General features: G+C 40.7%; 3 protein-coding genes and 2 long non-coding RNA genes across 8 annotated transcripts; 2 read left to right on the top strand and 3 right to left on the bottom strand.

The window, feature by feature from the left end:
* Positions 1 to 320: 320 nt before the first annotated feature.
* LOC115367490 (DNA-directed RNA polymerase III subunit RPC7-like) lies at positions 321 to 10,000 on the bottom strand. 3 transcript variants are annotated; one of them, XM_030063274.1, is made up of 8 exons: positions 9,550 to 10,000; positions 7,282 to 7,414; positions 6,957 to 7,086; positions 3,419 to 3,487; positions 3,251 to 3,307; positions 2,951 to 3,021; positions 2,742 to 2,864; positions 321 to 1,218 (listed from the first exon to the last, which is right to left on the bottom strand). In XM_030063274.1, exons 2-8 carry the CDS (start codon positions 7,402 to 7,404, stop codon positions 1,132 to 1,134), a joined length of 660 nt encoding a protein of 219 aa, XP_029919134.1. In that variant the 5' UTR covers positions 7,405 to 7,414; positions 9,550 to 10,000; the 3' UTR covers positions 321 to 1,131. The 3 variants fall into 3 exon arrangements, with proteins under 3 accessions (XP_029919134.1, XP_029919136.1, XP_029919135.1); XM_030063276.1 differs by having other exon boundaries at positions 2,951 to 3,018; positions 9,550 to 9,991; XM_030063275.1 differs by lacking the exon at positions 9,550 to 10,000 and adding an exon at positions 9,403 to 9,543.
* A 5,653-nt stretch (positions 10,001 to 15,653) lies between these two features.
* On the bottom strand, positions 15,654 to 83,773 carry gatad2b (GATA zinc finger domain containing 2B). Of its 2 annotated transcripts, XR_003928920.1 has the most exons (12): positions 83,650 to 83,773; positions 42,553 to 42,939; positions 40,498 to 40,627; positions 38,481 to 38,612; positions 36,664 to 36,792; positions 34,194 to 34,364; positions 31,201 to 31,564; positions 29,820 to 30,022; positions 28,991 to 29,101; positions 26,459 to 26,669; positions 16,177 to 22,453; positions 15,654 to 16,096 (listed from the first exon to the last, which is right to left on the bottom strand). XR_003928920.1 is itself a non-coding variant. In XM_030063236.1 (11 exons), exons 2-11 carry the CDS (start codon positions 42,936 to 42,938, stop codon positions 22,317 to 22,319), a joined length of 1,974 nt encoding a protein of 657 aa, XP_029919096.1. In that variant the 5' UTR covers position 42,939; positions 83,650 to 83,773; the 3' UTR covers positions 15,654 to 22,316. The 2 variants fall into 2 exon arrangements, 1 of the variants encoding a protein (XP_029919096.1); XM_030063236.1 differs by having other exon boundaries at positions 15,654 to 22,453.
* Positions 83,774 to 108,977: 25,204 nt separating this feature from the next.
* Positions 108,978 to 109,647, top strand: LOC115367501 (uncharacterized). The gene is made up of 2 exons (XR_003928925.1): positions 108,978 to 109,163; positions 109,533 to 109,647. It is a non-coding gene; the product is annotated as an uncharacterized LOC115367501 (long non-coding RNA).
* A 40-nt stretch (positions 109,648 to 109,687) lies between these two features.
* Positions 109,688 to 117,783, bottom strand: LOC115367500 (uncharacterized). The gene is made up of 3 exons (XR_003928924.1): positions 117,717 to 117,783; positions 116,513 to 116,514; positions 109,688 to 109,698 (listed from the first exon to the last, which is right to left on the bottom strand). It is a non-coding gene; the product is annotated as an uncharacterized LOC115367500 (long non-coding RNA).
* Positions 117,784 to 125,463: 7,680 nt separating this feature from the next.
* gnrhr1 (gonadotropin releasing hormone receptor 1) lies at positions 125,464 to 132,000 on the top strand. Its single transcript, XM_030063256.1, is given in 4 exon segments — positions 125,464 to 126,000; positions 131,042 to 131,243; positions 131,586 to 131,969; positions 131,972 to 132,000. Coding segments are annotated over 4 exon segments (1,152 nt in total).
* The last annotated feature ends 9,258 nt before the right edge of the window (positions 132,001 to 141,258 follow it).

Genomic DNA, 141,258 nt, shown 5'->3' on the forward strand with positions numbered 1-141,258 from the left:
TAAATAATGTGTAGGTATTATGCTTAACATGCAGAATCACTAGTATGACAGTTACAGTGTGTTAAAGAGTGGATGTTTCCTGTGGGACAGCCTAGCTCCAGCAGCAGTGTTGTCATCTGGTAACTGGAGAGCTGGTGGTTTGATTGGCTCTGCCAGGGAGCATGCCACAATGTTGTTCAGATAACTGGCAAGACAGCTAGCTATATGATTTGATGGAGCTTGGTCCCTGACCACAGCTGGAAAGCCTGGGATAATGATGGACTTTATGCTGTTTTAGAGGCTTGACCATCCTGACAGGAATAAAATGCCAAAGGAAACACTAAATGCACAAACTTCTTTGCCATGAAAATGGTCAAACTTAAAGATATTTAACATTTGCACACAATATCAGAATCTGATGACTTCCGTCTAAAAATGATCTGTATCAGGCCTCAACACTCTCCACAAATTAATCTGGGACCTCTGGGTGAGCTCTGTAAAAGGAGGCTGGAGGCAGCTTTTGCTATATCTGACTCCCCCACATACAACATCAAAATTGTATTTGTAATACTTTCCTTAAGAGAGAAGAAAAACAGTCCTAACTGTAACACAAACCTGGTCTGCTCCTTGTGTTTTTAATGTGTCCACATGTGGTGTTTTCTGTCTTTTAAAAGTGTCTTTAAATGTCTTATTTTGCTCGTTCTGTGAAGTGACTGTTCAGTGTGCCTGCCAGGTGCTTGTTTGAGCATCACCATCTGGAGAACGATATCTGTGTATGCCAAGGTGTATGATGGAAATGACAATAAAACTGAACTGAACTGAACTGAACACTCAAAACATGATAAATCAAGTATTAATTAGATAAAATGTGTTGGGTGTTGAAGCAGGATCTTAATACTGCATAGCAGAACAAAGTGATGTAGTTTTCAATTTTTGGCATCTACAGCAAACAATCTTTAATAACCAAAGACTGACAGCCACAGTTGGAACAGTAATTTTCAACATTCACAATCCCAGATCATTAAATAGCAGTCTAAAATGAAATTCCAGAGTCTAGTCTCCCATCAAAACTACACACTGTCTCCAAGGCCGACCATCCTCTTTCCAGATGCATCATGTCCACACAAAGGTCCTGTCCCCATGTCAGGAGTCTCAGTATGTAGCTTCATCCATATTGTCATCACTGTCTACTCCAAAGTCCTCTCCATTGTCAAAGTAAGACATGATATAGTCTGTTTCCTGGAAAATAATTGGAAGCAGAAATAAAACGTTACAAAGTCCCAGCCTTTGCCAACTTTTATAGTGGCGTCAACTGTCAATAACCAAAATATCTGTATCACACTTCATTATTGTTACATTTAATACTGAATAGTTGATATTTTCACTAAATGTGCTCTGCATGCTGAAATTCTACCTCAATGACACCATGATGGAATAGTTAGAAGATGGAATACCTTAAATGTTCTGAGAATTTTGGCCTTTTGATACATGGTGACAAAGTGATACTACATGTTCACTTAAAGATGACTGACAGACAAAGGTAACCTATTTCAGCAAATCACACTGAAAAATCACACCACCACCATTTATTAGAGACAGAAATGCAATTTCTTTGTGTGGAATTAAAAAGTCCATCCTGTCACTGTGCTCTCATGAGGCTGAAACACTTTTGGTTAGCCTGTCTGAGTAGCTGCCCCATTGGATTAATTATTGCTTCATTGCCTTATTTCCTCATCTGTGCTTTGAGTTTTTTGGACTTATTTATGGGTCTCTGTCCTCATTTGTCTGTTGTTGCTGTGATTTAACTTGTCAGCCTGTAAATGAATCAAAGAATTCTGACAATAACCTTGTGACTCTTGATTTCCATTCAAATAAAAAAGGGTGTTGGAGTAGTTGACCCTTATCTGGTGGCGTTGCCATAATATTATTCAATAAGTTCATTAACAACAATGCAACAAGTTAGGATTAGCTGGCTGGAGAGTCTTAAGTCATTTGGCGGGATGATAAAGACAGGGCCTACTAACTTTTTTTCCACACAAGAATATTTCATTTCTCTTTCTTGACAATAGATTAGTAATTGCAAAGCATGATTTTGAAGTGTTATGTGACACCTTGTGTTACCTTAATCTATCACTATTATTGAAATAAAGAGTGGATGGCACTGTAAAAAGACTGGAGCAGAGTGTGACTCCTGACTGCAGCAGTCACAGTCAAACAGCTGAAAAACTGTCACCATGTCTTCTAGCTCACCTCAAGTGCCAAATACACAGATATTTCACTCCCACAGACGCCACACATGGACGCCAGGCCAACAACTAAATACAGTCGTTATTCTGGGACACTGCTTCAAGTTTTTACTTGTCTGCTCTGGTACTGTAGTTGTATCAAACCTCTAAGATAAGATAAGATAAGATAAGATATTCCTTTATTAGTCCCACAGTGGGGGAATTTCCAGCATTACAGTAGCAAAGTGGATAGCAAAATATGAAGCAAATTTACATTATAAACAGATAATAAATAGCAGCAAGCAATATACACTATAAACAAGGAATATAGAAAAATAGAAATATGAACAATTTAAACAGCCGAAAATAACCTAAACGCTTTAGAACCTAAAAGTCAAAACTTAAAGTCAAATCAAGACAACTAGTCTTTCTTAAGAGCCCTGAGCCTGATATTTGTGGAGGTTATGACATGAGATTATGTTGATTATTACGATTTGGCTCTGTTACAATACATACTAACATCCTGGTTCTCCTTACCTCCTCCACCTCCTCTTCATCCAACTCCTCTTCCTGTTCCTGCTCCTCCTCTTCATTTGTTTTCTTTTTCTCCTCATCCTCCTCATCCTCAGAGTTCACTATCTCTTCTTTCTTTTCCAAAAACTGTTGGAGGATTTAAGAACAAAACACAGTCAACAAAATGTGACCACATGACAACTGTGTCAGTTGCTGTGTTAGCATGCACTGACCTCTAGCTTGGACAAGACCTCCTCTTTCCCACTGGTGGTTGTTTTGGTTCCTTTAAGCTGAGGTAAAACTGCTTGGAGAAAATAAGTAAAGGAAATAAAACGTATGTCTTTATTTCATTATCAACATCATCAGACAGAGTCCCAACGTAATACTAGTAATATTTCATAATGTGGCAATTTCCTTACATCTGACACCATAAGACAAGGAGGCCACTGATCACTGGCAACAGTTGCAATGTCACTAAAATGTCACATAGACATTCTAGAGCACCAAGATGATAGCAGAAAGAAATTTCCCACCTTTTTTCTGAGACTTTCTCACTTTGATGCAAAGCTCATTAGGTAACCTGCTCCAGTCTACAAGAGAAAATATATTAAAAGATTACTATCATATAATTATTAGTGAGTCCCAAAATGTTTCAGTCCCTGTGTGGTGTCTCATGCCGGCTCACAGTAAGGCCTCCTCACCTGGCCTCCAGTCCATAATACTGTCTCTGGCCTCATCTCTGTGGTATTTGTCAGAGTAGCGAAGGACATCTGCAAACAACAAAACCACTGCCCTCAGCACGGAACAAGACAACAAAACTGAATTCATCTAAAAAAGAAAAAACCTCCTGCACTATGTGAAACTAAAACTAGTGTGTGCTTCATGGAGACTTTTGTGGGAAAACACCTTCAACAGTTTCCCACTGGGATCTGACATCCCCTGAGCTTGCCTCATTGCCCCTGAACTTCCTGACTGGCTTGTAGAGTCTCTCATGCCCTGTGTGACGGCCAAAGCAGGGCCATCATTTGGAATCCTATGTGGTAAGTGGGACCCTCACAGACCTGGACTATGCTGATGGTGTAGCCTTGCAGGGTTAGCACAGCCTCTCACAGACAAGCTTGACCTCTTTGACATGATCTCCATGAGATGACTCAAGAAACTCCACTGGACCCATCATCATTCAGGCCCGAACCAGAAGGATACCTGCGGCTGTTCTTGCTGGCTGGCCATGTCTGAGTTTACAATCAAAGAAGTAGACAACAGCACCCTCTGGTGGAACAGCTAAGTTACATATTGCACCTTAAAGTCAGCTGTTTTCAAAGTGGGATCCATGGACCCCTACAGGTCCTCAAGGGTCTTCAGCAAAATGACAAATAGCTGCACAGCTGCATAGTTTCAACAGCTGCATTAAGGACCAGAAATTGGAGCCAGGATCACTAATCTGACCTTTAAATATATCATTTTAATCGTTAGAAGTTTCATTGCCATTTGTTCATTTTCTGGTACTTTGATAAAATGACTGAACATCAGATCAGTGATACTGGATTTAAATGACATTTCTTGTGTCTAAATGCTGTGAAAACAATACCTCTTGATATAAGGGTCCCTATATGCAAAATTATTTCAAACTGGGACCTGGGAATTCCTAAAAGTCAACCTGAGGGTCCAGCACATGAAGAAGATGGAGAGCCACTGCTGGACTGATGAAACAGAACAGGTGACAAGCTTAGCACTTTTTAAAATCGATCCAACCAATCAACTCTTTGCTCCAGGTAATAAGATAAAAGTGGTTGAAGCGCAGACTCACACTGTAATATTTCCTCTAATAATTTCTACTTCATATGAATTTTATTTTATTACATGTACAATGCAGTTCAGAAGCCAATCAAACTGAACATAATGTTAGCCCCACTGAATGCGCTGACCAGGTGCTTCATCTTTTTCATCGCCGTCAGCTGCTAGTTTGAGCAGCAAAGCTCAAGATGAACAAAGGTTTTGGCTGCTTGTGGGACACCACATCTATCCCTATCAGAGAGCACTATCAGGGTGCTTTTTCTGTCTACTTATGCAAGCTGGCACTGTCTGCTCCCAAAAGCAGCCACGTGTCCCAATAACTGGCTTTCTCTCCTTTTCTACTGGTGTCAAATCTGATCATTCTGTCATGATTATTCTTTTTGAAAGGCAGAATGAGTAGGATTTTCCTTAAAATGTATAGATTCATACAATAATCCCTCTCCATCATCGCTTATGACCCTGTAAGTGTGTATTGGTGTGTGTACTCGCAGAGACCCTGCTGTGTTCAGGACAAGTCCCAGAGTCCAGACCCACAGTCCAGAGGCTGTGGAGCTCCATGCCAAAAACACTGAGCAGTGCCACATCAACAGCACAACATCCAATAGGAAGCTATGAAAATCACAGACACAGGAAAAAGGAAACCTAGTGATGAGAAACACCAAGAGGACAAAGTTGTTTCCACAACAAGAGTGGCTTTCACCCACTGCTGAGCACTGAGGGAGAGGATGAGGATAAAGAGGTAAGTTTGTTTTCCTGGGATGGTGACAGAATGAATGCAGTCGCCATCGAAGGAAACTAAACTTTTGGCTGCTGTTCAGCTTAGCCAGACAGGAGGGTCCAGCTTTGAATGTTGTGTTTACAAACTGCAGCCGACAAATCCTACTCATTCAGGCTTTATGTTCATGTTCCTTAAAGCTGTCAGCTACCTGCTTCATCCAGATGTCAAATAATAATAACTCAGAATGAGGATTGAAATGAGAATTTCACTTTTACAAAGGTATTATTTTCAGCCAAAACAGAGAGCCTACTTTATTCATCAGTAATTTTCAATGAAATGATGATGCTTTTATAGGCTTATTCTTCTTATTTCAAAGAGTTTGATCAATTGTATAACACTGTTTGTTTAATGGATTTGAACTGATTGAAACTGTTGTAACTCACTTAGCAGTTTTAAATACACATTTCCAAACAAATTGATCGTGTGTTGTTTTTAGTTGAAGCTTTGAGGCATTTTTTTAAACCTCTGAAGAGTTGAGTTCCCTTCGGGGGAGGGAATATTTTTAGGGAAGTCTTGGTTAAAAGTTTGGGTACCACTGCTCTAACCACTGCTCTGTAAACTTGGTCTGTATTTTCTGGGAGGAAAAAAATAAGCCAATTCATAGTCTTTCCAGGCTATGAATCAATAAGATTTCATCAGGTAGGGAAAAAAACATATTGTGTGCTAATCAGTGTACTTACAATAACCTGCCCACTTTGTCACACTGAAGCCTGCTGTATTTTACAGAGCAAGTCCACACTCACTAACATACACTACTCACAAAGAGTTAGGGATATTCAGCTTTCAGGTGAAATTTCAGGATGAACCTAAAATGCATTCTAACCTTTACAGGTGAACTTAATGTGACCTTCTGTAAACTTTTGAATGCACATGTCCAACTGTTCAATGTTTCAGTACTTTTTGCACAAGTTGCTGTTCTCTAACAAGGAGCTTAACGGCAAAATTCACATCAGGTGTTTGATGCTCCAGCTCATCGAGGTCGTATCATTAGGGAACGGCTGCTGGAGACTGGGGTACCTCAGATGGAGTGGCCTGCACTTTCTCCAGACCTGCATCCCATAGAAAACCTATGGGATCAGCTGAGTCGCCGTGTAGAGGCTCGGAGCTCTGTACCCCAGAACCTCAATGTCCTGAGGGCCGCCCTTCAAGAAGAGTGGGATGCCATGCCTCAGCAGACAATAAGTCGACTTGTGAACAGCATGAGACGTTGTGGTCAAGCTGTAATTGATGCTCAAGGGCACATGACAAGTTATTGACACTGACATTTTTTGTTGTGGTATACCCACCACTGTTGTTGGCTTTTGTTTCAAGAAATTGTTTGAGATGAGGAAATCACCAGTGTATGCTTCTACTTAAATGCCCTACTTTCATGATATAATATCACTGTAGCGTGAACTTTTCATATTTTCCATAAATTTCACCCAAAAGCCAAATATCCCTAACTTTTTGTGAGTAGTGTATGTCTGAAAATCTCTGCTGCACTCTTCTCATTTTCATCAGGCATCACTTGCAAAGTAGCTGCTGCGACATTACTGACTAGGTATGGTCAGAGATACAATATGCCTGAAGTGTTCAGTCCCTACAGAATGTGTGTGTGTGTGTGTGAGAGCTGGCCACCACAGAGTCAGAGAGAGTTCACTTTCACCTGCTGTCAGCTGGACACGCACCTCTTCTGGCTGCACTCTGTCTGATGTAGTAGGGCAGGTTTTTGGTGGCGGCTCTCAGCTCCTGTTTCAGAGCCAGCATGTATTCCACCTCCTCTCCAGTCTGCAGGGGCACTGGCTGAAAAGTCATGGGCTGGTGAAGAAGGAAACAATATAGGGGCATCACATAAGAAAAGATATTTATATTCATTTCCAATGAAAGCACAAGTATTGAACTGATACAGTAACTGCTCTGTGGACAACCTTGAAACCTCAGAACATTTCCAAAGGTCTGAACTTGATATCTCTAGCAGCTCATACTATGTGAGAGCCAAATGGGCCTTCCTACTGGGAACAAGGGCGAAGGCTGGAGGCTGCTTGGGGGCAAAGCTTCTCCTCGACCGATCCCCAGATTTTCCAGGCTGAAGGTCATGTTGCTTCTTCCTCGCCCTCTGCCACCTCTGCCTGCCATGATGGACAACCTGGGAACAAAACCAATGCACAGGAATGAAACATACACAGGTACAGAGGCCTTGACTGTTTGTAACGCTGCAGCTCAGACCTGATCCACCTGCCACATCTGGTCCTGTTTAAAGAGCCAAAAGGGGATTTCTCCACAGCCTCCAGCAGCTTCACTGAGGAAACTGCACCACAGAAATAACATGTGAAATCAGGCAGCAGGCTTTTTATAATATGCTCCAATGTCAAGGCAACAACATCCCAATAAGGTTATATTTTACTGTTGTCTTTCTGGAAACAATCTTAACTGCTTACTTTTCCATTTTGGGGATTTTCTTTATATCATCTCGATTCCTCATTTTCTCCACAGACTCTCACTTGTCCAACCAGTGACCTTTCCTCACTGTCCTGACTTGTAATGAAGCAATTATTAGGAAGCCTATGGAAGCTGATATTTTGAGCTCCCTCTGTTGCTCTATTTAAACAACAAATGAAATATCACAGGTTCAAACATCTATTCTTACACTACTCACAAAAAGTTAGGGATATTCGGCTTTCGGGTGAAATTTCAGGATGAACCTAAAATGCATTCTAACCTTTACAGGTGAACTTAATGTGACCTTCTGTAAACTTTTGAATGCACATGTCCAACTGTTCAGTGTTTCAGTACTTTTTGCACAAGTTGCTGTTCTCTAACAAGGAGTTTAACGGCAAAATTCACATCAGGTGTTTGATGCTCCAGCTCATCGAGGTCGTATCATTAGGGAACGGCTGCTGGAGACTGGGGTACCTCAAATGGAGTGGCCTGCACTTTCTCAGACCTGAATCCCATAGAAAACCTATGGGAACAGCTGAGTCGCCGTGTAGAGGCTCGGAGCTCTGTACCCCAGAACCTCAATGTCCTGAGGGCCGCCCTTCAAGAAGAGTGGGATGCCATGCCTCAGCAGACAATAAGTCGACTTGTGAACAGCATGAGACGTCGTTGTCAAGCTGTAATTGATGCTCAAGGGCACATGACAAGTTATTGACACTGACATTTTTTGTTGTGGTATATCCACCACTGTTGTTGGCTTTTGTTTCAAGAAATTGTTTGAGATGAGGAAATCACCAGTGTATGCTTCTACTTAAATGCCCTACTTTCATGATATAATATCACTGTAGCGTGAACTTCTTACATTTTCCATAAATTTCACTCGAAAGCCAAATATCCCTAACTTTTTGTGAGTAGTGTATGTGGTTTGTATGAATTCCAAAACAGCAGACCTTTATCAGAGCAGCCACTTTGTAAATGGAATAGCAGGTAAACACAAATAATGTGAACGGTTCTTGTTGATAAGAGTTCGGCTCCATTTAAGTGGAGGAGAGACCCTCAGTTCCACCTGAATCAACAGATCCTCAATTAATGTCATTATTACTTGTTTACCTGCTACTTGGTGTTGAACTGTCTGTTGTGAAAAAGGTCTATCAGCAAATATCGGGAAAAAGCAACTCAGTGTTAGCATCCAGCAGTTAGAAACATGGGAGCACAATGAAGCAGAAGTTTACATGGAGCAGAAATGAAATCTATACAAAGTACTCAGACCCCCTTCACTTTTTTCACTTTTATGTTCATCCTGATGCTACAATCCTTTGAATTCATTTGTTCTCATTAATCTACACTCAGTACCCAATAATGACAAAGTGAAAATCGAATTTTAGAATTTTTTGTAAATTTATTAACAAGGAAAAACTGAATATCACACAGACATAAGTATTCAGACCCTTTGCAACAACACTTGAAATTTAGCTCAGGTGCCTCCCATTTCTCTTGATCATTGCTGAGATGTTTCTACGCCTCGACTAGAGTCCAACTGTGGTAAATGAAATTGATTTGGATATGATTTGGAAAGGCACACTCCTCTCTATAGAAGGCCTCACAGCTGACGATGCATATCAGAGCACAAACCAAGCCATGAGGTCAGAAGAACTGCCTGCAGAGCTCAGAGACAGGACTGATGCAAGGCAAGCTCACACTGAACAGGTTTGGCACAGCCAGGACTCTTCCAGGAGCTGCTCGCCTCCTGCTCTTCTGCTCCACTGATCAAACTGCCTGCTCGGTGTCCGGTGCGCTCCGGCCTGACCGGGCAGCTGTCAGGGGAACGAAGCGGCACGAGCTTACCACACAGCTTCCTGCCTCCTCTTCCTCTTCGGTGCTCGGCAGGGTAGACGCTCTCGGCGTGTTGCTGCCCCCCTCTGGTCAGTGGTGGAAGGTGCTTAGCCGGCTTCAACGTGCTTAGCTCGCGTACATCCGCGGACACGCTCCCGTGCCGTGGAAACAGCCCACTGCTTCTTCCTCTGTTTGTTGGTGGTGGTTTTGCTTGTGTCCGAGCTCAAGAGGTGGAGCGTTATCTCTCGCAGGATATAATAACACGTTCTCCGGTCCTTCCAGCGCTGCCACAGTCACTCGACACATCTGAGTGCCACCACACACCGGAAAAGCAGGACGGTTGACAGGGGCGACTTCCGTCAACATGTGTGTGAGAAGCTCGCGCTGCGCCGGCCTCTGGCCGCACATGGCTCCGGCGTGGCGCTGGAAGGGTTAGTCTGAGCAACACAGCTGCAGTAATGGCTTTATCTCAGCAGTGTCGCAGACTGCCATTCTGTAGGGGGAAAAAGATTTTAACATTTTTTGGGGCGCAATTTGATGACGTCTTGTTGCTAAAGGATGAATGAACATGGTAGGTTTGGCGCCCCCTGTCGTTACTAATCACAGCCGTGACAAATGTAACACTGATGCCATGTTAAACTTGTTACATAAATGCAGAATTACAGACGTTACCCCCACAGTTTTTGGTATGAATTTAAATAATATATATAGAGACTCAAACTTCTACACACCAAAAAAATAATAAAACTGTAAAGTAACTGTAAAATAACTCAGATCTACCCTAAAGACAGTCTAATTATATGAATCTAACACAAGATTTCCAGCAGATGGGCACTTATGTTCTCTCCTCTTTCTATTTTCATTTTTTTTAAAAATCATTTTAATTTCTTTTTCTTACTGCTATTTTTGTTGTTGCTCTGTTGAGTTTGTTCGTTTTTCCTTTGTCTATTTAGTCATGAAAGAAACAGTTGTCTACAATGATTAACTTTTAATCATTGCAACAAAGCAATAAAAAGTGCTGGATTGTTTGATAAGCATTAGGGGGACACTCTGGGTCCTGTGTGCTCCTGTGTGCTTCAGGGCACAGCTAACAGGGAACAGAAGAGGGCTTTTCAAACTATGGCTCCTGATCCACTTGGTGGGTCCCAGCATGGAGTTGTGGGTCGTGCAGGCTGCAGTGACATGGTACAATAGATAGATAGATATACTTTATTGATCCCAACCAGGGAAATTCTGGAAAGAGTTTGACTGCGATTTTAAAATCTAAACTGCTACACCAAATGAAAATCTGCTCAAAGACCGCAGTGTCTTGAGAAGCTTCATGAATCGGCCCACCATGACGACACACTGAGCCGGCCGCTCAGGGAGCAGTGAACATGTTCAGCTGCCCCTCGGCCAGAGATACAGCGCTCCACGTCGTGACAGGGTCAGCCTGCAGCTCTCTTTCACGTGTCGGTCAGTCCTCAAGTTAAATGAAGAATGCAGTCCCAGATCCAGTGTCCGCTGAAGCACCCTGACATCTGCACAGACCTTTGTCCTCAGCCATTATAAGCTGATGGAAATTGATACATTTTTTTTGTTTCCTGTCCTCATGTCATTGTTATGATGTGCAATATAAATGGAGCTGCTGTTGATGCATGAAAACTTTCAGCCCTGGCTGACAAAGTATTATTTATAAATCAACCAATCAATAATGCTACGTGTCCCAGTGTCTACATGCAGCAGAGGCTGCTGCAGCTCAGCTGAGCATGGCGCCCTGTGAGAGGAATGATGACTTGCAGCCTTAAGCATGTGATTTTATTGCATGTGGAGGAGCAGACATGTAACTGCTGATGTCACCATTTCTCTGTGTAATACTTAGATAAGTGTAGGACTTGACAACGATTCAACAGTACAGTACCCCTGTGTATATATGGTGGCTATAGGTAGACTTTTTTTTTTCTTTTACATGAGCTCAGTGTCCAGGGGTGCCACCAGGGATTTTGGGCCCCATGAAAAGAAATCTTATTGGGCCCTTGTATAGGAGGCCAATAGGCAAACCTTTTTATTTCAGGCCTTTCAAGGGCCCCCTCCCCCATTGTGGCCCTGGGTAATCAGTCCCACTTTTCCCCCCACTATGACGCCCCTGTCAGTGTCTTACTTGTGAATTTATTTTGTAGGATTAATGCACATAGTTAGACATAATGCAGTGCTTTTTATATTTATATTATTTATATTTCTGTATTTCTTATTTCTTTTTCTATTTCTTATAATTTAACTCTTGAGAATTGAGCAACTGCATCTGACCCGATTTTCTCTTGGGGATCAATTAAGTATTTCTGATTCAGGTTTATTTTTGTTTTAAAACTAAATATGATCAATTTGATGCCAGCGCCTTTTAGTTGAACAAATTTAAATGACATGTAATATCATTTAAAATTCCATTCCTGAAGACAAATATGTTGTCTGAAGTTTCATTCTTTCTGAATCAAAATCCGACATTTGCAAAAGCCAGTGTTGCCTACAGAGTGCATCAGCCTCCAGGTGTGAGGTTTTGACTGATATCTGAAAAATAAAAGTTTATAGATGAGTACAACTTGAGATACCTCTTTTTGCAAATTAACTCTTATGATCACTCATAAAGACTTAAGGATCATTAGGATGAACCCTAATGAGGGATATGTGTGCACTGAAAGCTTGACTAGAGTGGAACAGAACGGAGCAGAAAACACATGAGGACATCTTCAGATTTGCAGCAGCTCAGATGACAAAGCAGTTGTAGTGCGCCTCTAGACCAAGAGGCTTAAAAAAAAAGTCACGCTTCCAAGAAAATTGTTTCAACCTTTATTAAACATAGCTTGCAAGAGATAAATATTACAAAGTTATTTCCTCCAAAATTAGCTTATTTTTTCAGTCAATGCATAATTGTTATCAATCAACTGGCAGTATTCAAACAGCATTATTATTTTTCTTTTCCTTTTTCTTTTTTTTTTTTTTTTTTGAAGACAGTTAAATATCAAGGATGTGCAAAAGGTCAGGATTGATGTTCAGAAGTGAAACTAAACCAAAGACTTGGATTATTCTCAGGTCAAATTCAATTTAATCATGTCACTCGTTCCCCTGATGTTCATGTGCGACATCGTCAACATTATGCAAAAACAAAGTATTCTACAGTGAACTTTAAAATTTATAAAATGATTTTGCAATTAAATGTTCCCTGCGTTAGCAACAGCTAATATTATAAGAGAAAGTTCTAGCAGTAGAGGAACATACAGGTTGTATGTTGATTTTACGAGGAAATGTGATCATCGCTCCAGATCAGGATTTTCAGACAGGTGAGGCATTTCTGCACACCTCCACCTTCTGAAAGCTTACCGCTCCCCCCGGCTGCATTTATGACGGCCAGTATTGATACAGATATATTTGGTCTGAAGCTGCTCATACAGACAATTTTCTGTATATTTTCATTTGACCATTTTCAGAAAAAAAAGATCATCAAAATTCCAATGATGCAGTGGTTCTTACAGAGTTTCATTGTTGTCTGGGTGGAAAAGGCATTTCTACCTTCAAGGGACACAAAAACTTTTGCTTTGATTAAAAAAAATCCAATTATTATTCAATTTAATTCATTAATTTAGTTTTTTGTTCAGGTTTTATTCAAATTCATTTTTTATAAAATTGTATTTTTTATTTAAATGTGTATTCTTTTTTTTTTATAAATCAAATTAAATTTTGATTCCAATTTTTATTCAATTAAATTTTTAGATTCCAATTTGTATTTATTTTTATTTCAAAATTTTTGCTCAAATTTTATTCAAGTTCATTTTTATTTTATCTGTTCATGTTCAAATTTTATTCCAAAACGTTATTCAAATTCAATTTTTAGATTCAATTTTTATTTTTATTTCAAATTTTGCTTGTTTTATTCAAATTAATTTTTATTGTATTACTTTGTATTCAAATGTGTTTTTTGAAAAATTCAAATTAAATTTTTGTTCACCAAAAGCATATACCGGTGTAACCGTAGCCATTTCTTCAGGAAGGCTTGCTAAATTGCGGACATGTGATTTGATAAAGGTGATGGAGTCATGTTACGCTCCATCGTCCACAAAGTTCCTCTGTAAGAAAGTGAAACATTACTGACGTTTCAATAGTCACACAGAGAAAAACAGAAATATTGAGAGGTGTAATGTCTGAGGTGTGAAGGGCTGCACAGTCCTGACTGTCAATCCTGTCGGTGAGCACTTTCCTGCAACCTCCGACCAGTTCAGCAACAGAAAGCAAAACTACATCCAGGGAGATTGCTTTGAGAAGAAAAGGGGACAGAGAATCCCGAACATTTTGCACATTTGTTTCACAATAATACACAGTGATCACAAAACGAAATGACAAGCTTCACAATATTCATGGCTTTTTGTTTGCTTTTCTACACAATATACAACCATTTAAATTTCAATTTCTTTTTTCAGTACAAGGGAGGAAAAAAGCGTATGTACAATAAGTCATTATTACTTCAAACCTAGCAAATATCGTGTCATTTTTATTTCATAGTCAATACATTTGTTTGTTTGTGTGTGTGTTTTTTTTTTTTTTAACTGCATTAGAAACAAAACAGAACTTAATTGAGACGTCAGCAAAAGAATGACGTTTGAAAATCCAAAAATTGATACTTGAAAAGAAACTGCAGTTGGAATACAAAGGTGTGTGGATGCATCGCTTTTCAGTCTGCAAAAGAGCAAGAGAGAGACAGGAGCTTTTTTTTTGTTTGTTTGTTTCAAAGTTCAGCTTGGTAGCAAAAGGAAATGAGTGAAACAAAGAGCTCAAATCAAAACATGAGGGGTAGCACAAATTTACCCCCAGTTTAAAAAAAAAAAAAAAATCATGAAAAATATATCTTCATCCAATGTCAACCATTCCACCAAACGGAAACTTGCTTACTGATTTTTTTTTTATATACATACAAAGCCAATGTTCTGTAAACTTCAATTGACATATTGCATGTATTCATCTAGTCCTAGGTAGTATCATCTAGTCTTGCCATTTGCTACTTCAGTGGGATTTGTAATCATCTGATCATTCTGACGCGTTCACTGACAGCTCTTGTGTTTGTCTTCCCGCACATCACAATGTGAAGAAGCCGAGCATGGCTGGAATAAACACCACCACCTACTGGGGACATGCTAAAGACATGGACAGGATGAGTGGACATGTGATCCACACAGATTTAGAGGCTTTCCAGTTGTTTGTCAAGCACGTCTGGCTCCATCATGGATGTCTAATCTGGAATCGTACCCCAAGCAGGCTAGAAACCCAGATTCCTGAAAAAGACTGTTGTCATCTCAGCAGCGTAAGAAGTTCAAGAGAATGGTGTGATGTGGTCGATTTGTTTCCCAATGTATTGATGTTGCATCGTATTCTGGACAGCGAAGCCCGAAATCCCTCACAGTTCCGTGATATTTGGTCTTATTCATTTGATCTGTCGCTGTTTTTATTCAAAGTTGCCATGGTTGTACTGTGCTATCTCTGTGTGGTTTTAAATGTGACCGAGCTGTTACCTCAACCTGCTTTATGCTGCTTTGTCTTGTCCTAATTTATGTTACTGACTCTTCTATGCTATGTTTTCGACTCTTTTATGCTTTTATCTTCTGTAAGGTGACCTTGGGTGACATGAAAGGCGCCTCCAAATAAAATGTATTATTATTATTATTATTTATTCCCAGTCCCCTCAATCTGACGACTGCGCATGTCATTTCCACATCCAAACACTGGATCCAATATGGGACGTTTGATTTGGGTTTGGGTCGTGTTGGCACCAAGACTAACCCTTTCTGGAACTTCACAATGTCAACAAGATGAGGGACAACACAGTCAGCCACCAACAAACTTTTTCTCTGACTGGATTTTTATTTGAGAACATGTTCAACTTCAACCTAGTGCCCTGTAGTCTTCAGCTTAAGACAATATAGATTTATAGCAGTGTATTCTTTTAATGTGGTGGATGGGCCAGGCACTAGCAGTGAAGATGACCATCTGTAGCTAGTCTAGTTAACATTAGCAGCTGATGTTAGTCATCACTGATTATTGTTGGTGATTCATTTGCTGTGGGCGGACAGGTTTTTTTTTTTTTTTTTTTTTTAAATCTTCTTGCAAGTGTCCATGTCGGTTACAATGGAACTCATGATGCATGAAGGTGGGAACATACAACAAAAAATGGACAGCTCCTAAAGGAACAGCCAGTCAGGAAAGAGTGGTTTAGATTTTAATTGATTTTTTAAATTGTCAAATATCACATCACATCACTTGCTTTTAAGCTGGAACACTTGGGCCAAAAAATGACCTTAAGAGAAGGCAAAGTGCATTAAAGACTGGACTTGGCCACCACTTTGTTTTGCTGGCTAAACAGAAACCGGATCAGATTTGCTGGTCACAGTTAATCACCAGTTCCCACACGGAAACAGAAGCAACACAGAAATGAAGACAGCCATGTGATCCAACGCCACGGCTGCTCGAGGGCTGAAGCTGCAGCCCTGCAGAGCGGCTGGCAGCAGGCTGTGGACCACCTGAGAGCCCTGTGGACCACCTGAGAGCCCCGTGGACCACCTGAGAGCCCTGTGGACCACCTGAGAGCCCTGTGGACCACCTGAGAGCCCGGTGGACCACCTGTGTCCACAGAGAGGGGACGCTCCTGGGCTCTGGCTAATCTGCACTGCCACATCAGTCATGCCACGATGGGGATGGACATGTTTGCACAACATAATTATTTATCAGTTTAAATGCAATTTAAAATGTTCTCATTTCATAAAAACAGTTCTTTCAAATTGACGTTTAATTGACTGGATGGCCATCCAATGAGTTGTCCAAAAAATGCTATTTTGATTAGTTCATTTTTTTTTTTTTGAAAACTCGTAGCTATACATCCTAAGCATGACATACAACGTCTTTGCCAACTCAAGAGGCAAGGCATGTGTTTTCAGAGAAATGCTATTGTCATAGAGCAGGCACATATGGTTCCAGAGGTAAAATTTCCACTCATATATGCCAAAGCAAATATCATAATTGGCTATAAAATATTAAGTGATCAAGGTCCACTTACTATCAGCTATGCCGTTGTTATACAATAGAATGTGCTACTCCAAAAGCCATTATTTATTCTCATTTCAACATCATCTTTAAGAGAGCAGCCTTATTCCCAGAGGCAATGCAGAGGTACTACATTACCCATAATTCTTTAAACACTTTACCAATCAAAGAGCTGTTGTCACAGGAACAGCATGTGTGTGTGTCTGACAGTCTACATGGAGAATTTTTTTTTTTTTTGGAGTAGTTCTTTCTGTCTTAAAACATAATATATACAGAGTCTTGCACCTTGCCTGAATAAAATATTTTTTTGTTCAAGTAATGTCATTATTCATGTTGATGGGGACTGGCGCCATTCAAGCCATAAAATTCCTGAAATACTTTTTTTTGACAAGTCTTAGGAGAAATGAATGGGAAATTTACTTCTGGAAGTGCTACGGAAAAAGTGGCCGTTCCCGTTCCATCTGTACTGCAGTGCCACCACACGTCCTCCTGCTCTGCTTTAGCAGGGACTCATGTGTCCTTTAGCCTCTGAGTCAGCATTTAGACCCAAACTTAACCTGTTGTGCTGATGGAGATTCTAGCCAAAGGGTCTAGGTCTTGGATCACATTTTGGTAAAGGATCCCCAATTGAGTTTGCTAAGAATGCACTCGGTCTCATCAAAGAGAAAAATCCACCATCCTGGTGCACAAATTGATTAAAAATGATGGGACAAAGTCTGGCTGTAAAACATCAGGCAAGCAGAGAGTCAAAGTAACTTAACAAAACCTAGCAACGACTAAACACTCTGAATTCCTTAGAGCTGATGAACTCTTGGTTCTCAAATGTCAAACCCGCACTGGGGTTAAAGGTCTCTTTTAGCCAGCTCAAATCCAGATTCACACTGAATCTTCACAAATAATAACAGAGGTAATACTGCACACTGAACACAGCTTCAAATGTCTCACCTACTGCAACCTCAAAGTCTATGAGTCCTGAAATGAATCAAAGTACTGCCTTTACATTAGAACTTGACATTGGAGATGGACTGAATCCATGTCCACACTTAAGCTAGGAAAATCCAAAAATGCCGTTTTGGCCTTCCATCCACACTGCAGTATGCAGCTGCTTTCCAAAAGCCCACTGAAATGATCCAGAACACATTACGTCCACGCGTGTGGGCCCACCCAGCTTCTCCACTACAACACAGAGGCACTCGCTAGATCACATGACAATCTTACTTCATTGTTTTCAGAAAGTTCAGCTTTCCCCGTCCACATGAAAACAGCAGGCCGGCATTCTCACATTTACACACTTTGGAGACCGCTTTGAAAAGAGTCTGTTTTCGTGGGTGGAAAACAGTCTTAGTGCTGATGGAAGGCTGAAACGGAGACAAGAAGATGCATTTTTAAATGTACCCAGCTTAGGCTGGATATGAGTTCTTTTTAGGGCTGATACTTATATTGTCGTATTAAAGTTACTGATACCTGATGTCTTGTGCAAACAGTCAACATCTGAAAATCTGTTGACTTTCAAAACAATTTCATGTCTTCATTTTATTGCAAAGGAGAGAGCCTCTGAAAATAATGATTTTTTAGGGTTAGTTGTTCCTTAAAGGAAAATGGTGGTGTTTTTTTCCTTCCTTTTTTTCTTTTTGTCAGTGCCAAGGGTTTAGGTCTCCCCTTTACTTTCCATTATTCCTGCTGATATTTACATATCAGCACAAGTGGAGATATCAGGGCTGGTTCTTCTCCATTCAGAAGAAGCCCCTTGATGCTATTCATTCATGTAAAGTATGAAAGATAAATTCCAGAGTTAGATAATCCATCACCGTAAACAATAAACCTTCATCTGGTTTGGTCACAATTTGTTTGGTCATTTCTTTTGTGTTTTCGTCTCAGTGCACACATTATGTTGCACTCTGCTTCCTGTCAATCACACTCAAAGGAAGAAACTGCGAGTCAAATTGCAATAATCCCTCAAAAACATGTCGTCTTACAAATTTTACTGTCACATTGTCTTTTTATTTAGCGTGTCTTTATGAGCTGGGACAGCAGTTCATTTTAAGCTGGGTTCGACACTGTAATATTTGCATTCTAAAGCGACGAAAAACGAGCAAATGCTAAAAATGTAATTACATATGGCATGCATTCCAAAATGAATGGGCAAAATGTAAGCTAGTTGTAAACAGTTAAATGGGCTAGAACTCTGAAGGACACTGGTAGTCTCCTTGAAGTCAGCGAGGCATCATCCTACCAATAGGATTGGTAGGAAAACTCTGTGGTACATTAATGCCTTAATCTGAGGATTATCTGAGGATTCATTGACAAAAACATTTTGCAATTAAATTCAATTGAATGAATTAACAAAATGTGCAAAGAAAATCAAATATCATCAGGTTTGCCAAACTGTTTTTACAGTATGTTGCTGTGTTCAGGAGGAACCTAAATCATATCGACCATGACCCACATGCCTGGCCGATATCTCATATTGAATCAAAGCCAATAGGGGCAAACCGATATCGGTCTAAACCTACTTCACATGATGGAAACCAGGACTTTGAAAGTTGACACTCTATTGATACATCCCACATTCACAAAGCTCGACACTGGAAAAGAAAATTAGGATAAAACCATGAAATAGCCATTAAAATACACCTTGACGCAATCTACAATACACACAATGATCTCTCCCCTGACTCTCTGGTAGACCATCAGATAGCATCCAGACCATAGGGATTCTGAATTGTAACATTCTTTTCCTTTTTTTTTTTTTTTAAAAAAAAAAAAAAAATGTTTTTCCAATTGGAAATATGAAAAGTGCTCCTCCAGAGTGAGGCAACTTGTGCGCATTGTTTGCACACAATGATTGATCCATGTCTCTCCCATAAAAGATATAATCCACATCCATTTCTTTTTTCTCTCAAGCTAGGCATCTATACATAATCCATATAGATATTTCAATAGTTTCTGTTTTTAGCTATGTTGATTATTATCGTCTCCGGAAGCTAATACCTCTCAGGTATGCCACCATTCCATTAGGAGACGCCGCAAAAAATGAAAGGGAGAGGGGGGGGAACAACAATCAGAAAACCCTACTACAACAAGAAAAGGAAAAAAAGATTTCTAGGTACAGAGTCTGTGGTTTGGGTGGCACAAAATGTACTCCCAACTTTAGATCTGAGTCCTCTCCATTTTTGCCAAGAACACACGGTGCCACAAAGAACTATTAGGTAAAAAGGGTTTAAGTCTCTGCATACTGGATAAGCGAAGGCATTAAGGGGTAACAAGAGACACTGGGGAGTCAGTGCCAGGTAGCGAGACGGATGAAACCAGGAGGGAAAATCACCTTGCTTATCTCTGAGTGGAGGGCATTGTCTCCCCTGCAAATACTGGATGAGCCGTCTCTGTAGATACCATCCTCCAGTCAGTCAGCACAGTGTTCCATCAAAGTCTGTCTCTTCCCTCCTTATTGGTCTCTCATCGCGCTGGTCCACTGAAGGTACAGTAGGGAATCTCAGTTGCTGGGTCTGTCAATCCTGCTTATTATGTCCCACGTACATCCATCTAGTAGCTGTGTTGAAATTCATCTGTTAGTCTGTAACAGGAGAGGCTGACATCTAAAAATGAGTCAACTAAAATCTGTTGATGGGCCAGCTTATTGAGTGGGAGCAGCAAAAAATGAGTTTTTCTAGGGCCGTGGTCAAATAGGATGCTGTTTTTTTTTGTTGTTGTTTTTTTTAAACATACCTGTGCCTTTTTCTGTTATCTTCAATGCTTTAGTGGCAACAGGCATGCATCTCCTCTTGATTACACACCTACACGCACACACCTTGCCTGTTGGAACAATTTGCTCCATGTGGAACATGTCTCCACTTTAGCTGCATTTCTTTCAGTATGATATATAATAAAGTGGGCTTTATCTCGGTGGAACTCATGATAACACTGTTGGTACTCTGCTCTCCCCAGTGCAGGCTTCTCATCCTCCTCTTTAAGAGTAAGCACATCACTAGCTTTCTCTTTTCTTCGATTATTTCCAACAGTGTTATACCCCTTGTTAGCAATTTTTAGCCAAATAACATAACTAACAAAGAACTGACAGCTTGCACGTTCTGAAACTTTGTATGGCATATCAGGGATGTCCCGAGCTGATATAAAAAAGTGGTCCTGGACTGATCCAGGCATTAAGTGATTGGGATTGGGTACAAAATGTTTGATCAAATTCCAATTGATGTAACTTCCTTCTGCTGCATATTTACAGCACCTGCCATAAAACCGAGCGCAACAAATCATCACACTGGTTTGACCGAGGAGGGGAGCATGCCTTTGAAATGCTGGCTGTGTGGAATTCTGTCACTTTGCAAAGTGAGGCAGCTTGACAGCTATGTGCAATGTTTGCAAGCACTTCTACAGGCAGTTAGGACAGAGCTTCATATAACACAATGGAGGTTCAGATTTTAAATAATGTAATATGTAATATAATAAAATTATATGTTAAATGCTTGTGAAAGGCATCTGATTGCAGTCACAAGAGATCCGACCCTGATACAGATTCACTACTCAGGCATTTCAATATAGAATTTTAATCAGTGTAAATAATAGTTTAATTAGCAAAAAAAGGTTTTTGCTAATTTTCAGGTTTTTTTTGTGAGCTGATGTTCAGGTATATTTTTGGGCTAATTTTTTGGTAATTTTTTTTTGTAGGCCCTAGTTTTTTTTATTTTATTTATTTATTTTTTTCAAATTATCCAATCTTGTTTTTTTTGTTTTTGATTTTGTTTTTTTTTTGCTAATTTGCACATTACCTTTTTCCATGTTTTTGAAAAAAAAAGCTCACGTTTCAAAGGGTTAAATAATGTTTACCTGTTTGTAAACACTGTTTAACCCTTGTGTTTGTAATGTTTGTAATGGTGTTCAGTAAAGACTATTAAATGACAAAGCCATGATTTAAGTCAAAACAACCTATATATATATATATATATATATATACACACACACACACACACACACACACACTTACGTGTACATATGTATGTGTATATCTCTATCGATCAATCGATCGATAGATATACATATATAAAAACAGGTTGTTTTGAAATACTTCCTCTTCAGGACTTGGCATCTGCAGACACTAATTACTGAATGTCTTGGACTGAGGACAAAAAGGTTGATCGGGACATCCCCGTCTCCTAGCATCCACAATGGTATAACACTCACTGCACTGTCTACTAGTGAGCCTCCCAGCTGAGCACTGGATCTGAACAGAAAGGACTCCTATCTGATCACGGCCTAAAACGACCCTGCAATAGTTTGCCCTCCCTCCTCGAAAATAAATATGAGTGAAGGTAGAGAAACAAAAAATGGACACACACACTACTTAAGCATAACAAAAAAGCATAACATGAATAATAGTAACAGAAGCAAAAAAGGTAGTTGTAGTAATAATAATGGCACTACCAACAGCAATAATAATGGGATTTATACTTGTTAAACAATGCTGACAAAGAAGATTTGCTATAGTAAGAAAATTTGAGATGCTCTGACAGTTTACTGTGTTTGTCTGACTCGGGTTTTCATGGGTTGGTTTAAGGTAGGCACACGGACAGGCACTGCATGCGATGGGGGCGGGGGTTGGGGTTGGGGGTCGGGGGGGGGCTGGCTGGCTGAGATTGGAGTGCTTTAGTGAGGGGGCAAGAGGGCAGAAATGAGGTGACTTCTGAGGGGCAATAGGGGCTGGGTGGTGCTCATTTCTGTCCGGTGATGGACTGCGATATGGAGCGAGGAGGGATCATGTCCAAAAGGTACTCTCTCTGCCGGTCTGCTAAGCTGGAGCTCTTATGGGCTCCAACAGCCGCTGGATTCAGATAGGCAATATTTAATCCTGGAAGACAGAGAAAAACAAAGATGTATAAAGATGTTTAAAAACCACTACGCTCCTACATTGTCAACATTTTGCAGCTGTGACACAAATCAACAACGGCTCTTATCAACACCACATGGAAAAGGTATATCATTTTTCTAGCCAATAAAATTTGAATATTTGCACTGCCCGAATAAAAAAAAAAAAAAAAAAAAAATCACCATGTCAAATGTACACACACACACAGCAGAGTAATCTGCCTGCATAAATCCAACATTTTTTAAACCACAGGTTCATCCGCATCCACTCACAAGCAAAGGCCTTGCTGTCTTTTCACAGCAACCTCAGCAATCACAGGTCCGATCTTAGATCACACGACAATTACCTGTGAGGTCTGTGGTCAGACATGACATCAAACTTGTTTTCCCCATACAATGTTTAAAAGAGGAAGGGGAGCACTATTTATATGTCGTGTCAATCTCTCCTCTTGTTCTTGATTTTTCTTGATTGACAGTAGAACTCCTAACAGCTGGCAGTTAAAAGCGCTGCAGCTGCACATGCATTATGCAGACGTCATATTCCTCAGCACTCTTACAGCCCCCAGGAGTGGGAAATTTAATCTGAGAACACAGACAACACTGGTGGGAAATCTTCACCTCTGGCGTCTTCACAAAGTGGCTCAATAACATTTTGTTCTGTTGTTTCCTCTTTCTCCTCTGTTACAACCCATAGTGTTTCCCTTCATTGATCCCTGATTATGGAACGCAGAAGCTTGCAAGAGGTGATGTCAGTTGATGCATGGTAAATAATGATGCTGCTTGTAATGTTCAGATTCTAGACGGATTTATGTCCACACAGAACTGAAATCCCACAGCAGTGTGCCATAAGGCCACTTGAGCATACGGATTTTGTGACTGGATCTCAATGGAGCCAAGATCCAAGCTGAAAGCAAACACAACTGACAGCATGATCAGCTGTGCCATACTGCAGTGAAATGACAGGTGTAACTACGGCCAAAGATACACCCCCAGCTGACCATATGTGGTGACAACCTTCCCTTGAATGCTACGTATAACATCATAGATGCCACTCTCTGGTAAACACAGCACAGGCAAAGAAATGAGCCAGTGTAAAAACACAGTGTTGGCAGGGGATGTGAGCCACAGCAAACTCATTGTGTGCCAAGCTTTGGCAAACATTTAGAAAAGGTGGGTGTCGCTGGTGGTACCCAAGTGGAGTGCTCCTGTGACATTGCTTTGTTCTACTGTACAAATATTTATATTGTAAAAAAAAAATTATACCACTTTTTGCAGTTAAAAACAAAACAGGGTGTATGCATGATGAAATATTGTTTCGAAGCCAGATTTTTGCTTGATGGTGGCACTAGAGGAGGAAAGCTGGCTAACTCAAATGAGCAAGACTCATCCTCTGGGGGCCATGAATGTGCTCACTAAAATTCATGGCATTCCACCTTAAAGATTTTTGAGATATATTGCCTTGCCGTAAGGTGTTGGACAGACGGAGGATGAGATGAAAAACTGAAAAACAAAATCATCTGAGTAGCCAGTAGATCATGTTTCAGAGTAAGTACACTCTCTGAAAGCAATCTCATGCACAATGCTCCAAATCCTCTAGTAAAGCAACATGAGCCATTTTATGCACACGGCTATCAGTGCATTATTGTTGCCTTCAATGACTGCCTACAGTGAATTATAACATCCATCCATATATTTGACATGCCTGTCAATTAGTTATTTTAAATCATAATGCTTAAATGGTAGACAAAGGTGGATTACACATTCTCTATTACTGTCTCTGTTGGTGTTCTTTCCTTTTCAGCCACTTGCTGCTTTGAATTACAGCTAGATGGATAACATCAGGTCTTTGGTTAGAAATGGCTGAATGCATGGTTTATATACACAGCAGTAAATGAGGACCAGGGACTGTGCATCATGGAGCTCCAGTGGAGAATAGCCGTTGGTTAATAATCTCTGAAACATAACAACCAGGGCTCACATTACAGAGGCTTCCTATCATGCAAACCCTAGCTTCACTCTTTGGGAACCACAGTAATTAGGCTTAGGAGCTCATTTAGGAAAACAGCCATTACAAATGAACAGTTCCTAAGGCCTTGTTCCCACCTGCTATTGACATCCATCCTGAGAAATCCGGATACAAGCTGACACCTCCAAGTACAGGTGTTAATTAAACACACACTTTCTAACCCGAGACATGACATTACTATCGGAATAATACAGAAATATATAAATATATAGGTGGCGTTGCATGTTGCAGTTACTACAGGAACACCACAGAAATATTACAGGTTGATTTATCCACCTAAGCTCTCAACCCCCCTGGAATAATGAAATAATGTGAGCCTGAACATGATCAGTTCAAGTCTGTAACAAATAAGACACAGAAATGTGTCTTTAGAGTGCAGAGGAGTGTGCAAGGACGTCTTCTTTTGTTAAATACCTGCTGCCTGTTAAGTAACACTTCAAGATTTCAAGAGGTTTCTTCGTCACATGTATGATGTACATGTACGGGAGCAGTGAAATGGGATTGCAACTACTCCAGCAACTAGTAAAAGAAAAACTAATAAATACACTACTCACAAAAAGTTAGGGATATTGGGCTTTCGGGTGAAATTTCAGGATGAACCTAAAATGCATTCTAACCTTTCCAGGTGAACTTAATGTGACCCTTTGTAAACTTTTGAGTTTGGGAGTTTAACGGCAAAATTCACATCAGGTGTTTGATGCTCCAGCTCATCGAGGTCGTATCATTAGGGAACGGCTGCTGGAGACTGGGGTACCTCAAATGGGGTGGCCTGCACTTTCTCAGACCTGAATCCCATAGAAAACCTATGGGATCAGCTGAGTCGCCGTGTAGAGGCTCGGAGCTCTGTACCCCAGAACCTCAATGTCCTGAGGGCCGCCCTTCAAGAAGAGTGGGATGCCATGCCTCAGCAGACAATAAGTCGACTTGTGAACAGCATGAGACGTCGCTGTCAAGCTGTAATTGATGCTCAAGGGCACATGACAAGTTATTGACACTGACATTTTTCGTTGTGGTATATCCACCACTGTTGTTGGCTTTTGTTTCAAGAAATTGTTTGAGATGAGGAAATCACCAGTGCATGCTTCTACTTAAATGCCCTACTTTCATGATATAATATCACTGTAGCGTGGACTTTTTACATTTTCCATAAATTTCACCTAAAAGCCAAATATCCCTAACTTTTTGTGAGCAGTGTATATACTGGCTGATGGTCATTGTGTTTTGTCTCTTTGTTGAGGGTAGAGGGGAATCCATGTCTCCCCCTACCTTTGGGTATGTACCTTTTTAAATGCTACAACTGAGTAAAGGACAGAGCTCTGCTGCAATTTGGCTGCTGTGTTTCTTCCTGCTGGCTGTAAATCTCAGTAGCTGCTGCCATTCCTGGTTAAGTAAGGATCAGTTTACCATCCAAACCTTACAAGAACCAACAAAATGTCAAAAGGCGGGACCTATTCTTTGAAAGACCAAACCATGTGATGTGGCTGATGTGGTGATGACCAGTGCTCACTGGTAGATAAAGGCTCCCCTGGGCTATGATCCCACAGAGAGCCCAGCGGCTGTGGCCAGCTTTGGACAGGTCAACCAGGCAACATGGGGCACAACTAAACAATGCACTAATGCTGCACCACAAAACTCACCTGAGGAAGCACCAGTAATTAACATGTTTAGCATGACAGCTAAAGTAGGTTGCTAGTTAACAGATAAGTGATGTTGCATTTAGGATTTCTAAACCAGTGATAAGACAGGATAAAGGAAGATGTAGTTAGGATTTGCTTCTGTGATATGAAAGTGGGAGAAATGCTAGCTTACAGTGCTTGTATGTTCAGATGTAGATGGGAAGCTCCTGTAACACAGGCCCTGGCTAAAAGAGGACGGCTAGCTGAACAAGCCTGCTGGGGTGTGGCTGCAGGTTCAGTGACGCTCAGTGACAAGTCATGGACACATGTTGTGTGTTGTAGGTACCGGGAATATTGTAGATCTGGCGACGGCTGTCATGCTGCAGTCTACTGCTGCTACTGCTGCTGCCTCCTCCACCGCTGGCACAGCGCTTGGCACCGCTCATTCCCATCAGGCTGCTGGCCACTGACAGCTGGGAGGCCTGGGCGAAGTTGGACAAGACACCTCGCGCTGAGCTGGACAGACCTCGCTGCAGGGAGGCCTGAGGCTGGGGGGCCTGGGGACACAGCACACACTCCGTCAGCTACACCCTTACTACACACAGCACTCACATGAGCCAGCAGCGGCTAGCTGGTACACACTCAAACTTCCTATCACTCTGTTTTGATTTGAAAACACATTTGACTTCAAAAAGCATTCTCTGTAGTCTTATGATGGTACAGAGTTATAGCAGTGCATTCTTTTCATTTGATGAACACACCTAGTGCTAGCAGTGATGAGCCGCTGTTGCTAGCCTAGCTAATGTTAGCAGCTAATGTCACTGACTCGCTAACACATACATTTTCTACATCCATGTTGTTTGCAATGGAACACATTGAGTCAGAGGCATTTAAAAATGACATTTCTGGCAACTTGATAGGCTAAAGGAGCTCAACAGCCCCCTGGAAGCCTCATAAGTGAAGTGCATCAGAGAATATGCAGCACACAGCCTGCTGCCATGAACATGTCAGCACAGCACAGGCCAGGGCTCGCTGGACGAGCTGCTGTGCCATGAAAAGCTGTGACATATTGGTGAGGTCACTTTGTGTCTGTCTGGTTTGGATGAAAATTACTTTGTGAAAATACTTCTTTATTCTTTATTCTTTATTTATTTTTTTATTTATTTAATCTGTAATCTGTGGATACTGCTGAAAAACTGCGAATTTCCTTCGGGATGAATAAAGTATCTATCTATCTATCTATCTATCTATCTATCTATCTACTGTTTCTCCAGCATGCACTGTATTGCCCCTTTAGAAAAAAAAAAGACAGTTTGGTTCTGAGACTCAGGAGAACAATATGACCCCAAACTGCTTCACCAGGCTCTTTTCATATTGTTACAACTAGAGAATATTTTTCCACATTTTTTCCAACTTTACCCTTTTCAAATAAAAGGTTCTAGTATTAGAGACAAAAGAAAGAGAGAACCATATTAAAAATTCTGTGGTTATTAAATGATTATTTTATACTTTTCCTTCACAAAAAAGTTTAATAAACCACTGAAAATTGCTTAAATACCCCCCTACTTCCTACTCCTCATGAGTATTTGAGAATCTCTGGATATCTCCAAAGTCTGCATAACAGCAGTGTTTTAGAGGCCACTCACACTGGCAAGTTTGATCCGCGCCCAAGCACGATTGCCCTTAAAATCCGGATTCTTTGACCAGTGTGATCGCTCCGTATCGTGCTTGAATACAGTACACTTCCCCCTCTCTGGCACGGTTGGAAGGGGTGTGCTTCTGCACGGTACGGGCGCGTACATGAGCACATGCACGGTCACGCACGCAGTGCGCGGATGTAAATCATGCAACTGTCCTCCTGCCTCTGCAAAACTGTTTAATGTGCACAGCGCGATTACCGGCGAATGGCCGCGTTGCGCAATCAATAATCAACCATGTGGTCTGTGTCATTGTCCGTTGTGCTGCTGCAACCGCGGATAAACAAAAGTCGGTTTATAATGAAAGTACGGCAGTCTGTGTGCGGAGATCCGGCAGACCTGGTGCTGGCCGGCACCGCGTCGGCACCGGCCGGCACTGGCCGCGGCACCGCGCGGTGTGCGGCCACCCGGTCACCCGGTCTGCCGGATCTGACAGGTGCCGCTCCGGCTGTCAGTTGGACCTTTCTGAAGAAGGAGGAAGTTACCTCCGAAACTGTCAAGGTAAATAAACATCCCATGTCTGATTAAAGGGACCAAAAACGTCTTTTAGTTAAAAGGAAGACATGATGTATTTGAACTACATTGATTTATAATGACGTCGGGCCATGCCTGTTGTTGTCGTATTTCAACGTGATGACGTGCACACCGGGGGCAATCGTGCTTGGGCGCGTTTGGGAAAAAGGTAATGTGAGTGCAGGCCAGCCGGGGACTGGGGAGGGGGGGATTTTGGCTTTAGCACGATACGGGCTCAAACTTGCCAATGTGAGTGGGCCCTTAGTGATGGCTGGCCCTCACCAGCTGCCCACAGTGCACAGTGTTTTACACTGCCACAACACTCCACTGCACTCAATGCCAGCTGCTATAGCTTGTACACATTTGTGATGTCAAGTTGTGCAAGTATGTGCACATCAAATGACCAGATTTCAGCCAAGTAAGGAGAAAGCCCTCCCCTTCAGTGGAAGAAACTGATAATGGTGCAGATCTGGCACCAGTAGCAATCTGTACAGTCAAAGTTCTTCCAAGAGTATTCAATTTAAAAGACAATCAGATGGCAGCTGTTGCTAAAACAAGAAGAAAGAGAAATCAGATCAGTGTGATTCCACCAAAAATGAGCGTGCATGCATGTCCCCTTGTCCCCGGCGTGATGCAGACAGGCGTGCTGTGCTCTGTGCTGCAGGTACCTGGCGCAGGGCGTGGTGTCGGATCATGCTGTCAGTCTTGGTGGCGTTGGAGCCGGGAGGAGCCGAGCTGGGGGAGAGGGCTGCCTGCTGCTGCAGCCTCTGCTCAATCTCCTGACATGGACACCCAAACACAGGCAGGGACACACATTTGTGGTCAGTGTTACAGATACTATTGACATCATTTTAAAGGGATAGTTCACCATTTTTAAAATCTGACATTATTTCGCTCCCTCCCCTCCAGCTGTTCTATAGGACAGTAGTGGCTCTATCTTCCTCTCATTGTTACTGAGTGCTGGATACTGGCTGGATGCTCCACATGCTAACTGTTAGCCTCCTTCCCTCACACTAACATTCATACAATAAACAAAGTTTGGATGTTATGATTTATGGCAGAATTTTCCAGCAAAAATGAGATAAAAACAATGTAAAAAACAAACAAACAAAAAAACAATGTAGATCTATTAAAGCTCTCTAGGTACATGAAATGTGTGCACGGAAGAAGCCTGGCACACCATTACTTTCCAGTTATCTTTGAAGAAACATGTGATTTTTGTCCTCCAGCATGCGTGCATGTGTTCAATGAAGAAAACAAACTCAAGCAATCTACGTTCATGTCTGTAGTGGCTTTGCTGAGTGATCAGGACGGACAGAAGATAGCACATGCTGCTGGATGATGAGAACAGGAAAAATACAGCTGGATGCGCATTTTAGTTTTGGAAAGTGACACTTTACATTTTATGTTGAACCTCTGAGTCCCCCCCCCCCTCCTCCAAAGGAATATATAAGCACACTATTTCTGATGCACTAGGGAAACATGAGTCCTGTTCACCTGCTCTTGCTGTAGGGCCTTAACAAAGGCATTCTTCAGCCTATTGGTGTGCTCCGCCTTCAGAGCCTTCTTCTGATTGGAGGTCATGCACTGCTCACACAGGATCCGCCCACTCTTCTCCTGCTTCCAGTGGGGGGTGAAGTCAGTTCTGCACTGGGCACAGAAGAAGGGCTCCATGCGGGACAGCGCCCCTCGGAGTTTACCTGGAGAGAGAGAGAACTCCACTTCAACCAGTGATACTGTTTATACTGCCAATCTGCCTTAAAGTCTGAAGCCTATTCACTTAAAAGCTGTGCAGCGTGTAGAATTTGTAAAATGGAAACAGAACATATTTTTCAGCCACAACAGCTAGCCACCAGTTCACATGTGCAAAGAGGTGAAGAGATCACTGTGTGACGCTGACCCGCTGAGGGCTGCTACCTAAACTTCTTTGAAAATATCAAGTCTCTTGTCACATGTTTTTTCCCTTTAGAAAAAGTGTTTATTATTATTATTATTATTATTACTGCACATGTTTAATGGTTTGGTAAAGGTAAGGTCAAAGGTTTACTCAGTTGAATTAATTAATCTAATTGGGGCATATGGGGCCCAATTAAATTCATTTTATTTTTTTTCCAGACTTTCAACTGTGTGTTTTATTATTTAAGCACATTCTGTCATCAGTGTTTAATTATATGATGGATGAATAAAATTTCAACAATTTAATATTAAAATATTTTTAAAAATTACAAAATTTAATGTATATCAATGATTTTTTAACAACATTAGACTATTTTTCATTTGCTGATGTGATGAGCCTGTGAGTGTGTGTGTGTGTGTGTGAGAAGGCCGGAGCCTCACACTTGGTGAAACACAAAAAGCAGGCAGACGACAGAAGCTGCAGCAGCCTGCACGTAAATGACACTAAAACATGGTACAGACTCTCAGCAAAGTTTTTCACTTTTGTTTCCGTTTGGTTCATTTGGGTTAAGAGCTGTGGAAATCACTTACAATGGCAGGGAAAACCCTGATCTTTAGAAATTGCATCAACTTTTCAGCAAATTCCGTGATATTTGGCATTTTACAGTTGATTCTGTTTTCATTATCAAATTCTCTGTTTTCTGCATCGTGGAAATCATAGGATCCTCGGTACATAAAATTAAACTGTCCCAAAACATACAAACAGTTCTCAAATTAAACCAACCACTAGTGAACTGTGAATCAAATCCATCAGTCAATAAATGTTAAGCCTTCATACCTCTATGGTTACTATATCCAAATGAAAATGAGAAGTTTGATGGGTTCAGACTGTAAGTTAATAAGAAGGTAATTTAGAAGGTTCACTTCATGTGTGTGGACAGTTCATATGTACTTGTGGCCCGTGTGTGTGTCAGCTGCTCACCCTGGCTGTCGATGACGCTCTGCACCACCTCCTCTAAGCCCACCATGTAGATGAACTCGCTGTTTGCAGCCGAGGGCAGGAAGTGGAGGAGTGGAGCAGGAGGTTTGGGAGGAGGGATCTCCAGGAGGGTTTTCTCCAGCTGCTTCCTCAGGGCCAGCTTGGCCGCCGCCTGGCTGCTGGCCTGGTCGGCCATGGAACTCACCCCTCCACTGCCTGTGCTGGACATGGTGGATGGGCTAACCGCTGAGGCTCCGCCCAAGCCGCCTGCCACCCCGCCAGCACCTGCTGCCTGCATGTGGGCGAGGTTCATGTACATGGCGCTGGAGCCCGAGCGCTGGGATGCTGCCACCTGCTGGCTGGTGGCCTGCAGAGAGAACAACATTCATTTTTCAACAGATGTGTCATGGCTAACAGCTATATCACCATAATTCAAACTACACCAATCCATGGCAATATAAAATAATAAGGGATTGCAGAAAATGCAAAAAATATAATTACACTGAAACAGTTTCTCTATGGAATGCTGGCTATTTCAAGTGTCATGCTGCTTGTTTGACTGCCAAGTGTGACAGTGAGGTGCTGTGCACAGTGCTCTGCCACTGCTGCAAGCTACCCCACCTGCCAATCTGATTGGACAAGAGGCATTCCATGAGTGCTGCACAGCACAGTGTTTTACTATTATGTATCACTCCGCTTTACTACTGTTCAGTAATAAGCTTCAACTGCATGAAGTCCTGCATTGTACATTGGTGCAAAGATAGACAGGTCTATAAAAAATAACTATTAGACCACATGTGGAGATGTGAAACGTGAATGTGATCAGAAGACTGTGTGGACAGCGTGGATACCAGCAGATACTATGACAGAAACCTCCAGGCTAGCTTGCCATCCGAAAACTTTATGTTCAAATCAGCTGCTTGATTTCGGATGGAAATACTTGACTGATTAAATAAGTAAATCATCTGTTGTTTCTTATTACCATTTGATGAATGATATATGTGGAACTCAACGTGGTACTGAATATCAGCACAGCTGTGATGATCTGTTACTGAATCACAGCCATGCTGTGATTCAGTATAACAGCACAAGCTTGAGTGTGATATTGCTTAAATATATATAGGAGAAGCTGATGACTACTGAAATTCAGTAGTTGTGAATGCCCTATCACTTACTATTATTTAAGCACTACTTTTAATTGAACTCTGTAAACAGCATTCTCATAAGAACTTGCTTTCAGTGTGACTCCCTGTAGGTTTCAAAAGTAAAAATTTTAGTACACAAATACAACCACCATCAGTCTAAATCACATAGTGGGGCTGCAACAGAGCAGAGTGTACATCCCATAAAAACACTGCACATACACTGACAGAGCCAAACATTCACTTGTGGTGTGAGTTTCACACTGACACTGGGGAGAAATCAGCTCTTTTACTTGTGTTTTACTTGCAGAAATAGAAGCAACACATCGTCAGTCACTTGTCATGTAGCCTGGGCTGCACCAACACCGATTACATTTTGATCATGGCTGACATTAAATTCTATTGCAGCAACCTTTAAAACTGATTTAGAATTAAGATTCAAGCTAAAACTCTCCTTAAATATCAGTGTGGTTTTCACTCTAAGCTTAGATTGAACGTAATAACGCAGCTCCAATTTTGTTTTGATTTTTTTTTTTGGCTTTATTTGACTGTCACAGTAGAGAGACAGGAGAGGCAGGGGAGAGAGGGGATGACATGCAGCAAAGGACCTGAGGTGGGGTTTGAGCCCAGGACACTGCGCTCTGGGCTCTGTGCTCTTGACACATGGTACATGCTCTTATCCAGTGAGCTGCCAGGGCGCCCTGCTGCTGCTCCTCTTTAAACTATGATGTGGGATTAACTTTAAACTTATACTTCAGGAGGTTTCATTTTTAAAATGGCTAATTTTTTTTTTTAATTATACAATTCGTATTCTTATTCTTACTATTACAAATGTTACAAAATTATCAAGTTCCTCAGAGAAAGATACAAATTAAATTTTTTTTTCCTCGCTTTTTTTTTTTTTTTTTTTTTTTTTTAATCCTTCAGTCTGACAGCAGGTGACTTGGAGTTCTTTTAGTCTAAAATATTAACTTGATCACTTGTTTTTAATCATACCATTTTAGTTTAACTCTCATTATTTAATTTAGGCTTAAATCACTGAACTTGAATTACTACACCACCTAAACTGAGCAACAGAGCTCTGTTGAAATTTAAATCTGGATTTACTCATTTTAAACATAGTTTTGCTAAATTCTGATTAGAACTAATCGTAGATTAAATTCATCTTTGTTGGTGCAACCCAGCTGAGTCTTAAAATAACACCATATAAATGTCTGAAGTTCTCCTTCACTGCTGTGATGTAAGACAAAATTGCCCATCATGATATAGATAATTTCATATCATGATAATGATATGTCACGATATAGCATGTGTTCTGTAAAATTGATCTGTGAACTAAACAAATTAAACATGCTTTTATTTGGAAGTGACAATGAATAGAACTGAGGTTCTTTCAACACTTGGCCCACATCTTTTGGATGTTTGTGGTGTTGCAGTCATGAGTGGGACCAGATCTGGGACGTACTTTGCAAAGCACCATTTTCTGGTTGGCGTCTGAATTCTTATATCTAAACCACATCTAAACAACAGAGGTTCAAGTCCCTTGTCCTGTGTCATGTTCTGTACTGGAGTGCTGTGGGGAGTTGCACTGTGTGTCATGCTCCTCCATGTTTGGTTGTTACTGGAGCCCACATACAGTAACGGTGCATTCAAGACAACTAGGAGCTCCAACTCAGTGACGTAAAATACTGCCATGAAATGGCTTTTGCAACAACAGTGATAGAAATGATTGAGAAAAATCTCTATTGATGGGTTTATTTCTCTCATCCCATGATATCTATCATAATACTGCATAGCCCTACTTGCTATGATGCAGAAATTGTCAGAGCTTGCCAGGCTTTCTGGCTGCCATACCTGCTGGTAGCTGACAGCGTTGGCCATGCTGCCGGAGCTCGTACGGGCCATGCCAGGCTTAGAGGAGACCCGCTGTCCCTGCAGCTGGGCAGGATTGGGTGCGATCACCCTTTGGGACATCAACATGGGCGGCAGGTTAGCATTGGCTGCTGACCTGATGACTGTATGACCCTGGAGAGAAACAAAGAGACATAAAAAAACTGTTTAGAATTTCAGCTAGAACAGGAGTGAGGTGCACAGGTGGGATTCATCCACAGAAGTGTTTGGCTCAGCATTTAGACTTCAGCCTTGTGTGCGAGCATATTTGTTTAAAGGTTTATTTTAATGTGCTACTACTGTTACTCATGTTATTTTTAATACAGGTTTTATTTTTTAATCCACAGTGTAAAGAAATGAAAATCTTAAGTATAATCCAGTGTTTTTTTTTGTTGTCTAAAACTATGAGTATGTTTACATGCACACCATATTCCAGTATTATTCGGAATATTCGCAATATTCCGGTTGTGCAAGCGTCATGTAAACACGCACCGAACCCGATTAAGGTCATATTCCGGTTGGAGAGAATTCCGAATAAGACCCCTGGCATATGCCTGTTCCAACCGGAATATTGAGGCATGTAAACACCTTAGTCGGAAAATGCCCTGAACCAGAATATTCAGTCACGACTGCGCATGCTCGACTCACAAGGAATTCTGTGGCGTCTTTGTTGCTATGGTTACTGCAAGTGGGGAAAACGACATGGCGCACACTACAGCATGGCGAAAAGCAGCAAGAGCTAGGAGAAGTGAACTGCTGCCCCCTGTAGGCTGAGTGTCGCATTACGTAAGAGAGTGGAATACGCCGGAACACGGGGGCATGCCAAGTAACATGTAAACGGAATATTCCAGTTGCCACGGCGCAGTTACCTTAACCGGAATATTGACCCGAACAGGAATATGGTGTGCATGTAAACGTAGTCTATGACAAACTATTCAACACTTTTTCCTAGGATGAAAATGAGACAAAAATTATACAAAAATGAGACTTTCCCGACATGAATCACAAAATAAATTTACATTTTCATCATGGACAAACTTTATTTGATCTAAAATCAAAATTGGCTATATTAATTAACACTGGCCAAACTAAACTTTCTGGAATTTGTTACAGCTCCTTTCTCCATTCATGTACATGTAGCTGCCATTCTAGATAAAGGCCATTCATGGGGGTCTGTGCATAGAGATAAAAAGGGTTGTATAACCAGCTTTCATCAACAGGGGGCAGTAGCTACCTGGCTTGATGAGGGAAATGACACCAAAACAGACAGAACAACATGATCCTGGCACACAAAAGATTTCCACATAAAGTCCACATCAACACAGACACACAGGACAAACCATGATTAACACTGAGCAGCTTCTCAAGTGACGCTGTGCTCCAAACGTGGACCGCACGTTAATTCTGTGGGGACCACGGGCATGCGGGTCCACACACACACACACACACACACACACACACACACACATACACACATACACACACACACACACACACACACACACACACACAGCACTTGTTTAATAAACAAAAGTAAATTTGGTAAATCATAAGCTCCAACTGTTTTTTATTGGATTTTACAAGTGATCACTGGGATTCTATAATAGTATACAGTAATTCATTTAGTTTGGGAAGTGGGCAGTGGCAATGGCTGGGGGCTGGAGATGGATGGTAGAAGGTTCTACTGAAATAAAATAGCACTGATCAGCTCATTACAAAAAAAAAAAAAAAAAACAACTTAAGAAACGAACATGAACTAGTTCATTTTTAGGATTGTGAACTTCAACATTCAAAAATGTGATCTATGAACATGAGCTAGTTAATTTTAATATGTGTGAACTAAACTTTTGGGCGGCGGTGGTCAAGCAAGCTATACAGTGAATGAAGTGAGGGAGCGGTGTGTAAGGGCCCAGTGGAGACGAAGCAACTGTGGCTGAGCAGGAAAGACAGCGATGAAGCGAGAAAACACACGTAGGAAAAACAAACACTTTGCAAAGATTCTGAATCACCACGAGCATGGGATTGTTCATCACACACTTGGAGCACAGGCTAATGGACCCAGTAGTTTGTGAGATTGCTGCAGACAGACAGACAGACAGATAGACAGACAGGCAGACACACCCACACACACACACAGACACACACACACGGAGGGCCAAATACATGATGGTCTGGTGCCTGGTGGAGATATAATGACTGTTTTCTTGTGTGGGCTGGGCTCTGTGCTGGCCCTCAGTTATGATGGCTAGCAGGCACTTTAAAGTCACCAAATCTCTGCAGATGTTGGTGACAGGAAAACCAGTTCTGAACAGACAATGGAGCAAAACTATCATCTGCGAGCGCTCTGTGATCGTATGTGCGTATTGGCATGTAGAGGCCAAGATGTCCTCACTGTCGAGGTCTAAAATTCACACGCACACACAATGAGGCAGACCTGTGTGGTGCGGAGGTTCTGGGCCTCCGGGGTGTGCAGGCCAGGCCGGACCGGAAGCTTGCCAAGACCTGGAGAGCTGTGGATGGGAGGGGGCTGCACAGAGGAGGCGGCATTCTGGACGACCGGTACCTGCAAAACAAAAACCAAAAATACAAATAGAAGAAACCAAAACCACCGCTGACCACACGTACACACTGCAATTTGATTTTTTCCAATTCAGTATCCACTCTGTGAATTTTGTTCTGTGTACATCTAACCTGCGTTGTTTTGCTGAATAACAGGTTTCACTGCAGCTTCAACGATGTGCAGAGGCCTCACTACTAGACCAAACTACATTTGGTCAATAATAATATCTAATTGTAAAGGACCATACCAGTGATTTGACAAAACCACTTTGCACATCAGGTGGGGTACATCAGGTGGTAGATAACACGCAAAGACTGGAGGGGAAGGGCTCAAGTCTGACAGTTCTTGAATCCCAGTACCGGGCGTCGGGTTCTGTCACTTGGTCTCATGGTCTCGCACCAACCCTGAACCTCCGTCGGAGCGGGTTGTTCCCCAGGTTTAGGTTATTTCTGCTGTTTAAACTGTTCATATTGCTATTTTTTATATATTCCTCGTTTATAGTGTATATATTGTATATATTGTATATATATATTGCTTGCTGCTATTTATCATCTGTTTATACTGTGAATTTGAACATTGCCCACATCTATGCACATTGTATACATCTATGCACACTGGTTTTATGGTTTTTTTTTATCATCTATTTATCATCTGGGTGCTATTTATTTATCATCTGTTTATACTGTAAATTTGCACATTGCCCTCATCTATGCACATTGTATACATCGATGCACACTGGTTTTATTGGTTTTTTGCACATTGTTTTTTTGCACATTGGGTACTTAGATCTTTAGATCTCGAGGGTCATCTTTTATTCTTTATTTTTGATTTACTTATTCTTTATTTTTGATTTACTTAATCTTGTACTCTGTGGATACTGCTGAAAACTGAATTTCCTTCGGGATGAATAAAGTATCTATCTATCTATCTATCTATCTATCTATCTATCTATCTATCTATCTACTAAAGACTTCACATATAATCAAAATCACATATAGTCAAAATCCCTCCTTTTTAAAATTTTAAAAGTTGCTTAAAACACCCACCTCATAATGTTCTACTTCTGTAGATAACAAAGCTGTGACTATTCATAAACCATGGAACTGATAACTGGCATAAAAATGTAAAGCAAACATTTCCCCAGGGACTACTTTCTCATGGGAAGACCGTTTCATTCCACCCAATTTCAATTCATGAAAGTCATCAAAACATAACAGTGCTGCTGCTTTTAGGAAAACTAATGTGGAGGACTTTCTTACAGTGATGGAATACTGCTGTGAGGAGAGTCTGAAGTCTCTGAAAGTTCATTCTGCACACAGCACAGCAACGAATGGACAGAAATGGCTGGATAAAAGTTGGGAACAATGATATTGGAGTTCTAAAAGCTTTGCACAAATAGTAAGTACATGTATTTTTAGAGTCAAGGCTAAACATGCAAAATCACTGGTATGGTCCTTTCAACCAAGGCAGGACATGAGCCCTAAAGCACACCAAATCTTGAACACCTAAACTAAGTTCACTGAAAAATGCAAGAGAATGTCTTAATGTGGTGACATTCCTTCTAAACTGCGGTGTGTCACAGAGGAACTGGTTACCAGCTTGAACTGGTTATTCTATAAATCATTTCCCTGCTTTTCTATCATGAGGACATTTACTGTGGCTGTGTTGAACGTGGTGTTAGCAGGTCTGACCTTCTGCACCACATTCTCCTTCTGCATCTGGCTCTGCCTCAGCTTTTTCAGCAGCACCAGGCGAGCCTCCTCCAGACGAAGCTCCTCCCTGAGAGCTTTGATCATCTGCTGTCTCTCCTCTCCAGTCTTCCCCTGGTGTACACACACACACACACACACACACACACACACAAAAGACACAATCACAATGACACATGGCCTCAAGATGCTGGATTTCAGTAAAATTATTACACCACATTCAATGAGTAAAACATAGATTGATGATGAAATATCTGTGTATTCTGGATGAAAACTGAAGTGTGAGTTCACATAAAATAAAAGGAGTTCAAGAAGAATTCACAGACTTCTATAAAAACACCAGTTTTGATCAACAAACTACCGTGCAAGAATACTGATGGCATTTTCCCTTCTGTATCCAGTATATATTTCAATGGAAAACAGGGCCTCTTAAATATATTATCAAGGCTGCAACAACTAGTCCATAAAATTGCTAAAAAAAGAAAAAAAAGAAAAAAGAAGTTGTCGTCTGTTTTCATCATTCATTAGTTGTGTCTCTGTATGTGCTGGAGCAGTGAAAATGTGACTCCCCCCCTCTAATACAGCAGACAGCCCTGTGCAGTAGTTGGTTTGCCCTCCGCCATCAACCTCAAGAGCAGAAGACTGATGTTGGTGAATCTGAAAAATGGTGGATTGCATCATAGTTCCTCAAGGCAAGACAGTGCAGATAGCACTGAAGCACTGCACTTTATTTTTACAGGTAATGCAAATGCAACAAAGTCAACGAAAATAGGCAAACAGGGCAAACGTAGCAGAAGAGAAAAAATTTTGTTCTTGGCAAGTTCTAAATCCTAGTTCACACACTCCACAGCACTGTTTTTTTTTGTTTTTTTTTAATGCTACCAGGCAATTAACTGTATTCACCTGCCATGCCAGTCGACAATCGGTCACTCATTAGTTGGCTAGAATAAAAATTGTAGGGCTATGGGTCCTGAGAACAGGAATTGAGAACCAGCGCTCTTGACGATGCAAACTGAAACAAAGGGGGATTTGCACATAGATAGAAATTTATAACTTAAGCCAGAAATTGGCCTGATGCAGCAAAACAAAAGACAGTCAACTTCAACAAGGAGTCTATCCATGTCTCTGTAAGTAGGGATGGATTTTCTAGTATCTGTCATCTGATAGCTGAGGTGAACAGCATTTTCTACTCCACATTTTTGTTTGCATTTTTGCTTTATTGGACAGTGACAGAGAGGAAAGATAGGGAAGAGAAATGACGTGAAGCAGGGCTCTAGCCAAAACAGAACCCAGGCCAGTGTGATGACAAGATGTGGTACACAATCTCCCAGGTGAACCACTGGGAATCCCGTATTTAATACATTTATATTTAGTTCTCTCTCACTGTACAATGCTATGCTGATCAGCCTATTTACCAAAAACGTGGTGCTCTGCTCTGAGCTGCACAGAAGTTAAGAGTTTGAAGACTTGGCTGGGTCCTTTTAGCCCAAATCTTCCTTTCTGTTTTCTGAGTTTCACATGACATGAATGTTTCAACTCAGTTCCCAAAAAGTAGCAATCACAAAGGAATTGGTTTAGTGGCATGACCTTTGACACATACAAGCCATCTAGTTAATCTGGAGGAAAAAAAATACAACTGTGTCCAAGGGTTCAGATTGGCCTTTCTGACCAACAAGGAACTGGTTCCATTCTGGTTCGCAAACCTAATTCTGAACCATTGGTTTACACTGGCACCACAGCATAAACTGTGCAATATGACATTTTCTATTGTGTTATTCACACAGAGTTGAATTAAGGTCAACTGGACTGTTTGTAGATTCTTGAAGACATCCAAGAAGCTTCGTCTGAAGCTACATGAGGGGAAACATCTTCAAGAATCTACATACAGTCTGGCTGACGTTGAATCAACTCTATGTGGAGAACCATGACCTGGATGACTGAGAACCTACACAGACATCTATGGTGTTATTTAGGTGATAAACATCCTTTTGGGTGTTACCTTGAACATGTCCAGGTTGGCGTGGTGCAGGCGTTCCTCAGGGCGAGGTGTTGTCCTAGGACTGGACGCCTCATTGTCTGACAGGATGATAACATCTGGAGACGGGGTTCGTCTTTCACGGTCAACATCACTAAGGGGTTAAATGCAAAACCACTGTATTATCTCCAACAGTATGGCAAGCCCTTTTAACATTCAATCAGCAGCGGTAGTAGCAATTGTAGATATCAACAATTGCTTCTGGACTAGTTAGAATTCCAAGCTAACATATCCATGATGTAATTTTGACTAGTAGCAATTCTACATAAAGATATCTACAATTAATTTCTCACAAGTCAAAATGTTAATTCTTAATATCAACAATTAATTTCTTACTAGTGGAAATGTTCATTATAAATATCTGTTACTTAATTACAACTAGTCAACATTTGCCATTGCCATCTATTCAAACTCAGTTACAGATATCTAGAATTCAGTTTTGATGTGTTATAACTCCAAGTCGACATTTCCATAATGTAACATTGACTAGTTGCAATTATATTTAATATCTACAGCTCAGTTCTAACCAGTCAAAAGGTTAATTACTGATATCCACAATTCAGTTCAAACTAGTGCCAATATTCACTGTAGATATCATTATAGATATCATAAATGGAATTGTAGATATCTAAAATCCAATTCTGACAAGTCAAAATTAAATTATTGATATGCTGTCCGCTGTCCTGATATTGTAACCAGTCATAATGTAATTTCAGATATCTAGAATTGCATTGCAGATATCTCAAATACAATTATATTCTGACCAGTAACAATTATATTTGAGATATCTACAATTCCTTTTATATCTAGTAAGAATTTAAATATCAAAAAAGCAATTTCCACAAGTCAAAAATGTCATCTCAGACTTCTGTTTAAAAACTTGTGAAAACTGTCTGAATGAAGCTTTTTACAAGTATTTAACCCTTTTGAAACAGGAGCAAATTCACTTGATTTCTCTCAAAAACATAGCGGAAAAAGTGATGAACAAATTAGCAAGAATTTACTTAAAAATTTGCAAATTTGTAATAAATAGTTACAGACATGTTCCCCAACAAGGGTAATATTACCAAAATCAACCAAAGATTCTCTGACAAGGTTGATATTTCTAATACAGATGCACTGTGGCTACTGATTGCACGAGAGGGAAGACCATGGAGTCACCCATATTGCTAGGTTTAATCCTCTAGTTGGCATGAATATTGTCACCAAATTTCATGGCAATGCCTATTTTTTTAGACATTAGTGTGCAAGATTAAAAAATTTGCCTGCTGGTGGCCCTGGAAGTAATGTCATGGGATCACTGAAATTTGCAAAGCTCCGTATTATTACCTTTAGGAAATATTATTACATTTTTCGAAATGACTGAACTATCCATATTGCTTTACACTTGTCATGAGAAATAGAAAGTAAAAACATTATTGATGTTTAATTTGTTTGCCAATGTGTAAGCAATCTGCTCTCATAGTGAGACAGTAATACTATTTGTTAAACTGAAATATCATTTTAACAATAATGTTGGCCTGAAATTGTTGTCAACCAGGAGTAGTCACTGAGGTACATGCTTAAATCATAATACAGCTGTCAAAATGGGCTTTGCTCTTTTATCCTAGGGTAATAAGGAAATGCTAAAATAACGTAACAATTTGGCACGTACCCTGGAGACATAATTAAAGATAGTCAGACATAATCAAAGGGATATGCATGTGGGCATTCTGTCAAGTTTGTTCTTTGTCAGCACCCTTCATCTTAGATATCAAAACGGTGCTGCGTTCATCAAGATGCATTATTATTAATGACGACTGCTAAATGCATAATCAGCTTCCAACCATAAGTTAACCAGATTTCAAAATGCACCTCCTGACTTTTCCTAGACCCACTTTCTGTAAAAAACAATTTTGTCACTTTAAAATCAAGGAAGGAACAGTAGTTGTAACTATTTTTACTGGCTCAGTTTTCTTTAATTGTGAGGACCTGTTGGCACTCTCCTGAACACCCAAATCCACTTCATTCCATTCTCACCATCTTCTCCCAGCACTCATATCCACTGGCTCGTCCAGGATGTTTTCTTTCCCATTCTTGCTGGGTCCAACATGGCCCCCATGGCCTCCCAGCCTCAGGCTCCCATTCAGCTTCTCCTCATAAGCGGCTGCAGCACCCATCAGGTTCTGGTGGTGCAAGGTGCTAGCCCCGGGGCCCTTCCCATCTCCCAGTGGCCCAGCTGCATCCAGGGCCGCAAGGTCAGCAAGGTCCTTACGTTTCAGCAGCGCCAGCATCTTGAGACGCTCCATGGCCTCATGGCCCTCCATTTTGAGGCGCTTGGCTAGGGCCTCCTCTCGCTCATCGGGTGACTCCAGGCCTCGCTTCAGCAGGTTCAGCCTCAGCGCCTCCTCAGACATCCGCTCCATCCTGCAGAAGAAAATGAGAGGGGCACAGGGAGGGTTAGCACTGCAGCACAATCAGACTGCTAGGCGTGACGAACAACTTGCGATACATTTTGGGGAAATGCTTTTGTGTTTTGGATGAAAGTAATTATTCAAGCCCCATTCCAAACACTTATCAGTACATCAGTGGTTGGCAACTGGTGTAGCCTCAGGTTACAGTCCACACACAGGCAAAGTCTATACAGAGCAAATCAAGTTGATTTTAAGTACTGCACATTTTATTTGCTGAGAACTGCAGAGTCTTGTCTAAATAAGCAGGTTAACACAGCGTGATTTATATCTTAATTTTTTTTTTTTTTTTTTTTTTTTTGATTTTTAAAAAAAAATATTTTCACATTTTATAATATTTTCAAGTATATTTCAAAAATATTCCAAATTTCTATGTAGGTTATTGTTTTTTTGGTATTTCATTTTTCTTCTTTTATTTTTTCTTTTGTATTGTACACAGGTATTTTTAAATTGAAATATTATTGTCTCAACCTTAACCTTTTTAATAGGTGGCAGGGGCCAGAGCCCTCTATGATTGTGAGAGAATCAACGCAATGACTCCTTTTAAGACAGTTTTCTGACTGGACAGTTATCTAGCCTTAAGTTACTTACGCGTTAATGTCAAAATATAGTTTACAATCCGCTTCAATGGTGTGTGTGTGTGTGTGTGTGTGTGTGTGTGTGTGTGTGTAGTGTCTCTGTGCGTCATGAAAAAGACTGAAAAAGGTTAAATTAACAGACAAAAAGTGTATGGGGGGCATTTCTATGAAAAATGTTTATTAATTATTTTGGTTGGTAAACATTTTTTGCAAGCCCTTTGCAGGTGAGCCAGCCAGTTTATTTCAGACACAAACATGTCTTTCTCCAATCACATGTCTGGCCTTTTACATATAAAATACTTCCTAAAGATGAAAACAGTTGTGAAGTGGTGTGGTAGCGTGGTGACACACAGGCACATGCACGGTTAGTATGTGAGCACATAAACCTGAGGGGCTGCTAGCTGTATATGTCTGGATGTCGTTGCAGTTTCCTGGCCGCCCACTGATCTGACTGAGCTATCAAGACAACTTCCTGCTCCCTGACAAAGAGGCCACCTAATTACAAGGTTGATAACAGTAATGTTCCCTGCATGATAGTAGTTACATTCACTGCTTGAACCCCAATGTGAATGTGCTAGGAAAGTGTGAGAAGCACAATAAAGACAACTTCTTTGTTTGAGGTAGGCACACACTGTGCAACTAACACAAAAACCTGAGATCTTTGTTGCACTCATTTGAGCCCACACCTACAAATTATGTTTTTCAAACTGAACTCAAAGATGAAACGCCTCAGACAGGACAGCAGAAAGGACTGGGTCAGAGTGTCTGACTGAACCCGCTAAAAACCAAACACCACGTACAGTGGCCAACTCTGACATGGGGATTTTGTAACAGATCTTGAAATTGTCTGGGACAGCCTAATCGGGCCTAAAGTCACAAAGTGTGTGTCGCGCTTAAAGTGGTATTAAACTAAAATGTGCAATTTTTCATTCAAATCATTATAAATTCACGATCATGAAACAGTGAGAATCTTAAGTCCTTTCAATGCAGACAGAGCAGTGCTGCTGGGGAAGTTACTTTTACATGTAAGAGTGGAGCGATCCAATCAGAACATGACCTACATTTTTTGTACTCCCGCCTCCATTTGATAGACTCGTCAACTGCAGCTGATATCCTGTACTAGCCTCAACTACCAATAGCAACAATAACTGTCAGCTCATTAGCACAGCATGCTGAGAATGATATCATCTCAGATCAACTCGCCAAGCCTCCAAAATGAAAGCTTTTACCAAGTGAGAGCTGCAGCCATGGCAGCTAGGAAGACAACTGCTATCATACTGTTGCAGCGGCAATTCCAACAAAAGAGATATTTTCACCACAGTTGGTTGTTCTTACCAGTGTCTTGACAACAACATAAGTGTTGGGGAACACCTGCTCAGACATGCTGGAATGGATCATGGAAAATGGAAAATGTAGCCGCTAAAAATGTTTTACTAAAAATTTGGAGTTTCAGGAACTCTAAAATTTTGGTGGATGAAGACTGAACTCAGGAATAATACTAAATAATAAAATCCCCATTTTTAACTGAGTTTACTGTCCCCAAAGCAGTGGCACTGGTCTGAGAGGAGGAGCACACAGTCCTACAGATCCACCCCACATCTCAGTCAAATTAAGTATTCTCACTCTCCACTGTCACTTTAATCACATGGCAATCAGTGCAGTGACCTGTGAGGATATAACAGAGATGAATAAATGAACAGACAATGCAAAGAACCCATGGTAAGCTCATTCAGATGGAAGTGGGTTAAAGACAGTTGACTAATTATAGCTCACATCCCTGTACATGATGGTGACAAATACATTTGGGAAATGCCTGATTCCTCTTTGTGTGTGTGCTTCATTACCATGTGGTACATACCACTGAGGAAGACTCTGGTACGGATGGCACGCAAGTCTTATGAGCACATCAGCTTAGTCATGTGACTGGTTATGATAAGTAAATGGACTGAGCACTGAACAAATCAAAGCCTTAGAGCAGCTGGAGGGTGAAATGACCAACACAAAAACTTGAGACCTACATGGTCATCTTTTTGTGACTAGAAGATTAGTGCAGTTTGATTTACATACATACTTATCTTGGCCGTACTAACTCAAGACCCTGTTACATTATTATTAACAGTGACTGTGTGTGGTGAATATGTAAACTGATAGGGGTCTAAAACCATAGTGAACATTCAGATATGTGCAGCTATATTGGGACAAGTATAGTATTTTTTGACACTTTGCACTTTGTTGTTCAATTTTCAAACGTATTGAGACCTGGGGGGAGTCTGCCTCAGTGGCAGGAGGCTTTGCATTTGGAGCATCCAACCGTTATCCAGCACTCAGTAACAATGAGAGGAAGATAGCACCACAACTGCATCACATAACAGCAAGAGGGAAAGTGAAATAATATCAAATATTGGAAAAAACAGGTGAGCCATTCCTTCAAGAGGTGCACAAAACAAATGAGACCTCATGTTGATTATCGCTATCAAGGCCAGGACATTACCAAATATTTTCCTTTGCATTTTCCAGATTCGTATAGGAACCCTGTCACAGTCACAACAGTGACTGGTCATACACTCTGTACGTAGTATGTAGCATTATGTTTGAAGCTTGGTCATGCTCCAAGCAGGAGCTGGGGTAGTAAAGGTGTAAAGCATGACCACACCAACATGTCTGCGTAAGATGCTGAGGTCATATGCAAGTTAAACTGTGTGCATACATGAGTCGGCTTGGGTCTGAGCATGTGTCACTTAAAGCCACTGATGCAGCCGTAAAGACGTGCTGGTCGCTTCCAGTTTAGCATGCTTGGGTGGGTCTAGCATGGCCTGAGGTGAATACACACACACACACACACACACACACACACACACAAAATGGAGGTTGGCAGGCGCTGCTTTCCTTGAATCTGCAACATTTGTATTCCAGTCAGCGGAGATGGCCAGCTTCAGATTAAGTGTGTTATTATCAGGTGTGGCTCTGCGCTACAGTCAGGATTGGCTGGCACACTGGAGAACTCCATGTGCACTGCAGATTATTCTCTGTCTCAAGTCAAATAAGAAAAACAGAAAACTGGTTATGGTAAACAGAGGGCAGGTTCCTGAGATACTGAGGGCCAAGGTTACCATCAGCAGACACGCAAATAAAGAACTCTAAACCAGCTGTACATTTTTACATTTAAAAATACAATGAGTAACATTTTAGGTCCTGTAGCACAGAATGACCATAATATATCTGTGGGGGTTTCCTCCCCCAATGGCCTTTTCAACTACTCAGCCAGTGCTATGAGGAGTAACCAATGATGGCTAACAAAAAAAAAAAAAAAAAAAAAAACTGACAAAAAACAAAAAAACAGCCAATGACAAAAGCAGTATTACCATTCCAATGTTTAGTATGGTGATAAATTTCATCCTCATTAAGCACTTTGTGGGAATTAGCTAACTTACTCCTTTCTACTGGGAAGTCGTAAAGTGTTCACTGTGTCAATTACAGGCCACCTTCAGTACACTGTTGCAGGTCTTCCTTACAATCGTACTAGAGGTCAATAACAGCGCAGATTACTTGATGCCACTTTGAAAGACAAAATAGGATAGTATTCATTGTTCTATTTCATGTAGAGCTGTCGCTAATGGGTCTACCCTCAGCACTCAAGACTTTTCCTCCCACCTACATCCACTTTGAGCACCCTGTGCTACACTGAGGAGACTAATGGAGCTTTCCACTGAACTCAGAACTAAGATAAATCCGACTTCCTACACAGAAAAGTGCAAAGGAACGCCAATTAAGTTGGAACTCCAAGTTGGAAATATGGAGAATATCTGAAAGCACTGAGTCTGCCAAAATTTGACATCAAAACAAAACGGCGGACAACAGAGTCAGTGATCATTTCAGTCTAGCATTCTCTGTAGTCTTTATTTCAGGATGGTATAGATTTATAGGAGTGTAGTCTTTTAATATGATGAACAGACCTAGCACTTGCACTATAGGTGACAGTTAGCGAGTGATCTGCTGCCATGGGACAGATAAATGTCTTCTATGTTCTTACAGGTGTTCATGTCAGTCGCAATGACATGCATTCAGCAGGGAGGTGAATGCAATGGAAAGCTCCATAACAGTGAATTCTGGTGGCTCCCACTTGTCAGATATCCCCCTCTGTCAGAGAGTCTACATACAGCCGTTTGACCTCCATCCCCACTGCAAAGACTGCCTTGGTGCTGAGCACACTGGCTTGGACCTTACTCTCCAGGCTACATATGCCTTACATGGTTGTCTGCCATTTAAAGCAGCAGAGAGGCACTTTCTTTGCTGATCTGGAGGAAGACTGCAGTGAGGCTGCATCGTTGAGGTTCAAGGCTAATATTGAGGTTGTTGCTTCCCATAACTGCCTGGAGGATCCTGCTGTTAGCCGGGACCCCTTTGGCTCTCCTGCTTCCATTTACGGCTCACTGCCGGACTCCCCTCAGTGCAACTTCCCTATTCAAGGAGATCTAGAGACATCTGGTGATGCTGAGGAGTCAGGATCTTGCCCACAGCACAGGCGATCCTTCCTCCTGTGCTGGCATCCTGAATGACATCAGGTCAGAACAAGAAACTGTTCCACTCTCACATCCTCCCTCTACCCATTGGAGGAACCGGCTCCTGGAGCTTTTCTATATTTTCACCCAGACACTGAAGGTCAAATCCCTTCGCTGCAAGAGTTTGCAGTGATGGAAGTGGTGTGTTTACCTGGGAATCAGAGCAGTACATCCCCTTCTCCAGAATACAGGGATTGACCAACTGAGTCTTCTCCTTGTGCCACTGTTCAAGCCTAACCTCTCTATGGTCCTGCTATCTTGTATGGCTGAAGCCACCAGTTCCCCTATGACTGAGGGAACAATGCCTTGCCAGATGAATGGATCATTCACAAGTGTGCTGTGTGATGTCAAAGTCAAGGTGAGCAGCATCTTCATCTGAATTTGGTCAGAATGCTGCACGACAGGTGCAGCAGGGCTCATGCAGATCTCTTTGCCCATCAGAAAAACGCACAGTGTACTTTGTGGTTCTTCCTGAGCATAGGACTTTCCTCCAGCTGTTGGTGGACATGTTAGCCTCATCCACTGTGAAAACATGTGTCTCTGCTGGTCCATGCTCAACCATGTTGGTTAAACATTTTCTTAAGGCCATGCTGAAGCAGAGACCAGCTGTGCACTCTCTGGCTCCTCAGTGTTGTGCGCTCTAGGAACACCACCTTATGAACTACTGAGTCAAATCCCCACCAAAATGCTGTTCATAAAGACAGCATTGCTGTTAGCCCTTACTTCAACCTGCACGCCCTCTCTGTGGCTCCATCATGCCTTTACACTCAGGGAGACAGAAATGTAGCCACGCTGAGACCTAACCCAGCTTATTCGCAAAAGCTTATCTCTAGCTCGTTTAGGTCAGGAATCATCTCTGTGGACAGTTTCCTTCCAATTCATAAGGATGAGGCGAGGGCCCCCGGTATCACCTCTGTCCAGTGCACACCCTGGCATACTATGTGCAGCACACAGCAGCGGTCAGGAAGCAGCTGTTTATTCATCACAGAGAACACTCAGCCAGGTTGCCTCTCTCTAAACAGTGCCACTCTCACTAGCTGTGTAAAGCCATTACGCAAGCATATTCAGCCATGTTCCACAAGCCTCCTCAGAGGGCTGGCAGTGGAGGACATATGCACAGCAGCTTCTTGGTCTTTCCTGTGCTCATTCATTTGCTTTTATCGATGGGATGTGCCTCAGCCCTCCATGACCAATTAGGTTGGAGTTATACCTAGTTGCCATTGTTCATGTGTCAGTTATTTTGTTCTGTTATAGTTACACTACACTCTTCTATTTGACTGTTGCAGTTCGTAACTTTCACTTGAACCGGCATAGCCATTTAGGACATCAGCCTCACTGGCTCCCTGGGGCACTGTAAACGTAAAAGCTGTTTAGGGAGCAGAGCTATGGTTGCATGGCACTTATATGTGCAAGGTGTGGTTGTGGGTGAGGCCCTCCTCAGTAGGAGAGCAGTTAAGTAAAGTCTTAATTGCCAAACCCAATAGCAACAGCTCCTAAAGAGCTATGCCTACACTCTGGAGATACAGTGTGTGTGTGTGTGTAGCTTCCTTCATGTAGATAGTATATCCCATATATATCTATATCTATAGATAGATAGATAGATAGATAAAATCTTATTTGGTATTTGTCATTTACCTAAAAGGTAAGTTCCCAAGTGCAACCAAATTTATGTTTCACAGAATTATACAACTTGCAGTCTGTATTCATACTGAGACAATGCACTGGGCGAGCTGAGCTTATTTTCACTTAGCAGATGAGCTCTTCAGTGATGCATATGAGCGCACTGCAGCAACAGTCCAGCACGCTCTAATGCCATGCAGGATGCTACTTTAGTGCCATTCACATATTCACTAAGCCTTTCCAATGTAAATGCACCATCCGTATATGAGCATCTAACAAGATTTGAATGCTTCTCCAATGAAGTCTAGTACAGAAAAGCCAATATTAAAGAAGCATAGCACGGCATTTTTTTTTTATTTTATTTTTTTTTTAAGAAGGAAACATAGTCCTGACATTGTTGGTCAGGTCTGATATAATGTATCTGACACACTTTAACTGATTACATTTTATTGGAAGAACCAGAAAATCAATACTATATTAGTTGTCTATGAGAAGCCCTTAATCTGAATTGATTCTAACGTGACATCATATTCTCAAATATGAAGACATCAATATTATTAACTTATTCATTTGTTTATTTTTATTAATATTATTATTATTATCACTGTTATTTGCTTTGGCAATATAAGCATGGCCTTGTCATGCCAATAAAGCTATTTAAATTGAAATTGAAACTGAAATTGAATATTATTTACGGTTCAAGCCCACAGAGCTGTTTTTGTTAGAATGACTCTTCTTGTGTCCTAAAACTATTTAACTTTGCAGACGGTAAGTCCTAAAGAACCACTCGCTGCTTGTACTTCAGTAGCTCTACACGGCCGTACTGTTAGAGCTTGAGCAGGTTGAGCCATGAGAACTATTCCTCCTTTTCCCAAGGGATTCCATTGCATGTGAATGACATCAGCACTCCGTATGAATGCAGAGAACTGCAGTTCTTGCTACCCCAACTGAGATGTCCTCCTTCCCTCCTGCTACTGCAGTTTCATCTGCTGACATGCTGCTGGTTGCCACCTCAGTGAAAAACACATATTGCAACATGCTAATGTTACACACTCGCTAGAAGACCAAAGTGATCGCACACTACTCTGGACTAACTACAGAATCTTTTAATAAATCACCAACATTTTGCCAGGCCAAGCATTGGTGATTGATTCAGAGATACTGCAATGAGTCCAGAGCAGTGTGCAATCACCATGATTAGCACCTCATCGTAACCTAACAGTGAGCACTTCTATCTTCCTATAGACACACTGGCTAGGGAAATTTAGACATTTTAGAATATTCACAAATTTCATCCCTGTAGTCTTTACAATGAGTTAGGACGTCAAATGCTCTAACAGTCTAATCTGACATTTAGCATGGACATGCATTAAAAGCAACCTCCAGTAGATTATACTGGAGTGCTTTAAATTTCAGAAAAATGAAACCCCATGCCTCAACACTAAAATGATGAATGCTCCACTATGAATATAGCTTCCTTCATGTAGACAGTATATCCCTGTTATTCTGCCAGGTCAAGACCAAGTCTAATCCAGAAATCAATGGCTTCACATTTTATCATGGTATCTGCATGTTGTCCCCTTCCTCTCTCTACCCTGTCCTTCTTGTCCCCCTCCACTGTCACTGTCTAATAATTCTCTCGCTGCATTTCAAAATGTTCTAAATATCATAACATGCCAATAAAATGTCTCTCTAAATCTAAATTTGAAAATAAGACATTTTGATCACACTGGATGTTATGAAATCTTTAGTACCCCCACATGATTTGCAAAATGGTTTGTTGTGATGTAAAATGTGGGTAAAATATAGTAAACCACTGGTCCTTTAACCTTTCAAACTCAGTTGCTCATTCTGTGCGACTGCTTGCCCTGCTGCCTTTGGAACACACCACCACTGTTCCAGGTTCCACCTGTGGGCTGTTATGTCTTGATTCCCCATGGGGGGTCGCATTGATCTCTCCTTGCTCTGGCTTTTGGTGGCTTTAATTTATGCTTCATTGGGGGAGATATGAAACAGAGCATTAGTGCCAAAACAACATCTAGCTTCCTATTGTTATTCTTACTCTATTCTATTCCTATTCTTTTTTTCCACATCAACTTGGGTAGATAATTTATAGATGTGAGCACCAAATCTGGCCGCTGTCTTTTAATTGGCCAAGCTGGCAAGTGAATTAAGAATGTATACATTTTATCAAACTATGTTTTTTTCCGTAGGAAAAAATCTGCAATATTCACCATATACATATTATTTTGTAAATAATTCATCAAATGAATATTTTATGAATCCCTCAGTAAATCACCAGCTATTTAGTTATTCATCACAATGAAATATTAAAATGCACTCAAAACAAGGTGTTCTGATATGCAGATTTTTTGTGAAATATTGGCTCATTTGAATTCGAGGAAACATATTCTAACTTTGAAGAGGGACACTATCACTAACAATACCACCAGTGTCAAACAGAGTTAAACTAAAACCAAAAGTTAAATTCCAGTCAGTTTTACACAGATGAGTTCAGTTTTCACAAGGCAACAATCAGATGATTTTCATTCATTCTTTGCATTGTTTGCTTTTCTTTGTCGACTGTTCACCTGGCTTTAGCCTGGGTCGAAACATGGCTTTTCAAGAGGATTATCACACTCTCTCAAAATGAGAGTGTTTTTCGTTTTCCTTGATGTACAATGTCACATGATAAATTATGGTAGCCTATTTTGCATTTTGCAATTTTTACAATACATTTGTTTTTCAGAAAAACACACAATGCAACACTTTTTCTTTCCCTCTTCTCCACTATGTGTGCAGTTGAGCTGACAAGGTTGAGCTTTGGAAGGCTGTCCGAACTATGTTCCATGCCTCAGAAGCTACATTTTGCCTTTACTGCTCACACATATTCATTAGTTTGCACATGGCTTTACAGACACTGTCTACATAGTATACTGTAGACATCATTTGTATGTGGTTTGATAAAGACTGGTCAAACTGTATGGAAAATAATACAGTGAGAGCTACCTATCAACCTAAGATAAAAACATTTTTTTTGGATGTTTACTAATTAAGGGATTACAATTTCAACATTTAATTAAAAAAAAAAAAGAGAGTATGGTGACAGCACAATCAGGGCTAGGTGACAGTGTACGAAAGATTCATCTGACTTAGGCAGACACTGTTCTGACACTGACGTTTTGGTTTTTTAATCTTTTAATCTTTTTTTTAATCTTGTTTTTTATTCATTCATTTTATTTTTTGAATTCATTGTGTTCAATTACTCTCATTGTCTCATTAAAAATATATATATATTACTGCGGGACACTGCCTCAACCCTAAGGTAAACTTTGCATTGAATCTGTACTTGCTTGTTGTCATCTGGCTTAAAACTGAAGAATCGCCAAACGACACTGTGATTCACATCACAGAACTAAAACATTTTCAAAACGTTCCTCTCCAGACTAATGCTGATCCATTTTTTTCTACGCTGTTGCTATGTTTATCTACAGATGTGGCCTTTTCATCTCCTTCAACTTTTATTTTAGTCACATGGTGCACCTTGCAAATTCAAAGATTGCGATGAGCACGGTAAAGAACAGCCGGGAGGCACTGCACACAGAACAGCAGCTAATGTTCTCCAAATGACATGACTATTTACTGTAGCCACATGAAATTGTAAAATACAATTATCTATGCTAATTCATTAATTACAGCTCAGAGGTGACAAGTTGACTTAAGGTGTGAGATAGAGATGGACATTTTAGGTTTGTATCATCTGCTAGTCGCGTTAAAAGAGGAAAAGATCACCATTTCCAACTTGGATATATCAAGCATTTTGCTGCATTACAGTGCATCAACTATGAATACCAAGAAACAACCTCATGTTTTTTTGGTTTGTTTGTTTGTTTTAGCATAATGGTCAACAGACCTTTAACAAAAGGACCACAGCCAGGATTTGTGTCACATCCAGCTGGGTCCAGATGTGGCACTTACTCTGAGTACCAACCAACTCTTCATATAGGAAAATCGTTCAAAATTATGATAAATATCTTAAATAAACCACACGCTAAAATAATAGTAGCTTTGATTTTCAATTCCTCACTTCTATGTCAGCTTGTGGCGGGCATGCAGAGAGTCCCATCAACTAACATGAAGCTCAAGTTTGGGACGAGGTGACAATATGTCCAAAAGGCAAGCAGGTCTGTGTGATTATTTTAAATGAGAGCAGCTGGGCGCCCCGGTAGCTTACTGGATAAGACTGTGTACCATTTGTTACAGCTGAGTCCTGATCGCAGCGTCCTGGGTTCGAATCCAACCTCAAGTCCTTTTCCACGTCATCTCCCTCTCTCCCCTGCCTTTCCTGTCTCTCTCTACTGTAACTGTCAAATAAAGCAAAAATGCCAAAAAAAAGAATCTTAAAAAACAACAACAACAAAAATCACAACAGCTGAGTGCTAGACAGCCCATGGTCGAGGCTTCAAATGGATGATGTCACATCACACCAGGGCTGCTCGAACCAGTGGTGTGGTGGTGCATAAATGCAGGTATACGGCCCATGCCCACCTCTGGACCTTTGACCTCCAAAATATAATCTAGTCATCCTTGAATCTAAGTGGACATTTGTGCCAAATTTGAATAAGGCAAGCTCCTCCTGTGAGGGCTTGTGCTTATTGCCTGTTGGCTAAAATAGCCTTGATAGGACAGCAGTACAAGCTCTCTCATCCAACCACAACCCTAATGTTAACTATGTGGGTGGATTTTGCCCAGAATTCTACTGGGATTTGTAATGAAGCCACCAGGTAGCTACAATAAAAAAAAGAATGTCTCTCAGTCAGAATTAGTCCTTTTGTTCACACCAAGAAGCCATTCTAATCGGCTTTCTGATGAAAAATCAATCAGCACGTTTTTCCAGTGACACATTAGAGTTCACGGTGGGGTCAATTAACTACTTAAACATACTAATGGATAAGCTTTACATGTGATACAGCACATCTAACAAGAACAGAATGTTTCTTAAATAACATATGGACAGTTTAGACCTTCAGTTCTGTAATACTGGTTGGGTCTTGTATGGGTAGTATCCAGTTTGGCGATATGGAACAATTAGCCTGTCTTCCATAAACAGTTCAGTCCCAGTGCTGAAGATGTGTCAAAGCAGGCTGCCCAACTTTGGGATCTGGACAGATCCAAAGGACAACAGTGCCGCAGGCCCACACAAGATAGCTGCTCGACTAGATGACACCTCAGAATTGATACAGATAAAATTCATGTATGCATGTACACAGTTTTAAAAAGAATCTCTACAGCTGGACTACATGCTGGATATGACAGCTTCCAGTTAACATGGCAAAACGGGCTGCTGCAAGGCAGAATGTTGCAATATTGCTGTGGGGACAGTGCATGCCTACAAGAAATTTTTATTTTTTATTTATTTATTTATTTTTACCTTAGTGCCTTTGCATTATACATATATATCTTTTGTTGTTTGTTTTCTGTGTCTACAACATCTATTGCATGTCTGTCCGTCCTGGGGAGGGATCCCTCCTCTGTTGCTCCCCTGAGCTTTCTTCCTGTTTTTCTCCCTGTTAAAGGGGTTTTTTAGGGAGTTGTTCCTCATCCGATGTGAGGGTCTAAGAACAGAGGATGTTGTATTTTTCTGTAAAGCCCTTTGAGACAAATTTGTAATTTGCGATTCAGGGCTATAGAAATAAATAAAATTGAATTGAATTGAAATTACCCCGACTCTGGGGAGCAAACTTTGGGGAGAGACATTCCAGAATCTTGTTTTAAGATTATTTTTGGGCATTTCTGCTTTACTAGACAGTCACAGTAAAGAGAGAGAGGGGATGACATGCAGCAAAGGGTCTGGGCCGGATCTGAATCCAGGCTGCTGTGGCCAAGTTAACCTCAGTAGTTGTGTGGTATACGCTCTACATGGTGAGCCACCAGGGCGCTCATGCATTGTTCCAGAATTTGCTACTTGCCTTTTCCCCCGTGTTTCTGAATTAAATCAAGTGAATTTAAATAGCGTAGGTGATCTGATACTTGTCTAAACTGGGCAAAATTGAGGGTCTGTCTTCTACTTTTGGTGGTAGCAAGTAGCAAACAGAGAGGAAAAATGTACACTTCCCATCACATAAGCTTTTAAAGCCATACACACTCATTTACAGTCAGGACAGTATGTAGTCTTGAGATAAAAATTACAAATTGCAAGATGACCTCTGAGAATACCAACACCGTCTGGAAAAGGGGGCATCCAGGGACATTTCTGGAGGCAAAGCTTTGAAAACAGGTATGGTCACCATTGTCCACAAGCCTTGATGAATGAATTTGAGACTAATGTGCTTCAGAACAACTTGTATGCAATCTGACAGTCGCTAAATATGTAAAACAGATGAGAATAAATGTGACAATCAATAGATATAGACCAGGGGTTTTCATACTTTTCATTTCCTGGACCCAAGCAGACCTTCAGTAAGCTGCAGGCCCCCCAGCTGGAATGATTTTACAGGGACCCTTAGATCAAGAGAGATTTTTTTTACATGCATTTACAGACAAGAAATCTGATTCAACATTATGGATTTAATGTTTACATTTAAAATATTTATTATTATCAATAGAGTTTTCTTGAAATGTTTCAGTTTTTTGCAAGTCTTTTTTGTGCTAATTTTCTGGTAATTACTGGAAAATTAGCAAGCGATAGGTAAAAATTTACAAGAAATGTCCAGAAAAGATTTTTTTTTAAATGACAAGAAAACTATATTTATAATAAATGATATTTTTAGAGATCATATAAGCCTTTTAACTATTTACCAAGGACCCCCTGGAAGACCCTTGTGGCCCCCTGGGGGTTCCCAGACACCCCTCTGAAAACCCCTAATATTGGCAACTCCCCATTCACAGAAACAGAGGTCTGGTGTTGTTTGTCTCGATTCTACAACCTGGGGGGCATTTCAAAGATGGCACCCGAGCACCAAGTCTATTTTATAAGGACAGTGTGTTTGGTGACAGTATACAAACGTCACATATGGGGCCACAAAACATGCAAATGGCTGCTTTCAGCCTGACTTTCCCAGCACTGAGCACATCCCCAGCACAGCTCACCTGCACCTCACAGCCAACACAAGCTAATGAAGCCCACAGGACCCACTGAATTCTGCAAAAATGTCATATGAGCCGGAGTGGCTTCGACTGGAATTCAAATAGAGATTTAATTGCCCCTTTTATCATTTAATCACTTCTCTATTAGCAGATTATTCCTTGTGGTGTCATTCTATCGTTTCCCATCATCTCGTGTATTATCATGCGCTAGCTGGCACCGGTCTAATCTATTCACTCTGTCATCCTGTAACATCTCTGTTATCGTCGTCACATCTCAAGCAGCCTCTTTAACATGGGGAGGGGTCCTAATGATGGCAGGAGTATTGCTCTCCCCGGCTGCCATTACCACCAAGGCTTTCTCAAATTAATTTGTGACGCAGCAGCGGCGGAGGGGAGAGTCATCGCCTCCATTTGCTGAAAGAAAACAGGAGCAGCCTTTGCAACCTCTCTGCCGAGCCTCCACCTCTAATGAGCAGGCGAGCACCACCACAATGGCAGTGATGAGCCAATCATAGCCGGCCTCACGCTCCACGTCAGTCAGTGCACCCCCACCCCAGCCTTTACATAATATAATGACTGTTTCAGTCAGCTGCTACACAAGCCACACTATTTCTCCTCAACCCCACTTCCTCCCTCCTCCTTTAACCAACCCACCCCCCGCCACACACACACACACACACACACACACACACACACACACACACCCCTCCAGCTTTGGGCGCTCTGCCAGCCAACACAGCAAAGGAAAAGAAAGAGGGAGAGACACATGGCGAAGAGAGAGGTAGAGAAAGAGAAAGGGGGGAGGTAGATGGAGGACAAACAACAACATCATTTCACCTTGTGCCTAAATCACCATTTTATTGAGTCTTTGACACAGAGATTCTATGGCGGGGACGGACACACACACACATACACACACACACACACACACACACACACGCGAACAGCGCTAACACTGGCTAGCCGGCGGGCCAGTCAGATGTAAGGGACAGAAGAAAGAAAGAGGGCCTGTGTAATGCGGAAAAGCAGAGAACAGGCAAAGAGAGGGATATAGCCGAGCATACCAACATGAGGCAGTATTTTGTAACCCCCCTCCTGCTACAGCTGTACCACAAAGAAACCCCTCCCTGCTCCCGCTACCCTCCCCCAATCTTAAAACTATTCGTCTTTTCCCCTCCCTCCTTTGCTGTAAAAATAAACATACGCTTACTTTGTGGGGCCCCTTCAAGGTACCGAGAGCTGAGGACTTCGTTTTTTCATCCCACCCGATCAGAGGTGGATGTATGTGCGCGTGTGTGTGCATGGGAGCTATGACAGAGCTCTAATGACAGCCTTTCTTTTCCATGTTGCACTATCCCGGCAGAAATCTGTAAGTGTGTGTAGGTGTGCGCGCGGTGTGTGTAGGCGCGTGCGGCGCAAAGCGGTTTAATAGAGGAGTAGTGCTATAGGTTAGCTAAGACAGACCAAGAGCTGAGGGCTGCTTTTTTTTTTTTTTTTCACGTTGCACTATCCAAGTCTGTGTGTTTGAGTGTGTGTAGGTGTGTGTGTGTGTGCGTCTGTGGTGAGGTAAAAAGAAAGAACCCTACAGCAGAGACAGCCGCTCTCTCCTGTCATAATGCCAACTCTTAATTCCCCCCCATCCCCCAACACACACCATGTTCTTTATGCACGCTGCTTGCCTGTCGATCAGATCGCCGCTCGCTAAAATGTCCTCTTTTCCTCTACATTCCCCCTCCGTCTGAAACCAAAACCTGAGGCCTGGCGTGCGCTAACGTCTTCCTGCGCGCACACCGCCGCCATTCCAACCCTGTGTGCCCTAACACCAGGTTAACTCACGTTGCCAAATGGGCCAAACGCCAAACGGCTGAGTATAATAGTAATAAGGCCATTTGCAACTGCACGCTGGAATCTGCTGCTCATTTCACGCATGATCTGCATCATGACAATTCATTTGGCTGATGCAACTCCACTCCTCCCAGTCCAGCTCCCTGACTCCCTCACCTCCACCTCCTCCCAAAAGCCTTCCATACTGACTAATTCTGTTTTTTTTTTTTTTTTTTTTTTTAACTGTTGGATTCATCTGCAGATGCCACACTTTTCACTGAGGTGCAGGAATCAATCTTAGCTCCGCCTTCTGACTGCCCCCCCCCCCACCCACCCCCCCCACCCGCCAACTCCACCCTCCACCAATCTGGCAACCGCTGATCACCCACCAGCTCAATACATGCCATTAATCCTTTCCTCTTTGCTGCGGCTGACGTCAAAATGGTGTTGTTGTCAAGCATAAAATGGTGGCCAAGGCGTAACCCTTGCATGGAGGATCCCCGCCTCACAAGACGCCTGCACTCCATATCAGCAATCAATATCATACACATAATATCTGAAATTAACATGGCCCTTGCAGAAATGGACAGTAAGCTGAAATAAATCCCTGCCCTGAGTATTTTTATGGCCAAAATAAGTGATATATATTTCTCATAGCAAAACTACTACAACCAACTAGAATCAAGTAATGTACAAAGACAAAAGGGACAATAAGTTACAGCCAACGTGCTGAGGCCAGACTTTGGCCACTAATATTTCAATCAGTGTGACGATAGGGCTGGGCGACACTGATATTATATTTATATTGATAAAGGGAAGCAATTTTCTGAGCTCATTAGACTGTTCTAGCTGTTCTGTTATCATATTCATATCACTAATGAATGTCTATCAAAATGCTTTGGTGTCTAAATATCTTATGAAAGCACCAATCCCTTAAATATGGTCACAATATTAATATTGAGGTATTCAGGCAAAGATATTTTAATACTTGATTTTATTGCCCAGGTCTATGGGACGTGCATGGAAAATTCCATTAGAAACCAAAATACTGCTGCTGTTTAAAGTTTGACACGACAGAGGTTCGACGATATAACAAAACAAATGTTCCATGATGCAGAATTGTGTTTTTTCCCGTGTGTGCATTAGTTTTCCTTGTTACCGGTCTCAAATGTCAGCTTCATGCAGGTTTAAAATTGACAATCCCATATATCAAATATAAGCAAGTTAGAACTAGAAAAATGACTCATAATTCTGACACCTGGCTAGGACACTAACCCGTTAAATAAAGGATAAATGGAGGGGTGGCAAATAGGGGTGGGACTTGTACACGTGTAAGCGTGTACGTGGTTAGCCAATCAAACGTTTAGAAAAAACACTAACTGCGAACACGTTGTTTTTTCATCATGTGACTTCAAGTTCACTCACGAGCGCGATGGCATCCACCAAAAACAGAAGCCCTGTTTTGGCAGTTTGTTTGAAAGAAACGTTGAGTGGAAACACTGTGTCACGCTCAGTTAGCCTTTAAGGGCAGCAGCACAGGCTCAGTGGTAAAGCACCTGCAGTGGAAACACCCCAACATCCTGGGGACAGAGCCCGGCGTCAGTGCAGGTGTGAGTGGAGGGCGACAACAGCAAGCTAGCATGAAGGATTCATATCCAGAAAATGTGACAAGCCACGAAGCGAAGCAATTAACAACTTAATTGCGGAAATGGCCGCCCTCGCCATGCAGCCTGTGTCGACTGCTGAGGACGACGGATTTTATGTGTACATGTGTACACGTTTAGAATTTTTTGGACACGTTCCCACCCCTAGTGGCAAACCTATTTCATATCATGACAACAGCAGCGAATTTTACCATTAATTTGGGATCACACACTGCTCAATGATGTGCTAGTAGGCATTTTCAACCAGTAGTGCAGCCTTCCCCAGTAGGGCTGGCCGATACACACAAAATCACATAACATATTTATTACTATATTGTAGGGAAAACTATTGGTGCTTAAACAAAATATATACACAATATTTCTGATAAAAAGTCATTAGTAATATGAATATGATGACTATTAGGAAGAGGCAAACATGTGAATAGTTAGAATAGTGTAGTAAGTTTAGAAAACTGCATCACTTTAATGCAGGCTTCAAAAGCAGGAAATGTCAACACTTTCTCCATATCACATTATCACAAAATCCCAAATGCCATCTAGTCATACATTAGGGTATCAATATAATATCATTACAGTGGCCAGCCCTATTCCCTGGTTATGAGGTCAGCCATCAGCACAGTGTTATCCCGAGCATGCAGGTCATGTTATTTGTGGCATTGCTGAGCTTTAGGCTGTGACACACTTTGGATGTCTATAGTCAGGATTTGTCACAGGGTCAGACAGGGTGGACGTGGCAGGCAGCAACTGGCTTCAGAGCCACTCACTAGAACATGCTAGTTACTCCTGATCACACTTCTGCTTTGTGTACGCTTCACACTTTCCCATTCTGGTTCTGGACACCAGCGTAACCTCCAATGAATTCTCCAATTTCCTCCACAGGTAGCGTAGCAGCATAACTAGACATAACAGCAGTGACAATTCCTGTGCTCAAGTCTCCACAATTCCTTGTGGGAGTCCTAAGCAAAAACACATTTGCTTAGTTTCATTTGAATTTTTTTAAAAAAAGGACCATGCCAAAGATTTTACCAAATATCTGCTATATGTATACACTTCACAGCTTCACCATATCTTTCCAAATCAAGTAGCCGTATTTAAGAACTCCAATATGAACTGAAAATGAAATTTTCTTCACATCAGTATTCCATCGCCGTAATAAAGTCGTCCACATTAGTTTTCCTAAAAGCAGCAGCACTCTCATGTTTTGATGACTTGATGCTGGGCAGTCAAACTGTCTCTCTGCTGGAAAACAGTCCTCAGGGAAATGTATGTTTTCCACCATGTGTTCCTTGACGACTTTTTTAGCCAGAGAAGCAGAACATTATAAGGTGAGTGTTTCAATGAAAAATTCAAAATGGAGGGATGTTAAAAGAAAAAACGTTCACATTCATTCACAAAATCACTGCAATAGTCCTTTAAAAATGATCCTAATTAGAGAGAGCACAAAAACATGCAATCGTGGGTTTCATTCTCACCACCATTATTTCTCCATCACCAATTCAATATGAAAATCAACAACTAAAATCTTCACTTATGGGCAAACTCTGATCAAATAGGGGCCACTCTTCTAATCTAGGTCTATTTGAAAGTCTGTGACATGAAAACGTCCAAGCCCTAGTTTACAAAATGGCAGTGTGTTGTGTGAAGTGGTAATACAGTGTTGCCATGAGTCAGCCTCCATCATGGCACACGCTGGGGACACACAGCTTTTCATCTGAGCTGAGAACCAGCGCTCAATTAATGGCTGACCAATCTCCTGTTTCACTTTTACCCATTTCAAGGCAGGATAAGGTGACCGCAGGCGTGGATTGGTGCCGTTGTGCTATGGACAAATATAAACTGTGTGATGACTGATCTACTTAATGCTGACATGTTGGCTATCTCCTGTATGCTGCTGTGAAGAAACTCCATGAAGCTGCTGCACATTGGACACTCATACCATACATCAATACTGACCAGGCTGGGTTCAGACACAGCACGTCATTCTCTAACTTCCTATCATTTACATTCATTTCAGTACAACTGGGGATGGCTATCCTCTGAGAGGTGAATGATACAGTGAAAAATTCATTTTGCACCATTTCGGTAGAAATGATGTGTGATTTTTGCTAGAGTTGTACCAAACATGTTTTTTGTTGTTGTTTTTTTTAATCTGGAAAATGCAGTTTGTAGGCCAGGGTATCTCTGTAGCACCACAATACTTTATTTACAACAATGTTTTGTCATATATTTTTTACCTTTATCAAAAAAATTCTGGCTCCTGATACACGACACGACTGCTGAGACAATAAAGTTGTGTATTTAGAAACACAATCAGCTTTTCTCAGACAGTTTCCTAACAACCTGCAACAAGAAACCCAACACATGCCACAGCACATGACCCACTTGAGCTAATGTGGCCTCAACACACACCTGACACTGATAAACCTGAGCAGAATGGAGCCCATAGGCAGCGATGGAGACGGAGCACTTGGAGCTAAACTGAAATGCTCCTGGACAGCAGAGAAGTGACCAACAAGACCGAGCAACGTCTCCTTGAAAGGAGAGCTGCCTGTGTGGAACATTCCAGTGCATGTATGGTCATTTGCATTCCGTATTTAGGGACACTGTAGAACTGTATACAACACTGAGTCACAAACCTTTTTCTGAATGACTTTAGCGCCACAGAAAAAACAATATTTTTCATTTTATTTTTCAATTGCAAGCATGTACATCAAGATTCCAACATTCTACCTTGTGGTGGCCCATTGACAACTGTAAGCTGTAACATCGAGCACGTAGTCGGGCTATAGCCTAGAATTTGTTTTATAAATGCATGTGGCCTTCTGTAAAGCCCTTTGGGACAAATTTGTAATTTGTGATTCTGGGCTATACAAATAAATAAAATTGAATTGAATTGAATGTGGTCATGTTCTTACCTGTATTAATTCAGCATTGTCTGGCAGTGTTGGCTAAGATTTTGGCTTTTTCTGCTGCCAGCTGATTGGTTGATAGTCATCTGCGGCTGAGCAGAACGTCATTACAGATTTCACCATAATAAGAGTCCCTCCAAAGTAGTGTCTGTACAAACGATCTGTTGAATCCCATGATTTTAGGCTGATCAACGTAACACTTCAACAATAATCGATAAACTGTTTTTTTGAACATCCCTACATCAGGTTTAGTCCAGGTTTAAGGGGGGTTAGCTGTGATGAGGCTGAAGCTACTACAACATAGTCCTTTGTAAAGCAGCGTCCCAGCTGCTCCAACAACATCCAGTCACTGCTGGCACTCTCTGACAGGTGACGAAGCACTAGCCACAGCGCGACAAGCCTAAGGGCACTTAAAAACACAAATATTAGCTGAGCAGAAGACAATAACTTGAACATTTCATGCTGTAGCTGTTTCTGTCCTTGCACTCTGAAGAAAGACAGAACAGGTGATCAAACACCATGGGGATTGAAGCCATTCATTCTAGGGGAGGGCTGGGTGATAGTTTACACACTTCTATCAGTCAAGCCCTCTTACATACATTGCTGATTGCAGAGGTACGCAGTTGTATGTGTGTGTGTAGGAGCAGCAAGCAGACAGAGGTACATAGCAAATGGCCGATGTAGGTGTGATGAATGTAGATCTGATTGTAGCATATACAAGTCATTTTAGATATTATTAATATTATTTTTTACCAGTGTGGTGCCTGTTAAAATGCAAATCTTTTGCACATGTTTTGGGTGCAAAAGCTCACAGGAAAATGTTAGGAGCTCAGTGCAGTCCAAGTGACATTTAATGTATGTGGATAAAGGCCCTATTTTACAGACGTCAGCATCCCAACCTGAGGTGATAGTCACCACTACACTGTTTAGGTGGAGCGCCACTTGGTCATGGTGAAACATTTCTGTGCTCATTATCTTCACTGATTTAATTGTTGCATATTTATCATGGTAACAATGATTAATTACTTTTATTTGATACATTTTTTATCACTTTTAATTTGCTTTAAGTCCGACTCAACATTTTATTTAGCTGTTAATATTCTTTTTATTAGTTGTGACACAACTTGTAATGTCGATTTAGATATATACTATATATACTAGTGATAAAGTTAAAGTATATATCTTCAGGGTCAAAATAACAAATGAATCAATAAATAATAATAATGATAATAATAACAATAATAACAACAATAATAACAATAATAATAATGATAATGGAACCAGTATCAGGCTGTTCTGCAATCCCATTAAGAAGCAAGAGTCTAAGCACAACTCAGATGGGACAAAACCACCAAGAAGGCTCTGGGAAGTGTCGCTGGCTTTAGGCACTAAATATTCTTTCAAATTAACTGTGTCCCCTTGGGTGTTACCCCACTTAGCTGTCAGCATCTTGCAGGAGATGTGTTGGTGAAAGTTAAGTAGCTGACTCATCGAAATACCTGATGCCTTAAAAAAAAAAAAAAAAAAAAGAGGAACACACTCAGGGCCCACTCACATCAGCCCATTTGTGCCGTGCCCAAACACGTCTGACCCCAAAATCTGGATTATTTGACTAGTGTGAGCGCTCTGCTCCGTGCTTCAGTACAGTACACTTCCTCCGCTCTGGCATGGTTGGAGGGGGTGTGCTTCAGTACGGTATGGGTGTTCATGCACGAGCACATGCACGGTCACGCACACAGCGCGCGAACAATACGACGTAACTCATGCGACCGTCCCTCCCTGTTTCCTCCTGCCTCTGCAAAAATTGTTTTATGTGCACAGCGCGATTATCTGCGAATCACCACCTCATGCAATCAATAATCAACCATGTTGTCTGTGTCGTCTGTTGTGCTGCTGCAACCGCGTAGAAACAAAAGTCGATTTATGATGACGTCGAGCCATGCGTGTGTCGTATTTCAACGTGATGACGTGCGTACCAGAGGCAACCCTGCTTCAGTAAGGTTGGGCTTGGGGTAATGTGAGTGCAGGCCAGCGGGGGACTGGGGAGGGGGGCATTTGTGCTTCAGCACAATAGGTCCGTTTCCACCGCCGGAACTTTGGGGTAATTTTACGGGGCCGGGGCCGTTGTCGCGTGTCTCCACCGCTGGAACTACCCCGAAGGAGAGAGTTCAGGAACCTTTACAGGGGCTAAAAAACGGCCCTGCCTCGGGGTAGGGACTCTGAGCGGCCCCGAAAAAACTCCTGGGTTTACTCACAGCGCGATGTGGTGTCAACAGAAAGCAGGCGGCCCTAGCAACACAGCCAACACTACCAAGCTAACGCTAACGTGCTAGCTAACGTTAACAACACACTTTTTAGCCGGCATTTTTAGGGGCGCTAACGTTAGCTTTAGGGAACATTAGCCAACGCTAACAACAGGCTTTTTAGCCGGCATTTTTAGGGGCGCTAACGTTAGCTTTAGCGGACATTAGCCAACGCTAACAACAGGCTTTTTAGCCGGCATTTTTAGGGGCGCTAACGTTAGCTTTAGCAGACGTGAGCTAACGCTAACAACAGGCTTTTTTAACAACACACATTTTGATGCCCCGGTCATGGTCGTGCAGCTGCCCGGTAACTTTACAGGAACCTTCCTCCTCCTCGGCCCTCTCAGTGGAGACACAGCAGGTGAGAGGGCCGAGCAGGAGGACATTCCTGTAGCAGCTCCTGCCCCCCAGATACTACCAGGAACCTTTTGGTGGAAACGGGCCTAATATGGAGGTCAGTGAGGCAAATGCTCTGAAATGATCACTACAGTTCAAATATTTACCAGTAACTGGACTATTACTGTCATTGTTACAAAACCCAATATTTATAATGAAGACAATTATAAGATGACATCGACAGTGCAAATGATTGAGTTTCAGCAGACCACTAGCACTGTGGCCGTGTGGGCATTTTTTTTAACCAGCATCTGGTCATTTTCACCAATGCACAGTAAAAAAAAAAAAAATTCTAATTTCAAGAGCTGACTTTATGGAAAGGTCCCATTGACAGCTCTTTATTTTACTGTGTTTAGGCCAAATGTAGCTATCTCTGCCCCTGGAGGTGGAAGCACATAGTCTGGTAGGTGGAGTATCTCTTTATATAGACGATCTCTGGCATAAAGATCATCTGCAACAGCACAAAGGATATCATTTGAGGTTTTACTTACAATCAGTGAAATAATGTCAACATGAAAATGGGGGAATTCTACCTTTAAAGCAGCAAATTTCTATATTTCTGTCCAGGATGGCAATGCCATCATACTGTACACATTGCTTGACAGTGCTTAGAAAGGGAACTTTAGGTCACTGCTATTACTGTTACTTAGCCTGTGCTATAAAAGATGTCTGCAGACAACAAAACCCTGTGCAGACCAATGAGAGGCACTGGCTAAGCCTATTGGTTAATTGACAAACTGGACCTGCATCTTGATGAACACACACACACACACAAACACAGTGGCTGCCTGGCTGCAAAGGACTTAGATGGTGGGGCTGCCGGGAATATGACCAAAATTTGCATATGGCTAGTTTCTGACACTAATGAGGCCAATTAGGATGGTGCCCATGGCAACAGAGTTGTAATTGGTTGGCTGGAGCTGCTCAGGAGTTGTGGGTTGTAGGATGCAGGTTCAGAGCCAATAGGAGTTCAGAAGAGGGCGGTGGCGGTGTTTTGTTGTTGGCCAAGCGTATCAGTGCTTGGACTGGATGGAAAACACTCAGCTTGTGTCTCCCAGAATGTGCTAATCACACACACCTTCACCTGCCTTGCACCGAAAATACAGCATGTAGAGTAAATAACACAGGCACACACACATCTTCCATGTCCCGCTCAGACACAACACTGCTCTTCATTTAACTAGACAACAGCTCATTGTGAGCGTTGCCATGACAACCAGCCCGTCTATTTTTAAGCTGTGCCACTAATCAATTCCTGTTCTGCTGTCGCCTGAGGGGTGGGGTGCGTGTGTGTGAGGCTACTGGGGATGAGGGGGGTGGGATGAGAGGGTGGGGGGTTAGAGGGGCGGGGGGGGGGGGGGGGGGGGGGGGGGGGATCAGGGGGCAAAGGGAAGGAAGTGTCTATGAGGAGGAGGCGGAGAGAGGAGGAGGGGTTAGTGTGAAGTTGGAGACAAAGAGAGAGAGCAAGAGCGAGTTAGCAAGCTAAGCTGACATGGGTGATGCCAGCTCTTTATCCAGCAATGTCTCATTCTAACACACTTGATAGACCAAAGGTCTTTAGCCTCGGTTCTTCATCATCACCCCAATAGTGCCCAGGTTTCATGCCAACCAAACTGTACAGCAATCCATTTCAATGATTAACCCCCCACACTGTCCTCCAAATGATATGGCTGGGGTTTTGCATGTAGTGCCCCCCTGGAGAGCTGTGCTGGGTTCCAAGTTGAGCTTTAGCTGCACTTTGTTAGCCTAGCATTTGTGAGCTGCCACGCCCACATTTTTAATTACAGTTACAGTACAAGGTGATTCCTTAGGTCTGGAGCTGCTCTCATTTGTGGGCGTGGGTTTGACCCGAGTCTGTGCGAGATGCCCGATTGGCTGGTCGACAAATTCTCTGATGATGTCTTCACTTTACAGAAGTAAACCAACACGGCAGCGGCTGGGAAGAGTTGTGATGTTACCGTGATGTTCATTTCTTCTGTTCTCCAGAAATGTTACAGGATAAAAATTAAAACATGAACAATTAGCCACTCTAAATGTTGCTGCTGTAGCGCCAATGACTGATGATGAATTAACCTGCTATGATTGATTTAACACTGACCAGTGGTCTTGGCCCACAGTGGGAACAAGCACTGACTTGGGTTAATCATCTCTGGTAAGAGACATGGCCAGACCCTATTGAATTACAGCATGATTCATGGGGTCTGCAAACCAGGCAAGCACTACACTGTAGTCGACCTGAAAATGGTGCTTGAAATGGGCTCTCTCTAGTGTAGATGAAGCTCTTAGACGACATCATAAAACTCACAGTGCTCTGCTCTCCCTAGGAGGACATCATGTACTCACATCCTCATCCTCCTCTTCAAGAGCAGGCAGAGCAACTACAAACTTTCTCTTGTCCATTTAGATTTTCAACACTATCCTCCTTGTTACTTCTAGGGTCTTTCTAATTGAAGAGCTTGCAAGTTGTTGTCAGACTCAGAGTTGCATAGCAACCAGAATGACGGAACACTCCTTGCACACTTTGACCTTTTCCTCTATATGTTACTAGCAATGGCCACAGTTGAACTTTCTGGTTCAACAGAAGAAAAAAAGGGTCAGGAGAGGAGAACCTAGACTAACTAGTGAAGTGAGCTGTGGAGCTGTGATAGTCTCAAGGAAACTGAATCAGGTCAACTGGACTTAGTTATATGTCTAGAAGATGTTTCGCCCCTTATCCAAATGGCTTCATCAGTTCGTGCTGTTCACTGGACTAGACTGGTAGTCAAAACTGGTAGTCTAGCCACACTTGTGATAGTGCCAGTTCATAACAGCATCTTTGTCAGTCAATCAATACAATTAGACACTGTCCAGTGATTGGCTGTTGATAAGTTCAGACCAGAGGAACAATACTTGAAATAGTGATCGGCTGAGCTCTTTACACGGCGTGCGGTGCTCCCACACTGCCCCCGCCGCTGTGCGTGGACGCTGTGGTGCAGTGGGTGGCGGTCCAGTGTGCAGCTTGAAATCTGGTTGCAGGGTTTTGCTGGCCTTGAGATCCAGCCAAATCTTGTAGGCTTTCACACTGCAAGATTAGTCTGACTATCCAGTAAACCCACAGCATTTCGTGGTGTGTTGGTTGCAAACAAGTTGGCTCTAAGAACCAGTGCTTTCAAGAGAACAATGAGAGCCGGTTCACAAATCTGAGACCAGGGAATAAAATGGAATGGCTTTTCTCAACTGTCTGCATAAATGTAATAAGCCTTTGGCTCCCCCATGAGTGTTTGAGCAAGTAACTGGGAATGCTCTACTGTAGGCTATGGAGAGGGCGCAAATACGTCCCGCCCACCCCGAGCAGAAAACGTTTCAGTACTCTCCACTGACTTTATATTGTGTGACCTTCACTTCTTGTGAGTTTGGTTTATTAACATGATAGAAAAAAAAATGCCCAAAAGCTGATGTGTGGTGGGATGTACTCAAATCAAGGCTACAAATCCAGAATCAAGTTTCTATAAGATGCCAAACAAATAAAAAGGCCTTCATACAGCAAAAAGTGGATTCAGGCAGGAAGAAACACCAGGAGGGAAACTCAATAAGTTCATGTGTGCTGCAAACACTTTGTCACTGGTAAGTCAGACATACTAAACTAACAACAGATAACATGACCTATAGCGGTAAACTAAATAATCTTTAGTGTAAATTGGCCAAAAAGTATGTTTGGATATTCTTTCTAAAAACAAACAAACACACACACACACACACATATGTATATATATATATATATATATACATATATATATATATATATATATATATACATATATATATATATATACACACACATACACATATATATGAGGGTTTTTTTTTTGTTTGTTTGTTTTAGATTACTCGGAGTGCATCAAACTCCTTTCATTTGCTTGGTGTGAAATATGTGAGCTTCTAAAGACCTTTTCCTCTTTAGACATGGGGTGCCAAAACCCTTAGACATGCTGAAACTAGCTAGCTTCAGAGATTTTGATAGCTGTTTGACATTTGGTTGCATCGATGGGCACAGATTGCTTCCCGCTCCAGTGGGCATGGCTTTTCGAGCGTGACACTTTGCACTCAATCTATGTTACTTCTGATGGTTGGAAGAAGGGCTTTCTACAGTTATGAATTAAGCTTATATAGCTAAACTTGCCAGTGACTTTGCACATGTAGCCTAATATGGACAAAATGTATGTACCTCTGGTTTCTGGTCATCTTTTCCCAAATCAAGTAGTCACATTTTAGGATTCCAATACCATTTTTCAAGTTTAAACTTTCTTCACACCAGTATTCCATCACCATAAAGTCGTTTACATTAGTTTTCCTAAAAGCAGCAGCACTGTTGTGCATTGCTGACTTGACATTGGGCAGAATGAAAAGGTCCCTTCAATGGTAAGTCCCGCAGAAATGTTTGCTTTCCACAGCTCATTATCAATGGTTGTGTGGTTTATGAATCTTGAGGACTCCGCAGAAGCAGAACATTATACCTTATGTTTTGCTGTTTCAATAGAAAATTCTGATTTGAAAATCAAGGGATTTGGTCATATGTTGTGAAGTCTTTAGTACCCCGACATGATTTGCAAAATGGTTTGTTGCAAAGTAAAATTTGGGGAAAACAGGCCATTGATTCAAAATCGCTGGTAAATGGTCATTTTTGAAAAAAGCCATTTGGAAATGTAGAACCTGGTATTGTGAAATAGAATGATGAAAACGCTATAAAACCATATTATTGTGACAATAAGGATGATGAAATAATAAAGCATATTAATTAATTAAGTTTTAACAAATTTTTGAATTACACATTTGAAAAGCGTGCTTCTCTCGCCAGTCATGTTGTTTACTGTCTCAAGTGCTAGTGATGATTTGTGGCAGGACGTCTTATGACAGCTGAATGGAGCAGGAGAGGGACGTTATATTAACTGGAATTCCTTTGGGCTTTTAGTAGCAGATCAAGGATTTTTTTTTTCTTAGGGAAAATGAATTTTGACACAACACTAGGAAAGAGCTACCCAAAACAGGCTGTTTAGAAAAGCAAATGTAAAAGGCTTCATGAACAGATGACCATTTATTTAAACAAAAATGTCACAAATTATTACTGTAATGCACTGCCAAGCACCGGCAGTCTGCGTGTGCGTGTGTGTGTGTGTGTGTGTGTGTGTGTGCGTGCGTGCGTGCGTGTGTGTGTGTGTGCGCGTGTGTGTTTTCCCTGCTCAGACACAGTATCCTGACTCTGGCTCTCCTGCTGTAAATTAGTCTCATGTTCCTTTAAAAAGGCATTCACAATTCTCTTCTGTTCTCTCTGTCTTTTTTTTTTTTTTTTTTTTTTTTTTTTTTTTACCCAGGGTACAGAGCGCAGTCAAAATGCATTGAGCCAGTCTAAGCCGGTTTGTAACCTCAGGGTATGGAATTATCTCTTAATATGTAGCCGTTAGTGGTCAGGACGTCACAGCAAGACAGAGGGAGGCAAGTGAGAGAGAGGGAGGAGAGTCAAAGGGGGAGGTGAGGGTGAGGAGGAGGAGGAGGAGGAGGAGGAGAGGAGCCCCGGTGTTTTCAGACCAGAAAGAGGAAAATCTCCTCCTTTAAGACCTGGCACACTGACAAGAAAAGGCTGAGTGCAGAACTTCAGACCACAGGGTGGGGCATATGCTGTTTAACCAGCCAAGGAAGACGAAAAAAAAAAAAAAAAAACAGCGGGAACTTGAGACATCAAGTCAGACAGAGGTAGCACAGACGTCTTAAAATGGGGCTGAATGCAGCGGGGAGAGAGAGTATCACAGCACAGATAAATGAAATGAGAGCATGTTGTAAGAGAAAAGCATGCCTACAGAAGGAGAATGAAAAAAAAAATACAAAACGCATTTTAATGTACCAGCACAAGACAGCATCGTCACATTGAAGTGAGATACACCAAATCCTAAGAGCGAGGATCCATGAATTACACAAAGTACACTCCTAGACCTGAGATGCTTTTAATCAATGCATACCAACAAAGGAGAGAAGTGAGCATGCCCAGAATGCTGTTCCTGTCAGGGTGCAGCCTCAACAACACAATTCAGACTAAAGGACCCTCCACTGAAACCCAAGATAATAAGTACAATTGATCAGTATGTCACATAAAAAAAAAAAAGGACCATAACAGTAATTTTGCATGTTTAGCATAATATCTCTCAAATATCTCTCACGTTTCTGCTTTTCTTTCCCCAACACAGCAACTCATACTTCTTATCCAATTTTTCCACTTTATCCAATTTAGCCATTTTTTGGGCCAAATCCAAGATGAGAACTCTTTTTAAAGAAACATTGGTAGGATTACGGGATGAAATGGGAATAGACACATACCAACAGCGACATCCCTCTCCAAGTTATACTAGCAGTCAGAGTAAGGGTCCCTGACTGCTGTAGCTCCTTAAAGGACCATGCAGTGATATACTTCATGTTTCTGCTAATCCTTTCCAAAAGCAAACAGATCCCTATTTTCCATTAGAATCAGTTCAAGAGCTACACAGTTCTACAATAAATAATCTATCTGCATCATATCCATCATTACAGAGGTGGGCCACATTGACTGGACAAGATTCCATTTTTAACAAACGGGCTGCTATCAACTCTTGAATTACGCAAAGCCCATATACTGTTTGACAAAAGACGCTTCATCATGTCATGATAAAATCACCCATAATCGGCTACAGAGTAATGACCATGTACATGTAGACACACACACACACACACACACACACAAAATACCACAAGGCCAAGCAGAGGTATGTTATAAGTGAGGAAAAGGGAAACCTCTCTGGCTCAGTTGTTGTTGACTTGTGTAGGCAGACTTTGACTGACAGAACAAAGAAGACTGAGGCATGGCCATATCAGGCACGCTCAACACTAAACCACGCTGACAAATCATACAAGAACAATAAATGGTAATCCCACTCGATTTTGAAGCCATCAGGGGATGACGAAAATGACACCGCGAGTTCAAAATGAACTTTCTGACTCATCTGCCAAAGGCGGGTAAACTGAGAAAATTTACCAGCCAACAGTATTTGTTACCAGCCATAAAACTGCATCATGTATATGCTTTTGAGCTTCATATTTTAGCCAGGATCTCAGGGCTCCTGTGTCATTCAGACAACACCTCTCACCACAATGCCAACCTCCATGACTTTTCTCATCTGGCACCAACATATCACTTCTTCACCATGGCTGTTCACATCTTAACTGCAATGTTTCTATTCACTGTTTCTAAAATTAAGATCAAAGATATTGGCAAGGAAAGCACACAATTCCTTGTTACATTTTTACACTACGTTTACATTTTTAACATTTTTTCATCTCAGTGGCTTGCATGAAGAGACAATGTGTCATCATACTGCAGCTGTGGTTAGTGGTCTCAAACATGAATATCTTAACAAAAGTCCCCCAAATCTATATTGGTAAATCTCTCTCATAGAATTCCTCTTCCTTAACATAATTGTTCAGCATCTTTTAAACAGAGCCTGAAGTGGCACAAGGCGTTTGGTTAAACCTGACAGTGCAGCGCTGTTTACCCATGTGCGTTAAAGATAGCAATATTGCGATACGCGATGTTAGCACTTGCCTGAACTTGCTTAATCTGCTGCTCATAAATGGTGAAGAGAAAGTGACAAAACATAATAGTCTTTATTGAAGGTATACTATGACTGCCACCCGTTTAAAAAACCATACCAGTGAGTTTACTACAATCCCCATATTTAACACTGCAAATAGGGTTGGGTTAGGGGTTAGGTTTGGATTTTAACGATTCTGATTCTGCTTTTTGATTCCGGTTCTTAATGATTCCCGATTCCAGTTCTTAGGGGCAGAGGCAAAACAGGTCAAATTTTATAAACTTTATTAAGAAAGAATAAAAAATAAAATGAATGTATTGTTACATACAGTCAGTTCAATTTGGTTTCTGTCATTAAAGGTGAATGGTTTGATAATAAATCCATTCCTGTAGGCCCCTAAAATAACAACACGGTAAAACCAACTCCTTTGCAGTTTGTTTAGGGAGCTGCAGCTCATGTGGGTGTTAACGGGAGAGAAGTAGGACCGTCTGTGTGTGGTGCTTAATGCACTTGCATAATTGCAACCGAACCAAAAAAACATAACATAACATAAATATACAAAACTTAACACCTTACCAAACTGCCATGAGGTGCTGGTTGTTATTAGCTCAGAGGAGACAGAGAGGGCGGGGCAGGAGAAAGAGACCGGCACAACACATCCAACACGGTACACTCGTTGATTTGTACGCCATGCAGGCGAAGGTGTTTACACATGTTAGTAGTGCATGCTCTCTTACACCAATTCAGTTTAGCACAGGTGTTGCACTAAAATAAAGCCACACTTTTGAGCGCTGCTTGCTGCGGTTCATGATTCAACCCATCCAACTCTCACAGGTGGATACTACGGTAGCTGCTATGGAAACTGAAACTAGCACGTGTGAAATTTGTTTAATTTGTTTAATAGGAACTGATCACCAGAATCGAAATAAAGATTTCTTAAAGATTCCTTCAGAAATAAAAAAATTTAGAAATGGTTTCAATTTAGAACCAACCAATGTCCAACCCTAATTGCAAATATTATCAAATATTATCAAAATCCCTTGATTTGCAAATATCAATTTATGATGTTCTGCTTCTGCATATAACCGATGTTGCCATTCATAAACCACAGAACTAATGAGCCACTGTGTAAATGAAAACACAACAGTGGTGCTGCTTTTTGGAAGACCAACAACGTCTTAACTGCAGTGATGGAATACTGGTATGAAGAAAGTTTGCTCATTCAAGTTCAAGTTCATTTTTATATTGTACTGGAATAAATAGAGACCAGTGGCCAGAAAATAGATAGGAAAAATCATATCTGAGTTCTAAAATAAAATGGCTTGTTTTGGGAAAAGAGTAGAACTGTGAAGTGTATATATTTTGTAGATATTACACTTGAACATGCAAAATTACTGGAGCTACAGCTGTCAGGAACACTTACTTTAACAGGTAGTACCACTTGAACAGAAAGATGTCGCAGTTTCCGCCAAACAAAATTTAATTAGAATGTCTATTCCTGTTTTGGCCCATAATCCTACCAATTCTGTAAAAGGCCTTTCCGTATTGAATTTGGCGAAAAACTGCATTCAAGTATAGGAATAGAAAGGAATGGGGTTGCCCCTTCTTGTTCTTTTGATCTCTATGAAACCAGGGCCTCACTTGCAGGTTACAGACCCCTGAATAACCCACATTAGACAGGAAACCCCAATTCATCAGATGCAGTTCCCGGGACCCACATCGCAAGATTTGTAGATAACAGATGATGAATTGGAGATAAGATCACAAAGGGAGTTAACAGAGTGAGAATAGCCATTTTTGCAATGTTACATATGGGATTAGTTCCACTGATTTGAATTAGAGTAAAAAATAGATAGATAGATAGATAGATAGATAGAGTTATGGACAACTACATTCGTCTTTCTTTTCATTTTAGCACTGCAGGTTTTCGGCACTGGTGCAGACCATATTATGAACATCTATTCAAAATCAAAATGTTTGTTGGGAATGCCTAGTTTCAGAAAAAGCACTGTTTAGAGGAGCTGGGATTGCAAAGATAGGGATGACAGAAGCGGATTCCCTCAGGAACACAGAGACCCCAGTGGTTGGCAGCACAACTATGAAAACAGATGCTGAGTTCAAGATTAAGACAGAAGGTCAGAAAGCCATGCTGACATACTAGAAGTCAAAGGCCTGTAAGGTGAAGGGCAGTCATGTTGTGAAGCACAAAAATACACTCTAGCGTGGTATTTCACTCTTAAGTGTAATTAAAGCACTCCCTAAATATGTTTTGAAAGATATTCTATTTGAGTTGGATTTTCATGTTTAGTGCACATGGTCAACCACCAAAACTGACCATCGGGTCAGGAGAGCAGAAACATTTGAAAAGCCTCTCTGAAGAAAACAAACCTTCTTCTAACATATCACACTCGGTGAAGTAGCTCAAGATAGTGTTATCCCACACTATGAGAAGAAAGAAAGACAGAAAGCACCAGTAATATGTTTTCTAATCTGCATTCAGGATTGTAATCTAGAGGTGATTTACCTGTTTGCATTTATCAATATCAGGAGCTGGGGAAAGCCTACAAGACTGACTACTAAGGGAGGAATAATAAATCAATAATGCAACTGATCCTGTTACTTCCTCCTGTGAGACAATATCAGTACACTGATTCTGAACATTTATATTGCAACAAACCATTTTGCAAGTCATGTAAAGGTACTAAAGATGTCACCACGTGTATGGAAAATCTGCAAGTTTTAATATTTGAATTTTTGGTTGAGTGAGCCACCTTATCAGGTTCTGTTTCTGCAGCTAAAATATGTCATAAACCACAGTACAGATAACTGGTTGTGTAAAGCAAACTTTTCCCAAAGGACTATTTTCTGGCAGAGATACTGCTATCTTCTACCCAATTTCAACACATCAAAACCAACGCAAACACAACATTGCTGCCGCTCTCAGGAAAGCTAATGTGGATGACTTTAGTATGGTGATGGAATACTATTGAGTCTCTGGAGGTTCATTTTCACATTGTAGTGGAATGAATGGAAACCAATGGCTAGATCAAGGGTATTGAATATAGCATCAGAGCTCTAGAACTGCTTGCTTTGGGAAAAGATCAGCGGAAACATGCATATACGTTTCTGTTGATAAGCATATAAGCATATATGTTTTGTAGAGCTTACACTACAGAATCTGGTTCTAAGTAAATGGAGAGCTATTCCACCCTAACTGTCTCTGTGGGGTTTAATAAGCCTTAAGGTGCTACTCTACAACATGAAAACACAGCAGAGTAACCTGAACCACACACCAACCAAATACACAAATAACTAAAACCCAGTTAGTTTCTGGGGGATTTGAACAAATGGACCAGAGAGGAAAACATCCTTTAACTCTAATAACTGGGGGAAACCTGACTCCTGGGCAACACAGTTAAAGCAGTAAGCATTGTCACATACCTTCATCACCTTCAGCTTCAGAATAATAGGTAAAGGCTAACTGTTGTGGAACATGACAAGTAGGGGGGCAAATTAACATCCGCCACCCGCCAAGCACCAGAAAATATTTGGCAGGTAGTCCACCATGTACAGTGATTGGTTAGCTCTTTGAAAACTGAGCAGATTCACTCTGTTTCTTTCAAAAAAACAACATATCACAAGAAAACTATATTTCTAATTATAATTTAAATGTGAGATTATTGATACTGGATCAGATTTCTTGCGTTTAAATGTTTATAGAAGGCATTGGAAGCAGCATATCACACATATTCAAGGACCACGAGTCGCCCAACAGGCACACAAAAAAGCTTGTTGTAAAGGTAAATTTAACTATCCAGGAAAAGCTGGTAAAAGGATCTATGAATGGAGAGGCTAAGTATTGCTGAGATGCTAAGCAGACACAGTAGTGTGACACATTCCTACACATCCATACTGTAGTCCAGATGCTTTGAGCATTGCAATTTGAAACCACTGAAATATCAAAACGAGACTAAAAAATATCTGATGGTATGGTCAACAGAAAACGTCAGAGACCCACTGACCCCCTATTGGTCTTCATCACACCACACTAGGGAACAGGTAAATAATGTGAAGCCTCACACATGTACCAATAACCTTAAGTGATAGTGATCAAAAAGAGCAGGTGTTGCTTATACAAATAAATAAGACCAATACAAATTAATAGCTCCTACAATCTTGTCTTTGCATTATGGTACGGTCTGGCATAACAGAACCACCTGATGCCATCTTTAATTAAAAGTAAATAAATAAATCACCCAAGTTTTCAAATGATTAAAAAAATGGTTTTGTGTGAACACTGGTGGTTGTCATTTGTCGCCAGGTCAAACCCAGTGGGCAGGTGCAGGGCAGAATTATCAAAGAAATCCAGCTGAGATGACTCTACCACTCAAAAACACATAGCTTTGTCCTTTAGTGCATTTGGAGAACTCCGTTGACTGGGGTGACCTTGTGCAGCACCTGGCTAAATGCAACACAGCAGTGCAGCAACGATCTGTATACTCCTGCCTATTCACTGGCTCCATTAGTCACAACTGCAGTCAGTTGCGGGGCATTTCAAAAAACACTGTCTTCCATAAATTAAAAACCCATGAGCACATTTTCCCCACTCCCCTTTAATCTCAGAACCCTTATTATCATAAATGAGTCCCTTGTTTATTGCTTAACACAAATTCATTAACGCCACACAAATCAATTAGCACCATGCTACAGGTATTCCCCACCCCCACTCTGGTGGACTGAAAAGTTGAATTTTCCTAATTAAGAGCTTATTATAAAGGGTTTTTCACTCCTCAAACAGAGAGCAGATAGCATTTGGTGCTTGCTTTCAAGTAAGCATAGACTCTTGAGCTCAATATCTAAACTTTGCAAGAGACCACAGGTTTACCATACACTGTACTGATGCTCTAATATTACTTGCATATTTTCCCCCATGGTGTTCAAAATGCAACAGACCCTACTTTTATAATTTATGAGCTGTTCTCATGTGTAATATGCCCTTGATGAGTAACCAACATTGAATTGTACATGCCAACTTTCTTGACTTAAAATCAATCATTTCTGCAGACATATCTAGGATATCTATAGGTATCAGAGAGCTAAATGTAATTCCAAGACCTTTTAAAGTCAATTTTCAATTTAATTAAAGAGCAAGTTTTGGACAAATCATCTTCCTCTTATTCAAATAAGCATTTCAGGTTAACTAGAAAGTCAATTTTTTGGTAGGAATGATGACTTTATGACCTGTTATGAAAGTCTTCATAAGATTTCATAAATTCAAATGTAAGACTATTTAATGACTTTATTTCTACAACTGAATTTAAAACATTTCATGACTTTTTAAGGACCTGCAAAGATTCATCTTAATCTCTTATTTTCTAACTCTAAGCTGCTTAAGAATAGATTCCCCGTAACAGAGAAATCCCATTCCTGTTAATAACATCAGATCAGTTTGATATTCACAAAAACTGATCCAAGAGGTAGCATGTTCCTGTCAGCTGAAGTTATGGCTGTAGATCAGTGTTGGGTAGCTGGTCCACTGGCAAACACTCTCACTCAAACACAGTCTGGCACTTTGTTGTGTCTAAATCTCAGCAATTCCCTACTGGTATGTGGAAAACCTAAGACCAGTAAGAGATCACAGGTTGTCCAACAGGGTTGTTTAACATGAGGGTTCCCAAACACTTGATGGCTATGACCCAGATGAGGCACTACTATTGTCCCGAGACTCGTCAATGCACTTATATCCATCATTAGGGTGAATTCTGTATTTGTTATTGTCTAACCTTCAATATGAGAAAATCCATAAATGCATTACTATTTGGTTGACATTACATAATCATCATTTACATTTGTGGGAAATCAGAGGTTACCACAGGATAACCTTTCTAAGGAAAGAACACATTTGGGGGCTTCCTCACTATCAAGCTACAAAACCAAAATCAATACATGATTCATCACACTTTCTATGTGGTGCCTTTTTCGGTTTTGGAGGATTATCCGCAGTCAGATAGCTGAGATGGATGCTAGCATTCTCCAGTCACCGTCACTCATGCAGGTGACCATGGTCAATAGTGTTTTAGAGGTGCCTGATGGATGTAGACACTGTACCTACACTGCATCATTTCAAAATGTCCATCCTTTGTCACTGAGAAGCCTTCCCATGATTCACCTATGTTCACACTGGGAACCCAAGTTTGAAAATAACTGTTTTAACTGTTTTCTTTGTTTGTTTGTTTTTTAACCTAAACATTATTCTCTGTCAGGGTTCATGGTGACCACTGGCAGTGCGGCAGAAAGGTTTGAAAATTAACACCTTGCCAATGTCACGTGCCAGGAAAATCTGTTTCTGGAAGATAAATCAATTAACTGACTTTCTGAGATTCTTCGCAATGCTTTCTTATAATTTCACATTTATTGCACCCGAAGATATACTACAACCCTGTTCTGACGTACAATTGGATGGGCAAGTTCTGAATCAAAAATAAACTGAAAATGAATATGGTGACATATTTCCATGAAAAATGTATATTAATTATTTGGACCAGTAAAATTTATTTCCAGTGGGTTAATCAAGTTTACCTGCCAAAAAGTTTCAGATGCTTGCAGCCCAAACCCTCCAGGTAGAATGGGATTGTGATTCTTGCTGTTTACACTTGGAAGTCTACCATACTACCATTCCCATTCTTTAATTAAGTAGATGGTGCAAATCCGTTGCAGATTTTATATGGTCTACATATTCTAATCTCTAGGACTGTCTGTCTGACAGATTTTCAACCTATAAGAGAAGGTTAACGTTAGGTTAATTTCATCTAATACATTGAGACAGGACTGGAACCACGGGGATAAATAAAGTTGTTTGAGTTGAATTGAAATGTATTCATTGAAGACATATTTGGGTCTCAGTGCAATATAATATTGAGAACTGCATGTTTAAGAGGGACCATACTAGTGATTTTGAATATTCAGCCCATTTACTGCAATCTATCTGCATTTTACGTCGCAACTAACCATTCTGCAAATTGTGCAGGGGTACTAAAGATTCCTATCAAAATCTCTCAATTTCAATCTCTCATAATTGGCTGTGTAAAACACAGTGTGTAAAAACGCTTCCCTGGGGACTATTTTCTGGCAGAGAGACAGCTTCATCCGCCAATTTAAACGCAACAAACCTGACCAAAACACAACACCTAGAGGTGATCGTGTCACTCCGCCCAATTTCAAGTCATCAAAACCCAACAGTGCTGCTGCTTTTAGGAAAACTACTGGGGACAACTTTAATATGGTGATGGAATACTGGTGTGAGGCAAGTTTGAAGTCTCTGAAAGATCATTTTCATATTGTAGTGGACTGAATAAAAAAACAATTGCTGGATAAAAGGGGGAAAACCATAAAGTTCTAAGATACGACTGCTTGCTTTGGGAAGCAGAAACATGAAAAATATCCATTTTGTAGACATTAAGCCAAAATGCAAAAATCACTGGTATGGTTCTTTAAAGGGTCCATACTCTTTTCAATGTGTGCTTACATTTTTATTAAGGGGGTCAGTTCAGTGTCCTTGCTCTCTGTTCCTGATCTTATAATAAATTGTATTTAAGAGTTAATACCAGTCTGCAGGTTTTCATTCCAAACAAAGCCTACAGCTGTTGTCACTGATTAGCACACCTTCAACCAGAGAGAGGAGGAACTAGTCAGCAAATCAGATGCTGTGGTGTTTGGTTGCAATAAAAAAAAAAAACTGCACTCTTGGGTTACAAAGACAAATACCTGACAATCACTGGTTTAATAAGAGTTTAACTACAGCTATTTGACAGGCGATGGCAAGGCAGCACAAACACCTTGTTTCGTAGGTGGATATCTGTCGTAATTAATATAGAATGTATAATGATTGAATCTCTGTGCAAGATTCAAACCAGCTATAGAGAAACACTGGGGAAAAAAATCATGAAAAGTGCTTACAGCCAAATGACAGGGGGTCTCAGAGGCAGCCACCAGCGATAAGGTGGTGCTGCACCATGGAAATTAAAGTGTGCACACAGCGTGAAATCCCCTTACAAGCAATTCCAATGTACTGATGCACAACCACTGTGTTTCAAAAAAGTTAATAATACTCTGTAGTCAAAAATTTGGAGTGAAAAGTTAAATAAAAGCTATGGTTTAAAAACAGCTGCACTAATTGTATGGACTATGTTTTCTTCCAAAGCTACAATAAATATATTGAAAACCTTCATGACAGTATTTGATCATCTTGGTCCTTGTACATGCTACTGGGGGCTGGCAGTGGAGCTGGGAAATAGGAATAGGAAGGGCTCCATCACTGAGCCACTCCATCACTGCACCTGGTTCAACTGTTCAGCAGCAGGGACCTCTCATTCATCCAGACTGACTGTCACTGTGTGAGTGGAGGGGTGAGAGCATCAGATAGATAGATAGATAGATAGATAGATAGATAGATGTACTTTATTGATCCCAAACTGGGAAATTCTTATCAAGGCCTCACAACTTGTATGCCAGAAGTGTAGAAAGATGTGAGCTACTTTACCTATCTGTTAAAAACAGCTTGGTCTCTCAGAAATTCATGAGATGAACAAACTGTCTTCAAATAGAAATAATAAAAGTGATAAGTTCATCACACAATGAAAAAATTTGACAAGAAACAGGCAGTTGGGTGCTGGAATTGGTGGAAAGTAAGGCTGTGGATGATATATTTACATTCAACTGCCAACTCATGATCCTTTCTCTACTGTGAGCCAAGTTTTTCAGAGAAAGTTTTTCATATTTTACCATAGTCAAACCCTAACCCTGACCTTAACTGGCTTGTTAGCTGCCTAAACTTAGGCATAACCTTGAGCCAATTTGTTGTATTTGCTTAACTGTTAGCTCACCTTTGCAGCATGTCAAATTCCTACTACTGCCACATAACCTTTTCTAGTGGACAAATATAATTTTAACATAATTATAGATCTAGAATGTGTCATCTGCGCCTCAGAATTTGAGCTCATTTCACAAGCTGTTGTGGGACTTGTGTTTGCTTAAAAAGCTTGAAAACTGTAGACTACTTTGGAGAAAACTGCAATCCACTCTATCCAGCAATCTCTGGGAATCCTTGTTCAACAAGGTCTTGATGAGGATCAGGAAAATCAAAAAGGTCCTTTTGAAGGCTGCTATTCTTCAGATGTTAGTGTATACAGTTTCATGATGATTTCAGTGTTGTTTAATAGGCAAGAATGGAAAAGGGCTTGAATACTAAAAGGACTGTGAAGCACCCCATAATAGCAGTGCAGCAGGAGACTGGAAGCCAACTATGATCTGGCCAATAGACACTAAATGAGCTTCTGTCTGCCGCAGAATAATAGGCAGCACATATTAAATATTGATTCCCTTTTGGTCTCTAACGTCATCAAGACATCTACCTCCGTTAATCCGCTGGTCAGGAAACAATCATCAGCTTAGTCTGAATAAAGCCTTGCCCTCACAACAAAATGCTGGTTATCCTGTCAAGCGTCGGGCAGCCATTAGGTGCATATGGAGCCAGTTGAGTCTCTACATAAATGGCTGATGCATTTCGGATATTTTTTTCCTAATTGCTGAGAGCCATCAGCAACCCTGGCCTCCTCCCAGCGCCATGAAACCCATCACCCCAACCAGTTTTCCTTATACAATACCAATCTAACGTCTCATTTCATTCCGGTGCCTCTTCAAACGAGCAATAAGGAGTATTTGGAGGCTCCTGGCTCTTTCTCCAGTCTGAGTTAACCCCTAGAGACACTGGATCAAACAATGAAACGGATTGGAGGCATTTGCCACAACATATTCATGACAATGCAATCGTAATATCTCAGGTTTTACAACAAAACATTTCGGTCACGAATTATTTTTCACCCGCGAAGGTTTATTCAACGACTCCAGACATTTAAACGTGATTTAACACTTTGAGGCATCGGCTGCTGGTCGCCAACATGTCAGCCTGCATCAATAAACGGCAAAGCAGAGCCACTCTATTGTCTATCAGTCTATCGGCATATCCATCGGTATAGAAGCGACACAACGACTCGAGGCTCTGACACATGAATCCCGCCGCTGACTTTTCAAAACGATTCTCGTTAAGGGCAGGCCTCCCACACATCCTCGGACTCACCTGTGTCTCCTTTCCCCTCAGTGTGTACCGTCTCCGGGTTCACGGTCCGGTCTTAACGCGCTGCAGCGGTTCCTCACCACCAGTCCCCGGCACCGGCAGGCAGCACTGAGGCGCTGATTGGGCCTCGCCAGGCGCTCAACTCTTCGGTGTAGCCAGACAGACAACTGATTGGTCAGTCGTCCTGGTGATAGAGCCAGACAGACAGCTGATTGGTCAGCCATCCCCACTGTGCAGCCAGACAGACAGCTGATTGGTTGTCGCTCTCCGCGGTGAAGCCAGACAGACAGCTGATTGGCCCTGTATCCCCATTCGGTGGAGTCCGACAGACAGCTGATTGGTCATTCATTTCCGCGGTGGCTCCAAGCAGGTATCTGATTGGCCAGTAGCAATGTTGTTGTCTGTGTCTGGAGGGGACAGCCATATTAACTCCGCTGGACTGAAGGAACAATATGAGCATTAAGAATCACACTCTATCTGAAGCTGCTTCTTTCTCTTCTTTTTCTTTTTTCCCATTTTTTTTTCTCTGAGACGTTTCAACTTGTGCTTTTAGTGACTGTCCTTTGACAGTGACGACAAACACAGCCATCATTTTCGAGTATTTAAAGAGTAAACTATACAGCATATTGGTTTTCAGATTTATGGTTTGTGATGAAATAGTGTAAATTCTTAATATGCCTCATGTGCAGTGCAGTATCTGAGGGTGTGTTCGTATTTTATCTGTTTTCATGTTTTCCCAAAATCTTGCCACTTCAGAGATAATCAATAGGACAACGAAGAACCATAAGATGCTTTTAGACCTACTTTACTAATTAAGGATAACCAATGGTTAAATTCTTCTTTGCAAACATGTTTCTTTCTTATATTCAAATATCAAATATTTCCTCGTAGGCCCAGTCCATGCGAACCTGTGGGCCTTGACAGGTGGTCTGGGGTATAGATCAATTGCTCCAGACCCCAGGAGTCACGATTCACCAGTAACCCCTGATTCATTGTCTGGTTAATTTTTGATTATGTATTAATCTCAAATGCAGAGTCAACTCATTAAACAATATAGAGGCCTAGACATTTTTTTTTTTTTTTTTTTTTGTGTTATGGGTCCCTGAGTTTGTTTCACCATCTGTTCAATCTCTTTAAAAAATGGGGCATTGCATCAGTATGTGGGCCATATCTAGGTGTGCTGTTACTGTACAATGAGGAGCTAGATACCCACTGTAAAAAAATAATAAAGATATTTCCTCATCACAAATCATTAGGCTTGCTGAATAAAGCTATATATGGCTCCTTGCTTTGGGAAAAGATGGTCAGAAGCATAAAGTATCTACATTTGGAAGATATGCTAAACATACAGAATCATTGGTTTGGTCCTTGAAAATTTTAGTCAAGAGTCAATAAAGATCTGGAGGCTACAGCTCTGGGGAAAAAGCTGTTCTGCAGCCTAGTAGTCTGAGTTTTTAAAGTTTTTAAAGCCTCTTTCCTGATGGTAGGGGGCCAGAAAATGTCCAGGGTGAGTTTTGTCTCTGCTGATGGATCTTGCTTTCTTCTGCAGGCAGTCAGCGTACACAGAGTCTATGTCCGGAAGTGCAGCTCCCACTATCCTCTTAGCTGTCTTAAACACCCGGAACAGGTCCCTCCTGTTTTCTGCTGTACAGCTGGCATACCACACTGTGAAGCCCTGGCAAAGGATGCTCTCTACTGTACTCCTGTAAAAGTGTTTGAACAGTTGTGGAGGCTGCTTTAGTTTTCTTAGGAAGAAGAGCCTTTCCTGAGCTCTCTTCACCAGGTTGGAGGTGTTCAGTGACCATGTTAAGTCCTGGCTTATGTAGAGTCACAGGAATTTGATTTGGGGAATTTGAGTCCACCCTTTCCACCTCCTCAATGTTAATGGAAATTAGGGACTGTGTGGTCCTACTGGTCCTCCTACTGGACCTCCACGATCATCTCCTTTGTTTTGGTGATGTTTGGGAGCAAGTTGTTATCCAAGCACCACGCTGCAAGATGTTGGACCTCCTGCCTGTAGTAGGTCTCATCATTGGCCCTGAGGAGTCCCACCACGGTGGTGTCATCAGCAAACTTTACTGTGGTGTTGGAGGAGTGCATGGGAACACAATCCTACAAGAAGAGTTACCAGTATGATCGTATTTCCTGTGGTCCAGTGGCAGGAAATCACCCAATCTGACAACATTGCTTGAGCATCAAATTTAGCTTCCCAGATCCAGTTATTTTCGGAGAGAAGTGTCGACAAATAAGAGGCCACTAGAAAAAGACGAACATGTTACACACATTTCACCATCAGGCAGACGGAGGTACGCCTCACTGCACATTGTGGGTCTGCTCCCACCTGGTACTAACATCCATCCTGAAAAATCCAAATACAAGCTGACAACTCTAAGTACAGGAGTAAACAGCAGCAATGCATATTCCTGAGTGATCGGATCTCAGGACACATTTGAAGGTGGTCTGGGACACTTGTGTCCGCATCACATCAGAGGTATAAACAGACATATGTCCCAAGACGGTTTGAAAGACCACATACTAACCTGATGTCCTCTGTCTTGCCCAGCCACACCCCCAACCTCCCACCAGACCATCACTTTTCCAATAGAGAAAATATCTTACCTGACTCTGCCCAGCACAGCCACACTGTCAGCTAATGGATCAAAGGCAAACTGAATTGGAGGTCAACTATATAGCAGCTGGTTAATGAACAAAAGGTCCCCTTATTAAAACATGATCTGCCCTAAAAATATGATGCAAGAAATTTAGAGGAGGTCTCTAAAATATGTATTGACAAAATGAAGGGTTTTTCTTCCATATAAAATTCAGAGGCAGTGGCAGTTCTTCAATTTCGTGCCTGGTGCGATTAAACATATTCTTCCTAACCCTAAATGTAAGAGTTACCATGGGAATACTACAGAAACATTAGGGTGCTCAACAGGGTGCTCCACCCCCTCCAGCCAGTGGCGCCACTCCTCCAATGCCACCTTGATGGCTAACAGCTCCCTGTTGCCCACATCATAATTCCTCTCTGCCGAGGTGAGTTTTCTAGAGATAAAGGCGCAGGGGTGGAGCTTGTTGTCCTCGGGAGAGTGCTGGGAGAGAACAGCTCCAATGCCCACATCTGAAGCATCCACCTCCACAACAAACTGATGGTGAGGGTCGGGCAGAGAGAGGATGGGCGCAGAGGTAAAACTGACCTTTAACCTCTGAAAGGTGAGCTCGGCTTGAGGGGTCCAGTGGAATCTGGTCTTAGAAGAGGTTGATTTTATTTTTTTTAAATACAAAAGGTCTGAATAACTGGATAAAATGGCAGAAAGTAGTGTCCTACCTACAGCAGTTAAATACAGACATAGCCTTTCTACAGAAAGAAGAAACCCACCTTAAGAATGAGCCTGTCAACAACCGAGAAAAAAACAAAACAAAAAGCCAACACTAAAGCTAGAGAGACAGCAATCCTCATACATAAGACCAGACAAAATAAAATTCTGGGTTCCGGTTCCTGACCGAGTGTCCCATTTAACCCCCAAGTCAGGTTATTTTATTGGCCTCTGTGTAAAAATAAAATAAAACAAAATCGCACTATGCAACCGAGTGTGACCTTGTTGGCATTGGTCAAAAGTTAAGCAGGGCTTTTATTTTGATCTATATTGCACTCGCCTTATTTGTGATGTTCTCGCATAACTTTGGAAAATAACTTCATGGAATCACGCGCCACCGACAGCACTGGCTGGAAAGAATGGACTTCCGAACGGTGTGTGTGATTTGTCCTCGCAAACCACCAGTGAAAATAATCCAACTACAAGAGAAACGCTTTGCAGATGTAGTGAAAGAGGTGAAACAGTGCCATTGTAGATTTGCAAGTGCAGCAGGCAAACATGACGGGGGATCCGTCATGTTTGCCTGCTGCCCCGTGGAGCTTGGCTCTATGGTGGTGGGCGTGATGGGTGTATTCGACTTCAGGTACCTAGAGCTGTGATGCAAGCCAGAGACACCTCCCTCTGATAGTAATAACGCTGCTCCGTCTGTTAAAAAGGTGGTAACTTATGCAAATATTGAATTAATTATATTTAAAAAGCAACCCATGCATTGCTTCCGAAAATAAAAAAGGATAAAATAAAATAAAATAAAATCTCTACCTACCCATCCTTCCCATGAATAAATAAAATAAAATAAATCCCCCCTACCCATCCTTAAAATGCTAAATAAAATAAAAAATAAAATAAAATAAATTCCCTACCTATTCATGCCCTGAAATGACAAGGAACCGGAACCCAAAGTATTTTTTTGTTTGGCCTAAGGACATTCCTTTCCAAGCAAAGGAGGTCCTGTCATTTTGGTGTCTATGCTCCAAACTGTGATGACTATAATTTCTTTAGCAAGCTATTCTTCACCATTCCCACTGATTAATTACAATTACAACTTAATAATAGAGGATGATTTTAACTATGGACTCAACACTGTATTCGACAGATCCTCCAATAAGGCCCAGTCTCTCACCAAATCTCCCAAACTTATCAATGATTTCAACACCCCCCTTGTTTTCACAATTTTGGATTAGCCCAACCCACTGGCAGAGACAGATTGGTAGGCCCGCATGTTCTGAATTGAAGAAAAAATTAGGCCTGGTTTTCGGAATATTTGCTTAATTAAGAATGTTTAATGAACATTTAGTTCTCTACCATGTCAAAGACGTCATCAGTGTGGCAGCATTAGATGGAAAAAAAAAGTCGAACGCAAACTTTGAAAACAACAGTTTGCGTATCACAGCTCAACGACCAACATGGCATATCACCTAAAACGGTAAGCTAACATGTCTGTGTTAGGTTGCCCTGTCAGTTTTGAGTATAAACATATCAGAATTGGCATATTTCAAAGTTTTAGTCTAATAATCGTTTTATAACTGCAGGCGCACACACCCGTGACAACGGCAGCTTGACATAGTACTATTTTCGGAAATCATACGCTATGACAGTGGCGAGCGGTGACGTTTTTGTGTAGTCATGTTGTGGTCTCAATTTCATGCAAGCGCCCGTGAGGGCGTTAGCTCAAAAATTTTTGGGCATTTATTTATTAATAAAAACGCATAATATAGTTTTTAAATATACTATATCAACTCGACAACTCGATTTTGATAGACACGCGTGCACATTTTGCCCCAATGTTACCAACAACAATGTGTTGCAATTTACAGTGTAAATGAAAGCGGAAATTATTAGAACGGACGGATGATGCAGTAATAACCAGTTACAGAGTCAAGCAAATGACACATGAACATGCTCACAATGTTACCAACAAAGATCAGAACTACTGGGACGTGCCACGGGGTGATGCAAACACACAGCAATGTCACCAGGTAGCCTACATGGACAATGAAATGACACACAAACATGCCCAATTGCCCATCAGGCTATGCACCAAAGTGATGAACGTCAGAGAACACCTCTTTTTCAGAACACCTGCAGTAGCCTAAATTGATGAAACATGTCAGGTTACTCAATTGAAGTTGTATTTTCACCCATTTTGATTGGCATGATGCAGATGAAAGAACAAACTAATGTTAACGTTGCCGTACTAGCTAGCCAGCTACGTAGCTACTCGTGTTGTGCATGCGTCCTCAGCTTATTTTCCATTCAAAACGCCCACGTACAGGAAACACCGGCTACAAAACTACTGTAAATACTCGGTATCACAGAGTGCATGCACGCGTCAAGCTGCCAACTCTCCAGCATTTTGCTAGCAAATTGAGATAGATACGTGTATATAGGCAGCGGTTTGCAACCAAAATGATAGAAATAAGGTATATTATAAAAGGACACACTAAGAGACCAACATTTTAAAAATTTTAATTGAAGGGCTTAGGCATGCGCTGCATTTATAGCTTATTATGACTGCTCGCCCCTGGGCTATGATATTGCATAGGTGCACGTGATGCAACGCTGTCAGAGCTGACCGACTCGAGTGTGTCATTCAGTGCAAAATAATTAGGTAAAAAACAATTTAATATACTGCAAATACTGCAAATAAAATTTATTTATAATTCATTTAGGCGGACAAGGCTACCAGTTAGGCTACTGCCCAGTTAATTAATCGAAAAATAGTAACTTTTTTTTTTTTTTTTTTTTTTTTTTTTTTTTTGTATTCCTGCTGCCCCCCGATTAGTTGACTTTGGGTCGAAATTTCAGGACTTTAGTTGACCAAGATTTTCTTTGGTTGACTACAGCCCTAGTTATCTGAGCCTCAATGTGTTCAAGACATAACACAGTATCTTATTTGTCATGAAATGTTGAGTGCAGGTCTCCTTAAATTTGATGACTGCCAGAGAATTACTGGTCATGGAAAGTATCATTTAAAAATGCCATCAAAGATCTCAGCCTTTCAGCCAGAGAAGAACTGGATCTAATGACAAAATGGCTTGGCTTGGAATCTTCAGAGCAAGCAAAGAGAATTCACTCTGTATGTTTGACCCAACAGCAGCTCTCCATTTGGTCTGGCAACAATTATGTTATGGGTCTCGAGAAGTAGTCGAACATGCACTACTAAAAAAGGTTGAAGATTTTCCTAAACTCACCAACAAAGATAATATCAAGCTAAGAGAGCTGGGTGACATTCTCCAAGAGATAGAGTGTGCAAAAGCAGGTGGATACCTGCCAGGCTTGTCATATCTGGATATAGCTCGTGGAGTGAACACCATGGTGGACAAGCTACCATACAGTTTACAGGAGAAATGGATTGCCACAGGGTCCAAGTATAAGGAAGAGTATAGAGTAGCATTTTCCCTTTCAGCTTGTTCTTCAACTTTGTAAGACATCAGGCAAAGGTGAGAAATTACCCCAGTTTTGCCATTACATCCTCCAGCAGCCAGAGCTCAAAAATGGACAAACACATGAAAAGTGGTAACAGAGCTTCTGTAAATGTACATGAGACTGATGTCCCACAAGAGACTTTGACTATTCACAGTAACTCTGTTGAGAAGGAGATGACAGTCCTGATAAAAAAAAAAGCCCCATCCACTCAAAAAATGTAGAAGCTTCAGAGCCAAGTCTATAGAAGAGCAGAAATTATTCCTGAAGGCAAAATGCATTTGTTTTAGGTGTTGTGCATCAACTCAGCATGTAGCAAATGACTGCAGAGAGACAATTAGGTGTATGGAGTGTGGTAGTGAAAAACATATGTCAGAGCTACATCCTGGTCTTCTTCCCACTGCAAACGAAATGACAGAAGATGAAAATATGATGGCGGGGAGGTGAATGAAAATGTAGTCACTCCAGTCACAACCAAGTGCACAGAAATTTGTGGTGACACTAAATGCTCATGTTCCAAAATCAGCCCAGTGATAGTATATCCTACTGGAAAAAGAGAAGAAGCGAGGAAATGTATGCAGTGCTTGATAAGCAGAGTAACAAGTCACTTGCTAAATCTGAGTTTCCCATCTTTTCAACATCACCACCTCATCAGACTCTTACACACTGAAAATGTGCTCTGGGGTTACTACAGTTATGGGCCAAAGAGCTACAGGCTTCATGGTCGAATCTCGGGATGGTAAAATACAACTTCCCCTCCCAAACTTAATTGAATGTCACATGATGACAGGAGAGAAATCCCGTCTCCTGAAGTGGCATGTCATCACGCACATCTACAACGAATTGCAGACAAGATTCCACCTGTGGATTCAGATGCTCCCGTCCTCCTGCTCTTGGGCCGAGATATACTGCAATTGCATAAGGTGATAGAGCAAATCAGTGGACCTCACAATGCTCCTTATGCTCAGCAGCTTGACCTTGGGTGGGTCATTGTGGGTGAAGCCTGCCTGGGGATGACCCATAAGCCAACAAGTGTCAATGGGATAAAAACAAATGTGCTCAGTAACGGTCGTGCATCCTTCCTTAGCCTGTGATCAAACAAAGTCCTGGTCAAGGAGAATCTCAACCATATACCATCCCATCTCATTCGCTCTCCAGTTCTTTGTACTGAAGAGGAATACCTTAGAAAGAACACAGACAAGCTGGGATCCGCAGTTTATGAAAAGACTAGGGATGATGACAAGCCTGCGCTTTAAATGGACGGTCAAGCATTTCTTAGGATAACAGAGAAAGAAGTTTATCAAGATGAAGAAAACAGCTGGGTAGTGCGATTGCCATTTTGCTACCCAAGACAACACCTTCCTGGTAACAGAGACCAAGCAATGAAACGTCTTTTGTCTCTAAAGAGAATGTCGGACAGAAAACCTGACATGAAGAGGCAGTATGTGGACCTTATACAGAAAATGCTTGAAAATGACCATGCAGAACCTGCTGCTCCAGTGGAGGAACATGAAGAACACTGGTACTTACCATCATTTGGTGTATACCACCACCAAAAAAGTGGTGTTTGACTCTGCGCTCAATATGATGGGGTGTCTTTAAACAAAGTGCTTCTAAGTGGTCCAGATTTAAACAACTTACTTGTACTTGTGTTGTTACTCTTATGTTTCAGAAAAGAATCTGTACTATTCACAGTTGATGTGAAGCAAATGTTTTATTCTGTAGTACGAGAGGACCATAGAGACTACCTCAGATTCCTTTGGCACAACAACAACCTCAGCAAAAACTTAAGAGACTACAGAATGAAAGTTCACATGTTTGGAAATAGCCCTTCTCCAGCGGTGGCTATCTATTGCAAGCTGCATCTGAGGGTGCAAGGGAACATGGTGTTGATGCCAAGTAGTTTGTGGTATTTTTATGTTGACAGTGGACTCGGATCTGCACCCACTCCGGAAGAAGATATTGACATCTTGAAGAGAACCCAAAAGATGTTAGCAGAGTCCAATCTCACATGACATAAAATAGCATGCAACAGCCACAAAGTTATGGAAGCTTTTCAGGCTGATGAGTGGGCCAAAGACTTGAAAGATTTGAACCTCAGAGTGAATGATCTCCCCTTGCAACACAGCTTGGGAGTCCTGTGGAGCCTGGAAACAGACTGTTTCACATTTCAAGTTTCTAAGGAAGAAAGGCTTGGAGAGGCATTGTAGCCACTGTGAACAGTTTCTATGATCCTTTAGGGTTTGCAGCACCTGTAACGATGCAAGGAAAAGCTCTGTTCTCTTAACTCTCAGCTGAGCAAAATGACTAGGATGAGCATCACCCTCCTGAAAAGGAGAAAGAATGGAACAACTGGAAAGACTCTTTAAAAGATCCCCAACAACTTCAGGTATCAAGATGCTGTATTCCTTTCTCACAGTCCTCTGCTTAGAAAAGAGGGTTGTGCATCTTCTCAGATGTATCCACACTGGCAATCAGAGCAGTAGCCATCAACTTTGAAGGTTACTGCCTCGTAGGATTTATCATGGGCAAATCCAAACTAGCCCCACTGCCTGCTCACACTGTCCCATCATTGGAGTTATTTGCTGCTGTTCTGGCTGTGGAACTGTTTGACCTACTAAGGGATGAAACTGACATTGATGTGGATGCTGCTAAATTCTGTACAGACAGTAAGATAGTCCTCAGATACATATACAACAACACTAGGAGGCTTTACACATATGCTGCCAACAGAGTGACTCGAATCTGAAAATCTACACTGCTCTGCCAAGCCTTTACTGCAGCTGCCTTCAGTTGCTGCTTGTTGGTGGGTCTTTCAGCCTTCAATTTGGTTTTCAGTAAGTGAAAAGCAGCTCAGCTGGGTTGAGGTCTGACATGGCCATTGAAGAATATTCCACTTCTTTGCTGTCAGTAACTATTGGGTTGCTTTCACAGTATGTTTTGGGTCATTGTCCATCTGCACTGTGAAGCACTGTCCTATCAGTTTCGTGGCATTTGACTGAATCTGAGCAGATAGTATAGACCTCCAGATATAATGTTTGGAATTTGGAATTGAGGCCAAACAGTTCAATCTTGGTTTCATCAGACCAGAGAATCTTGTTTCTCACAGTCTGAGAGTCCTTCAGGTGCTTTTTTTGCAAATTCCAAGCAGGCTTTAATGTGTTTTGCACTGAGGAGAGGCTTCCATCTCGCCACTCTGCCATAAAGCCAGATCGGTGGAGGGCCGCAGTGATGGTTGTCCTTGTGGAACTTTGTCTCATCTCCACACATGATCTCTGGAACTCAGTCAGAGTGACCATCAGGTTCTTGGTAACCTTTCTTACTAAGGCCCTTCTCCCACGATTGCTCAGTTTGGCTGGGCGACCAGCTCTTGGTAGAGTCCCGGTTGTGCCAAACTTCTTCCATTTGAGAATTATAGAGGCCACTGTGCTCTGGGGAAACTTCAGTGCAGCAGAATTTTTTTTGTAGCCTTAGCCAGATCTGTGCCTTGCAACAATCCTGCCTCTGAGCTCTGCAGGCAGTTCTTCTGACCTCATGGCTTGGTTTATGCTCTGATATGCATTGTCAGCTGTGATGCCTTCTATAGAGAGGTGTGTGCCTTTCCAAATCATGTCCAATCAATTGAATTTACCACAGGTGGACTCTAATAAAGGTGTAGGAACATCTCAGCAACGATCAAGAGAAACTGGAAACACCTGGGCTAAATTTCAAGTTTTGAGGTCTGAATACTTGTGATATGTGATGTTTCAGTTTATCCTTTTTAGATAAATTTGCAAAGAATTCTAGAATTCTGTTTTCCCTTTTTTTCCCCCAATGGGATGAGTGTCTTTTGTCTCATTCAAGCTTGGGTCCTCAAGTCCTGGGAGCCTGAGGGTTCTGCGCAGTATCTGTTCTGAAGACTGAATTCTTCTGGACAGAGATCTCAGATGTTGTTCCTGGAATCTGCTGGAGCTACTCTCCCAGTTTGGAGTCACAGCCCCAAGAGGTACGATTACTGCCGGCACCACTGTTGCCTTCACTCCTCATATCTTCTCTAGCTCTTCTCTCAGCCCTTGGTATTTTTCAAGCTTCTTGTGTTCCTTCTTTCTGATGTTGTTGTCGCTTGGGATCACTTCATCTATCATTACTGCTTTCTCCTGCTGTTTGTGACAACCACAATGTGTGGTTGATTAGCAATCACCAGCTTATTTGGAAGTCCCACAGGATCTTGGCTCTGTCATTCTGAACCACCTTTGGAGGTATCTTCCTTTTTTACTCTTGGAATTCCAGTCCCAGTTCGGTGCAGATATTCCTGTACACTATGCCAGCCACTTGGTTATGGCACTCCATGTATTCTGTGCCTGCCAGTATCTTGCACCCTGCTGTGATGTGCTGTACTGTCTCAGGGGCATCTTTATACAGCCTGCACATGGGGTTCTGCCTGGTATGGTAGACCCTGGCCTCAATCGATCTTGTGCTTAGAGCCTGTTCTTGTGCTGCCATGATCAGTGCCTCTGTGCTCTTTCAGTCCAGCCTTTTCCAGCCACTGGTATGTTTTCTCGATATCAGCCACTTCTGCTATCTGTCAGATAATCCAAGTTTGGAGGTCCCTAGCAGGTAACCTATGAATAGACCATCATTATTTAGACTCAGTTTTATGCAACATATGATAGATGTACTAAACAAATATTTCCACCAATATGCTGATGTTTGTGCTAAAGATCTTTTGTGTGTGGTACTTCCTCACCATAAAACTGAGCCCTCTAGTGGTTTCATAAACTTCAACTTTATTCACAAATCTCAAAATAGCTCCTAGAATGCACTGAACATCTCCAGACTGAACATTTCTGACTGTGTATCTGAACAGTGATTTTTCCTTTAAACGTAGCTACTGGGCAAGTCTTGTACTTGCCCTGTACCACAGCATTTTAGACTTGGTTGTACAACCTGGTTGTAAAGCCTTACTTCTATTAAGCAATCCAGTTCAATTAAAACTTTAGAAGCTGTCTTGCTTCTGCTTCTGGATGGTTGGGCTGGGAGATGTGGAGTGGAGCATGAGGGAGCATTACTTGGTGCATAGACTCAGAAAGATGCATTTCTCAGGAATCTGTTTTCAAAAGTACTGTGTTGCATGATAAACATCAGGATGTATCAGGATTATGCTGCTTTTAGCCCACAGTGGCAATAATCAATAATACAATATATCTCTGACCCTCCATTCTCAACTCATTGGAATTATGTGCATTATAGCATGTTCAGCTGGTAATGATGGAGGATGGTCCTCTCATCAAGTAAGTGATGTAATCCTGTCCTCCTTGTGTGTTATGGATTTACACAGTTTGACGAGTCTTAACTCCTTTCACATAGACATGGGAGTCAGAGGGTAGCCTCCAAGCTTCATGTTTAGGAAACCTTGACCAGTGCAGTCTCAGTACTGTGTAGGGAACGGAAGCCAGACTGAAATTTTTCAAAGATTTCATTTTGAGAGAAATCAGTTGAGTGGATACAACCTTTTCTAAAATCTTAAAAATGGCAACTAGGAGATGGGCCTAAAATTATTGAAAACAGAGGGGTCTAAAGGTAGCTTTTTTAAAAGGGGTTTAAGAGTGGCATGTTTAAAATAGGAATGAAAAATACCAGTGGACAGAGAACAGTTAATAATGGCTTAAATATCCGGACCAAGTGTCTAAAATACCTCGTTTTAAAACCAAGTGGGAATGCAGTCCAAAGGCAAGGAGGAAGATTTAGAAAGTGCAACAGTGCATTCCAGGGTTTCAAGAGAGATTTCCTTGAAATGAGTCAACATCAGGCTTTCTGATTACAGTGCTGAAATACTGCTGAATCTCCACTATTTTGTTCTTGAAATAATTAAGAAATTCTTCACATCTCTCAGGGAAATAATCAACTGGTTGACTAGGAGGGGAAACAATGACAAAATTCATTGTTTTAAAAAAAATTCTGGGATTGTGTCCTTATTTAACAATCTGATCAATGAAACAGGTGTTCCTTTGCTTCTTTTAAAGAGCGCTCATGAGTGAGCAATAAATCTTTTAAGGAGGCAAGGGAAACAAAGAGTTGTCCCTCTTCCATCTCCTGTCTACCTTCCTGTCTCCTTAAAATCCTTAAATCTTCATTCTGCCATGATACAGAAGAAGATTTCAGCTTTTTAAAACTGACAGGAGCTATAGAATCTGAAATATTTGTGCAGGAGCTGTTAAAAACACTGATACACTCATTTACCGTGAGGCTAAGCTGTTCATTGGAAATAAAAACTGAATTGAGGGAGTTGACAGAAATGAGGAACAGAGAGTGAATTTGTCATATTCTAAAATAATGACTGATGAAAGTTCTAAAAATTCTTGAATAAAACCTGAAATAAATTTCAGAGGTCTGTAGATTAAAGTACGTAAGATGGGTAATTTATTCTTCAAATAAAACTTAGACTCTCAAAGGTGGAGAAATTGCCAAGTGAGACTGGTGAACAGTTGAAATCTTTTCTGTGAATTATTGCAAGGCCACTCCCTCATTCTGTCATTCTTGATTGTTGAAAAAAAAAAAAATTAAGGGGAGGCGGGGGGTGAGTAATTTTGGGGCTGTCGGCAGAAACTGAAAATAGTTTTAGCATTGCATTACATGATGTATTCTGTCTCGTATATGGGTTCTAATGTTCTAATGCACTTGTGAATCCTTAAATTGTTGTTTTATTATGCCATATTTAAGATTTGTGGTGAACCACAACATTGTTGTAGTCATTTATGAATCAATTTGTATTGTTTATTATCAAAAATATTTTGGTGTTTTTTTTTTTTTTTTTTTTTTTTTATAAAGTGGGCAGATTTGGAGCAATTATTGAGCTGGAAAACATCAAACCTGGCAACACTAGAGGTGAGGAAACAACATACAATGTAGCTTCACACCACAGGTGCCGGAGATACGATTTTCTACTGAAGGCAGAATGATTGACCTGAACGCAGAAACCTCCCTGCCTGGTTGATTTATCATTGATGACCTTCAGCTCCAACTTACACGATTCCATGCTAGCTGGGGAACACAGCAGTCACAGTCCCCATAGGCCAGTCATTTCATGGTCCGTGGTTATCTTTGAGAAGGACCACATCCCCACCTTAATGTTCGCTTGCAATTTCTGCCAACTACAGGTTGTAGGAGGGGAAGTTATTCCATTCTCCACTTGTACAAAAACTCATCAGTCAGTCTCTGGACTTGTCTTTACTGTTACCCATGTAAGTTTTGTTCAACAGGAAGAGGCACACTGTCAAGTCAAGTCAAGTCAAGTCATGTTTATTTCTATAGCACATTTACAACAGCTTAGCTGAACCAAAGTGCTTCACAGTAAAAATAAGTGCACATTTAAAACAGGTGTACAGGCACGGATAAGTGCTTCACAGTAAAAACAAAGCGCAGGCATAGGTAAAACAACAACAACAACAACAACAACAACAACAACAACAAAAAAAGTGCATTGAAAGAACCAGAATAAAATACAGAAAAAGTCAAGGGCCTTCTGGCTACTCAGCATTGAATGACAGAGAATCAGTGGTGATTCTAAATCAGTTGAGAAGTCTCATATTAATAATAGCTGACACCTCAGCCATCAGTGTGTACAAGACATAATCAGACCATGTAGATGTCCACTGAGTCTCCATGAACATTGAATCCATAATCCTGCATCCCCTTTTCATGTGGGAAGACTGTGGGAAACTGAGCTGCCATTTACAGCCAGATTGTAGATGTACTTCAGTAGACTTGGTTCTTTCACCATCCTGTAGAATTCCAGCTATTTACAAGCTTCAAAAAATTGTTCCACAGCTTGAAGAATCCATGGATGCAATGACCTTATTTTTATAGCGCAAGAAGACAAAATAACAAGAAAGAAAAATATTGTCTAGCTTTTGTCATGAGCTTGACCTCCCTTTGTGTGCTTCATACATGCAGTCAACAGGCCAAATACATCCAACCTTGCAAAGGTGAATGGGGTATATGCATGTAGGCATGCTTCAGGGACCTTTGCCATCTTTGTTTTGCTTCTACCACAAAGCTTCCTAGATGTTACACAGTGGTGAAAAAGCCATGCCAGCCATATGGGACCTTCAGTCCAGAGCCATCCATTTTAATTATAGTGATGTATCAAAAATTCTGCAACATGGTGTCTAGCAGGTAAAATAATGCTATTTTCCTTTTACAGTAGCATGCATTAGTCTTCCACCTGCTTCATCAGCTTTACAATTTGGAAGCCTCAAGACCAGGTAACAAGACAAAGACTCAAAGTTAAGAACTCGTCAAAGAACAGAACAGACTCACTTGCATGATGTTGACATAGATGAGGAGAATCCAACATGGGTAAAATGTTTGAGTGATACATTCAAAAGCAATAAAGAAGTTTTGAATGTTAAACTTTAAGAGATCAATTTGGCCATCCAAAGCTTATCCAAAGATTTTAAAGCAGTGAAGCACAGGGTCACAAATGCAGAAAATCACATAATCGCCCTGGAGGTCGACTTGGGAAAAGAAAATGCTCTGGTCAGAGAATTACCTAAACAAGTGTCATTCGTCAGCCACTGGGTTGATGACCTTGAGCTTGCAGCAGAAGATGAAACTGAAGATGAAAATTTTATCTTTATCTCTGCATTATTGTGGGTTGTTTTTGTTTTTATGTTTTTCCCTTACCTAATTATAGTACATGTTCCACCTCTCTCTAAAGTAGAAAATCCAAGTTTTTCTCTCTTTTTAAGCATAGAATCCTGTAAAAATATTCAAAGTTTTATTTCATTTAAAATACCTTGACTGAGACATAACAATGTTACAGGACACACATCTTTCAAAAGAAGCATTGTTAAAATTGATAGGTATCTCTCAGGTAAGATGGCGACTGGACCACTAGAGTAGTGGATTTCAGAAGGTGGGGTCTGGGACCCCCACAGGTTTTGCAGGAGGTCCTCAGCAAAATGAAGAATAGCTTAATTTAATTTGAATTTAATTGCTCTCTGAAAGTGCTTACTTTCACAAGCATTTAAGTACAAGAAATCTGATAGCAATCTAGCATCACAGATCTGATGTTTAAATGTGTCATTTCAATAATTATAAAAATCCTTTTATAATTATAGTTTTCTTTTTCTTTATTTTTCTGATGCAGGTTTTGTTTTTGTTAATTTTCTGGAAAAAATTATGAAAACACTTTGTTAAGCTAATTTTTTTTTGACTAATCTCACAGTAATTTTGACTAATCTCACAGTAATGGTACTCTGACATCTTTGCATATATATTCCACATGCAGCTCCATACAGTATATACGACTATATCAGTATCTAGCTATGGGTTACATATGACTGACATTTGGATGATGTGCTGTTTTACTCACTTGATGAAACAGAAGCTATATTAGCAAGATGACAAACATAAGCTTGGGTACTTGCTAGCCATCATGTTTTTTGGTTTGGGGTGATTCAGTAGCCATTAGGGACAACACAGTTTCTCAGTGGCTATCTCTCTGCCATCACAGACAGACGGTTATGAATTTGATTCATGTTCCTCTCTTTAGAGTTCCCATATTGTTCTCTTGGGTTTCTTTCAACAGTCATGCCCGTACATATGAATGGTAGTGTTAATCTTTAATTTGTTAATGCCTTTTCCCATTGTCTCTTCTGCTGGGAATGAATCAACTGTACTCAGCTAAAACTACCCTGGTGTATCAGTGTGTGTGTAGTGTAGTGTGTAGTATATATGACATCAATCCAGCATCACTGATCTGATGTTTGAATATTATATGTCATTTTAATAAGAAGAAATATTAAAAAAAAAAAAAAAAGTTTAGTTTTTTTTTTTTTTTAGTTTTTGCTAATTTGCTCATTACCTTTTGTCATGGTTTTCATAGAATTCAATTCAATTGAAAAAACAAAACAAAACAAAAAAAAAAAAAACAAAACTGCAACTGCAACTGCCTGAAGCTGAGGATAGTGGGGCCGTATGCGGTGTGCTTGATAAACCTAGTGGGCCTGATGACTCTGCATGTAGTATCATTAATGGAAGTCTGTGACTACAATGGTTGCTGTCTACCTTTTTAGATTCACTTTTTGATCACCTCTGCACATATTACTGAGTAAATGCAGACCAGCAATTTGATCTCAACATTGTAGTAATTGAATTCATTAGGCCTTGTGGTCTTTTTGGTGTCTTTGTGTACAGTTGTTTTTCATCTTTCTAGATCTTGCTCTTGACTGAGGCACCAAGATACACTGATTGAACCTTTTGGCCTATCAACATGAGGCCATATTAAATACAGCCTCTGAGTAGATTACCAGGTTCAACTCCTGATTAAAAAGACTGAATGATAAGGATAAAGACACACACACACACACACACACACACACACACACACACACACACACACACACACACACACACACACACACACACACACACACACACACACACAGATGGTTCTTTAAAGGCACAAAGAACAAAAAGCCTTTAAGTTTGTGTATGTCTCCATCTACTGACCAAGTTACAACATTGCAATGTTTTGAGTCAAATCTGAGCATGATGTTTGGATGGAGTTATGTAAGCACTACTTCCAGTCACACATTCTTTCTTAAGATGGCTCCTTTTAGACAACATGGTACTCTGACATCTTTGCATATATATTCCACATGCAGCTCCATACAGTATATACGACTATATCAGTATCTAGCTATGGGTTACATATGACTGACATTTGGATGATGTGCTGTTTTACTCACTTGATGAAACAGAAGCTATATTAGCAAGATGACAAACATGAGCTTGGGTGCTTGCTAGCCATCATGTTTTTTGGTTTGGGGTGATTCAGTAGCCATTAGGGACAACACAGTTTCTCGGTGGCTATCTCTCTGCCATCACAGACAGACGGTTATGAATTTGATTCATGTTCCTCTCTTTAGAGTTCCCATATTGTTCTCTTGGGTTTCTTTCAACAGTCATGTCCATACATATGAATGGTAGTGTTAATCTTTGTTATGCATGTGATAATATCATAAATTCTGGAAATGACATACATCAGTAGCTGGCTCTCATCCTATTTATCCCCCACTGACCTCTTGATTTATCTGGCAGAGCCCAAATGGTCCATGTGACCATAAGAACCTACCCCTACCCTGTGAAATTCTGCATTTCATTATGAGCATGTAACATTTGGCTATGCTGCAAAATGCTATAGACTATGAATTGCTAACTAAAACTGTCAGACGTGGTCTAGTTTGATTCACCTCCTCAATGTCATCTTTATGTAGTGCAAGAAAGCATTTGGTCTGGTGATGTTCCTAGTATTTAGGGAATTTCCACTAGGGCATGTGATTATGGGGTTAATTAAGGGGCTAATTACAGGGCTGATTAGGGGCCTAAAGTAAAGGTCTTGTGCTATCAGCTTGGCTCTTCTCCAAGGGACATGGTTGGGGCTAAAGGTCAAGATTATTTTATTTTATATTGCCAAGATTCTGTTATGATTATGTTTATGATTACTGGGTTTAGGCAGGTTTATTTTTCTAATGAAGGATTAGGATTAGATCAAGGTTGGGACTGTAGGTTTTAGGGTATTTTTTTTTTATTGGTTTGTGTCAAGCTTTTGTTAAGGTTAGTGTAATATTAAGTTTTGGGCATTGTTTGGGAGAAATTGATTGCCATCTAAGATGATTGAAGACAGGGTTTGGTTATTGTTAGGTTTAGGTTATTGCTAGGTTTAGGGGGCGTTAGGGTTTATGTCTGCATCAAAATGGTGGGGAAAAAAGAGAAAGGCAACATACACAAAATGTTTTTGGCAGGAAATGGTTGGTGGTGGGTGAGTTTACAAAGGTTTGTTTTAAAATGGTTAGAATTAGGGTTAGATTGGGTCTGGGGATAGTTTTGTGGATGATTTTGTTTTGGAATCATTGAGGTCAGTGTTCACCAAAGGTTAAGATGAGGGCTAGGATTAGACAAAGGGATGGTTGAGGTTAGGATCAGTGTGAAGGTTTTGGATAGGTTTCAAATTTGTACCCTTCTTTAATAGGTGGATGATGAAGGTAGAATGAGGTTAAAGTTAGGTTTATTTATAGGTGGGTTGTTGGGTTCTAATTAGTGTGACGTATTTTGGTAGTTTGTGTTTTGTCACAGTTGTGTTTTGTCTGTGTTGCAGTAGTTTGCCTTTTTTGCCCTGCTCTGTCTGTGCCTCATATCTCTTACTAGGTATCCAACAACAGATGGACAGCACTGACGAAGACCTATGGCTGGAACATGTTTGCCACTTATAGGTTCATTAACAATTTTTAGAATATAGTGAGTTGGGTGTGTTTATGTATGAATAATATTAAAATGTAATGGTCAGTGGGACGGACCTGGTTCTCATTATGTGCTTGCCTTGAAAAGGCAACACATCTTATTCTCTTGCATACTTATTATGTACCTGCTTTGCAATGCAAAGAGGGCACATACACTCCGGATCAAAATTTTAAGACTGTTGGATCTTAAGAAGGTTCTAAGTAGAGCTTCAAAATGCAAAAAGAGGAAATGGGAGTGAGACAAAAAAAAAAAAAAATGAGTAAGCAATTTATTGCAAACAACCATTAAACTGAAATAGGCTGTTCATCAGCTGATCAAAAGTTTAAGACCACAGCCTTTAAAAGCCCAAATCTTGGCAAAAATGTGGATTCAGTGTCATTTTCTGTCAGGTATCCACACTGTCATGACCTCCTGATGGCAAAGGCAAAAAAGCTTTCTTGTTAATCACCTCAAAAATTCGTTTCGGCATGCTTGATGCTAGTGTTTCCAGGAGGCTAGTGGGAATGTTGCTCCAAGTGGTGAAGATGGCTTCATGGAGGGCATCCACTGTCTGGAACTGGTGTCCATTATGGGAACTTACCTTGCCATCCAACCCCAAATGTTCTCAGTTGGATTTAGATCAGGGGAACACGCAGGATGGTTCAAAAGAGTGATGTTCTTTCTCTGGAAGAAGTCCTTTGTCAGGTGGGCATTGTGAACTGCAGCGTTGTCCTGTTGAAAAACCCAGTCATTACCACACAGACGATGGACTTCAGTCATGAGGGATGCCCCCTGCAACATCTCCACATAGCCAGCTGCCGTTTGACTCCTCTGCACAACCTGAAGCTCCATTGTTCCAATGAAGGAAAAAGCCCCCGAGATCATGATGGAGCCCCCTCCACTGTGCTGTGTACAAAACATCTCAGGTGGGATCTCCTTGTCATGCCAGTAACGTTGGAAGCCATCAGGACCATCAAGGTTAAATTTTTTCTCATCAGAGAATACAACTTTCTTCCACCTTTCAATGTCCCATGTTTGGTGCTCTCGTGCAAACTCCAAACGGGCAATTTTGTGCCGTTGAAGGAGACGAGGCCTTTGAAGGCATTTTTTGTTCTTAAAACCCCTCTCTTGCAGATGCCGTCTGATGGTTATGGGACTGCAGTTGGCACCAGTGACAAGCTTAATTTGGGCTGAGGATCGTCCCATGTCTTGACGGACAGCCAATTGGATCCTCCGGCTCAGGCCGGTGAAATTTTTTTGGGTCTACCACTTGACTTTGTTGTTCCATAACCCTCAGGATCTTTTAAGAAGTTTAAAATGACTGTCTTATTGCGTCCAACCTCAGCAGCAATGGCACACTGTGAGGGCCTTGTTGTTGGGCCTTGCTTATGCAGCTCAACAATCCGACCGCATTCAAAGAGAGAAAGCTTTTTTGCCTTTGCCATCAGGAGGTCATGACAGTGTGGACACCTGACAGAAAATGACACTGAATCCACATTTTTGCAAAGATTTGGGCTTTTAAAGGCAGTGGTCTTAAACTTTTGATCAGCTGATGAACAGCCTATTTCAGTTTAATGGTTGTTTGCAGTGCAGAAGTATGACTTTTACTTAAGCAGAAGATCAAAATATGTCTTACACCCCTGGCCATACAGCAAACATTAATCTATGTCTATAAATATTCACTTTTGGTGTAAATTCCAAAGCGATTTTCATTTGACTCTAGAATTTCCAAATTTCAAAAGAAAAAAAAAAAAAAAAAAGAATTTCCAAATGTCCCTGAATGCCTCAATGTACATATCTCTCCTTTTCTGTCTCAGTGGCCACAAGCACTACTGCCACTACATCCCAGCCATAACTACAAACACCAACTATCAGGAACACAATAGCAGCAACCACTCAAAAAACCATAGCAACTGCCTGGCAACATCCTGGACCATAGTAACCACCTGCCAATCCCCTAACAACAGCAACAATTTAACAAAATAAAAACAAACACAGCCTATAAACGGCATAGATGGTGGTTTACCTCTTGGCCACACAGTCAGCAGCGGAGGCAAGCACATTTAAAGTTTCTTCAGTAACATTCACCAATTCTAGTTATTAATATTCATTTATTCCGCCGGATTTTGGCATTTAACTGTCTGCTCTGTGTCACATATATTATTAGCTGCTCCCATGCCCCAAAATATGAAACACATCCATCTTTTTGAGGACAAGTGGCTTGCCAATTTTCAATACAATCCAACTTACCATTTATTTTTGCAATTTCAAATTAAAATCGCATTTTTGGCCCTCATTAGAAATGAAAGGGCAAATGGCCAACACCCATGCATTTTCAAATCCTTACAGCTCCCTATACTTTGGCCTACAAACTCCATTTGAAGTTTAAATAGGTCAGCACAAGTGAAATTTTATGTGAGTAAAATATCAGCTTGATATCTGTTGTACTTTGGTAGAAAACACTTGCTTTTCTGACATTTTTGGGACTTGGCACACAATTTTCACACAGTTTGCTCATCAAAGCTTTATGTTTCTGCTGATACATTTTATTTCCTTATAAGAGTTACCATCATTGATTTAAAAGCATTTGCTTGATCATTACTTTGAGCAGAATGTCTCAACTATGGCTGCCACTCATGCTTTCTAGAGCATTACGTCTGCCTCTGGGCAGACAATGACAGACCTACCAGCCACTGGCCTGTTGACGCAGGCTGGGCCAGAGATACACATGCAGCTCTGCAACACTCCTTTTCTGTCTCAGTGGCCACTAGCACTGCTGCACTGCTGGGCCACTATTCAGCAATGTAAGGCAAGCACATTTAAAGGTTCTTCAGAAACTTTAGCCAATTGTAGCTCTATCCAAGGTTCATCATTGTTGTAACTATTACTGCCACTTGGTGGCAGCAATAGTGCACCAAACACTGCAAGAGCTTATTTCACTGACTGGTTCCTCCTCACTGGTTGAAAGTGTATGAGTCACTGAACTCAGCTGCTGTAGTTTTTGCAAAGAATAGCTCTTGATGGTACATGATTGGAAACCATATTTTTGTATATCTTAATGTGATACATATTTGTCTAAATAGGTATATTACATATCATGCATACATGTTGTTACTCATGCAGTTCATACTTTTCATGCTTATATATTTAGTAATACATGCAAATATTCTAACTGTCAGATTTGTTATGTTTAAAGCCCTGCTGCTCTATATTTGTTTGGATTTTTTCCTTTGCTGTATGCTATTGCATTTGTTGCATCAAGGACTCAATTTTGATTCAGTTTTTGTTTTGTATGGAATATTATGAGGAAAATGCACATATGTCCAGCTGCCTCGATGGATATCGGGTCTCTCAGTATTAAAATTAGGACAAAGTTAGGACAATTACATTTTCTTTAGTTTAATATATAATAAGTACTAGACTATATTGTGTTAATTTACAGTTTCTTCAAATGCAGTGCATTTTTATTTATTTATTTATTTTTTGGAGTTGCAAAGGAAGACTAATAAATTAAGGCAAGTGCCATGAATTGTATGTTGTCACTAAAAGATGCGTAGCTGAATCTGAAATGACCAAGGCTTGTACTGTTGTTTGAAGATTCCTCTTGATGTTTATTCTTAACCAGCACTGGGATAGTATATAGCTGCTTAATACAATCTTTTTGTTAATTCGAAAACTCTGTTTTCCCACACAGGAACTAACCACAGTCTCTGACTAAAATGTTTAGTTTATTTAGTTTATGTTTATTTAAAACATATGAGGTACCTTGGGTTGGACACCTAGCCCAACAACTTTTGGTGGACGCAATTACTACCAAGACTAAACTGGTAGCTTCAGTTTATGAAAAACTTTCCACTTTTTACAACAAACTAAAAAATTTTGCTCATCAGATAATCCACTATAAATTTGGGCATAAATTTTACCTTACCCCTGAGTGCAGATTTAGATTAAAACTGGTTAACAGTGACTTATGGTATGGTTAGAGGAGCATTGGTATTGGTATTGCTCTGCTATTAAATTTTTATGGGAATATATCAGTGCAATCGTTGCTACAGTCATTGCTTAAGTCCTTCCCTGCTGTTCTGCTCTTTATCTTGTTGGATACAATCCAAACACATTGTCATCATTTCAGGATAAACTAATAATATCAGCTGCCTCAACTGCTGCTAAGAAAACCATTACTAAGACTTGCAATACATGGATACTGTACTGGTTTCACGGTTTGAGAATGGGTACTGTCTGGGATGTTGGATCTTGTGGTGCGGTGGTACGGTGTGGGTGTTTTTTCCCTCACACCTACTTTGTCATTGTATGTGAATTGCTGAGGATTGTTTGTTTGGGTATTTGTTTCTTTGTCTATTCACTCTGATTTGTTATTGTTTCCCTTTTTGTTTTGTTGTATTTTGTTGATTGTATTATCTTTATTTGTCACAATTGTTACTTTCTCTTTTAATAGATTTCTCTAGACTGCTCTTATTTTATTTTCCTGAGTGGAGTTTTCTACGTGCTTGGTGATCTACAATTATGTTTTTTTCATTATCTTTATACTGTTCTCACATACATGAAACAGCTAGCTTAAACTCATTCCTCCAAAAAGTTCCTCCAATGAACAGGCCACGTGTTGTACTTGGCAGAATTTTTAATGGAGAAAACGTAAAACTGTAATAAAACAAATTACACAGATAAGTATTACAGGCAGGTAATATTCCAGGTAAATATCACTGGCATCACTGTCTTAATATCACTGTCTCTTTAACGGGTAGATTAAGCTAGCCACAGGTAAGTACAAAATGAGTCAAATAAATATACAATAAATGAGGTCATCTGTGTGAATTAGAATTAGAATTCCTTTATTGTCATTGCATACAAGATACAACGAAATTGTAAGCAATCTCTTGAGGTGCGTCAGTATATAAAAATAGAAAAATAGTAGCAATAAAACAACAAAATACAGTATAAATCTAAGTAGTAAATAGTCCCCCTGAGATATGAATATTGCCCTGAATTAATAAATATTGCACTGACATGAAATACTGCACTGAATAAATATTGCACTAGAATGAGATATTGCACTGGATAAAAGTAAAATTTCTGTGGGAGAAGAGAGATGGGTGGATGATTGAGGATGATTGTGGATGATGAGGTGGGGTGTGTGTGTGTGTGTGGGGTGTTAGTGCAAGTTTGAGTTCAGAGTGGTTACGGCTCTGGGGAAAAAACTGTTCTTGAGTACAGTACAGGCCAAAAGTTTGGACACACCTTCTCATTCAATGCATTTTCTTTATTTTCATGACTATTTACATTGTAGATTCTAACTGAAGGAATAAAAACTATGAATGAACACATGTGGAGTTATGTACTTAACAAAAAATGATGATTTGATGGTTTTTGCGACTCCACTTGGGGACGCATTTAAAGTTTTTGCAATTTTCCGGACTGACTGACCTTCATTTCTTAAAGTAATGATGGCCACTCGTTTTTCTTTAGTTAGCTGATTGGTTCTTGCCATACTGTGAATTTTAACAGTTGTCCAATAGGGCTGTCGGCTGTGTAGTAACCTGACTTCTGCACAACACAACTGATGGTCCCAACCCCATTGATAAAGCAAGAAATTCCACTAATTAACCCTGATAAGGCACACCTGTGAAGTGAAAACCATTTCAGGTGACTACCTCTTGAAGCTCATGGAGAGAATGCCAAGAGTGTGCAAAGCAGTAATCAGAGCAAAGGGTGGCTATTTTGAAGAAACTAGAATATAAAACATGTTTTCAGTTATTTCACCTTTTTTTGTTAAGTACATAACTCCACATGTGTTCATTCATAGTTTTGATGCCTTCAGTGAGAATCTACAATGTAAATAGTCATGAAAATAAAGAAAACGCATTGAATGAGAAGGTGTGTCCAAACTTTTGGCCTGTACTGTATATATACATACAATCTATGAATAATTTACATAATACATAATTTTTCACATTGTGTACAGCCTAGTGATTGATAGGTGGTGTTTTTCAGTGTGATAGTGTGATTGGCATGGCCTTATTGCCATTGCTAACCTGAAGGAGAGGGGAGAAGTGATCCCAGGTAATTGTCATTATGAGGAACACCTGTGGTGTGTGTAAATGTTAATCTTTAAAAATGTATGTGTTCCTTTTCACTAGCAATGGCACTGATTAAGACAAAAAATGTTTTGTTGCTGTTCAAAACGTGAGAAAAAAGAAAAGTATCAACAGAGTAATGTATCAACAGACAAGGTGCAGTGGTCACAGCAAAACTTCATGAGTGGTCTACCAGACCTGGCCTACCCTGGGAGGATCTTGTCACCAGCTACACTATTTGAGTGTAATTAAAGCCAGGCTGCACTGGTGGAGAGGCTCCAAAAAAGTCCCCTCTGCAGGATAACCTCCAGAAGCTGCACCCCACTGTCAAAGCAGGAGGGAACAGACAGCCATTTGGCTGGTCAAGGACACACACACACACACACACACTTACACAACTTACACAGCACACACTTACCTGTTCCTTTCCCTTCACACACACACACACACACGTTTATTTTTTTGTGTTGTATATGGCATTTTAAAATGTATGTACAGTATGTTTGTGAATATATGGGTGTATTTGTACATATGAGTGTGTTCTTTAAGTATGTATGTGTATATATGTGTATGAGTAGTCCTGGGTGGATGTGTGTATGTACAGTAGATATATCTACAGTTTTCTATTTGTATGATTTATAAATAATGCATTGATTTATTAATGTAAATTATGCTTATACTGTATTCCCACATCTCTGTGTATATGTCTTCAGCCAAAGCAGCCTCTCAGCAGAATAATCACTATCCTCAGTAAGGACATGGAAAACTAAAAGGAAAACATTTAAAGAGATAGTTCACCGATTTGAAAAAAAAAAAAAAAAAAAATGCTATTATTCCCATTAGCGGTTACAGCTTAGTTGTGCTATTTTCCTCTCTTTGTTACTGAGTGTTGGCTACTGGCTGGATGCCCCAAATGCTAATCACTGGGGTGGACCTTAATTTAAAAATAACCACCTTAATCCATTCAAACACTGTCACTTTCCAAACCTAAAATGCAAATACCGGTAACACTATAACTGAATTTTTCCTGTTATGAACATCCAGTCTCTTCTGCATTTCCTCTTTCACTTCAGGCTTGAGGAGCAGTATCCACCTCAGAGCTGGAAATGGATTGCTTGAGTTTTCTATCATTTGTTTTCCTCATTGAACACATGTTTGCATGTACCGGGACAAAAATCATAAATTACCCCTGAAAGATAGCTGGTAAGCATGTTGCGGCTAGCTTCTTTTTTTGTCTCCTCTGCTCTATCACATGTTTCACATCCCTTTCAGGCATCTGCCAAACACTGTTGTAAATGAGGACTATTGATGATATTTATTTTTAATGTCATGTTTTACACCATTTTGTGCTGTGGAAATTGTGCCGCACATCATCCAACTGAAGTCTTGTTTTTATTATTATTATTTTCTCTCACAATTTTAGTGTAATACAGTGGTTATTTTGTAAGAGTGGCAGCCAGGGGGAAGTCCACCTCAATGGTAGGAGGCTATACAGGATAGCATTTGGAGCCTCCAGCCAGTATCCAGCTCAACTTGAACTGAATTATTACACAAAGCAGCCAAAAACAAACAAACACTGATTGATTGATGTACTTTATTATCCATGTGGGAAATTCAAGCTTCTAGTGCACATAATCAGAATCAGAAATACTTTATTAATCCTCAAGGGGAAACTGGGTCAGTTATAGTTGCCCAAATTCTCAAGAAAAGAATTAAATTATAAGAAATAGAAAGAAATATGAAACATAAAAATATGTGCATTATCATTTTTTATTTATGCATTTTTTATGCATAATGTATGAGCTGTATCAAAAATATGTGCATTAAGTGCATTAAGCCTCAACGTGTGCATTAAGCCTCAACGTGTCCATTAATCCTACAAAATATTACAACAATTAATACAGATTGGAAATGTAAAAAAAAAAAAAAAGTCTACTTATATACACCTTATATACACAGGGATATTGCACTGTTGAATTGTTGTCAAGTCCCACAGGTATAAATTATTACACAGATAAATGATTAAAGCAACAGTTTAAATCGTGTACAGATATAGAGTCCTTTAACTCTGACTATCAGGGGGACTGCATGACTGTAAAAACACTGTGTACTGTAAAACACATCGACACAGTACAACAAAGTGTACTATAAATACATGAATACACATAATCGAATAATTTCTTGATTGGATCCTGGCGAGCGGACATGTCAGACCTGCCAGCAGGTACAGCTCTCTCGCCTGTGCAAGCTCGGCTCCACCCCCCACTCTGCTTCTCTCTCCTCTCCCATCTCCAAGTCATATGGTTGAGGCACTGAAGTGAGATAAGGCTGTGAGGGATGAACGAGATTCTTGTGCGATTGCTTCTTACTGGAGGAGCTCTAAGACGCTGACTAGAGAACAAACAAACAAGCAGATAAAGAAAGAAAGCAAGAAGAGAAAAGAAAAGACAGAGAAAAAAAGAGACGGAAAAAGAAAGATGAGCCTGGAACAAACAGATTCCCCCTCTTAGCTGAAATGATGGCTCCAGCCCTGGTCCTGCACGGCTCTCAGTGGACTTGAGTGGAAGACCGTGGTTTCAGCTTCTAGTGGGAATGGTTACTTGTATGAATGTGATGCAGGCTACTGCTGGAAAACATATATATTATGACATAATATATAAAAAATGGGCCCATACTACCATACATATCGTTTCACAAATTTTTAAACTTACACAAAACTTGTATAGGCTAAATCTTAGAAAGTAGACGAAAATGTATATGTTTTATTTTATTTTATTTCATTTAGGTAGGCTGTATGTGAAGCAGGTGGAGTGTATCAGCTTTCCGGAGTTCATTTGTTCATATCCATAGCTTTTCTCTCTGCAGTCCTGCACGAGGAATTTCCCCATACTGGCTTAGGAAGACAGCTACTGGAAATTCCCCAGTATGGTTGTGTGGCTGATGCGGCTTCACCTGACAGTACCGTCACGTTTAATAATCCTGCAGCATTCAGCCTTGCTCAGTCTGCATGCAGGGCACTTCCCCTGCAGGAGGCATAGGTGTGTCTGCAGGGGTAGAGAGAAACAAGCCGGTCTGATGAGTGAACACACACTGGTGTTTGATCCTTGCTTTATTTAGGAGCATATCAGTGGTTGAAGGAAGTCCCGTGGACGGAGCCGCAGTGATGCTGCTGGTACGTCGGAGAGCTCCGGATTCCTTCCAAACACCAGAGCTTCTCATCTGGACTTTTAGCGTGTAAATTCACCTTAGGGCCTACGACTCTTGCCAAGGTAAGTTGCGGGCAGCGTTGCTTGTGTAAGTCTAATACATTTAATGATCAAATATCTTCATTTCCACATATGAGGCCCTGTTCCTTTCCCTTCAACATTTTAACAACTTTCACATTTGGACACCACATATGTGAGGGGTCCAAATGTGAAAGTTGAAACGGAGCAAATCGATGCATCCAGGTGCCTGCATCATCAAAGTATTCGTTTAAAACACTTAATCGAACAGGGGGAAAAGGTACATTTTAATTCAGCTGTTAAGCCATTGAGAAATACTAAGACCCTAAAGAAAAACGGCTTAAAGGGAGAGCAGGTTAACTGGAGTCTTTCTTTCTGAAATCGAGAGTCCCATCATTTTTACCCAGTTACCGACTGATGTGGACTGCTCTGGGATTAAACGTCACTCGGCTGTTTCCTCCCTTTTCTTTTAGATTTTTAAATTAATATACAGCGGATTAGTCCTAAAATGTGACTGCCGGTGCATTACCCTCTCTATATAACAGCATCAACCAGGCTACGCCGCTTTGTCACACTCCTAAGGGATAATTCTGGGGCTAAAACATGCAATCCCAATGCGTGTGGACGACAACCATCATCCATAAACCATGGACTAATGGGTCCCAGGGATACAGGCTACAACAATGACTCACGTCTGATTTGATGACATTTGTTTAAATTGTATAATAATATATAATAATAATAATAATAATATGAAATCATTTGTTTAAATTCCACATTTTCCGCTCAGGATGTCCTAATTTCAGAGAAATGCATGCTGAAATTTTGTATTAGGTAATAAATGTTGCCCTGTTTACTATCTCGCAAGATGTATAAAACACCCAGAACTGTGCAAAAGATAGATATCTTTTTTATTATTATTATTTTTAATTAATTAATTAATTAATTCATTCATTCATTCATTCATTAACTTTATTTCTTTATTGTGTGGTAGTTTCCACTGTATAATTGTGTTTCTTGGTTACTACTTTGATGAAAAGACCATGGCAATATAAGAAGCTATTCTCCATCATCAAAGGTCTCACATTGTGTCCATGCTAATGAACAGCTCATTCTTGCCAACACCTTGACTTGTGAAAATGGAGAAGTAATTAGCATATGCAGTGTTTCACTGAGCTCTGTGAGATACGCAGAGATTGTGTGTAATACCTCGTACACATGGATGAATATAACATAGGCTATCATAGTAATTCATACAAATAACATAAATCTGATGTTCTCAATTGAACTCTGATTAGATTTCTAATTGCTTTACATTTTTGGGATGTCTGTTTCACACCATTAGCCTTTGTGTGATAGTAGAGAAAAGGAGATGCTAAAATATCCATTTTGCCAGTCTATTGTGGTCTTCCACATTAAAAATTAAATACATATGGAACCATATTGCACTATTACTGCACTAGTACAGGGTTATCTCAGATCCATACCAAAGATGTGCAAATGGTGGATGTCATGAGTATTTTATCTGGTAGCCTACACCATATAAATGTAATGTAGCCTAGTACTGGAATAATGAAACATTCTCTGTCATCACAGGTCTCCTACAGTGTCCATCCTAATGAACTGCTCTTACTTGCAGATGCATAAGAAGGTCATGGAACATTTTTCAGAAAGATTTTTTACATGCACATGCCATGACCTGCATCATCCTGTACTCATTATAGATCAGTATTGTATAGTGGTTTCTTCCTTTCATTCATTTCAGAGTATTTAAAAGAGTAGCTGGCTCATTAACACTTAATTAGCTGTTATTGGGCTTAGGGTGTATGGTACACCACGGAAAAATGGGATGCTTTCTGGTTTACTGTGCATTTTCATGTGCAATTAATGGTAGATATTCATACTTAAGCTTGCTTGGCATCCCTAGAAATTACAAAATCGTATACACAGTCTACAAGAAAGGAATACTATACTTTGGTTTACAAGTGTGAGGGCAGACAGCTTAGTGGATGCATTACAAGATTAAAATACACCAATGCATTGCAGCTCACAGGCCTTCCTTTCAGTGTCCAGTACACACAAACACAAGTGAGAGTAATAAGAATTAATTGCACTACTAAATGTGTAACAATCATATGACAAATAGGTAATATACAAAACTGTGTATTGCAAACACGTACAAATGAAAGACAGCCTAACAAACCAACAGAGATAAACAGTGTAGGGGACTGCTAGACATCACATGGCATAGAAAACACAGTTGGGTTGGGTAAAGTTTTATTTTTTCTGTGTGTGTGTGTGTGTGTGTGTGTGTGTGTGCGTGCGTGCGTGCGTGCGTGCGTGCGTGCGTGCGTGCGTGCGTGCGTGCGTGCGTGCGTGCGTGTGTGTGTGTGTGTATGTATGTGTGTACCTAGGGAACTGGTAAGGAGGATCATAAATTTAGGGGGAAGAGCAGAAGGTTGCATATGTGATTGTGGATTTAGGGGTAGGGTGTTTAACACAACAAAATATGACATGATACATAAATATATGTAAATAAGAACATATTACCTATATTAATAACAGCAGTAGTTATAAGTAGTTATAAGTGGTGACATAAAAAAATGCAGCAACTATATGAATAAATGTGAACAAAAACCTGTAAATAATATTTGACAGTAAACGAATAATAATTAATGCAGTAGCCATAAATAACCACAGTGGAACAATGAGGAAAAGTAGATGAGCAGGTAACAGGAAACTGAGTACATTTGTTTAGATACATGAATTCTGATATTTTTACCATGATCACTTGACAAGTGATAATAAACATAGTCTGACCTCCATGTGCTCTCCTTTGACACAGATTCAGCGAAACAGGTTATATTTTCTCCCTAAAGTTGTGATCATGTGATGATGTCTGATTCAATTCATTTTTTGATTTTGATACAAAGGCATTAGTCCGGGAGCCGGGGGGGTGGACCTTGTTGCGTCGGTAAAAGTTTTTTTCTCAGCTGATTCTTGTAGCTTGGGGTCTCCTCTTAAGAATTCAAGAGGGTGCCGAGTGATATCCCTTGAGCATTTTTAGTTATTAACCCCTTAATGCCCGAAACACTAAAATCCCAGAAAAATAGAGATTTATGGTGTTTAATTCAAAATGCTTGATCTAGATGCATCAAATATGCTTTCAACAATGCTTATACATTACAGTGGATATGTACAATGTATTTGATTTTAGATTGGGGCATTTTTAGATATTAAGCCCTTCATGCCCAAAACACCAAAATACCATAAAATTAAAATTTATGACATTTTATGCACAATAATCAAGTCAAATACATCAAATCTGCTATGTAATGTTTTTTTTTTTTTTTTTTTTTTTTTTATGTTTATATGGAAGTTGTCATGTACAGCATGTACATCTACTATTGTGGCCCAATGATACAACCCAGCCAAAATGTGACTGAGGTCCCAGAAGCACAGACAGAGATGAGAACCAAGTTTACAGGACATTATTTATAAAATAAACTCAATCTAAATCCTATCTAACCTAGTTAGTGTGGTGTGTATGGGTGCCTTGGCCAGTGTGAATGGAGTTTGTGCAATGCTATGCTTGCTGACCCCTATCTCCCTGACATCTCTAGTGACTGACTTGATACTGTATTGATAGTATCTGTCAAAGATGAGGTACACGTCACTGTATGACAGGTCCAAAGAAGGGCTGATCCATTTAAACATCGCACAAAAAGTAAGGAAATTTGTGTTTGGTAGATTATTTCTTTGTTGTAACAATGCTTCTTGGCAATAAATCTTATACTGTTGGAAAGCCTCTTTATTTCCCTTTGAAATGGTGCCACATTTGTGAGGAACATGCATTCGTGGGATGAGCAGCAGAGCTGAGGATGTGGGTTGTGCCCTTGAAAAATTTGCCAAATCTCCTCTGCCAAAGCCAAAAAGCTGATTGTGCCGTTGACTCTTGTTTGGTGTTTGGTGGATTGGATGATTGAGGTTTGAAGAAACAAGACGTAGGCCTCTAGTTTCGCAGACCTGGCAAGGCGGGGGCGTAGCGCAGATGCACTTCGCCAACTGGGTGTGGCCAGGTGGATGTTCCAAGTTTGGCACGCCGTTCTCGGTGGCGCAAGTACTCCGCCATCCCTCCTACCGGCGGAGGGGAGGAGAGAAGGCGTGGAGTGGGTTTGACACAGCCGATTCACATTTAACCAATCAAATGAGCCCCTGTCCTTGCCTTTAAAATGCGCTGCGTGAAGGCGTAATGAAAGTTTACACAGCTGACATGGAGGTCTATTGCCGCAGGCGGAGTGGAACTCAGGAGACAGGCGCGGAGCGGAGACCGGCGAGCAGTGCGCACACGTCACCAAAACCTCACAGGCAGGCTTCCGGAAAGTCAGACACATGAACGATGCAATAAATACCGACAAAAAACACTATTCAATGCTAAGATCACAATCAGCACATACATATATCTCCATATCAACTGTCCCGTCACAGCTGATGTCAGATCAAAGGAGATTGGCACCGTTTGTGCTGATTGTGAGGTTTTGGTGATGTGCGCCAGTCAGCCAAACTTCCACTGCGCCGGCTCCGCTCCGCCTTGTGTTGAAAGTAGACGTGGTTTCAGATGGCGAGTTTTTGGCGCACCTCGGCGAAGCCTTTTGGCATGAAACTGTCACTGTGCCAGGCTGAATCTGTCGGCACCTCCCCCCGCTGCGCCGCCACTCCCATCTCGGCGCATCTCGGTCTGCGAAACTTGGAAACTGTCCGCCTCTGCCGTTTCGCCGGTCGAAACTAGCTCTGCGCGGGGTTCGCCTCACTGCGCCACCCCGCGCTGCGCCGGGAAACTAGAGCCCGTATTGGCAATTTAACAATTTATTCATTTAACAAACAGGAGCCTCAGTAGCGTGTGGAGGAACCATACACAGCCACAACAGTTTGGCACCTCCTCCTCGTGCTGCTCACACACTGCTGTGGGACGCCATCCCATTCTTCAACCAGCATTTGTCACAAGTCAGCCAACGTGGTTGTATTGGTCACTCAGGCACAAACAGCACGCCCAAGCTGATCCCACAAGTGTTCAATGGGGTTGAGGTCAGGACTGCTGGCAGGCCGTTCCGTCCTCTCCACTCCCAAATTCTGGAGGTAGTCTCTGATAAACCCGCTCTGTGGGGGCGAGCGTTGACATCTTGGAGGATAGCGTTTGGTCCCAGACTGTGGAGATATAGGATTGCCGCTGGTTACAGAATCTCATCTTGATATCTTCCTGCATTGAGATTGCCTCCAATGATGACAAGCCTTGTTTTTCCAGTGAGGTAGATGCATCACAAACGGGCCTGACGGTGAGGGGCAGTCCTGGCAGCCCTATGAGACCAGAGATTGGCTGCATGCAGTCTGCTCTTGGGTGTTCTTGGGACGCCCACTTCGCGGCCTGTTGGTGCTGCCAATCAGGCACCTGATTGGCAGCACCTGGGGGTACCAGAACCCACATACTCAGCTCTGCTGCTCATCCCACAAATGCATGTTCCTTACAAATGTGGCACCATTTAAAAGGGTAATAAACAGGCTTTCCAGCGGTATAAGATTCATTGCCAAGAAGCATTGTTACAACAAAGAAATAATCTACCAAACACAAATTTCCTTACTTTTTGTGTGATGTTTATGACAGAGACATCTGCATTCCTCTTGGAGACTTTGACCTGAGGCCTGTATCACGAAGCAAGCTCAGTTTTCCTTGAATTGCTCAGACCTATCCAGCTACACTAATCAAGATTATCATGCATAAGCCGTATCACGACGCAAGTTATCAACTCGCTCATTCGATCCAGGTTTTGCCTCATCAAGAGCCGTGAATGCGCAAGGAAAAATGCACAGCGCATTTCACGGCGGAGGAGCAGCATATTATACTAAAAAATATAAATATACTATAAAAATACTTAATTATCAAATATCCTTTAATGATCTCATGTGTGTTTTCCTCTCCTACAGAATGTCAGCTCTGTATAGCAAGCAGCTGTTAGCCAGGCTGAAGTGCTGCTTCACATTAGTATTACACCCTTTCTTTCATACAAATAGTCATCGGCAAAATCTAACGGATTTGATCCTTTGACGCCATAATGCTCTCCTCATTTGGACTTGTTGTTCAATTGGATCCTAAATGATTGGGCAGGCCACGTTTTGGCAAACAGCTGATATGCAGGGTGACAGCTTTATGTAGGATAGGGCTGTAGTCAACCAAAGAAAATCTTGGTTGACTAAAGTCCTGAAATTTCGACCAAAAGTCCTAATTTTAGATTAATTAACTGGGCAGTAGGCTACCTGATAGCCTTGTCCGCCTAAATGAATTATAAATAAACATAAACAACTAGTATTTTTGGCCTAATTATTTTGCACTGAATAACACACTGGAGTCGGTCGGCTCTGACAGCGCTGCATCACGTGCACCTACGCAATATCATAGCCTATGATTTCCAAAAATAGTACTATGTCAACTAGTGACATCAGCACAAGAACTGTTGAGGTATACGCAACATAATTTAGACATTCGTTTTTGTCATGTGTTATAATAATTGACAGGACCTTCCACTATTACTCCAGCCTGCACTGTGCGTGTCCTCGCACAGAGCGAGGCTGAATTGCCCGGTGCAATAAAACCGACAACGTCCTGCGTGATATCATTTTTTTCTGTTGTTTGCAAAGTTTGCATTCGACTTTTTTTCCATCTGTTTTGGGAAAATGCTGCCACACGATGTCTTTGACATAGTAGAGGACTAAATGTTCATTAAACGTTCTTAATTAAGCAAATATTCGGAAAACCAGGCCTAATTTTTTCTTCAGTTCAGAACATACGGGCCTACCTATCTGTCTCCGCCAGTGGGTTGGGCTAATCCAAAACTGTGAAAACAAGGGGGGGTGTTCTGAAGACAGACTGTTACCTGTGAAACAGGGTGTTCTGAAAACACCCACATTACTCCTGATAAAATTAACACAGCAAATAATCAACCAATCAGATTTTGGTCGACCAAGAACGTATCGACCAACAAATCGACCAGTCCACTAAGAGATTACAGCCTTAATGTAGGATTCAATCCTATCCTAAAAGTTAGCCTGCCCCGGAGCAGGCTAGCTTTCAGGACAGGTTTGGGATAGGTTTCCTATCCCAATGAGAGGTTAACCAGCTTTGTGATACAGAAAACCCGGAGTTGAGCCTGAAGTTATCTTGCTAACACCTTAATCCCGCTTTGTGATACAGGCCTCTGGAGTGAGTTCTTCAGTGTGGACTTGCAAATTTGCATTCCATCCTCAGTGAACATGGCAGCTGGGACTGGTGCCAGCTCATAGTTGAAGACATCCTCCACATGAACATCACGGTCACTAGGCAGGAGTGCTATGACCCTTGAATAAATAGCATTTAGGTCATAAACTTTGGAGTCTCCCACTTGAATGGATTTGGCTGTTGTTGCCATTGTCTAGCTATATTATGCCATGCTACCTGGGAAATAGGTTACCATGACTAAAATCTTATAATTTGGTTTTAGATCATTATGTAAATTAAGACAATTTACACAAGAAACCACAAACCATCCTGCTGCTTAGCTCACCTACTAGCCAGTCAGTAGAAATGTTTGGAAAACATACCTGATTCCCCGCTAGCATGTCAGTTAAAATAGCAGGAAAAGTGGTAAACCCTATTTTTCTGGGAAATGTTAATTGGATGTTTTGGTTCAGGATGCTCAAGATAGAAGGCCTGAAAGGGTTAATATGTATTCATCTAAAATTAAATATACTGTACATGACCAGTTTCACTAAATAAACATTGTAGAAAGCAGATTTATTTTATTTGACGTGATTATTGTGCATAAAATGTCATAAATCTTAATTTTATGGTATTTCGGTGTTTTGGGCATGAAGGGGTTAATATCTAAAAATGCCCTAATCTAAAATCAAATACATTGTACATATCCACTGTAATGTATAAGCATTGTAGAAAGCATATTTGATGCATCTAGATCAAGTATTTTGAATTAAACACCATAAATCTCTATTTTTCTGGGATTTTAGTGTTTCGGGCATTAAGGGGTTAATAACTAAAAATGCTCAAGGGATATCACTCGGCACCCTCTTGAATTCTTAAGAGGAGACCCCAAGCTACAAGAATCAGCTGAGAAAAAAACTTTTACCGACGCAACAAGGTTTGGCCAAAAATCACCTTTTGGCTCCCGGACTATATTTCTTTGTTGTAACAATGCTTCTTGGCAATAAATCTTATACTGTTGGAAAGCCTCTTTATTTCCCTTTGAAATGGTGCCACATTTGTGAGGAACATGCATTCGTGGGATGAGCAGCAGAGCTGAGGATGTGGGTTGTGCCCTTGAAAAATTTGCCAAATCTCCTCTGCCAAAGCCAAAAAGCTGATTGTGCCGTTGACTCTTGTTTGGTGTTTGGTGGATTGGATGATTGAGGTTTGAAGAAACAAGACGTAGGCCTCTAGTTTCGCAGACCTGGCAAGGCGGGGGCGTAGCGCAGATGCACTTCGCCAACTGGGTGTGGCCAGGTGGATGTTCCAAGTTTGGCACGCCGTTCTCGGTGGCGCAAGTACTCCGCCATCCCTCCTACCGGCGGAGGGGAGGAGAGAAGGCGTGGAGTGGGTTTGACACAGCCGATTCACATTTAACCAATCAAATGAGCCCCTGTCCTTGCCTTTAAAATGCGCTGCGTGAAGGCGTAATGAAAGTTTACACAGCTGACATGGAGGTCTATTGCCGCAGGCGGAGTGGAACTCAGGAGACAGGCGCGGAGCGGAGACCGGCGAGCAGTGCGCACACGTCACCAAAACCTCACAGGCAGGCTTCCGGAAAGTCAGACACATGAACGATGCAATAAATACCGACAAAAAACACTATTCAATGCTAAGATCACAATCAGCACATACATATATCTCCATATCAACTGTCCCGTCACAGCTGATGTCAGATCAAAGGAGATTGGCACCGTTTGTGCTGATTGTGAGGTTTTGGTGATGTGCGCCAGTCAGCCAAACTTCCACTGCGCCGGCTCCGCTCCGCCTTGTGTTGAAAGTAGACGTGGTTTCAGATGGCGAGTTTTTGGCGCACCTCGGCGAAGCCTTTTGGCATGAAACTGTCACTGTGCCAGGCTGAATCTGTCGGCACCTCCCCCCGCTGCGCCGCCACTCCCATCTCGGCGCATCTCGGTCTGCGAAACTTGGAAACTGTCCGCCTCTGCCGTTTCGCCGGTCGAAACTAGCTCTGCGCGGGGTTCGCCTCACTGCGCCACCCCGCGCTGCGCCGGGAAACTAGAGCCCGTATTGGCAATTTAACAATTTATTCATTTAACAAACAGGAGCCTCAGTAGCGTGTGGAGGAACCATACACAGCCACAACAGTTTGGCACCTCCTCCTCGTGCTGCTCACACACTGCTGTGGGACGCCATCCCATTCTTCAACCAGCATTTGTCACAAGTCAGCCAACGTGGTTGTATTGGTCACTCAGGCACAAACAGCACGCCCAAGCTGATCCCACAAGTGTTCAATGGGGTTGAGGTCAGGACTGCTGGCAGGCCGTTCCGTCCTCTCCACTCCCAAATTCTGGAGGTAGTCTCTGATAAACCCGCTCTGTGGGGGCGAGCGTTGACATCTTGGAGGATAGCGTTTGGTCCCAGACTGTGGAGATATAGGATTGCCGCTGGTTACAGAATCTCATCTTGATATCTTCCTGCATTGAGATTGCCTCCAATGATGACAAGCCTTGTTTTTTCCAGTGAGGTAGATGCATCACAAACGGGCCTGACGGTGAGGGGCAGTCCTGGCAGCCCTATGAGACCAGAGATTGGCTGCATGCAGTCTGCTCTTGGGTGTTCTTGGGACGCCCACTTCGCGGCCTGTTGGTGCTGCCAATCAGGCACCTGATTGGCAGCACCTGGGGGTACCAGAACCCACATACTCAGCTCTGCTGCTCATCCCACAAATGCATGTTCCTTACAAATGTGGCACCATTTAAAAGGGTAATAAACAGGCTTTCCAGCGGTATAAGATTCATTGCCAAGAAGCATTGTTACAACAAAGAAATAATCTACCAAACACAAATTTCCTTACTTTTTGTGTGATGTTTATGACAGAGACATCTGCATTCCTCTTGGAGACTTTGACCTGAGGCCTGTATCACGAAGCAAGCTCAGTTTTCCTTGAATTGCTCAGACCTATCCAGCTACACTAATCAAGATTATCATGCATAAGCCGTATCACGACGCAAGTTATCAACTCGCTCATTCGATCCAGGTTTTGCCTCATCAAGAGCCGTGAATGCGCAAGGAAAAATGCACAGCGCATTTCACGGCGGAGGAGCAGCATATTATACTAAAAAATATAAATATACTATAAAAATACTTAATTATCAAATATCCTTTAATGATCTCATGTGTGTTTTCCTCTCCTACAGAATGTCAGCTCTGTATAGCAAGCAGCTGTTAGCCAGGCTGAAGTGCTGCTTCACATTAGTATTACACCCTTTCTTTCATACAAATAGTCATCGGCAAAATCTAACGGATTTGATCCTTTGACGCCATAATGCTCTCCTCATTTGGACTTGTTGTTCAATTGGATCCTAAATGATTGGGCAGGCCACGTTTTGGCAAACAGCTGATATGCAGGGTGACAGCTTTATGTAGGATAGGGCTGTAGTCAACCAAAGAAAATCTTGGTTGACTAAAGTCCTGAAATTTCGACCAAAAGTCCTAATTTTAGATTAATTAACTGGGCAGTAGGCTACCTGATAGCCTTGTCCGCCTAAATGAATTATAAATAAACATAAACAACTAGTATTTTTGGCCTAATTATTTTGCACTGAATAACACACTGGAGTCGGTCGGCTCTGACAGCGCTGCATCACGTGCACCTACGCAATATCATAGCCTATGATTTCCAAAAATAGTACTATGTCAACTAGTGACATCAGCACAAGAACTGTTGAGGTATACGCAACATAATTTAGACATTCGTTTTTGTCATGTGTTATAATAATTGACAGGACCTTCCACTATTACTCCAGCCTGCACTGTGCGTGTCCTCGCACAGAGCGAGGCTGAATTGCCCGGTGCAATAAAACCGACAACGTCCTGCGTGATATCATTTTTTTCTGTTGTTTGCAAAGTTTGCATTCGACTTTTTTTCCATCTGTTTTGGGAAAATGCTGCCACACGATGTCTTTGACATAGTAGAGGACTAAATGTTCATTAAACGTTCTTAATTAAGCAAATATTCGGAAAACCAGGCCTAATTTTTTCTTCAGTTCAGAACATACGGGCCTACCTATCTGTCTCCGCCAGTGGGTTGGGCTAATCCAAAACTGTGAAAACAAGGGGGGGTGTTCTGAAGACAGACTGTTACCTGTGAAACAGGGTGTTCTGAAAACACCCACATTACTCCTGATAAAATTAACACAGCAAATAATCAACCAATCAGATTTTGGTCGACCAAGAACGTATCGACCAACAAATCGACCAGTCCACTAAGAGATTACAGCCTTAATGTAGGATTCAATCCTATCCTAAAAGTTAGCCTGCCCCGGAGCAGGCTAGCTTTCAGGACAGGTTTGGGATAGGTTTCCTATCCCAATGAGAGGTTAACCAGCTTTGTGATACAGAAAACCCGGAGTTGAGCCTGAAGTTATCTTGCTAACACCTTAATCCCGCTTTGTGATACAGGCCTCTGGAGTGAGTTCTTCAGTGTGGACTTGCAAATTTGCATTCCATCCTCAGTGAACATGGCAGCTGGGACTGGTGCCAGCTCATAGTTGAAGACATCCTCCACATGAACATCACGGTCACTAGGCAGGAGTGCTATGACCCTTGAATAAATAGCATTTAGGTCATAAACTTTGGAGTCTCCCACTTGAATGGATTTGGCTGTTGTTGCCATTGTCTAGCTATATTATGCCATGCTACCTGGGAAATAGGTTACCATGACTAAAATCTTATAATTTGGTTTTAGATCATTATGTAAATTAAGACAATTTACACAAGAAACCACAAACCATCCTGCTGCTTAGCTCACCTACTAGCCAGTCAGTAGAAATGTTTGGAAAACATACCTGATTCCCCGCTAGCATGTCAGTTAAAATAGCAGGAAAAGTGGTAAACCCTATTTTTCTGGGAAATGTTAATTGGATGTTTTGGTTCAGGATGCTCAAGATAGAAGGCCTGAAAGGGTTAATATGTATTCATCTAAAATTAAATATACTGTACATGACCAGTTTCACTAAATAAACATTGTAGAAAGCAGATTTATTTTATTTGACGTGATTATTGTGCATAAAATGTCATAAATCTTAATTTTATGGTATTTCGGTGTTTTGGGCATGAAGGGGTTAATATCTAAAAATGCCCTAATCTAAAATCAAATACATTGTACATATCCACTGTAATGTATAAGCATTGTAGAAAGCATATTTGATGCATCTAGATCAAGTATTTTGAATTAAACACCATAAATCTCTATTTTTCTGGGATTTTAGTGTTTCGGGCATTAAGGGGTTAATAACTAAAAATGCTCAAGGGATATCACTCGGCACCCTCTTGAATTCTTAAGAGGAGACCCCAAGCTACAAGAATCAGCTGAGAAAAAAACTTTTACCGACGCAACAAGGTTTGGCCAAAAATCACCTTTTGGCTCCCGGACTACATCTAATACAACAATTATGTGTTTTGGGTGAATTATCCTATAAGGATATTGGGTTGGATTTGTCACTACTGAGCACAATATAAAAAGCACAATATATTCATTATGTGTGATTTTTCTTCATCCCAATCTCATTTCTAATTGATATAATGGGTCTTGGGACAAATTAGGTATGGAACTCAAAATGACTATTTTTCAAGGCTTTACATTTCAGTTTCAAATGCCAAAAAGGGTTTGGGCAAGACTACATCGGCCAACGTTTTAACAACAAGTAATGAATAAGACACTATCCAGTGGAATAAGAGATGGGAAAGCCAGAGGGAAAAATAATATCTGCCAAGACTGCCATGCACATACTGGGCTTGCAGAGGGTAAATTTATGACTTCACAGGTTCATTTTAAGGATGGAAGACATTGTAAATGTGGCAGAAGGGGATATGATCCAAGGATATCAGGTAAACAATTTTCAAAGTGTGTGTGAAACCACAGGTGTTTTTCAAATGGACATTGAATGTGTGGCCAACTCCTCCTTCATGCTGTTATGAAAAACTGACGTGGCAGAAAAAAGAAAGAAAGAAAAAAAAAACCTACTTGAGGCCCATAATACTTAAAACTGGATGAGGAGAAGTAGACCTTTTAGGTTTTCAAATGTATAATGCTTGCACAGTACAAAGATAAATCACAGGTTACTTGATTAAACTGTTTGTGATTGTTGTGGTCAGTATCACATAGTTTTTTTTCCTTGTCTCATAGGATGGCAGAAAACCTGTCCCTGTGGCTTTCCACACCAGCATATCCATTAGAGAATCTCTCTGTCTCCAAGTTGAATTCATCTTTACTATCATCTCGTCTGGACTGGGAGGCACCAGCCTTCACCGTCGCTGCCCGGTGCCGTGTGGTGGCCACCCTGGTGTTGTTTGTCTTTGCTGCTGTCAGCAACCTTTCAGTCCTGATTAGTGTTTTGTGTGGCAGGGGCCGACACTTGGCAGCCCACCTACGCCCACTCATTGCTAGCTTGGCATCAGCTGACCTGGTGATGACATTTGTGGTGATGCCACTGGATGCCATCTGGAACATTACAGTGCAGTGGTATGCTGGGGACATCATGTGTAAGTTGCTGTGTTTCCTCAAGCTCTTCGCCATGCACTCAGCAGCATTCATATTAGTGGTGGTGAGTCTGGATCGACATCATTCCATCCTTCATCCCCTGGATTCACTAGATGCTGGGCTCAGGAACAAACGCATGTTGCTGGTGGCCTGGCTGCTCAGTCTGCTGCTGGCATCTCCACAGGTAGGTTCTTGGTTGCATGGCAATGAGCTTCAGTAAGATAATGTACTTCTTCATGTCACCAACTTGTACTAAACTGGGGTGACCAGCTTTTATTAAAGAGAATGGCAGATTTAAGTTTTAGTTCTACAAACCACTCCCAAAGTTCATACAGTATTTTAAGATGTTCAAAGATTAGCTAACGGTTAAAGCAATATTAAGCAATATTAGATGCTTTTTTCTGCGGTAAAATTGCCCCTTGCAATTTTATTATTTCCACTGTACAATTTATAGCCAACCTATTGATATTTTTTGCGTTTAGCTTTATAAATTTCAGTGTAGACCTAAGACTGAGCTCTTCCGCTGCCCTCTGCTTCAGCCCCTTGCTGCTTCAAAGCTTTTCTGAAACTGCACATTCTGCAGATGAGCATGTAATTTCAGATCAATCGATCTGAGACAAATATAATCCAAATAACCCCAAAGGAGCCTTGTAAGGGTGAAATGTATCCCTCATTTCAATCCTAAAAATGCATTTTTCCCCTTTTCTTTCGTTTTTTGTACATACAATCTACTGCCCTATGGTTCACAGTGGAGTTTGTGAATGTGCGATTGACACATTCTAGTGCTCAGAAATCACTTAGTGCTGCTTTAATTGACCTAAGTAAGCAACTTTGATAAAGACAGGGTGAGGATATAGTAACTAAAACTTTGGCAAGGGTTAGGTAACTAATAGAATGTAGCCTGCAGAGCTAGTTCAGACAGACAACTCGAGACATGCACCATTCTCATATACACCCTATGTTCATGTGACATCTGCTCATTGCTACACCCCTCTGAAATAAGGCAGTCTAAGTCTATTTAAGCTGCTCCTGCCTTGCTCTTCTGCTCTGCACTGCTGCAAACATCAAGTGCTACTGCTGCTGCTGCAACACAGTCGTTTCCCATTGCCTAGTTTAACATTCCACCTCCACCCAACATGCACCTGTGGGCTCTGAATATTTCCCCAAAGCTCAGTCAGCAGCAGGAAGTGACATGATCAGAGCCTGACCACGTCAGGCATCAAACAAGTATGTTATTGATCTGTGTAAGTTTTCCATAAACTTTAACACACAAGTTGGCTGCCTGAAAAACAATTATGATATTGTTAAAGTTAAAATGTGGTCATGGTTAAATTAGGAGAACTTTTGCTTAAACTAAAAACTCTCATTGCTTCCATGTGGCTTTAGAAATTGAGGCAGAAGGCACATATATCCTTCCATTCATGCTTATGTGCTGTTGGGTTTCTGGGAATTGAGGGAATAACTGATTGACCAGAGTGACTTATACCAGCTGTTGGTTGTAGCAACAAAGTCACCAGAATGCAGGAAATAAGGGCTCTGATTCTTATAGCATTTGGTGGGTGGAACCCAAAATAGGAATAGTTCTCTATAGAACTAATTTATTTGATTTAGGACATATTTAGCTACCAGGCACCAATCAGTGGCTGTCTCAATGAGATTCGAGGTGGCAGTTTTTCTGTGGGTGAGATGGTTAGGCCTAACAGACTAGCCAGTGGTAATGAAGTGATGAAAAATGAATCAAGGAAGGAAGTGAGCAGTGAGTTGTAGCTACTACATTCATCTGTGAAGGTTGAGTATGTGACAGCAGTGCTGTCACAAGCATGAGCTATCCCGAGTTATCCAGAGAGAGCATGTATTGAGCAGGTGATGGTATGTGAAGTGAGCAAATATACCAGGGATGACGCAAATCTCACACTGCTTTACGCTGTATTGCGTCATCTGCCCTCATCATCTACTTGTTGTCACACAGTTTATATATCATTAGATGACAGGAACACTTAAGTCCTTTGTATTTAGCGTGCAATCAATAACAGGTCTTTTTCCTGTCAAGTTCCTGTCAAGACCTTTGCAAATGCAGACATGCTAATCCTAATTAGCTTCCTTTCAGATGAAGTGCGAGGTTACTGCAGGAATGAATTTAATTAATACTTTGACAAAGTGAAAGCCAGCAACCATGACAACCCACCTGCAAATGGTAAGGTTGAAAACAAAAGAAATACTTTGACAGAAGTGTTTAAGAACAATTTAGTTTTCTGTCTTTGTATGCTCGATGTCATTGTGTGTTACATTATCATGCAAGTCACTCAACAGATGATGTTATGAGGAGTGATTTATAATGACTGCAACAGTAGAATAAAGATTATCTTGCATAACTGCTGCTGTGAGGACTTGGACTAATTAATGTGTGGCCTACTTTACATGTAAAAAAGCTGATTTTTTTTTTTAGCTGAGTTTTAAAATTACTATACAAAAAAAAAAAAAAAAAAAAAAGAGAAAACAATTGCCGGATTAAATCTCTTTTTAATGAAATGTTTGCACAAACAGAATTAACAACAAGAATATTGCAAATCCAAATAAAAAGACGAGAGAAACCCTGTCAAACATTAAAACAGAAAAAAAGAGCCAGAAGATAACCTGTTTCATATCGTTATTGGTCACAATCATTATTACTATTCTTGCTATCACTTTTGCTACTTATACTGTTATTATTATTATTATTATTATTATTATTATTATTATTATTATCATTATTATTGTTGTTGTTGTTGTTGTTGTTGTTTTTGTTGTCACAACCTCTGTTAGCTTTGTCATTACTGCTATTAGCATCACTACTATTACTATACAGCCTTATATCAAAGTTACATTATTGTGTGTTCTGCAATGTGCTCTTTCCTCCTCTCTCTGCTTGAGGTTTTTGGCCCTGTTAGGGTTTTTTCCTCACCACTGTCACCCTGTGCTTGCTCTTGGGGGAGATTTTGCTCCATGGATTTGGCCAGTATCTGTTGGGTTTCTGTAAAGCACCTTGACATAACTTCTGTTATGATTTGACTCTATACAAATAAAATGGAATTGCACTGAATCAGAGAGGGAAGACATGGACATGGCCAATACCATCTAACCCTAGCCTGTTTAGCTCCAATAATAATAGCCTACAGCTTAGCTCAATCTTTATGCTCCATCTAAGTCTTACATATCATCTGTGTGGACAGCGAGACCATCCTGTGTCAGCATTTACAGAGATATACAGACAGGTGACAAATTAAAGGAAAAACCTCATTAAACAAGTATGAGCGTGATGTATGTGACTGATGTAGACAGTGATGTAGACAGTGATGTAGACAGTGATGTAAGTAAGAATGAAAATGTCACCAGCTCCCAACCCAGTTGAATTATGACCGACATGTTAATCAGTGCTCTCCACCACCATCAGACAATGAGGGAATACCTTTTGGAAGCATGGATGTACATTTCATTTTAACATTAGAGGGGACATATTAAGTGAGGGGTCAAACATATTATTTCCTGCATTCTGGCTAATTTTTATGCACCAATTTGTGCCTTTTTGGCATCACTTTATTTAAATGTCTTTAATTATGTAAAGGAAAACAAAATTCAGGTAGCAGGTGACAGTTCCAGATATAATGGAATATGATGCAGGCATTCTGTATAGCTTCAAAATATTTGTTCTCCTGTAGATACACTTTTCTCATTTAATATCATTCCTGTTGAGTCTACATACATATAGGCATGAATTACTCTTCTGTCCATCTGTTAATGTCAATCATAAATTTATTCATTTTAATGAATAGATAAACCCCTGAATATCACACATATCTGTGCTTAGGGAAGATTTTTAGGAATTATGTACATCTCTATTATGTTATTGAAGATGACTGAAAACAGAAATACAACACATTTTGGCCCTAACATTTGACCATTAAAAAATTTATATAACAAGCTTTTATAGACAGGCAACATTATCTTTATTAGTAGTGTTATTATTATCATGATCATGATCATTATCTAACAGTAGACTTGCAGGCACCATGGTAATCCTGATTTATTGTATATGGACTAGCTTCTCTTTTATCCCTCTCTCTGCCTCAATGACCAGCACTTTCTGCATGAAGTTCACATTCTAGCATGACTGAAACTGCCATCATTCATAAAGTCATTTTATCCCTGAGTAGTTTAAAGTAACCTATGCACAAATCAAATGAGAGAGAATTCTGTTATTTGCTTCGCTCGCTTCAATTGCACTGTCAATGCCTGTGGTTTCCACTTAGTGATAAATGGAAATCTATAACTTTATGGATTGCCATAGAGTTAGGCAAAACTTGTTGGCCTGTTGCCCTTTCAGTAAATCAGCTGTATGACAGCAGGGAACATCCTTCCTCAAACATAAGCCCAACTTTAATTATGTGGGTGTATCTGGGAAAGTTTTCATCCAACCATAACCATAACATTAAAGGACCATACTAGAAATTGTGCATGTTTAGCACAATATCTAAAGAAGGTATATACTTGCTTATTTTTTCCTATTTTAGAACTGTGATATAATTTTTACTACCTTTTATCCAGCTATTGGATTCTATTCATTCCACTATGATATGAAAATGAGCTTTCAAACTTCAAACTTTCCTCACACCAGTATTCCTTCACCATAATAAAGTCATCCACAATAGTTTTCCTAAAAGCAGAAGTAATGTTTTTTTTTTGATGACTTGAAATTGGGCAACTGAAAGGGCTAATGTGCCAGAAAAAAAGCCCCCGCGGAAACTTCTGCTTTACATAGTAAATGATCAGCTCTGTGGTTTATGAATGATTTCAACTCAGTTAGCTGCAGAAGCAGAACATTATATGGTTGGTGTTTCAACCAAAAATTCTAATTTGAACATATGTTGTGAAATCTTAAGCAACCTCTCATGGTTTGCAAAATGGTTTATTACAATGCAAAATGTGTGTAATTGGGCCAAACATTCAAAATCACTGGTAAGATCCTTTAACAATGTGAGCGTATCTTGCCCAGAACTTCAGTGGGATTCATAATAACATTTTCCTGAGTGTCACTGTAATCTTTTCCATACTTTATTTAGAATGGAATCCATGAAGGTGGTAATAACAACATTTTATTTTCAGGCATGTTCTGCGAACAGTTTATACACAAAATGTGAGAGCGTGGTATTGTCTTGAGTCCTCATCTCTCTAAGTTTTTTCATCCTCAGCTGTTCATCTTTCGTGCTATTAAAGCTGAGGGGGTGGACTTCACTCAATGTGTTACACATGGAAGCTTTCAACATCACTGGCAGGAGACAGCCTACAACATGTTTCACTTTGTAACACTTTATATCTTCCCCCTGCTGGTCATGAGTTTCTGCTACACCCGTATCTTCGCCAAGATCAACAAGCAGATGCACAAGAACAAAGGTGTGTGACTCCTTAAACCTCACTCTCACATATTACTAGTTGCTATACATCCTGTTTATTTCTGGTTCATTGCAACTTTGAGACTCTTTTTAGAGATAATGCTGATTAGTGGAACAGCATTAGGCAGGGATTGCTATGGCCAGATGACTGTATGAATACTAAGCAAAACTTTATCATAAGAAACAATGTTTGCATAAACATTAAAGAAAAGTGAACATTCCGAACCAATTTCAAACAATTAGTATGCGGGATAGAACTACTATGGAACTACTTTGATTACTCTGAACATAATTTGGCTATGTTAGATAATTCTAACTTTCTATCTGTGTTGTGTTTTCTCAGATGGTGAGCATTGCCTTAGACGCAGTGGAACAGATATAATACCCAAAGCACGAATGAAGACCCTCAAGATGACCGTTGTAATCGTTACCTCCTTTGTGGTCTGCTGGACACCCTATTATCTTCTGGGGATCTGGTACTGGTTCCAACCAGGCATAATCCAGCAGACACCAGAATACATACATCACATATTGTTTGTCTTTGGCAACCTGAACACATGCTGTGACCCTGTCATCTATGGCTTCTACACTCCGTCTTTTCGTGCAGACCTTGCTGATGTGGTGGCTTGCTGCTGTGGCCACAGATCAAGCAATGACTCCCCTAGATCTCTGGATCGTCTCTCAGGTCAAACTGCTGAGGGTAGCAGGGATGTTGAATCTGACCCCAGTTAAACCAGCAAAGTGGAAACTCAGGGTAAACATTTGATGTTGAAACCCTGAGATATTCAGCAGTGTGATCATGTGTCAGATCTCCTAAATGCAGGTATTTGAAATCCTGGAGTAGTCCCGGAGTCTTGGATGGCCAAGAGTTTTGGCTCTGGGACACTGAGATGCAAAAAACAGTGACAATGCTTTGAATTTGTTTTCAACTAATATCAATCATTGTTTAGTGGTCTGGACCTTCTCTCATCCGGTCCGGTTTTTGCACCAAGCTGTAAAGGAACCATTGAATTTGAAATTCAGGAATGAAAACTGAAACTGAAAGCAATTTTTTTTCTCTTTGATTTCTCTGTTGTTCACATCTTTCCCTGTAAACTAATACACACCCACTGTTGTTGTCATTACAGTTCCCACCTCAGGTCTTGCTATTGTTTGGTTCCAGCTTTTATGATTCCAAACCAATTTATTTTTGACCCAAATGCTCATGACAGTTTAATATTATGTTCACAAACCACAACAGAAACCGTTCCTTGTTGGTCTCCAATACTTTGGAAATGTGAGGCACTAGATGAGAACCTTTACCCCCTTAGTGGCTTGTTGCATAATAGTGACTATAAATGAGCATAATTGGGCAGTTCTGAAAAATACAGATTCTTATTTGCTCAAATAATTATATCATAAACTGAAGTGTTTGCAAAGGGGTTGTAATTTTGTTAAGTGACAGTGTTAACACTAGAAGGACAAGGGGTTTTTCAGGGTCTATGGGAGGTCTAAAAACCTGTCAACTTGATTGCCACTGTTTTGCTGTAAATTATTATTATCTAACAACACTGGTTTGTATGAAAAATATTTTGTGGAAGAGTTGTAGTGATGGCATTGTAGAGATAGTTGAACTCTAAAATTGAACAAAGTCATAATGGCACTTGACCTTTGTAGTATTGAGGTTATGATCATGCAGTATGCTTTATTTTATGGATTGGATAAATACTGAAAATCAGTTCTTCAGTGGTCCAGTGGTTTGACTTGTTATGCTTGAATCTATTAGCCAGCAAGATAGTCAGTAGACAGTATAACCAGCATAAGACAGTATAGCCAGCTGTTACATAATAATGCAGTCTGTGAATGTATATGCGATCAAAATATGTGCCATTTATATGCAACAATGAATGTGGATACCGTATTTCACCAATTATTCGCCGGGCCGCAAATAGCCTCCTGGTTCTGGGGTCTGCACCCATTTGCGTATTAAACGCCCACCCGAATAACCGCTGGGGCGATTATTTGCATTATATTGAGGTAAACCCAAAATAAGGCTATTCACCTTATTTTTGCAGAAGTAAACAGTTAGCTGTACAATAACTGTGCGGGACTTCCGTTTTCTGTCAAAATAAGAGAGCTAGCTAACATTAGAAAAAAGGGTGTACTGTAATCTTAAATCGACCGACTAACTCTTATTTTGACAGAAAACAGAAGTGTCAGAGGGAACAACTCACAGCGCGAGCGGTTTGCATTGTTTGTATGTACAGATATGTTTACCTTATGCCTTACAATACTTTTTTACTAAAAAAATATATTTTTAGGCAGTAACTGTCATCACAATAATGGCCTGGTGCAGGTCTGTGTAAAAATAAATAAAGGCCTGCAGCGAATAGCCACCTGGTTCTTTTAAACGCCTGGGGTCCAAGTTGATTTTGCGTATTAAACGCCCGGGCCATTAATTGATGAAATACGATATAGCAAAATTATGAACCTCTAAATGCAAGCATGGTGTGGTGTAAAATATCTATCAAATGGAGTCTCATATGTGCTAATAAAAGGTTACTAAACTTTTTATGGTGTAGGAAACAATATCCTTAATCATCCTTGCCTTCCATTGCAATCCATTATCCCTGCCTTGAGGGGAATTCAGACTGCCATCACAGAAATAATTGTGCATATTATAGATGACAGTTGGCAGAATATCATACAACATTGAGAGAACTTCAACACAACAGTTTAGGTATAGTATGAGCTATATCTGCCTATTCCTGTTCATTGATATGTTAGCACTGCATTTAGTTACTTTAGTTGCTTGGGTATTATGGATGATCACATTAAAGGTGAATTATGCAAGAATAGGTGCAGGCTCACACTTTCGTCTTACACTTGTTTTCAAGTGTAAGAAAAATAAAAACAGAAGAAAAAGACAAGTCTGTCTGTGGTCCTCCACAATATATTTGAATGTATTTAAGTTTCAGTTTATTGGTAAATTGTATGGGGTTGAGGTGCGTCATTTCTTTTTTTTAATTATATATATATATATACAGTAAAGGCCAAAAGTTTGGACACACCTTCTCATTCAATGCGTTTTCTTTATTTTCATGACTATTTACATTGTAGATTCTCACTGAAGGCATCAAAACTATGAATGAACACATGTGGAGTTATGTACTTAACAAAAAAAGGTGAAATAACTGAAAACATGTTTTATATTCTAGTTTCTTCAAAATAGCCACCCTTTGCTCTGATTACTGCTTTGCACACTCTTGGCATTCTCTCCATGAGCTTCAAGAGGTAGTCACCTGAAATGGTTTTCACTTCACAGGTGTGCCTTATCAGGGTTAATTAGTGGAATTTCTTGCTTTATCAATGGGGTTGGGACCATCAGTTGTGTTGTGCAGAAGTCAGGTTACTACACAGCCGACAGCCCTATTGGACAACTGTTAAAATTCATATTATGGCAAGAACCAATCAGCTAACTAAAGAAAAACGAGTGGCCATCATTACTTTAAGAAATGAAAGTCAGTCAGTCCGGAAAATTGCAAAAACTTTAAATGTGTCCCCAAGTGAAGTCGCAAAAACCATCAAGCGCTACAACGAAACTGGCACACGAGGACCGACCCAGGAAAGGAAGACCAAGAGTCACCTCTGCTTCTGAGGACAAGTTCATCCGAGTCACCAGGCTCAGAAATGGCAAGTTAACAGCAGCTCAGATCAGAGACCAGATAAATGCCACACAGAGTTCTAGCAGCAGACCCATCTCTAGAACAACTGTTAAGAGGAGACTGCGCCAATCAGGCCTTCATGGTCAAATAGCTGCTAGGAAACCACTGCTAAGGAGAGGCAACAAGCAGAAGAGATTTGTTTGGGCCAAGAAACACAAGGAATGGACATTAGACCAGTGGAAATCTGTGCTTTGGTCTGATGAGTCCAAATTTGAGATCTTTGGTTCCAACCCTAACCCTAACCAAGTGTACAACAATTAACTCACCAATTACAGGGAAGTCCATGACAATAGTGGGAACCATTTTCATGCTCTACTAAAAATGTCATTTATGTGTTAAATTGTTCTTATGGTCTTGCTGGTCATGGACTTGAGAAATACGCATACACCACTTAAATGAATAGCTTACCATTTGAAAAATTTTATATTATTCCATTTCCCTTCTGACTGTATAATGACAGTAGTGGTACTATCTTCCTCTCATTGTTACTGAGTGGATTAAGGCAGTTATTTTTAAGAGCGTTAAGTCCACCTCAATGCAGGAGGCTAACAGTTAGCTTTTGGAGCATCCAGTCAGTATCCAGCACTCAGTAACAATGAGAGGAAGATAGTACCACTACTGTCCTACAGGACAGGAAGTGAGATAACATCTTAATAATATCTATCTAAATTTTAGATAGATATTAAAAAAAAAAAAAAGATATAAAAGATTAAAAAAAAGATATTTTAGATTCTAAAATATCTTTTTTTTTTTTTTTTTTTTTTTTTTTACCAAAATTAGTGAACTATCCCTTTCACAAAAATATGACCTATGATCAGTGAAGGGGGCTGAGATCTGGCATCACAGCACAAACTAACTAATATATTTGAGATTTTGAGTGCTTGATTATATTTTTTGTAGCTGTTCAATAATAAAAATATAAAAATTTCATGAAGGGGAGTGCTACATATTTTGCCTTTTCTTCGTGCTGAAATTCCATTTAAGAGGGAACAGAAGCAGGAGGAGAAATGCCTCACCTTCTTCTTTGTGGAGAAAATACATCTCACTGTCACACGGTGAATGACCTGCTCCTAGAAATAGCTACTGGTTTCTCAATCTAGTTATCTGTGAATGCACCTGTTTCCTTCCCTGCTCACCAATTACAGCCACCCTCAAGAGTGCCTGTCTCCACTCACTATTCTTCCCTACATTTTATCTCAACCTTTGATTTATCAGCCAACAGATTTACAATAGAAAGTATAGGATGTGAGAGATTTGAGAGACGTGTCATTCAAGGAAGGGGAGTTGAGAAACCTAAACAAGTGGTGTTGTTAAGGAAGGATGCATTCCTCTCCTTGAGAGAGGACAAAGAAAGAGAAGAAAGGTTACTTTCTGATGGCGAATGCAACAGTTAAGTGCCTTTTTTTCACAAAAGGCAAATGCAAACTCTTACCAGTGTTCTACAGTGTTGCCATTACAGTACAATGTTGCTGTTAGTTATTGAAGAGTACAAGGTAATGTGGAATGCCACACATGCAGCCAAGAAAACAAAGAAAGCATCTAAAAAAAACAACAACAACAGCAACAAAAAAATCTACAGGCAGCTTAAAAAAAAACCCCTATTTTGGAACAAGGCATTGCTGATGGCCTTGGTTGGCTCGCTTGACTTGTCAAACAGAAAATGGTTCATGCTGGTGATTATCTGTCTTCTGCTGTGGTGATTGGGTAAGGTGTGCCTGCATGCCAAATACAAGCCTGATACTGGTTTTAGACTTAATCTAAAGCATTTGAGAACATTAATCATGACATTCTACTGTAGAAAATGTCACATTATGTTCTTCTTGATGAGGAATAAGCTGAAAGATATAAAAGATATACTGGGATTTATATGTAAAGTTACCTGGAGTGGCGGTGTCCCAACTTTTTCTCCCCTAAGAAATACTCCTTCAAACTGACACTATCTCCAAAATAAAACTCTGTTTTGTGTATTGGTTCTGGCTCTCCTGGTGGGCCCAGCCCGTACCGTTCCTGCAAGCAATGTCGGTTAATCCCCCTTGAATCCTGAAAATGGAAAATATCCTCTATTTTCTTTCTTTTTTTTTTTTGCTTGAAGTTAATGTAAGTGACTGTATGTGACTGGTTTGAATCAGTGGAATAGTTGCTACTTTATTGCACTGTTCAAAAAAGACAGAAAAAAACAAAGGCCATTGATTCATACCCATATAAAGAAAAGGTGAAAGAAGAGAAGAAAGACAAGAAAAAGATAAAAAGGAAAACTAAAGGGAGTATCCTTGACCAACTGATCTAATGTACTATAAATCTTCTAATCTTTCCACTAATGCAAATTGTGTTGAAACTTTCTGTACAGATCAGATCTAACTTAACTAAACTAAAGGCTGTGAACAGGGTGCTGATATGTTTTGGCTGTTTTGAAAGTCCTACAGGCATGTATTAAATCTACTATCTGGGGGAACATGATGCTCTCTGACAAAGGCCTTGCTTGAATTGTAAAAACTTGCTGTATCTATTGGATGTAAGCAAAAGAAATTGGTTTGTAGGAGAAATTTTGCTCTGGTAAAAATTTCTTTATTTGGTATTAGGCGCATGGAATGTGATCAAAGAAGGAAAGAAAGCAAAGTATAACACAGACACATGCAGATATAGCAGTGTGCAGTCAAACAGAGACCAAGCTGTTTTAGCCTATGTTTGACATTTGAAAATACTTGTATCCCAATCAGTACAAATAGTTTTATCCTCATTCTGAAAGTACAGCATGAAAGCAACATTTCACTTTGTTTTCACTTTGTTGAGATCCTACTTCTTCTCAAGTTATTTACTCTGTCCATTGTCATACGTTTTAACTATATCCTGAACCTAAATCTGTGGGAAGCCTGACCTCTAATGGTGAAAAGTAGTGTGGGTCGTCTTTGGTGGCAGGTGATGTTACCACCTGTCGTTCTCCATGGGTGGTCAGGATTCACATAAATGTGGGTTTGAGGTTAAGTTACTTTTTTAAGAAGTAATTTTATCTATATGCAACTACCAACAGAAGTGAAGCGCTGCTTTACAGGAGAGCAGGAGAACATCACCACAATACACCAATATTCCATTAATATTTGGAATATAAAATTTTTGTCTTAATGAGCACATATTATTGTAATGCCCGATTTCTACATTATATGGAACCCAAATATGATAGTTGGCTTTTGTTATCCTACTATTTTTTAAAAACCAGTGTAAGCATAATTTTCACTGTAATATTATTATTAAGTAAACCAATATTCATGGATAGAAGGCTATCCGCAATGGGGATACAAAGTGGATCCATTCTTTGTGTTCTGGTTAATTAGCATTTGATAGATTTTATGTCTTGTCATATAACTTCATTTTCTAATTGGCGTGGTGGTGAACTGCTGGTGTTGTCTTCTAATTATTATTGGAAGTTTAATACTTACATCACTGGCTCTCAAATAAATAAATAAATAAATGAATAATTAAGAGACATAAAGAACAATGTTTCCATATGTGACATGACCGAAACTTTGTAAATCACAACTTGGTCTCTGATGCTGCCCACTGCTTGTCTACTGTATGTCAATCCACCACTTCCAAACCTTTTTTATTTTGGCAAGAGACAAGGACAGTATCCTTAGTCTCAGAACAGTTTAAAGCTTAGGTTTTCAGTTGGCTATAACACACCATGGAATCTTACAGAAAACAGAAAAGCATTTATAATTATTAAAGCATTGTTTCTTCATCTCATTGGTACTAGCAGCCAGTCACTACTACATTTTTTGTAGCTTTTTTCTTCTAGTTGGTGGGTCTTAAAGAGAGCAGGTGAGGTTAACTTCAATAGATCCATAATGCCTTGAAACAAATGTTCATTTAACATGAAATGATCTTTTAGAGAAAACCCACTGCTCAAAGGCCACCACAAAATAATTCTAAAAAACATTTTCACATCATTCTTACGCATCTTACAGAGGGGGAAAATGTAATGGGAAAAATGAATCAGGGATTCAAAATTATTATCATAATAACTGTCATCAGATCTAATAATAACAATACTACTTTTTCCAAAAAAAAAAAAAAAAAGAAAGAAAGAAAGATAACATTTGTTTTGTTTCCTGTACACAGCATGGGGAACAAAAGTAAGGACTCAAACCAAAAAACAGGAGGAGAAATTAAACTCTCCAAACAGAACCAACAAATGTTTTCCATTTTAAAAATTAGAAATCTAGCTTAAGGACTACACACTTCACACTACAAAAAATCAATTATTTTTAAGAAATATTTTTTAGATATCAAATACACATTTTTGGTATCACATGTGTTTCACATCTTTCAATACTGTCAGAAAGAAAGATGAGAGAAAAAGCTTCCATCAGACTTTTATACTGCAGTGTTTTTGAATAAACCTTTAACACTCATTAAGGGTTAAACTTTGAGGACAACAGAATGCTGAGGCTTTTTTTGTTTGTTTGTTTGTTTGTTTGTTTTTTGCAATTTCTTCTGTTCAGGGATAGCCCTAATACATTATGGGACACTTTATAATTAGTTGTGCTATTTTGTCAACTGAGAAACCTACTAATATATGTATAAAAATGAGAAAAAAGACCCATAAAGCTAAATTTTAGGTTCCTCTTCAAAGCTATTGCCCTCAAAGTTCACATACTGTCAAGCTATTCACACACATGTACATTATCACACATGCATGTTACTGTGCTTTGGTTATGAGACGATGTCATCAAAGGTAAAGACAATGAATGTTAAAACATGTAGAGGTATTTGGTTATATATTTCTCGAAGAAAGCTAAGTATTTGGCAAAAATTTCAACTACTTTTAAAGAGAAAAGTAAGCATTTTGTATGAACACAGAAAATCTCCATGAAAATATATTTTCAATTTGGTCTTTAAAAGTTATATTATAATAATCACCAAAAAAAAAAAAAGAGAGCTCCATGTTGAAAGGACAGACTGGGAACAAGTTCCAAACAAAAGGTGAGAAAATTCATCTTTTAAAAATGGTATTAAATCATGAGAAAGTTTTTGGCTTAGGTTTAGGTTAAAGCACTTTTATACTGGCTACTCAAGGAAAAATTTACAAATAGAATGCAAAATGAAAGCAACTGCAACCGCTCTCAAAACAATATGAAGGAAAATAAGGAAAACCATCAAAATGTTTACATCTTTGGGTATCATTAAGTTTGGTTTTCATATAACAACTTCTTGTTTTTGGATAGGCTGACAAGGTGATGCATGCCACAACTGTGCATTCAGACAAGCATCTCCTTCAAACTCACACATTTTCAGTCGCCAAGTCAGTGCCATCGAGTTCCCATGGTGACCTATTTGGCATCTGGAGAGTTAACTTGGCATGGGCTGAGTCACTTATTTGGCTTGCCTTCAAAAGGCCATCAAGTTTGTGCAGGCAAAAGATGCAATTGCATTCATTTGAAAGGTTGCACTTTGCTGTTTTCTTTGATGGACTTCATAGAAAAACACATCTCCTACCCCATGGGAGGGGTTTGAGTCTTGAGGTCCATATTTTCCAGGAGGTACATTCTCTGCACAAATATGTCTTTGGAGATGGCCACTTCAATCAGGGGTTTTGAAAGCTGTGGATAACCAAACAACGGAGCAACAAGGATCAAAGAAGCAGCACTGCATGGACTATCTCCCTCATATCTTCAGGTTTCAATACTCCATTCTGCATCAAAAAGGGAGAGTTGAAGGCTTCCTTCAAAAATGTAAGGTATAGTGATAGAAATGCTAGGTCAACAACTGGAGACCTGGTTTGAACTGAAGAGTTCCAGCTCAGGTTGGTCTCTGGCAGGATTAAGTTTGGGTCTCCAGAACAGCTACAACCTCAGGCAAGAGTGGGAAGGAAGTTGCTATAGTGACATTCCGCTCCACCATGGTTAAGCTCTCCATGGCAGTCATCCTGGTGGGCACTCTTTGGACTGGCATCATTAGTGGCTGGCACGGTACACTGGCACTGGCACAACATTGGTAAGTAGTTGCTGAGGGGTAAGGGTTATAATAATTTTTGGTTAGGATGAAGTTAGGCTAGCACAAGCAGCATCAAAAGGCTAATGTTTGCCTCAACTATGGCTCAGACATTCTCTTCAGACTGAGGTAGCTATCTTTGGAGGTATACAGCTTTTGGTTACAGTGAATTAGGAACTAGGGGATTAGGGGTTTGATGCTAACATGGTTCCTCCAAATCAACCGGTCTTGAGGCCAATACGGTGATAAGACAATCATTTCTAACCAGACTCACATCTCTTAAGGCTATCGCAAAGGCCACTGTGTTACTTAACTGTTTTATCA

The sequence above is a fragment of the Myripristis murdjan genome, chromosome 11, assembly GCF_902150065.1.
Source record: "Myripristis murdjan chromosome 11, fMyrMur1.1, whole genome shotgun sequence".
Classification (NCBI taxonomy): Eukaryota; Metazoa; Chordata; class Actinopteri; order Holocentriformes; family Holocentridae; genus Myripristis; species Myripristis murdjan.

What these genes read in the sequence shown, in the direction of transcription:
- LOC115367490 (XM_030063274.1), bottom strand. Translation starts at nt 7,404, where the DNA reads ATGGCAGGCAGAGGTGGCAGAGGGCGAGGAAGAAGCAACATGACCTTC. An exon ending in AGCCTTCGCCCTTGTTCCCA is followed by an intron (nt 7,087 to 7,281) that starts GTAGGAAGGCCC and finishes CTTCTTCACCAG; the next exon opens with CCCATGACTTTTCAGCCAGT. An exon ending in ATGAAGAGGAGGTGGAGGAG is followed by an intron (nt 1,219 to 2,741) that starts GTAAGGAGAACC and finishes ATTATTTTCCAG; the next exon opens with GAAACAGACTATATCATGTC.
- gatad2b (XM_030063236.1), bottom strand. Translation starts at nt 42,938, where the DNA reads ATGGAGCGGATGTCTGAGGAGGCGCTGAGGCTGAACCTGCTGAAGCGA. An exon ending in ATGAGTGCTGGGAGAAGATG is followed by an intron (nt 40,628 to 42,552) that starts GTGAGAATGGAA and finishes TTAACCCCTTAG; the next exon opens with TGATGTTGACCGTGAAAGAC. An exon ending in GACACCACGCCCTGCGCCAG is followed by an intron (nt 26,670 to 28,990) that starts GTACCTGCAGCA and finishes CTGTGTCCCCAG; the next exon opens with GCCCCCCAGCCTCAGGCCTC.